The sequence below is a fragment of the Melitaea cinxia genome, chromosome 7 (assembly GCF_905220565.1).
Source record: "Melitaea cinxia chromosome 7, ilMelCinx1.1, whole genome shotgun sequence".
Lineage (NCBI taxonomy): Eukaryota > Metazoa > Arthropoda > Insecta > Lepidoptera > Nymphalidae > Melitaea > Melitaea cinxia.
In genome coordinates this window covers 14,326,703-14,470,881 of record NC_059400.1, presented here as the reverse complement: position 1 = coordinate 14,470,881, position 144,179 = coordinate 14,326,703, and the positions used below count along the sequence as shown (strand labels likewise).

Genomic DNA, 144,179 nt, shown 5'->3' with positions numbered 1-144,179 from the left:
TATAGCGCACACAACAAAACACTCAATTTAAGCAATTTCACATGATGGTATAATATCCACATCGATATCGTTAAATCTCATTATACCATCGCGCGCATGCGCGCAGCTGCGCTCTCATTGGTTAGATTTTAATTGCGGCAAAATCACTGTGACAATACACGTACGCGTGAATTTAATTTAATAAATTAAAAGTTAAAAATGGATAGCGACGATGATATTTGTACGCCTCCGGATATTCTAGAATTGGCAACAAAATTAACTCACAATCTTTTGCCAGAAAAATCTAGAAAATTATATGAAAAAGAATATAATAACTTATTCCGACTCCGTCTACGAGCTCTACTACGATGTATGTCCAGCAATAGACTGCGATAGGCTGGAGGGAGAAAGAGAGAGAGAGAGAGAGAAATAGACTCCTGTGCATATAATATACAACGTATATCGTCAAATCTGTGTACTCTTTAAGTAGTTGTAACAATGGAATTACAAATCATTATAAGTATTACATAATGTATTATCTTACATATATTTTTCTTATGTCAGATCTCGTAGTATGTCGAGGAGGGTCATAAAAAGTTTCAAATTTTTTTGGAAGTTCAATTTGACATTTATGCGCTTTTTGGTAAGTTACTAGACATCGTAAGCTACGTTATATATTTTCTCTGTGATTGTGCCTTTTCCCGAACTCTAAATAAAATAATCAAATTAAAAATAATAGTCGAGTCCTCACGAAGTGTCGGTCTCTGTATGAACTTGGACAAAACGAAAGTTATGTTTAATAACCAAGTCATACCGATTCGGAGTCGGAGATCGGTCGATGGTACCCTTCTCGAAGTTGTTCAGGACTATATTTACCTAAGCCATACTATCCAACTAGGCCGTAACAACTTCGAGAAGGAGGCCGATAGGAGGATTCAGTTAGGCTGGGCAGCGTTTGGCTGGCTTCGTCGAGTCTTCACTTCGAAGATTCCGCAATGCTTGAAGACAAAAGCCTTCGAGCAATGCGTCCTGTCTGTATTAACATATGGAGCCGAGACGTGGACACTGACGAAGGGACTCATCCACAAGTTTAGGGTCGCTCGACGTGCAATGGAACGGGCTATGCTTGGGGTTTATCTCAAAGATAGGATTAGAAATGAGACTATCCACGAGAGAACGAAAGTAACCGACATAGCCCACAGAATTAGCAAGTTGAAGTGGCAGTGGGCTGGTCATCTATGTTGCAGGACCGATGGCCATTGCAGAAGACGGGTCATAGAGTGAAGACCGCGTCTTGGCAAACGCAGTGTGGCACGTCCTCCGGTCCGTTGGACCGACGATCTACGTAAGATTGCCGGTGTCGGCTGGATGAGGATTGCGGAAGACTGGTATGTCTGGCGCGAACTTGGGGAGGCCTATGTCCAGCAATGGACTGCGATAGGCTGAAGGGAGTGATGTCCAGCAGTGGACTGCAATAGGCTGAGCTGACTGAGCTAATGTTCTACTTACAATACTCGTATATACTCGTACTTAGTCTATGTTACTGTTAGTAAGGCATTTTTTTCAATATATTTGTTTATATATAATTATTATTAATATTTATCTATTTATTATTTAGTTTATTTCGTCAGTACAATAGTCTTAAAAAAAACAAGTTAGAAAAATACCTGCTTTAGCGTCTATTTGATCAATTATCTCCAGAATACAACGAGATGAGGGGTCGAAATTGTGTTAATGGTAAGTTTGTATTTCGCCAATGTTGCCAACTTAAGTTATTTTCAAAATATCTTTCTGGGGCCACTGACAACATTTTATCCTGCTAGGCCTTTTCGATTGTTATATCAATCAATCAAAAAGAATTAATTACAATAGTCCAACGATATTCGGCTAGTTTTGATAAAAAGAGAGGAAGCTGTGTTTCAGTACACTGATTTCGGTTCGTTTTGATAAGTTAATAAAACTGAAAAATCAGCATGAAGTTTTAACGGCGCAAAATTTTTTATGTGATCGTGAAGAACATTTTTTGGTATATAAATCATTCTCCGTAAAAAAGAAAAATCTGAACATGTTATAAAAACTGAACTCCACATTTCGAAAGCTGTAAAAATTTCGGATATATTCAATTCAAAATACATATACCTACCATCTGTACTTTAATTTATATTCATATAATAAAAATATGAATTTCAATACACGGCTTGAAACTTTCTACTAGCCGTGTATTAACTATAAACCGCTCGTTAATGTAAATCAGTATTTATGTATTAATGTAAAATTAAAATAAGCTCATGTTCTTTTGAGTGAGCGTAATTCACTTTAAACATATTTAATGTAGCTAATACTGTACAAATATTGAACAAATAACAAATATTAATATCAAATATCAATTTTTACTTATATTTTTTTTTATATATATTACTTTCACATCTGTTTGATAAAAATAAACGTTAAGTATAGAGATAGAAGATATATAGAGTAAGTTAAATAAATTTATTATAAACATTGTGAGGAATCTTGATGTCCCAGGAGAAATTTTAGACAAATATGATCGTTAAGTATGTAATGGAATCAAGATTAATTTTTCTTATAGTACACAATACTAGATTTTATTTCAAAATTTTCATCACAGAATATCTTAAAAAAAATTGCTTTCTTGAATATATGTTGTATTTTAATCATCTTTTCTCTTTTTATATAAAATAAAAAAAAACATCAAATAGTCTCAATCCTCCCAAGACAAGATTGTTTAGATGTTGAAAGAACAATTGGGAGCAAAAGTAAAAATATATTATTCACGACTGGCTTGCAATTGGCGCGGAATGAGATTTGAGCTGAAAAACAAGTTTTAATAAGGCAAGGAGACGGTGCTGAAATTCGACTGCCACGGAAGTTTGGAATATAAATATTTGGATGAAGATAGCTATATATTACACAGTTACAAGAACACCGCTTACTTTATTACTGTCTATGTAACAAAAAAAAAATTGTTTACAATTTTATAGCGTCCATCTATCCGCTTGTAACTTTTTATGCAATAGTTACGGAATTTATTACGGATTATTTTTGTGATATAAGATATATTGATAAAGTCTTTTATCAGTTTATGTGTGCAAAAGTATCTTTGAAGCCTGCTTGATGATTTCAGAAACTCAGATGATTTCAAATTACCATCTATAAGCCAAGCCTAAACCTATACTGTTTCAACTTTTATAGTTTCTGAAATCTATTTCGTCGTACTTATAAAATAATGCTCTCTAAACTTTAAATCTTTTTGTTTCTACTGTATTAATTTCAGTTTTTGATTAATAAAATGTTTAAATTAAATTAATACCAATACTATAAATTAATAAAAATAATTTTCATTAGGAATAATCATCATCATCATCATCATTTCAGCCTATTGCAGTCCACTGCTGGACGTAGGCCTCCACAAGTTCGCGCCAAAAATGCGTGTTGCCCATAGTCACCACGCTGGACAGGCGGGTTGGTGACCGCGTTATAAATAATAGTAACACTAAAAACATAGTAACATAAATCCGATCTCAGGCTCAAAATAATAAAACCCAATCATACAAAACAGTGACTTTGTTTTATTAAAGTGATATGAAACAGGAAAATAAACAACACTGGTACAAAATCAGTGAAGTGAGTTCTATCAAATTAATAATGTTGTCAGGAGATAAAACGTTCATTTTTCATTTATCTTCACACGACTCGTTTATTATTTTCTTTTATCTGGAAAGTTATTAAACAATACCGTTTTAATAAAATAAAAAAAAATATAAAATTAATAAACGAATAATAAAACCATTAATATATATTTTAATAACTATAACTGTATATGAACGATTTCATAAAAAATTAAATTTTTGTTTGTGTATAAAATACTTATTCGTTATAAATCGAAGCCTTTATTCGTATAAGTTAAAAATATATAGTATCTGTGAACGTAACTAGTCAATTTTTTTTCAAAGTAAATCTGAAAAATACACACTCCTTTTTTTAATAACAGTCCTGGCTAATTAAACGTCCCTTCTCCTACATAAAGAAAGAGGCCTTTACCCAGCAGCGAGATGTTACCGGGTAAATCAATCAATCATTGATATTATTTTACAGTTAATAATTTCGCAACCTTGAAAAATATCCCTAAATATTATTTTCTAATAACTTGACGACTCGGTGTTAAAATTTGATTACAGAATATTCATCGAGTTTATAGTCGAAAGCCATGAGTAGGCACTCTCGTTGATACGTATGAATCCTTTTCTACTACAATGCGTCATAGTATTATGTTTTATAGCCGATATTTCTTCGAAGTAACGTAAATAAATAATGTTATAATCATTTTATTGTTTATTTTTCAATTATTTAAGGAGGCCTATGTCCAGCAGTGGACTGCAATAGGCTGAATTGAAAATTATACTTAGGGCCTTTTTTACTAGTTGTGGATAACCCTATATGACGGATGACAATTGACAGCGGGAGGTAGAATAGGACAGTAGGACCTGTTTCTCTTCAATTTATAAATTACAACTTTACGATGAATCTATGCAAATAGAAATATCTTAAATATAGTAGAATTTGATGGTAAAAAAGAATAAATGAATCAAATACCTTTTATTGTCGGATACTGTCTTTCGTCAAATAGCCTTATCCATACAGGCCCTTAGTCTAGGAAGTAACTCATTACAAATTTTCGGTTTCCTTTGTCACAAAACAGAAGCCAAAAGCTTAACAGAATACAAAAAAATTATTACTAATATCTACGAGTAGATTCAAATAGATTTTTTTGTAAGCTCAGTTAACGATGCTTATGCAAAGAAATTAAAAAATAGCTAATACAAAAAATACAATTATAAGATCGCAATAAAAGATATTCGACGCCTCACCTATCTCGAACTATTTAATTAAGAAATGTTTCCGTTGCCAATGCCGGGAGGGAGTACGACGAACACTCAGACTATGCAATTGTATAAAAATGTCCCAACCTTATTGGACATTCCTTTTTACGTTTTAAATTTTCGTATTTATCCAACACTTAATTATTGAGGTTTAAGATATTTTAATAAGTGAATTTTCTATTTTGTCGGTAATTTTGTATTCCTGGAAAATATTTTTATTTCTCGAGATCGAACATGTCATAAGCGTTGTTTCAGGACTTAAGAAAATACCGATGTTTACAAAATGTTAATATCAAATGGATTCTATGTTATGTATAAACAGACAAGTAAAAATAAATATTGGTAAATAAAATACAGAATTCCAGTTTCTGACTTAGGGCACAATTACGTAGGTACATTAAAGAAAATAAACTCTTTATCACAGTCTGCTTTGTTATACCAAAAAGAAAATCAAAAATAACTTTATTCAAATAGCCTTTAAATTCACTTTCGAATAGTCATTTTACAAATTAAAATTTTAAAAGTGATTATTATTTTTAACAGTAAAGCTACTGCTTTGTCCCACAGGGAGACTCGAGCTCCAAGATCGTAAATGCCGCAAATAGTCTTATTTGTCGCAAATAGTCTCAATATCTGTAGCATTACCCCATAGTAACAGACCGTAGGACATAACGCTATAGAAATTGTTAAAATATATTAAGCGTGCAGTAGCAACGTCGGTCTATTGTCGTACTTTTCTAACTGCGAATGCTGCGGAGCTGACGTTACCATTCGAGGATGACAATTGGGAATTCCACTAAAGCTTTGAGTCCAAAATGTATCCATAAGAAAACTGTAGTATCAAATTACTATAGCTTACAATTATTAAAACATACGACAGTATAGCATCTTTAGGGCCTTACAAAACGCAACTAATTGTAATTTCAGCAGTGCCGTGACACTTATTTTTAACTAAACAATTATAATAAGTACAGTTTACTGTGGGTAGTCACAGAAATAAGAAGCAATTTTAGTGTGCTCCTAAATTTTTATTTACTTTATATAGTTTATTTACATTTTTTTGGCAAGATTATGTGTTGATTGTTTGTGTAACTCACCGATACTCATTATCTTAATAAATTTTCCTGTCAAATTATTATCAAGAATCACTTCTTCTTTTTACCGATTATTTTACTATGGATTCATACAACCTAGAAGCTCTGGGTAAGCTGTTTGAAACACGTATGCAGGAGTATGAAAGGAAACTACAGAATGTAGCAGAAGGATCATCTGTGCATACTGATGTTACCATGCTGTCCCAGGATTTTTATGATTTTAAATCGATGATCTGGCAATTATTTAATAATATAAAATCACAATTAGAATCTCTCTCGCTAGGACTTGATAGACATGAGATGATCATGAGAAAAAAGGTCCTTCTCTTCCACGGCATTGAAGAAAAACATAATGAAAAGCTTCCTGAGGTAATATACCAGGTAATAGCCGAACAATTAAAACTGCCTGATATTCCAAAGAGCGATCTTCAAGTCTGTCATCGTCTTGGTGTCTCTGCGCAAGCTAAATCAAGACCTGTCTTAGTCAGGTTCACTGCCCTTGATCCCAGGCAGGCAGTTTGGGATGCTAAGACATTACTTAAAGGCACTGGTATCACCATTTCGGAGTTTTTAACCAAAACTAGACATCAGATTTTCCTATTGGCTCGTAAACATTTCGGAATCAAAAATTGTTGGTCAACTGAGGGAAGGATAGTTATTAATCTTCCCGACAAAGCACGACGTAAAATCGAAACCATGGCCTCCCTTCAAGATATTATCTCCAAATTTCCAGTTGGTAGCGGCGATACTAATGTTCCTATTGTTCCTGTGCATGTATCTGACTCTAAAAGTGCTAAAACAACTAGATCCAATCGACGTAAATAGTGTGCTTAGACGGAGTTTGTGTCGTCATTACTTGTTAGATATTTTTTATTTGTATTACAAGGTCGGTATTTAGAAAATATATATGTAGGTACTTTAGAATCCAAACATTGTTTAAGTCGGTGGTTTAAATTTTACTATGTATTTAATTTATACTTTGTTTTGGCTTTTATTTCTATATGTTGAGTGGTTGACATTCGACTGCTGTCAGTACGCCTGTTGGCATTGTTTGTTTTACCTTTTTTTAAATAGTGACACTGACCGTCCTATATGTTTATTTTTTTTTTATTTTTCTTTCTTGCAATTATTGATAATATAAGTCTAGTTGTAATATTTCCTATTATTATACTGCTACTTTTCTTTTATATTTTAATTATTATTATGTGTTTTGTTTTTTATTTTGTTCATGTAAATTAAAGTACCAAGTTGTAATATTTCCTAATACTCTGCTACGCATTATGGTTCAGCTATATTTGTAACTTTTCTTTTATATTTTATTTGTTTGTTATTTTTTTTTATTTTTTTTTTTTTTTAAACTTTGTTCATATATATTTGTTTTGAGTATAATTAATGCTGTAATTGTTCCTAATATTATAGCTGCTAGGTATTATGATTTAGCTATATTTGTAACTTTTCTCTTTATATATATATATATATATTTTTAATTTTGTTATTGTAAAATTGTTTTGAGTATAATTAATGCTTTTTCCATCTGATGCTGATCTTGGTTTATTTTAGGTAATTATTTTTAATGTGTTTTTTTTTATCCTCTCTTGCATGAGTGGTGAGTTATTACATTACTGTTGTGCTTTGAGTTGTAATAAAGTATATTTTTTATTTATTATTCTTATTGTATATTTATTATATTTAATTTTACGTGTTGTTAATCATATATTATTCGTCCCAATACGTTATATATGGATACTAATTATATATACGATCTTGATGATAGTTTTTTCTCATGTTCTTCATCCAGCAGTTTTAAAAGTGTAAACAGTATATCTTCTTCGCCTTATACATTATGTGATCAACTATCGTCGGTATTCTGTGATTATCGCTCTTTTCTAAATGTAGTGCATATTAATGCACAAAGTGTTCCCAGCCATTATTCAGATATACTGGCTTCCTTCAGTAGTGATTCTATTGATGCGATCTTAATTTCAGAATCATTTTTAAAACCATCGCTCCTATCTAATCAATTCGCAATACCAGGATATGTACTGATTCGCAATGACAGAGTTGGTAAGGGGGGCGGAGGGGTGGCTATCTATCTTCGTTCTGAAATTAAGTATACGGTCGTCGACACGTCTCCTTCAACTTATTCAGAATCAGCTGAACACCTAGCTGTTGAATTATTTTTACACCATAGCAAACTATTACTTACAGTCTTTTATTGCCCGAATCTTAATATTGATTATTTTAATGGATTTGATACTATCCTTAACAATTACCGCACCATTTACCAGCATGTCATTATAATGGGTGATTTCAACACTTGCCTAATGAAAGATAACCTTCGTGCTCGTAAACTACGTGCCTTACTATCATCTTACAATCTTCATCTCTTACCCACTGCTGCAACTCATCATTTTCCTGATTGCACCCCTTCTCTTTTAGATTTAATGATTGTATCTTCAATTGATAATGTTCCAGTTCATGGCCAACTTTCTGCTTCTTTTTCTTATCACGATCTACTTTTCCTGTCCTATCGTGTGCGTCCCCCTAAACGTATACCTCAAGTAATCTTTCGACGTAGCTACAAGAATATTAACCAGGAGGCGCTGGAAAGTGATGCTTCGAATATTGATTGGTCTGATGTATTGAGTGGCATCAGTATCGACGAAAAAGTTAAAAACCTTAATGCGAAGATTTTAGACCTTTATGATCGTCATGCACCACTTAAAAGAACCAAAGTCAAGCATAATCCCGCTCCCTGGCTTTCCGATACTATTAAGGAGCAAATGGCATTAAGAGATCGCGCTAAAAGGAAATTCAAAATTTGTCCTTCCGGAAGTAATCTCCAAAAATTCAAAATTCTTCGTAATCGATGCAACCGTCTTTGTCGTGCCGCCAAACGTCAATATTTTCACTCTTCTCTCCAAAATAGAAGTACTTCAAACGTGTGGAAATTTCTTAAGTCCGTGGGTATCGGTAAATCACCTATCCTTTCACCTAGCGATTTTGACTTAGATGCTCTCAACAATTTTTTTTCCCATTCTCCTACGAGACTGTGTTCTAACGTCAAAAAAGGCACTCTAAAATATTTATCAGAATTACCATTGTCCAATACTCCTTTCTCCTTTACACCTATAACTGATTCAGATATTAAAACTGCAGTCCTTTCAATTTCATCGCAGGCCGCTGGCAATGACAAGTTATGTTTGAAAATGATTACGCTGATTCTTCCATTCTTATTACCGATTCTTAACCATATTTTTAACTACTCTCTTACCACTAGTACCTTTCCGAAAGCCTGGAAACAAGCGAATGTTATTCCTTTGCCTAAAGTTACCAATCCTTCTTCTTTAGCTAATTTCCGACCTATTTCCATATTGCCTACTCTCTCTAAAGTTTTTGAATGCATTGTCCGCAAGCAGTTCTCTTTCTTTTTATACTCTAATGATCTTCTCAATTCACATCAATCTGGCTTTCGTCCAGGCCATAGCACAACTTCGGCTCTTATCGACGTAACTGATGATATTCGCTTAGCCATGGAGAATAAATCGCTTACAATCCTTATACTTATTGATTTTAGTAATGCTTTCAATTCTATCGACTTCGATATCCTTCTTGGCGTACTAAAATCTATTAATACTTCTTTATCCGCGTTAGCCTGGTTTGAATCCTATCTTCGGAATCGTTCACAGCGTGTTCAAGTAAATACATCGTATTCCAACTGGTGTAACCTTACTGTGGGAGTTCCCCAAGGTGGCGTACTTTCCCCTCTTCTTTTTTCAGTTTTTATTGACTCGATCACTAAGGTCATATCTTCCAAATACCACTTATATGCTGACGATCTGCAAATTTATCGCCATTGTAAGTTACATGATGTCGCGTCTGCTATTATCTCCATCAATGATGATCTAAGGCGTATTACTGAATGGGCTGATAGTTTCGGTCTTACTGTTAACCCGGGAAAGACTAAAGCATTAATCGTAGGTAGTAAACGCATTCGCTCTCGACTTGATATAGCTGAACTACCCCCTATTACCATCAACGGCGTTCCTATTACTTTTTCCGACTCGGCTAAGAACTTAGGTGTTGTTTTTGACTCCAATCTTAACTGGAATGCTTATATCAATGAGATCAGTCGTAAGGTATACTTTTCGCTCCATTCTCTAAAAGCGCTACAAAATTTTTTACCCTTCAAGACTAAAGTTTCTCTTGTGCAAACTCTCATACATCCGATCATTGATTACGCCGATGTCACTTGCTTAGATACCACCGAAGAATTGCTTAACAGACTTGAGCGACTACAAAATTTATGCTTGCGTTTCATTTTCGGCTTAAAAAAATATGATCATGTAAGTCACTTTCGTAAACAGCTTCAATGGCTACCTATCCGCCATCGTAGAAATTTTAGAATACTTTGTTTCCTTTTTAAGACTCTTTTTAATCCTCGTTCTCCTTCGTATCTACGGGACCGCTTTTCTTTCTCTCACGACGATGATTCTCAGTGCAGATCACTTAAACGTTCTCTTCTTCAGATGCCCACCCACCGTACCGATTTTTATTCTTACTCCTTTACTGTACATTCCGTTAGACTTTGGAATTCCCTACCATATGAAATTCGCGATTGCAAAACACTATCGCTATTTAAGAAAAGAGTTAGAAAATTCTACCTTAATCAATCCTAGTCTAAAATCAATTTAATTAAGTGTCCTTATGCGTATTGGAATTTATTATCGTATGTATTATATTATGTATCGTATATGTGTATGCGTGTATGTATAAGTATCGTATTATTTGTATCTACGTGTGTATAAATTATTATGTATTTATTTATATATTGTATAATTATGTATTTATATTATATTTTTATTATGTATATGTTTAGATTGTACACGCTAATTTTGCGACTGTTTTATAAGTTTCCTGTAGCAGGACTACTGGAAGAGATTCCATCATGGGATAAGTAGTGCCTTTGTACCAGCATTGTTTATAAGAGCTATTTCCTTTTGCTTTCCTAGTGTACATAAATTGTTAAATAAATAAATAAATAAATAATAATGAAATAAAATATGCGTTTTACTCTATATCTATACAAACAAATAACATTTGAGTGTCTGTTTGTAATATTAAAATAACCGTTTTTTACTAAATATATATGGATGTATACATGATACATATACCAAAATTACATTTTTTAAAATGTTTGTCTATCTGTCTGTCTGTTTGTTCCGCCTAATCTCCGAAATGGGTGGACTGATTTTGACAGGACTTTCACTGGCAGCTGATGTGATAAGAAGTAGGTAATATAGGCTACTCTTATTTTAGAAATTTATTTATTTTATAACACTGCAAACTGAACAATAATTTTTTGCTAAATTCCACGCGGACGACGTTGCGGGCTCAACTAGAAGTATAATATAAATACGCTTTAGTCTCTATAATATTTATATTTATATATCTTTATTTATTCTTGTATTTATCAGACAAAGATAGATATTTTAGAATTTATATTATGATAGATATAGAGATTCTTTCAGGATCTTCATATATTACAGTTGAATGAGGGACAAATTTTTACCAATTTTAAGTTTAATAGTAAGCGATTGGTATCTGGATTTAAAATTTCCGCTGAAACCGTCAAAAATGTTTTATATTCAATGGCTGTCTACGTCATTTACACTGTTCGTAATTCTGTCAGAGGTGTAAGACAATTTAATGGTCTAATCGGTTTTGCCTTAGGCTACGTTTAGATTTTTCAATGTTAATAGATAAAATTATTTCATAATATATCTTTTTGTATTTGTTATTAAAATTCGCTTTGAACTTTAGTTAGATACAGACATCTATAATATAGCGTTTTTAAATAATTTAATTTTAAGTAAGTTAAATTACCCACATAGAGTCAATATATTCCACCACGAAGGATTTTATGTACCGAACATGTATAAAAATCTTGGGCTCTTGGCCCACTATGTGACTAAGTTGATTTTAACATACAAGGCGTCATTAGAGTCGTTATAAAAGTAACAAGAATGTCAACATAAATTTGGCTTTTTTTTAATTCACAATTCCTACACGTACGTAACACGAACGAAAAATTGAAATCAATTCTAACAAGACCAATCCATCATCGACCAAGTGACCTGATTGGCTATCGGAGTTACTTTTTTTTCGACTTCAACTTGTACTAATAGCAGTAGTTGAAACGTTTTCATCTCAACATCGAGATTTGTATCCGTGCCAATGATTTCCCTAAAGTTCATAGACGCTTTCAGCCTCCTTCGATTTGGCTCTGAGCCAGCATACCACCCTGATTGCATGTATTGATTCAAATATTGCAACTGTATTTTATCTCATATTAGTTTTTACTTGCACGTGCAATGACTTCCATTTTATTAGAAATATAATATTTTATGTTAAGATATCTATAATCTTTTTATATGGAATAAGCAATTTCCATATTTATGTTACAAAGCGAGGAAGTTTGGTCAAACGCGTTCATTTTATGATTCGAATCATTTTTTGTTTTTTATCTTCTGTTTAAACAATAAATAAATAAGAATGAAAGGAGACAATGCGTGTTCATTTATAACTCATTTGATCAAAAAACTGCAGCAGTATTTGCGTTCAATATTTACGTGAATTCTTGATATGTCGCTGCAGAAGAGTCTGCATTCTGATCAAAAGTTGCGGCTTCAATAGCCATCTAAACCATTGAAAATAACACAAGCATTAAAAAGCAAAGAGGAGGTCAAGTTTCCACACTTCTTTATTTGTCTTTTTGTATTTATTATTAAAGTCTCTCCTCTCTTGTCTTTTATAAATAGCTGCTATAACGCAAATACCTTTCTTAGTGAACGTCTACTAACTATTAACTAGAAAGGTCTCTACCAAATTTTAAGCTTGGAGCACAAAACATGAAGGACTTTCATATAAAATCGGAAGAGTCCTCAGACCTCTTTAATCCAAACCTTATGACGTTTACTACAATCCACTATCCCGCCAAATTTGAATGACATTTGAATGAACGATTTTACATAATACGAAGATGAGTATTCTTTTTTAATTTTCCTTTTTTTAACTATAAAGACACTGTACGTGTAAACAAACACCTTTGAGTTAATTCCTATGAAATTTTAAAAAAGTTGCGCCATTTTATTAATTAATTAGTTTCTAATTAATGCGTTTCTCTTCTCAGCCATTTATAACAGGCGATCTTCTTCTGTCTTACTGTTAATGACAATCATTATCAGTTATCTTTGATACTCTCAACTAGCTGTAACCTATGCGCGCTGCTACGCTTTTTTTTTAGTTTTATTTTTTGGTCGTACTAACTGACTGGTGCTGAAGATCGTGACATGATCAAATGCATAGTTTACCATTATATAAAGGACATACAGACAAACATTCATTTATACATATCAAAATTTTCCAATAAGAACCTAATTTTTTAAATTACGAACAAAAATTTTAAGTCAGGATATCCGGTTAAACTTTTAAACCACTACGCTACAACGTAATAGAATAATAAACTTTTTCCGTTAAAACTCTTTTATAAACTTTCCACTCGACACCCGTTAGAACGGAAAAAAACTACTTTTATTGTATAGTTCTCTACCGTTTGCAGTTTAATAGATACGAGTACTTATTTATACGAATATTAAAAGGGGGAAAGACATGATTTTTAATGGGTTAATACAAACATTACATATATAAAAAATGATATAAAAAAATCCTTTCTCAAAAGAATGTTACGTTATCATCGAGTGAAACATACTCGTATGTAACGAAAAAACGGAACAAAAAAATTTCTTAATCTATTCTATCTATTCGAAACGGCAGATGGAAATTTAATATAAACAGAAAGCTTATAATTGCTTAAATGGGTTAAAACAATGAAGGTAATGGAACTTTTAGATACGTTATTATGTACGCAATTTTTTATATCAAAATTTATATTTTTGTTACATATTTTTGAATAAACTACTAGATATGTACCCGCAATCTTATCCACTTAAATCTCTATTCCATGGATGTTTTAGAACTAAAAATAACTTCAGTATTAATTCATCTATAGGTTACTAGTGATCGCCCAGAGGTCGAAATTCGACAGTAAAAATTTAAATAAAAAAGGGCCAAAAAATAATGAAAATAAAGAATATTTTTTTTAAATTATCTAATTTGACTACAGACTTTGACAATCGACAAAACAGTATATGCGTATGTGTCAAATATTTAATTTACTTTTATGCATAATTTAAAAAAATATATAAGCACGTGTTATATATAGATTACGTGCAGTAAAAACTTTTTACGAAAATTGCGCGGACAGAGGAGTATGAAATTTCGATCACTTATAGTTTATACAGAGGAGTGCAGAATGTTAATATTTTTTAACTATGCATTAAAATACATTAAATCAATAATAAGAAAAATACGACCATATATTTGGCACACACACACTTATATACTCTTTTATTGGAACGAAGTTACTTACGTACGCTTGACATTTGGCTGGGCGACCGAAATGTGATACTAAAACCGTAAGAAAAATATAAATCGGAAGTGACGTAATACTGATATTATTCATCTATAGGTTACTAGTGATCGCCCAGAGGTCGAAATTCGACAGTAAAAATTTAAATAAAAAAGGGCCAAAAAATAATGAAAATAAAGAATATTTTTTTTAAATTATCTAATTTGACTACAGACTTTGACAATCGACAAAACAGTATATGCGTATGTGTCAAATATTTAATTTACTTTTATGCATAATTTAAAAAAATATATAAGCACGTGTTATATATAGATTACGTGCAGTAAAAACTTTTTACGAAAATTGCGCGGACAGAGGAGTATGAAATTTCGATCACTTATAGTTTATACAGAGGAGTGCAGAATGTTAATATTTTTTAACTATGCATTAAAATACATTAAATCAATAATAAGAAAAATACGACCATATATTTGGCACACACACACTTATATACTCTTTTATTGGAACGAAGTTACTTACGTACGCTTGACATTTGGCTGGGCGACCGAAATGTGATACTAAAACCGTAAGAAAAATATAAATCGGAAGTGACGTAATATCAGTCACACGACTGTATAATAAATATGACGTTTGTAAAACTAAAACATTACTAGTAAACTTTTTTTTTAAATTATTTATGTAATTTTATACTGTCGACAAAAATAAATAAAGACATATGTATTTTTTATTTCACTTAATAGTTTGAATTATTATTACTATTAAGACTTTGTTTGATTTATTTTATTTTACGGTATTTGTTATTTTCTAAAATACTTTATTTCCTAAATACTTTTGTGTACTTAATTAAAAACCAATCAACAAAATTAAAAAAAATCAATTACTAGAAAATATATATAAAATTCAACATTTTTTTTCTAAATTGTGTTGCTTCTATACTATCCGAAGGAACTTCGTTCCTACCTGGTGTCCCATGACACCACATAATTTTTTATTATTATAGTCATTGACAACATAACCATAATAATAATAAACCAAACGTGATATCGTATAGATACTACATAATCTTACAACTTTTCACCCTTTAAATATACGAACAAAGTAATTTTATTTTCTTAAGGACTTCACTCACAAAAAGCAGGTTCAAGAAACGTCAATGTTTTTAATAACGTCCCAGGTAGAAACAGCTTGCGCTGATGATCATTATTAATTGAAGTCGTTTTGCTTCCATAATAGCTTTTTAATGGAAGTTTTATTAGACGACTAGGAGTTAAATGTAATATTAAATTACTTACGACAATAAACACGTTATTTATTAATTTTAAGAATATTTATTTATTATTTTTTTATGACGCATCATAAAAAGGTGATTTTTACATTGGTTCAAAGTCGTTATGTTTCGTTAAATTTCTGTTTTATACTGTAAATATAATAAATATTCGCTTTTTCCTACTAAATTAAGTTCGTAAGTCCGTAATTTTAAATAAATTCTTTAAAATGGAGCGAGTCTATGCGACATTTCAATTCAACGACCAGATACATTTATTAAAGCGATTATCGCTTTTAAATTGCAATATTGCAATCGCTTGTCACAACAAGCAATAATCACACTATTCCTATGTACGTAATGACTAATTTTTATTATAGAAATCTCTCAAATAATCCATTTTTATGTAATAATATTTAGTAAAAAAATCAAAATAGCTTTATTCAAGTAGGCTTCAAAAAAATTTTAGAATCGTCATTTTACAAATTGAAATTTTTAATGTGTTTATTTTTTTTTAAAGTGAAGCTACCACCGATTCGGAATATAGACTCTGCAGAGAAGAATCGGCAAGAAACTCCGAAGTTACTGTAAGTGAGTTGAATATGAGATTATTCAGAAGCAATAGCTATTAATTTAAGAAAGTCATACAGTAAATTAATGTTTATATTAATGAATATACCTACATATTAAATGAATATGCTTATTCCAAATAGGTAATCGGCGTCAGTACATAACATATAACAAATATGTTGAAATATATATATTTTTTAAATTAAAAGATTTCCATACTACACAGTGACAGTGCGACTAAAAGACGTTTAAATTATTGTAAATTATCTTTCATATTACAAAGCGGGAGGTCTTGTAGTGACGCAGTTCTATAATAAATGTATTTGCACAAATATTTATCTAAAGTTTGTTTGTTGTTAGTGTTGCGTCCCTATGGTGCAAGACGTAGCCAGAACTTCTGGGGAGGATCGGGAGTAGGGTCGGAAACGCAGCTGTGATGCTCCTAAAAATCGTAGATATCGGTTAGTATATTTTATAAGCTCTTATATTTGATGCCAATTTTAAAAAGATATTAATTTTTTTTTATATCACTAGTTCGGCAAACAAGCGTACGGCTCACCTGATGGTAAGAGATTACCGTAGCTTATAGACGTCTGCAACACCAGAAGCATCGCAAGCGCGTTGCCGATCCTATACCCAATCCCCCCCCCCCCAGGAGCTCTGGTCACCTTACTCACCAACAGGAACACAATACTGCTTGAAAACAGTTCCTGCTGTACCCTATCTCAGTTAATTCTGAGAGTATCTAGTTATGTTGTACCAATGTATGAGAACAATAGAAGTAAATGCTTAATCAGCGGAATAGGAGAATTCACGTTGTCTCATGCTTTGGAATCATATGTCTTGGGAAAGTTTTTTAGAATTAAATCGTAGATTAATCCAGAGCATGTAATTCTGTTCGGACGTGTCCATTGTAATTTTTAAATAATTTTTAATTAAATAGTTTTAGTTTAATTAATGTAATATTTTTTAAAAATTCCTTTCACGCTCCCGTAAACTTGTCTATCTCCTAGGCTTATTTTGTAATAGATATATAAGAAACAATAATATTGCTTACAAAACATCCATATATTTCATATTCAATTCATATTGTTTGTAATAAAAGTAATATCTAAACGCGAGGTAGCTACTACGCCGTATTCAATAAAAATACGCTATATGTTCCTCAATGTTATTTATTCCTAAGTGTTATTGATGTAATTTTAATATATTAAGAAAAATATGAGACAGACACTTTGATGATAAATATTCTATATAACTATTTTAAGGACATTTTACAATAAATAGTAGTTTTGAAATTAAGAAAGTTTTTTTTTTACATGGAGGATTTGACAGGGTCTCCCTTTTCTTTATGGTTAGAAAGCGTTACCAAGAACGGATTTTGCGATAGGGCCACACTAAGGATGTACGAGGTCTAAGGGCTCTCGCAACTTTGTATGAAATTATTTCTATTTTGTCCACACATTTTAAAATTCACAGGGAGATAGTTGTTAGTAGACATCCACTGAAAACAAAATTTGTCATGTAACCTCATTCAAAAGGTAAAGGGTTCTCGCAGATTTGAAGAAACTCTTTCAATTATTGTGCTACAAACGCTCTAAAACGTAGTTGACAGACGTCTGCTAAGAACAGAATTTGACAAATTATACTTCTAAGAATAGAAGAATAAGAATAGGGGGTTGACGGTTGGTTTGGAAATTTCGTCATATTTGAATAAAGGATATTAAAGAAAAAAATCGGCAAAACGTCAAGTAATACAACTTAGGTAGACGAAAAAATAGTCAAGTAAATACATAAATTGGCGATAACTCATAAAGTACTCATAAGATCTCAATCAAACATAAATTGATTAAAGATCACATGAGAAGCACCAGTTTTCAACTAAAAAAGAATCATCAAACGATAATATACATCCATGATAATTTAAAAAAAAATCGTTAAGCAAAGTTGCACTAGTCGACGATTTGATGTGTCTTAAAGTGATTCTCGCAATAGCGAAGCTATTAAACATTGTCCCATCACAAAGTTTAAATTGAAAATGATTGATAACGTACTAGTTAACCTGGCGAACTTCGTATCGCCATTTTTTGTAGAAATTTTCTTTTATAAAGTTTGGTATATTAATAACGAATACAAAAAACTTAGAACAGTTGTTTGGAAGCTCGTATATGCATTTCAGTGATTCACTTTTTTACATAGATGTTAATTGGAATTTACAACATAAGTCATATCAGAACTAGTATATACCCATTGAAAATTAACACAACCAAGACAACAATAAATAATCTAAGCTTCTACGATAAATCCAGACACCAAACAGTTCGAAAGTTGGAACTCATGGATTTTCTTACGTCGATGCCACAAAAGGCGAAAACTCCTTGCTGTATCGTTGCAATATGAAGTCTTGAATTCACAGATTGTAACGACTTTCCGACTCCATCTCAGTATTCGAGACGAGTTTCGTCAGACTTCCGATGAATGAACAATGAAGGATCGCAATAGTAAGCGTCTTATTTTTCGCACGTAATATTGACATTCCGTTTTATAACATATAGAGATAATTTAGAAGCTATTATTGTGTAAATAAAAAGGATATGTTCAGTATATAATGCGAAAACTTCTTTTTCTATATGTTTTCGTACTTTAAAATACTTTTTTGTACGACTATGATTGAAAAAGTCTACAATCATCTTAACAGTAGCGATTACCGTAGTCTACAGACATATGCAATATTAAGTGCGTCACAGGCGCATTGTTGAGCCTACCTCGGAGGGCGGGTATTCCAAGGAGTTTTATCTACCTTATCACAAGAAAACAACAATATTTTAGAGCAGTATTATTTTGATTTGATTTCCTGTAAGGTTAAGGTACTTCCTTATTTTAGCTGCTCCAGATTTTACGCAAGGTATTTCCAGCTCTGTCCTGATAGATTCATTTTTGTACTCGTGTTTAAATATTTTCGTGAATATTAATGAACTTTTTTTCCTACTATTTTATCATAGCCAAGCGCAAACTCATTATTAAAATATATAAATTCTTCTTTTTGAACATAATCCAAATGTAAAGTTGCATTACTCAACCAAATGAGGATTTTTTGGCGCGTAACCGTACGTACATTCAGAACTTAAGCTTTAATAATATCCACAATAGTTTGTTGTTTTAATGTGTTTAGATAACTCGTACGGTTTAACATAATACCGTGAAACTAATGGAAGTACAGTTTATTTACTGAGAACATTACATACGCCCATCAGAGTGTAGTTACGCGTTCGCTAAGTCATGATGCTAACATAAATCAAAACTTTGCGAGTTCACTGGCGGTTTAGAAGGAACAGACATATTGTAACTTAGATATCATAATTGAAGTTACTGAAAAAGATTATAAATAATTTTCTTATAACAATCAAAATAACAAATTATCCAGATAAGACATAGGTGGATTTGTTTTACTCAAAATCTGGAGCAGCCCGTCAGCAAAAGTACCTCAACTTTACAAAATCCAAATAATAATGCTCTCAAGTTGTGTCATGTTCCTCTGGTAAGTAAATCAGCCAGAGCTTCGGGGAGAAGGATGTTAGCATCGACATTAAACTTGCAATTCTTGTGTTGCAGGAGCGCATTGGTTACGGTATCTGTTTAGCATCAGGTGAACCATACGCTCCTTTGCTAACATTGTGGTATAAAATAAGTAAATATTACAATCTTGTATTAACGACACGATTATATAAAAATGAAATCAATATTTGTCGCTAATTGTAATCATAATCTTCAAAGCAAATAAAATTTATTAATTAGTGACTTGGTGGAATCTTTGCTTTATTCCGAATTGACTTTATTATGGTAATAGATACATTCCCCGAGAAAGATAACATTTATTTTGTGAGTTTCAAAGTTTGACGGTCTAACTTATTATTTATTTTTCCTTTTGTGTTACGGTATTGTTGACTAATGTTCTTTTAGAAATAAGATTTGTTTCTAGATGTGTAAAAAAATAACGTTGTCGTAAAAATATTTGGAGGAATTGTGGAAAAATATTGGAATTAAATTTAAAATTTAATTTAATTCCAATATTTTTTAATACAAATAAAACAACTTTTTCACACGGGTGGACCGGGGGCCCTCATATGACCATAGTTGATGTAAAGTATCCGAAACGTCGGACATTTAAAAAACTTAATAAACCGCGATAAAATCTGAAAAAGTTGTTAAATTACAATGAGTGAAAATGATTTAGAATTTTGGTTTAGAATTTACTGAAATTAAGCGGCCATAACTTCATGCCCCGAAGCATAGTCATAACACACTGAATGACTAGTATCTTCATCAGTATCCATGTCTTGGCTCCATACATCAAAACAGGAGGGATCGAAGTGGCACTAAATATATCTAATCAAATCTCTTAAGTAATTATAATAATATTTTGTTCACTTCCTCGTTCACAGTTTTTGTGACATTGATGAAATCATCTTTGATATCTTAACATACTGACAAAGGTTTTTTACGAGTCAAGAAAGAAGTAATACTTTTGTTACTAGTGAGGTATTCTTAAAAACTAAAATTGGCCATCAAAGAGGTTTTAGTATACCATAACAAAACATTAGAAGTTTACTTGAAGAATCTACTCCCAAAGACCATATCCGTGTGTTCATTGAAATGAAGTTATGTTTAAGCTTAGTCATAATGGAAACATTAATTATAACTTTAATAGTTTCGCTGAGAACTTGTAATCGTTATGAAAACAACGTTCTATAGCACACAAACGTACACATAAGTAAGTTTACTTATTGATGTAATAGAAAAATACTATCGCAGTTTCTATTGAGGCATTCCTGTCGTAAAAGTAATGGTCGATGGTTTAATAACTCTCGAGTGAGTAATAATGTTTAAGTTTTCATATTTTTATAACTAATGAAATAAATATTCGATGTTCTCTTGAAGGTCTATTCGAATAAATTATTTTTTTTGTTCTTTTTTTAAATCAATGGTTTTTTAATTTTGATGATTTTCTTGGTCATCTAATTTATCATTTTAAGTAAGTTTAATAATGGCTTATTTACTCAACTTCCACAGTTTTTCAATTGATAGTTGACTAATCATAATAAAAATTATTTCATCATCAATCATATGCGTCTGTCGTACTGTGTGGCTACGGTACTAAAGAATATAGCCGCCTCCCCTCTTCCCGTGGGTGTCGTAAGAGGCGACTAAGGGATAACACAGTTCCGCTACCACCTAGGAACTTAAAAAGCCGACCGGTGGCGGGATAACCATCCAACTGCTGGCTTTGAAATACACAGGCCGAAGACGGGCAGCAGCGTTTTCGATGCGACAAAGCCAGCCCTGCGGTCACCAACCCGCCTGCCCAGCGTGGTGACTATGGGCAAAACACATGAGTTCACGTTGTTTTTGGTGTGAAATTGTGGATGCCTATGTCCAGCAGTGGACTGTATAGGCTGTAATGACATATGCGTCTTCAAATTCAATTTACTAAACGATCCAATGAAAGCGTTTCACTATACAATTAACTTATAAGCTACTGGTCCCAAAACATAAACAGATTCTAAAGCAAAACTATATTTGTGAATTTGAATTTGGGACATCAACGCCTACGAACGAAGTTGAGTCTAACAGTTCGAAACAAATATGTGTTTGAGTCATAGTTATTTGTTGTTTGGATGAGCTTTTGTGTTTTGGAGTTCAGATATAAGTTATTTTACCAGCAGATGTTGAGAAAATTCTGTGATTAAGGAAGAGATAGTAAAGAGAAGATATTGAGATATATTTACAAAGGATAGCTATGCTCGACGGTTTCACACTTATTAATTTGAGGCAATGAATAACAATAAGCCTTTTTTGGTGAACTAAACACAAATAATTTTTCAATTCGAAGCAGTAGTTTCTGAGAATAGCGCATTTAAACAAACGAACAAACTTTTCAGCTTTTTCATATTAGTATAGACATAATAAATTATTTTATTTAAAGGTAACAAAGTATCTGAGATTTACCTTTAAAATTTTAAATACTACAGCTGGTTTACCTGCTAAGCTAATAGCTAAATAACTGTTACAGAGAATAAAAAAAAAAGTGTGTGTCATCTCCGACGCATGAATGAAGTTTATTTCATAAGGTCGATTACGACTGTCTAAATAGGCACAAAAAAGGTTTACTAGACAAGAAAAAGATAAATACCATATCAAATGCTAAAATACTGTTTTCAAGCAGTATTGTGTTCCTGTTAGTGAGTAAGGTGACCAGAGCTCCTGGGGGGATTGGGGATTGGGTCGGCAACGCGCTTGCGATGCTTCTGGTGTTGCAGGCGTCTATAAGCTACGGTAATCGCTCACCACCAGGTGAGCCGTACGCTTGTTTGTCGACCTAGTGACATAAAAAAATATCCTATTCGGTTCCGCTAGATGGCGTACAAACCGTAACAAGGTCATTCGTTCAGTAGAATTTACTCCTGGTATTTTTTTCATACCGGGGCCATATATGAAAATCTATTCTTAAAGAGTAATGTCCAAAAACCTTTTTTATAACTAAACTATCAACGTACAATATTCTCTAAGCTAAACATACGTTACAACCTGACCCGTATATGAAAAGGCCGCGAAACTAATAAACTGCGGGGTTATCACAGTCGCACCATTTACCCTCGAGCTTCGGTCGACCATGGCTTACGATCAGTAAACCGCTTGACATTCGTTTTACACTGTAACTCTATGGTTGAACGCGGTGAGTTGATCGATGTAAAACAGATAGATGGTGATTGCTATAAGGCATTTGGTTATTAAACATCGGGATAAGTTGCCGTGGTTGTAATACAAATAGCCATAATTTATGAGATAAAAATTATGCATTATTGCTTAGTAGTAGTACATAATTATATTCTTTTTTTTTAATTTGTACTACATGATTATGCGGTTTCACTCACGATGTTGTCTTAGGATCTTGTAACTCATTATAATTTACCACTTTTGTTTTACAAGATATGTTTTTGAAATCGCATTTTTCGTTTTTATACTTACTAGATATTTATGAATAAAGAGCATAATACGATTTTGCGTAAAATGTGAATAAAAATAGGAGAGGTATATTATTTCTGAGAGTTGTTATTATTATAGATGTTATAGATACTAGAACTATTGAAAATTTATACGTTTTCCTTCGTTTTTTATTTTAAAGACACAGAGAAAAGAATTGAAAGCCTTGGAAGTTTCCAGTAATAATTAATGAGCAATAATGTACCACTAAGAAATTAGCTGACATTTTAAAGGCATTAAAAATATATGAAATAGGTAAAATACAAAGTGAAGAATCACCAGTATGAATGGAAAAATTGGTGGATAAAATTTACTGTTCTCATAAAACCTTTTGGAATAAGAGAAAAATAAATAAAAATAAAGCAGATTTCGTTTCCTCGCTAAATATGGAAACACCGTTCGCAACTACTAAGGGTATAAAAATATTGCTATGCCCCATCGGTTTTAAGGGCAGTGGAGCGTGGAGTCCTGATAGAGGAGCGTTTTGTGTGATTCTATCTTTGCTTTTTATAGCTTATATTTTTATATTGACACATGTTACTCTTGACTTAGATAAATTGAACGTTATTTTGATTTGTTATTATTTTATATAAGTTTGTTTTTTATTGTTATACTAGCTGTTCCCGCGACTTCGTCCGCGTGGAATTTAATAAAAAAAGTTATTATTCACTTCGCACAGTTAATAAATAAATAAATTTCTAAAATATAAGTAGCCTAAGTTACTCCTTGTTACATCACCTATCCGCCAGTGAAATTCCTGTCAAAATCGGCCCATCCTTTTCAGAGATTAGCCGGAACAAAGAGACAGACAGACAGACAAAAATTGTAAGAAATGTTATTTTGGTATATGTACGGTGTATATATGCATTATATACGGTGTGTATTTATATGCATTTAGTAAAAAGTGGTTATTTTAACATTAGAAACAGACACGCCCATTTTATTTATTTGTATAGACTGCTTTGTAAATCAATAATCAATGTTTGTTAAATCGAAAATAAAGAAGCATTTTTCTATTCATAATTTTCAAGTTTATATTAATATATTATTTGTGTTTTTCTTTATAACGGGTCGGAATTCTAAGGCAACGATGTTTTATTTATGTATATGGGATATTACAGCCTGACGCGATGTTTTTACATAAATTTATAATACTTTGTCTATCACTACTCAGCATGTAGCATCCCACTGCTGGACATAGGCCTCTTTGTCTATGTACGAGAAGTGACGAAGCTTAACCCATCACGGTGTCGCCGATCGGATCAGTTGATGATATATTTCCTATTACGAGTAAAGATCTTTCTTACATTCAATATTCTTCACGATTATTACTTCAGTTGTAAACACTTTTTTTGTAATTTCTTATTCTCATTAAAACAAACATTAGAATCAAGTTGGTCATATTATTTGTGCCAAATAATTTGTTCCATTGTCCAACTTTTGGTCGCAATAAATCTTGTCAACGGCCAATAGTTGGAAAGTTGGAGCATCGATTTTCTTACGTCCTGGCCGCAAATAGCAAAACTTTATTCCATTGTTGAGATGGGTGCAGTATTACCTTTTTTATTATTTAGGTTATTCTGAAATGATTCATAGTTGGGTCTGTATTTTATATAATATCTTGGGGAGTGATAAAGAAGAAATGAAAAATGAACGAAACGGCCTTTACGTTAATAAAAGTCTTTAATGAAATATTGAGTATCTAAAATAATATAAATCATAAATAAAGGTTCCCTGTAAGAGAACGCTATAAGCGATAAGGCCGCCTTTGCATACACTATTTGTATTTGTATCTAATAGTTTTAAAATGTATCTTCTTTTTTTCTGTTCAATAAAGTTTTAATAAATAAAAATAAATAAATAAATCGCTTTCTTGCACGATTATATGTATGTACGTGCGTGTCGCTTTATGTTTGTTTGCATTTATGTTTATTGATTGTGTGTTCAGTATAATATTTGTAACTTATTTCATCACCTTCTTTTTAACTGACTTCGCATAAGGACTCCTCCTTCAATCCGACTGTATTTTCTCAAGACACAATGCGACTGTATTTTTTTATGTGTGTTACCGCATAAATTTTTACTGGATCTATCGATTTTTATGATTATTTCTTTAATCGTAAGCTGGTACTTGTCATGTAGCTTTATTTAAATTCAATCGAAATCTGATTAAATATAATAATGCGTATTAACTTGACTTGTATTTCTTGTCAATGTAGTGGCGAAATCGTTTTTTTTTTTACCTTTTGACCTACCACGCATCATTTATTTTAGTGTTTCTGTAACAAAAATGAATTAATTTTTTTCTTGATTGGTTCTGGAGCTATGACAAAATTTTCCTAATTATGAAATAGTATACCGCCATTATTGCTTATTATCATACATAAATTGCAAGATGTGACTTCAATTCTAATAGATTTTTTTTATACAATTAGAGTGGCAAACAAGAAGTAGACTGTGGCCTAAGGACGCTTGTATCATCGGGTACATTACAAGTGCGTTGCCTCCTACTGTCACTATCTCTGCTGTCATCACTGCTGCACTTCAACTGGTCAATTTGTACATTTATTCTAAATGAGTAAAGACAAATGGTTAAGCTGAGTCACCATCTTCTTAACACTAATTAACTATAGATAAAACTCGAGTTTTTACTCACACAATGTAATTTTATATAAACTTTTTCTTAGACCGTAGATCACAAAATCTCTTTAATAAATTTAATAGGTCCTATCCATTATTGACATTCCCAGTCGATAGCGTAAACAATGGCTTCCAATTTCCTCTAAGCAACCCGTGCAATCTTACTCGAAAGCGATGTGTAACTTATAGCTAGCATAAATTATGCGTTCGATAGTTGAGCAACTAATGGTCCAGCTTCCTAAGCGCAACTATCTCGAGGCGACGCAGCGTTGTTTGTTACTTTAACGTTATAGTCGGGACTGTTTCACTCACAGAAAAATGTTTTTTTTTTGTTTCTATTTAATTAATTTTATTTATAATTAATTAATTAACTTATTTATTATTAAATTATAATAATTATTGTAATTGATTTATTTATTACATCGTCATAAAAAACAAACTTAAAGTTAAACCTTTTTTCGCATCTTTTACCTTTTTCACTGAAAGTAAAAATAAAATAAAATAATGTTAGATAAAATACGAATATTACTCTCTGATACTTTTATGCGCCGTTGATTATTATTGATAGTCTTGTAAGAAGAACAAAAAAAAATCGTACCTATATCAAAACTGTATTTTATTACCATACTTTTTAAGCTGACATTCAAATGCCAACATCGACACATCAAATTATCAGATTTTTTTATGATATACGTAATAGTTATCTGTTTCTTAGACGGAAAATTAATACTTGTATTTGTGGGTAACAGTAAATTGATATATTTAATTGATTATGATAAGGGCTTCAGATAAAGTAAAAAAAGCTAATGTTATTCTCGAGTAAAAAAAATAGTATGTCATACATACTGCTTTGATGTTCACTCAGTCTGATAAATCGGAAGTAGGAAAAATGTTCGTTCCTACTATTCGATACTCAAGAGAGCATATCCCATCAATACAGGACCAAATAAAAACAAACAGAACAGAACACCAATCGTTACAGACGAAAAAATACATTAAACGGTTACACCGAAAATTTAGAATGTACCTATTTTTAAAAATACCAACATGGAGTATCTAACATACCTGTTAAGCCTACTTAAAACCGTATAATTTCACGACGCGTTGTCGTAGCGGTCACACTGACTATTACGCTAGCGGTCGCGGGTTCGATCCCCACAAATGACAAACATTTGACAGAGACATGACAGATATGACAAATGTTTGTCGTGGTCTGGGAGGTTATGCTTGTGTATTGTGTGTTTCCAACTCTCGACACAGGAGAAAATCCTACTGGGGACCATTGAGTGAGTGAAGCGTTTATTATTATCCATCATTTAAAAATTGAATTATCATAATACTAAATTTATCTGGCAAGCCGCAGTGGAGGTGCGTGGTTGATAAAGCTCAAATGTTCTCCTACAGAAATAATGAAGTCGATGTCGAGCAGTGGGCCTTTACATGTTAAATCGCTTCAGCCTGTAATAACCAACTACTGGGAATAGGCCTCTTTCCCCATGTAGGAGAAGGATCAGAGCTTAATCCACCACGATGCTCCAATGCGGGTTGGCGGATATATTCCCTACTATGAGTAACGATCGCTATCAGGTGTACATGATAACAAACGGGACCGACGGCTTAACGTGCTCTCCGAGGCACGGTGGGGAGACCCACAAAGACTGCACAAACACCCAGACCACGGCTAACACCTGTATGGCCAATACAAATGTTTCTCATGTGCGGGGATCGAACCCGCAACCGCCAGCACAACAGGTACAATCCATGGCTGTAACCGTTGCGCCAACGCGGCATCATGAATGCTCAAAATATCGCAACAATAATCAGTAAACGTAAAAAAAGTGTATGTATACAATTCACACACGGCAGAAGTGAAACTTCGAGAGAATATTTTCACCAAAAATATAATACAATATATACATACAGATACAATACAGTGTAATGTATTGTATCTCATTCTCTCCTATAACTGTATGTGTTTATTTTTTTTATAGCGACGCATTTTCGTGTCATAGAGTTTCAAATCACAACAATTCTATAGATATTTCACTTTAAAAATATTATTGTAAATTCAGTACATCAGTAATCCTCACTATCGACATTCAACACTGTGATCTCTACCAAAATATCCAAATAAATCAAATTGCGATTTCAAAACAAACGGAATGCATAACAATCGTATCTCGTTCATTTCGCGTTGTGAATAAACAATCCCTAGGTCGGTTTAGTGGTCTCTTGTATTACTATAGGTTTGAAGCATGTGTTCAATTAGTTTTTCCGCAGTAATAAAAACGAAACACGTCTTATAAAACCAATCAGTTTTATTTTTAATATATATACTTATAGATACATATTATTAGCTGTGCCCGCGACTTCGTCCGCGTGGTGTTTAACAAAATAATTATTGTAAAAATAAAATCTAAAATAAAAGTAGCCTTCTAAAATAAAAGATACTCCTTATTTCATCAGTTATCTGTGAGTGAAAGTCCCGTCAAAATCTGTCCAGCCGTTTCAGAGATTAGCCGGAACAAACAGACAGACAGACCGAGACAAAAATGATAAAAAATGTTATTTTGGTACATGTACTTTGTATGTACCTTGTACATATGAATTGAGTTAAAAGCTGTTATTTTAATATTACAAACAGACACTCCAATTTTATATATATATATATATATATATATATCGTCATATATATATATATATATATATATATATATAGGTCAGGCGTTACTTCATTCCAGAACAGTTGCTTCAACTATATCAAGCACAAGTTCGGTCTTGTATGGAGTATTGCTGCCATCTTTGGGATGGATCCGCCAAATACCAACTGGCAACTTTGGACTCGGTGGAAAAACGAGCTAAGAGACTCATAGGTGACCCTACTCTGACAGACACTAAGTTGCAGAGTCTCGATCATCGGCGTAGGGTGGCTCGTCTGTCGATGTTCTACAGAATATATTTCGGTGAGTGTGCGAAGGAATTGCACGATCTAATTCCCCCAACAACCTTCCGCCATCGGGACACTAGGTGCAGTCGATCGTTTCATCCTTATGTCATCGATATGCCACCTACGCGCACAAAACGCTTTGGCACTACTTTCCTGATGCACACGGCTAAGGAATGGAACTCGTTGCCCGCGTCTGTGTTTCCCGAACGATACAATCTGGGTGCCTTCAAGGCCAGAGTGAATAGGCTGTTATTAGGCCGGCATGCTCCACCTTCGACCGCATCGTCACTTAACATCAGGTGAGATTGTGGTCAAATGCCTGCCTACTGCCTATTGGTCATAAAATATATATATATATATATATGAATCCCTACTTCCCTTGGTCAAGCCATCATACGTGCACGGCTGCACCGGTTTCGCTAATTCTTTTTTTCTTGTATTTATCATTGACAGGAGAAGGTTTTTGTGAAAGAAAAAATTAAGAAAATTGCGCTGATATTTAAAAAAATGACAATACTTAACCACCATATAAAGTTATAAAATTATTTCTGATCTAACATTAGCGCATGACAACACATGAGTTCACGTTATTTTTGGCGTGAACTTGTGGAGGCCTATGTCCAGCAGTGGACTGTATAGGCTGTAATGATGATGATGATAACATTAGCGCTTTGCAAAATAAAAACTTGTTAATGTAGCCTTATGACGTTTGACATAGAATTGACAGAATATTGGTTACCTTTTTAAATATTTTTTATTAATTATACCAATACGAATTCAATATTCATAGTTAAGACAGGAAAAAGTCTGTCGAGTCAGGCTACACTATTAATACTTTTCTTATTTACTTTTGAATTTTGTTTTATTATTTTTTAGGTAATTTAAATTTTTGATACAAAAGTAACTAAGATGTATCATATTCTGGTTTCAGCCTATTCGTTTATATAAATACTCAGGACTGTATTTATACAGTACTATTAGGTAAAGTAAAGAAAAAAGTAAATCGTCTGATTCGGCTTGACTTGGTAGCATTTGTCAAATTTGGCCTGAAAATGGACATCTTTGAGTATTGTGTCTTTCACGCAAAAACTTCTTAACCAACCACCATGAAACTGTGTACACATATTTTTGGAGGTATTAGAAGTAATGTACAATACTTTTTATTTAAAAAAAAAATCAATGATCCACGGTTCCAAACTATAGGAATGCACGAGCGCTCGGCTCGCTTTTGCACACAATGTTAAGAGATATTCTCAGTATCCTTGCGATTTAAATATGAATTAAGAGATCTGTAGAAGAATATCCGACATTACATAATGCGTTACGAAACCGAAGTTGTCATGGGCAATGTATATATTTTGAAAAATCTATGATATATCAAATTATGGAATGGCAAGAGTCGTTGAAAGAAGACCTTAAAATGTCGCGCTATTCGCGATTCATTATTTTCTGGTTGGGTAAGACTGTCCGCTTGTAACTAAATACTTTTTTTCTGGAAAAAAAATTAAGAAAATTTAAATAAACATAAATAATGCACTAGTAAATTCATATTATTACTAGTTATTATATTTATACACAAAAACAATACATAAAATATTTATATAGGTATCCAATGATATTGTCGAAAATCATTCGAAATTCAAGAGACCTGCTGCGTTGTGTGTGTCTTGTTTCCTCCATTTACATGGCAAATATAGTAGTTGCTCCTATTATGAGCAGTCGCTACTAATTTGTATTATGGATATTGGAGTACCAACTAAACAAGTTTGAAAAAATGCTATACGTAGTGGTCTTTTTTAATTATAACACAATACCTGTTTCTTAATTGACATACAATACCTACAAATCAATTTACAATCACTTTACCCCTATCATCTAAGAAAAATATTGATGTTGCTATTGTAAGCATCATTAAACGTAATAATAGAATCGATTATTTATGCGAATGATACTCGGTAATAATATGATATAGACGCCCTATGGGCAGCCGTCGTAGCTTGTTCGTACCTTGCTTTTTGCTCCGGGGTAGGCTCGATTCCCGTTCGAGAACAAGAATCAAGGCTACACATACATGCATTATTACATTATATTTTTATTTACATATCCAATACGATTAAATGAGCAATTCCTGTCTATATATATATATATATATATATATATATATATATATATATATATATATATATATATATATATATAATCTGAATCTCGGAAACGACTCCCACGATTTTCATGAAATTTAGTATGCAAGTGATTTCCTTTTTTTTTCTAATTGCACTCACGATTTTTTATTTAAATAACCAGTTCATATTTTTTATTATTATGTCGGTAAAATCGGAAAATATTATTTATATTTCATCAATATGTAAATCGTATTTAAAGTGACGTAGGTCACAATTCATATTTTACATTGGAAGATGCTTTCTCATTTGCAATGAGAGATTTATGGTTTATTAACAATTAAATAAAATAGCATAATTCCTTATTTAAGATTTAGTAATAGAATGTTAGGTACTCATTAAAAAAAAATCATGAAAAAAACCTACAATAACAACTATGGTAGAACTGGGAAGAAATGGAAGTTGGATAATTATCAAAATAAATTTCTCTCAAAATAAAATCCACTGTTTTGCTTTTTTCCTACCTCGTATTTTGTAATTTAAATATAACACGTTTCTCAATCATATCTTTCTTTTTGAAATGATTTTTTTAATAACTTGAGACAACAAGTGACGACCATAACACAAATGAACTATTTTTTTTATATTCACCCAGACAAAATAAAACTAGATACCACAAAGTTCTAGATTACATCACACAATTACGCTCAATTCGAGTTCGGGAATGTCTCCAGTCACGTCGACATATCGAAACATGGAGTGCTCGTTGGGACGCGCGACACGTACACCTTCAATGGGAGCTCGTACCGCGAACCAAGTATTAGTATCTTTAACAGACTAAAAACATCAATACGTTACTGATATGCTGATATAGTGACCGATGTCGCCACTTTCGGTGTGCCACAAACCAATCAATAAAGTCAAAAAGTATTTTTTTAAGTACCTATAGACTTTTGAAAAGTCGTGAATAGGTACTTTGGTATTTAGCGATTTGTAGTAAAGTCGCGATCTTTCTTTACTTATTAATATAATTATAAATGTGTAATGTATTTTGGCCGACTTCAAAAAAAGGAGGAGGTTACTCAATTCGACCGTATATATTTTTTTTATGTATGTTCGGGGATAACTCCGTCTTTTATGAACTGATTTTGATAATTATTTTTTTGTTGGAAAGGAGATATCCCTAGTGTTCCGTCATCGTACATTTTTCGTGATTTTACCGTTGTAATCGATGTTCTGCGTAAGTAGATTTATGCAGCAACAAAACGCAGCCTTGAAAAGCTGTTATGCGCTCACTGCCCGCGAGTTGAGATTTTTTGACAAAAACTTGAGGGTAGTAGCAACTAGGTGTGGCACACATGATCGCACCGCGAACTTACGTCGTTATTCGGAACTCGACCGCCACGCGAGCTTCTATGCGAAAGTGTTCTCATCAAACTCTAATCGTGATACAATAAACTATTAGCAATTGCTCTAAGACTTTGAAGTGATGTGCAGAATCTAACCAGCTGGTGTGCCCTAGCGATAGTGGAGTCATCATCGATTCTCTAAGGTACGTGGGTGCATTGTATTTTGTTTCTGCGTGCCTATTAACGTTCTGAACATCGATTACATCGGCAGATTATTCCTGGTCTGACCAAAGTGTAGTAAGAAGCCACCTATCGGTTTTCTTTGTGGAGGTGCGTTTGCTACATTTCTCTGGTGCCGAAAGCCGGGATGGTTTCCACTAATCTCATGTGCTGTACCGTCATACAATAGCTGTGGTATTTCTGGTTAAAATAGGTACTTTGTAAATCGTAATCAGTCTATATTTATCGTTGTTGGTTGCAGAGTTATCATTTAATCGGAATATACTAATCCAAAGAAACGTTCAGTGTCAGTACTTACGGGCTAACTAGTCAATTTATCGGGATTCATATCGTACAATCATCGTTTTAGTTTTGTCTTGAATTACTGTAAGATCAAATTAAGCAATCATCAATTTTATCGGTGCTTAATTTACCTATCGGCTTACGTTAATTCTTTTCTAGGCATTACTAATTCAAACTATTCATATTTGTACATCATTTCATACGTCATTAAGCGTTAAATATCGTACTATATTTGCAAAACATATTGAAATATAGTTTCATAATTCACGAAATCGAATTAATATTTTTATTTTTTTCAATATCGGGTAGTTATATTTTTCCCACCGATAACTCGCCAACTCATCGTGCCGGTTAGGTGAAACATTGTTTATCCAACTAAGCCGTAAAGTAAATAGGTATTCACTTTTAACAAAATAATACGAAACAATATTAAAACTTCAAATTTCAAACTACGACTAATTTGTTCACTTATCATGTTTAACCGTTTAAACGAAATACTTTAGAAAAAGATTGTATAATTATCATCGTTTATGTTTTTATATTTTATTCAAATACTTGTTCACAATCAAAGCGCATCTGCATCGATCGTAGGCATCGTACTTTTTGTAAACAATATTCCAAGGCGTTAGGGCGGTAACACACTTAGTGAATAAATATAATTTTTTTTTTATTAATTTTTTTTTTTTTAGTTGTACTCGGTAATTAAATCTAAATTAAAATGTCACTTTTAAGTAAGCATACGCGAAGGTCTAGTGCTTTGAAAAAATCTAAATCCAAATCTGAAGATTTCGAATATACTGCACAAGATTTGCCATCTTTGCGTCGAAAGCGGACAATTGCTATTAAACGTTTAAATAAAGCTTTAGAAATCGGTCAATTGGCTAGGAGTGATCCCTCTCAACGCGACTTATTTTTGTCTTATCATCATGACATTAAAACCATAGCGGCGGCTTTTGAAGACGCACATTTCGGTATTTTAGAGATTTTAGATGATGCTTCTGACTCGGATGCTTGTTTACAGGAGCAATTTGATGACACGTATTACGAAATTGAATCTATTTATCGCGGTTTAATTCGAGATAAAGATGCAAAACAATCGAAAAGCGTTTCATCATCGTTAAATGTTCGGTTACCTAAAATAACACTTCCTAGTTTTTCTGGTAACATCAAGCAATGGCCGGAGTATTTTGATACTTTTAACGCTTTAATTCATAATTCTTCTTCACTTACCGAAACAGAAAAGTTTCACTATTTGGTGTCATCCCTTAGCGGCGACGCATTATCCGTAGTTAAAGCGTTTCCTTTAACTCATGAACATTACACTAGTGCGTACCAAGCCTTATGCGCTCGATATAAAAACAAACGCGATCTTGCTTTTACTTGTTGGCGCGAAATCCTTAATATTGAATTTAAATGTAGAGATGCTAAGGAATTTCGTAACTCTCTCGACACTTTTGATGAGAACTTAAGTATCTTGAAAACAATTAATTTACCGGTTCAAGACTGGGATTTCATCATTGTGTATCATATCTTATCAAAACTTAATACAGAAATGCGTCGTAGCTTTGAAGAAAAGCATTCCGATATCGAGTTTCCGACTTATAATCAATTAAAACTATTTTTACAATCTAAGTGTGAGGCTTTAATGCGGGATACACATTTCTTGGAATTACCAAAATCGAATACTAAGCCTTTTCAAAACACAACTAAACGCCCCAGTGTGTCACACACCTTAGTTACTGCAAACAATGAATCGGTTACGTCTACAACTAACAACAACAAACCTTCGTCTTATACTAAAAGGTGTTCGTATTGTAATCAATTGCATTCTATTTTATCGTGTTCCGAGTTTCTAAAAAAATCGATAGACGAACGTATTAAAACTGCCGAAGAAAAGAAATGGTGTTATAACTGTTTAAAATCTTCTCATCAATTAAAGAATTGTAATTCTTTATTTTCGTGCCGTACATGTAAACGTAAACATCACAGCTTACTCCATCGTGACAGTACCGACAAGACACAACAGAGTGTGAACTCAGCAGCCTTATACTCAAGATCTCCTTCAAGGTCTACCGTGCTGCTTGCAACTGCTATCGTGCAGGTTCAGGATGCTGATGGAAATATGCAACCTTTTCGAGCGCTTTTCGATACTGGTAGCCAAAGTAACTTTATAACAGAGTCGGCAGTTAGACGTTTGCAATTAGTACCTAATCGAACTTCGGCAAGTGTTTGCGGACTCGGAGAAGCTTCTGCTCCTATTAGTGGAGACGTCACGTGTTGTGTAGGCACACAAAATAAAATATGTTTCAAATTAAATATGCACGTAATTCCAAAAATTTGTAGCGATCAACCAATAGCTAAACTAAATTCATGCCGATGGTCTCACATTCAATCATTAACTTTAGCGGATCCCAGTTTCGATATTCCCGGACCGGTTGACATATTGTTAGCTGCTGATGTTTTCGCCGAATCGCTGTTAGGTCAGCAAATCAAGGGTAGTCAAAATCAACCTACCGCTTTCAAATCGTTATTCGGTTGGCTTCTCCTTGGAAAGACGTATTTAAATTCTAGTGCGGCGTTACTCACATCTTCTTTATCGTCCAATATCGATACCGAGTTAAACTCATTAGTGCATCGATTCTGGGAATTAGACGACGTACCGAAAGCGACTTCATTGACACCAGAAGAACAACTTTGTGAGCAAAAATTTGTAGCAGAGCACTATCGTGATACTTCTGGTAGATATGTTGTCAAATATCCGTTTAAAGATGATTCTGAACCTATCTTTAACGGCTCTCGCGAAGTGGCACTTCGACGGTTTTATGCGATTGAAAAAAGACTATCAACAGATCATGAATTATCCTCTCAATACTGCGAATTCATGGCTGACTATATCGAGTCTAATCACATGTCACTTGTGCCACTTGATCAAATGGGCACAGGTAAATATTACATCCCACATCATTGTGTTTTACGTCCTGACTCGACTACGACTCGTCTTCGAGTTGTGTTTGACGCGTCTGCAAAGGATCGTAACTCTAAATCTTTCAACGATTCTCAATTAATCGGTCCGAAGTTGCAACCTGACATTTTCAAAATTCTTTTACATTTTCGGGAACATCAAATCGTAATCATGGCGGATGTCCGCCAAATGTATCGGCAGATTCTGATTTCGCCTGAACACCGCGAGTATCAACGTATTCTCTGGAGATCGTCGCCTCGCGATGATATTCGAGAGTATCGTTTGAATACGGTTACTTATGGTGTAGCCTCATCTCCTTATCTCGCTTGCCGTACGTTGCGACAGCTTGCTGACGACGAGGGGGATGCATTTCCACTGGCGAAACAGATCGTACTCTCGAATGTGTACGTCGATGATGTTGTCTGCGGCTTTGACGATTTTAACGTTGCTCAGGAAGCAAAGACGCAACTTATCAAACTTTTTAACTTAGGACATTTTCAACTTCGTAAGTGGGTTAGTAATGATCCAAAGCTTTTATCTGACCTACCCATTGAACATCACTTACAAGGTTCAATATCGCTTGACCACTCGGAACCATCACCTCTAAAGGTTCTCGGTCTTCAGTGGGACCCTTTATCGGATTCATTTCTCTTTTCGGTACAACCCACACATCAAACTTGTACTAAACGTTCAATCCTAAGCGAACTTGCGCGAATTTTTGATCCTTTAGGCTTTCTTTCACCAATCACAATCCAAGCTAAGTGCTTGATCCAAAAACTTTGGATTCTCGGTGTGAATTGGGATGAAACGCCACCCATCGAAGTTGTCCATTCTTGGGCTTCTTATTCGGATCAACTTCCGAAGCTAGCTCAACTTCGTATACCGCGCAAACTTACCTGCTCGAAGTCCACATCATACGAACTGCACGGATTTTGCGACAGTTCTGAAGTCGCGTATGGTGCTGTGATATATTTGCGTGCCACAGATGAAGCTGGAAACATTCAGGTCTTCTTTGTCTGTTCCAAAGCTCGAGTAGTTCCATTGAAGCGAATTCCACTACCGAGACTAGAGCTTTGTGCTGCAGTCCTGTTGGCTGATTTATATAAGTATGTTCATGATACGTACCTTGCGCACATTTCAATCGATTCTGTCTTCTTGTGGTCAGATGCTACTATCATTTTGTCCTGGCTACGCTCTCACTCGTCACGCTGGACTACTTTTGTAGCAAACCGCGTGAGTCATATCCAGGAAATCACTCCACCAGAATGCTGGCACCACGTTTCCTCCAAGGACAATCCAGCTGATATTTGCTCTCGCGGACTTTTCCCCAGTGAAATTCTGAATAATTCCTTATGGTGGGCGGGACCAGATTGGCTTGCAAAGGAAAAGGATTCATGGCCGTTGCATGTTGTAACTGTAACTCAGGAAGATGAAGAGATTATCCAAGCTGAGGCTCGCAAATCAGTTGCATTATTGAGCGGACAAGGAGCTAATAACAACAATTCTCATTTTTTAAACTCTTTGACGCATCGTTTTTCATCGTTACAAAAACTTTTAAACGTTTTATCATATGTTTATCGTTTTATTAATTCAATTCGAAAGCGCTGTAACTCAAATAAAAATCTTGTTATAAATAACATTGAACGTCATAACGCCTTGATGCAATTAGTAACACATACCCAAAGTCAAGAATTTTCAAATGAAATTTTAAGCTTACTAATTAAAAAACCTGTCATCAAACAGTTTCGTAAACTCAACCCATTCATCGACGATATCGGAGTCCTCAGGGTGGGCGGCAGACTTTCTCGCTCGGGGCTGGAATACGAACACAAACATCCAGCGCTCTTGCCTTCTGATCATCCGCTAACGTATTTAATTATCGATCACATACATCGTAATTACTGCCACCCTGGTGTAAACACAATAATTTTTCTGCTATTGCGGCAGTTTTGGGTAGTGTCAGCGAAACGTGCAGTGCGTCGCGTTCTTTCAAAATGTATAAAGTGCTATCGACTGCACCCTCAACCGTTACAACCGTTCATGAGCGATTTGCCTGCATATCGTGTAAATCAGGTGAAGCCTTTCTCTGTCGTGGGCGTGGATTTTGGCGGACCTTTTCGCATAAAACTTGGTCCACATCGTGGCGCTAAAATTGACAAGGCGTACCTCTGTGTGTTCGTTTGTCTCGCGACAAAGGCGGTTCATCTAGAGGTCGTTTCCACACTATCAGCGGACGGTTTTATCGCTACTCTTCGGCGTTTTGTGGCGCGTCGTGGTCGCTGCACGACTATTCATGCGGATTGTGGTACCAATTTTGTTGGTGCCCGGAATCAACTGTCTTCCCTTATGGAAAATGCTTCACATGCGGAGCGAATTGAATTCAAATTTAATCCTCCATCGGCTCCCCACTTCGGCGGAGTGTGGGAGATTCAAATTAAAGCGGCCAAAACTCATTTATACCGGGTTGTTGGTGATCAAGTGTTAACTTTTGAAGAGCTAACAACGCTCTTCGCTCAAATAGAAGCTGTTTTGAATTCGAGACCGCTTTGCCCCGTAAGTGCTGACCCTAACGATTTATCAGCATTAACTCCAGGTCACTTTCTGACCTTAGAACCGTTAACTGCAGTCCCCGATGAGGATCTATCTTCAATTAACGTTAATCGGCTTCATCGGTGGCAGCTGTTACAATCCTTTCACCAAAACTTTTGGTCCAGATGGAAAAATGAATATCTTAATTTTTTAACGCAACGCGCCAAATGGACCAAAGATTCAAAACCCTTAGCTGTAGGATCGATGGTCATTATCAAAGATGACAACCGCGCTCCGTTACACTGGACCCTTGGTAGGGTACAGCAGCTTCTTGCTGGAGCTGACGGAGTCATTCGAATCGCAATGGTTAAAACTGCAACCAATAACGTAATCCAACGGCCTTTGGTCAAGTTGTGCCCTCTGCCACTGGAGGACTAGCTTCCATTGGATCTTATGTTTTTTAGTTTTAACTGTATAGTTTTAATCCTTTTTTCTTTTTTTTTCTTATAACTATTAGTATCGCACCGTTTATCATATATTTTTTGTTTTACCTGAAAATACCATAGCTATTTTGGTGGGCGGGATGTTCCGTCATCGTACATTTTTCGTGATTTTACCGTTGTAATCGATGTTCTGCGTAAGTAGATTTATGCAGCAACAAAACGCAGCCTTGAAAAGCTGTTATGCGCTCACTGCCCGCGAGTTGAGATTTTTTGACAAAAACTTGAGGGTAGTAGCAACTAGGTGTGGCACACATGATCGCACCGCGAACTTACGTCGTTATTCGGAACTCGACCGCCACGCGAGCTTCTATGCGAAAGTGTTCTCATCAAACTCTAATCGTGATACAATAAACTATTAGCAATTGCTCTAAGACTTTGAAGTGATGTGCAGAATCTAACCAGCTGGTGTGCCCTAGCGATAGTGGAGTCATCATCGATTCTCTAAGGTACGTGGGTGCATTGTATTTTGTTTCTGCGTGCCTATTAACGTTCTGAACATCGATTACATCGGCAGATTATTCCTGGTCTGACCAAAGTGTAGTAAGAAGCCACCTATCGGTTTTCTTTGTGGAGGTGCGTTTGCTACACCTAGTTTGGTACCATGATAAGGAAATCAGGATCTGATGATGGGATCTCAGAGAAATCGATGGAAGCTCTCGAAAATCCGCATAACTGTTTACTGGATGTACCGATTTTAATGATTTTTAATTTAATCGAAAGCCGATGTTTATCATGTGGTCACATTTAAATTTCATCGAGATCTGATTACAACTTTTGGAGTAATCTTTGATAATGCGTAGGTGACTTGACTATTTTTTCGTCTACCTACGTTGTATACTTTTCGATATAATTGAAGTCGGTTTTTCTTCGTTTGCCTGCAAACACAACTATATTTTTCATTTACCATGACCTAGACAAATACCTAAGGCGTAAGGCAAAATCGGATACATTAGTCAAATTTATTGTTATAATAATAAATAAATAAGTATAAACTGAAATGAACTGCAGAAAAGTAGGTCCCTCAACTTGGATAATGTCTTTGTTGTTTTTTCAGGACAAGATTTGTATAAAAATAAAGAAGAAAAATAAAGTTAAAAATTAAAACCCAAACACGACACACAAAAAAAGTTTATTTCCTTTAGAGGGCGTCATATTCAATATAATGTGACACCGTACAGATTATAACCAGCAGACAATTAACGCTTCGGATGATACCAAATCTGTTTAAATATGACAAGTAGTTCCGAAGATATGAGAAAAAATATGAACACATACATATATAGACTACTAAAATTATAACCCTGTTTTTTAACTTTGCCGTAGTCGGATATTAATTAATGGTATAAAATCACGAAACAACAAAAAATTGTTCAACAAAATCGCTGCGTCATTTGGTATTAGTATAAAATAGTTTTGACGTTACAACTGCTCTGGTGGAGTGGTGCGTAAAGGCGCCAAAACACCGGCAATGGCCAGGCTATGTACCTTTTTAGCCAATAGTTTGAACCTACTGTATGGTCTCCAAATCTATGTTCAATTCTTCTGTTTTTATCAGTGTGTTTTTAATTAAAACAACAGCCCCTTTGGTGTCACTATATCAGACGTAATTTTGCTTTGAGCACCGGCGGTCACGAGTTCGATCCCCGCTCAGAATGTATATCTGTATATGCGCAAATATTTCATTCCTGTTTGGCTGTCTGTCCTTGTGAGTCTCTCCATCGTGATTCGGAGAGAACGTAACGTTGTCGGTCCCAGTTGTTGTCATAGACACCTGGCAACGATCGTTACTTATTGTAGGTAATATATCCGCCAATCCGCAGTGGAGCGATGTAGACTAGGCTGCGGCCCTTCTCCTACATGGAAAAAGAAGTCTATGCCCAGCTGTGGGATGTTACCGGCTGGATTAAAAATCGAAGCTGCAGAAAATTGTAGCCTTAGGATATCTGAAACACCAGGAGTATTAAGGGTGCGTTACCTATATTACCCCTGGCCCTCCCGAGGAGCTTTGGATGCTACTTGAGAGCAATATTGTTTGGCTGCAATCTTCATAATGAAATCATTATTGATAATACAAAGAAAATATGTGGTGTCATACAAAGAAAATATGTGGTGTCATGGGACACCAGGTAAGAACGAAGTTCCTTCGGATAGTACAGAAGCAACACAATTTGAAAAAAAATATGTTGAGTTTTATATATTTTCTAGTTCTTAATTTTTTTTTTTAATTTTGTTGATTGGTTTTTAATTAAGTACATAAAAGTATCTAGGAAATTTTGTATTTTAGAAAATAGCAAATACCGTAAAATAAATTAACCAATAATAATAATAATTTAAACTATTAAGTGAAATAAAAAAACATGTCTTTATTTATTTTTGTCGACAGTATAAAATTACATAAATAATTTAAAAAAAAGTTTACTAGTAATATTTTAGTTTTACAAACGTCATATTATGCAGTCGTGTGACTGATATTACGTCACATCCGATATATATTTTTCTTACGGTTTTAGCATCACATTTTTCTCACTTCGGTCGCCCAGCCAAATGTCAAGCCTGCCGTAAGGAACTTCGTTCCAATTAATGAAATTAAGTCGATCTATTTAAAGCTTATTATTAGTTAAAAGCTAGCAATATAAATGATATTAAATTTTATAAATATTTTCGTTGCCAAATTTTATTCCTCAGCAGATTGACTATAGGATGATGAATACGACAACTCGTTTTATATGCAGATGTAATGTGTTATTATTATTTTACATTTATATTTGATACATTTGTTTATACAGCAAATAAGCTAGGAGTTGGGTACAAATAGCTTTTGTCGTTTGTAAATATACTAGTATATTTATCGGTGGAAACTCAGCGAAATTGTGCGATACATCAAACAAGATTGGTTTGTCGCGTGCTGAAGCAGAGAGTCGGTGCAGTGTCGCCTGTCAAGTGCAGAATCGATTGATATGACGAAAATCGTACAATTTAGATGACTACCAGGTTTTGAAGGAAATAGTTGTTCCTATTAATAATAACATATAACATTAACTTTTTGTCTTTATATCATGGACATTATCAGATAATAACGTTATTTTTTTTGGGTCCGTCTTGTTCTTGTTAGTTATAAGTTACCATAAATAACTTTTGTTGTATAAACTGTGTTAAAAAATTCTTGAACATCGATATTATCATAATATAAACCGATTATCGATTATGATCGAATATCGATTATATTATTATTGAATATCGACATTTATCGTGAATACTAATAATGTTTCTAAATTATTTCACTTTAAACCTAAAACTCTCATTAACTAAATAATTCGCGTAAATTATTTGAATAGGCGAGTAACAAAAAACAAGTATATCTAAAGTTTTATATATATGTATAGTATATCTCTATCTTTTGTTTAAAGAACATTGTGCTTGGATCATTATTCTCGAGTTTACACAAAGACAAGTTATAGATGTAAAGTAATTTAACTGTACTTACATGTATCATTTTAACGTGAGAAAAGGTAAAACTTACCAGTTTTATTCGTTAATTCCTTATAATTAATTATTGAGGAAAAAATACTAACATATATACTGAGGCAGAATTTTTTACTCTACGATAGATCTTCTATTACACTCAAGTTGAACCTAGCCCACGTAGGTAGTTCACGAACAAGAATTTTTAAACCTTGTTTTACTTACCTGTAAAATGATGATTTTCACCTGTCAGGTGGGACAGGTTAACTTGTTTACCTCCTACTTACCTAATATTAAATAATAAAATGATGTACTTCAACATTAAATCGAATATATTATGTACCTAGTTACCTACTGATAATGTCGACAATACTGATGTCCGCGAAAACTGGAATGAGTTTATGTGGCATCTTATTATTAGTAATTATATTTTATATTCCTACATGTATTTTAATAAAATAAATAAATATATAATAAATAATTAAATATACAATTTTAAGGCAAGAGATATAGTGCTAAACTGATTCTGACGACATCGTGCAAACATTTTGTAACTTTTGACGCCAGAGCAATATGAATTACGAACCGCGAACTAAGTTATAAAGGAAAATCTTTATAGTTTAAACTCTATATCTAAATGTCAATATCTGTAAGGGAAAACTTTCACAAATTCCATTATAAAACTTTTGACACCACGACCAAGTCGAAGAAAAGTTTCGCTTCCTTTCTATAATATCTTATAAAGAGTTCCCCTAGGATATTATTTCGTATTTATGTCGCAGCTTTTGAATCTCAAAGTGGACTGTAAATGTTTTAGAAAATGTTTACGTCTTGTTTACAGTACTTGTTTTTGTTTCCGTTGCATTGTGAGGTTGAACTTGTTCGGACTTGTTCAAACAATAAACAAATTTAAAAAGTTAAATAAGTACGTGTTTTAGTTTTATACTTCTGAGAAGTTTTGTACAATGGTTTTGAATAAAATTTATTTTAACGAAGAAAATTTTAACAGGATTGAAATATGTCAACCGTTCAGGCGTTAAGAAAGCGAATGTTGTATTCCCAGAGGAACTAACAGTTTCCACCTGTCTGTTTTATATAGAACAATCCCGATTCTGGTGTTATTGTTAGGGATTATTGGACTCGGAAGCACAGCGACCTTGTATTGATCTTGTATGAAACTTTGGATATTGATAGCATTGCTTGCATCCTCGTGCTATAGTCCTTTAAAATATCTAAGTAAATTAATATTTTACAGGCGTAATGTAAAATTATGGAAATTATACTCCAAAAGGCATGTTTTACTGAATAAAATAATAATCAATCACCTAAAAGTGCTGTTTCTCTGTATAGGTCAGTTTTGTCCTTTTGAGATTGGTTTTTGACTTGAAAACAATTCAGTTTGTTTTTTGCAAATACCGTTGATGATATTTTGTAACTTATTACAAATATTTTTAAGCATGGGGACAATAGGCTTCTATAGTGGGACGTATACAGGCTGATTTAGTTCTGATTCAGACTGCAACATCCCACAGCTAACCAAAGATCTTTGTCTCCATGTAGGAGGAGGGTCATAGCTCAATCCAGCACTCTGGTTCACTACGGGTTCGCAGGTGACATGATTAAACATAAATATCATAAATAAAGTAAAATGTTTATATTTGTTTATATGAAGTATTTAACGTACATATTAATGTTTATTGTATAAATGTCATGGAGTCCCATTTTAAATATTTTATCGACAATTTTTTTGACTTGTAAATATTTAAATATTTTATTTATTTAATTTTTTTGACTTCCAACGCTGATGAAATTATCATTTTATCACTTGCCAATAAATTAAAGTCGTTTTTTTTTTGTTAATATTTAATAAATCTTAAAACGGAAATTATTACTGAATTTATTAAACTTGAAAACGTAAGTAAAACTATTGTAAAAGCTAGAACAATTTATTTAGTAATAACATTATAAAACAATGCGACAAAAACAATTTTTGTAATATAACGTATTATATAACTTTATTGCAATAAGCCGAAATAATTAAAATGATTTCTTCTTTTTTTACAATAATCCTTCCGGTGGGGACTTGAATACATTGTATAACTCCAGGAGTTGCTTGTCCTTGCTTGTTTTTACGTTACGAATATCATTCCGTCGATTTACATGCACTTTAGCGCCCTCTATTCCTGACCATGCCTTAGCTAGACTTACTAATTTACTCCAATGGATTGTCCAGTTGCCGCGAAAGTACTATTAAAAAATAAAAACATTAAAATGTATCCAAATCTTTCAACAGTTTTAAATAAAAATTACTATTGGTGATTGACTTATCGTTGTTGTTTTACTCTTATGACGTTAAAACACATAATAAAATAATTTAACTGAGGTAGGGCATAGAAGAGGAAGAGGTGCTGTGTGGCTACGTCACTAAAGAATTTAGCCACCCCCTCTCATCCCGTGGGTGTCGTAAGAGGCGACTAAGGGATAACACAGTTCCACTACCACCTTGGAGCTTAAAAAGCCGACCGATGGCGGGATAACCATCCAACTGCTGGCTTTGAAATACACAGGCCGAAGACGGGCAGCAGCGTCTTCGGTGCGACAAAGCCAGTACTGCGGTCACCAACCCGCCTGCCCAGCGGGTGACTATGGGCAAAACACATGAGTTCACGTTATTTTTGGCGTAAACTTGTGGAGGCCTATGTCCAGCAGTGGACTGTATAGGCTGCAATGATGAGGGCATAGAAAGAAATTTCCCGCTCAAAACATGGAGCAGCCAGACTGGGATAGTACTTCGATCTTACAGAAGACCACAGCTAAATAATACTGTTTTCAAGCAGTGTTGTGTTAATGTTGGTGAGTAAGGCGACCAGAGCTCCTGGGGGGGGGGGGGATTGGGCCGGCAACGCGCTTGCGATGCTTCTGGTGTTGCAGGTGTCTATAAGCTACGGTAATCGCTTACCATCAGGTGAGCCGTAGCGTACGTGTGGTTGCCGACCTAGTTGTATATTTAAAAAAATTGTTGATGTTTATAGTTTATAAAAATGTGTGTGTGTGTGTGTGTCAGCTCCGACACGTGACTGGAGTTTACTCTTAAGAACAATTACCGTGATATTTAAAAATATATTTATCTCTTTCTCGCAAGAGATATTGGACGGTAAAGCGTCGCTATCAGTACAGTTCGTGTTATTTATTCACAATATTTCACTCCTCATATTTTTTTTTATTTTTTTTTACACTTTATTGTACACCAAACAAATAAAATAAGCAAGCAACATTAGAAATAATTTGTAGAAAAAAAATGTACAAAAGGCGGCCTTATTGCTTAAGAGCAATCTCTTCCAGGCAACCTTAGGGCAAAGGAGAAGGCTCATAAGTAAGGAGGCTCATATTTTTTTAAGTAAAACTTTTTTACGGACGCTTGACTTGGGGGGTAAGCTGGTGAACGCGTGACGAGAGCGTTACGAAAAGTGTGATCAGATGAGGCCAACGGAAGTTAAGAGAGGGATATAAGCTAGTGAAGATAGAAATAGAGAAAGTTATGTTTCGTATATTACTATGGCAACTAAAGCAGAGTTACTTCAGTCGCGTGATCTAAAGCAAACTCGTTTTTTTTTCATACCACGGAAGTTAGTTTAGTTTTTTAAGGCTCCAGTAACCTTGTACATCAAACAAATCGTTTTACTAAAATTAAATTCCAGTTATATTAATACCCTACCCATACATTCAGAAAAACTACCCGCAATGGACACCTGGTAGTAGATTTAAACAACTTGTTTCCAAAATATACCTGATCGAACGGTCGCTTTCCAATATGAAACATAATGTACAACAGTGGCGCCTTGTTTGACGATATGTCTGACTCGGATTGATCTTGTAGTCCCAACTCCTTGTAAATCCTCTCTGAATGCAATTGCAGGTGGTCGTATATTACCTGGAGCAATAATATTGTAAAACTACGTCAGAGATGACGTTGATTAGGTTATTTCATACTTTAAACGTATAATAATTAAATTTACTGACACCAAAAGTGTGTAAATGTATCAATTGAATACCAAAGCCCAATAAAGATTTAAGGTTATTATAAACTAGCAGGGGGATTGATTATGTTATTAGGTGATTGTTTTATTGTATAAACTACATCTACGGTCTCTTAATTGCCCTTGCTATTTTTATTACATAAAATATTTGTTACCATACGGGTGCATTTTTTTTACAATAGTTTAACTTCAGACCAGCAGTTCTAAAACTGTATAAAATTGCTAGGACGATCCGACACTGACAGCTTTTTGTTTTTATAACGATATTAAATATGCAATAAATATATTAAATATATATTTAGTATTCAGAAGTGGAAAATAACACATAACGGTAATACCTAACTATAAAATAAATACATGCTTGTTTAGTAATCTATTATATAGGTAAACATTGTTATGACAATAATGTTCACAAAAATGATTTTTGAATTTCTTTATTGATTATTTTTTTTTCTCTCAATGGCTGTTAATCAATTTATAGTAATGTTTTTAGTATTATTATTAAGTTCTTGATATGAAACTATTAATGTGATGATGTGTGTAATGTGATGAAGCATCTCTTCTGAACTTTATTATATCTAAGAATTGACTAATTTGGGGCTTCGTTCAGAAGTTATACGTGAACAAACTGTTTGGTAAAGCATTTTCATTTATGTAGATTAGGTTTAATTTAAATTTTTAGCTATAAACTTACCCGCAAACTATCTCTTCCTGCTGACGTCATGAGTATTTGACTAGTTAAAGCCGCGGCATCGCTCTCACGTTCAGAATTCGAAGCTGGGACATTTCCCTGTGCAAATTGTAACAGTATGAAATTTCAATATAAAATGTTTTAATCATTCGTCATGATTTTTGCTTTTCAAGCGACATAAAAAATGACAAACTTCTCAATTCGATTGTATTTTTATGTAAGGTACCTCATAACCTTTTACTGGGTGTACTGATTTTAATGGTTATTGTTTTATAATTGAATAATTCGATTGTGTCGCTAATAAGTCCCGAGAATAGAGGATTCTAAATAATACTGTTAGGTTAAAAAAAATGCATGGTAAAATTTTACTGTACTTCATTATTCCGAGTTGAGGCCAAATTACATACATAATTTACATATATATATACATACATAATATACATAATTTACAAAACAATCTTTGAAATAATAAATATTGGCGTTGCTTTTCTCGCATACATGACCAAGACAACACACTAACGCCAATGTAATGAAAACATAAATAATATTAGAAAAAAAAAACTAATCAGCTAGTAGGTAATTATGAAAAATTTACTAACAAACCTCTTCAAAAAACTCTGCGAAATCCGGAAAATCTTCAAGACCGAATTTGTTACTGACAGAATATGTCTTCTTAGATTGTACCACTAGATTCTCTATTTCGGATGTATGTTTGTGATCTTCGTCAATCGAACATAGAGCCTCTGCTATTGCCAACGCTATAGATGATGGCGAACTTTGACTACCGTCAAATGAGATTGATGACGTCGCTATAACCAAATTACCAACAGAATATTACTTAATGTTATAAATGAACATATTTTGGAGTTTCCAAGTCTTTTTAAGAATCAGGCCCAGCAATGTGATTTTTAGAGGCTGTGATAGTCCAATTGAAAAACTTGCAGATTCAAATATGGGATATTGGTGATGAATTTAGTCTTGGATATAAACAAATTCTCCTGGTGGTTCCTTCACCACCTAAAGAATGTGGAATGAAACTTGCTTATCATGTAAAACCACGAAATATTAGCTCTGTGTATAAAAAAGCGCCTTCGTCATTTATTCGTTTTATGCTAAACATTGAGACATTTACTGTCTACAATAATTATGGTACAGTTTATCTTATAATTAGTCTAATACGCTTATTAACTCAGATTACGGTTCTAGATTGAATAGGCAGAAGGCATTTTTATTAACTGGACTCCGGAAAAGGGTTTCTCTACCCTGTTAGATGATTTTTCACAGTCTACTAGATCGTTCAATAAGTCCCGAGACTAACCTGAAAATGGCGCATATATTAAAACCTCTTTTGATTTTTAAAAATTACTGGCTATCAATACAAGAATATGTGTCAAATTTTTAAAAATGGAACAATAAAATTATTGATTTTGAAACATATAAGTGACGCTACGGTTGTAATTTCGATACAATGGAAAAAATACCGTTGAAGCACAGCAATGGCTTATAAAATGTTATGCAGGATCAGCTCCCTCTAAAGCAACCATTTGTCGGTGGTATGCCAATTTGTCGGTGGTTTGGCTTCAAACGCGGTCGCATGGACACCAATGATGGGGAACGCTCAGGTCGTCCAAATGAAGCAGTGACTCAACAAAATACTAACCAAGTCCTCAAAATCGTATTGGAAGATCAGAAGGTAAAAGTGCGAGAGATAGCCGAGATAGTGAAGATTTCAGCAGGTAGTGTTTTCACTATTTTACATAAAAATTTGGCCATGAAAAGCTTTTTTCTAAGTGGGTGCCGCGTTTGCTTACAACTAATCAAAAGGAACAACGTATCAATGATTCAGAGCGATGTTTGGCGCTGATGAATCATAATAAAAAGGATTTTTTACGTCGGTATGTAACAATGGATGAAACCTGGATATACCATTTCAATAAAAATTAATTTTATAAAAAAGACCCTTTTTTAGTACTTAGTCTCGGGACTTATTGAACCACGTGTTGTTTTCTATCGTTCTTTTCCCTTTTTAGTGAAATTATTTACCTTAGATTTTTAACCATTGAATTTAAAAATATTTTTCATATAACTTACTCGTTTGATTGAAAGATACAATTCTGACTTGCTTTGTTTTCGGTTTCTGCCTTACATTCATATCGTGAGCGTCGCCGTTAGTAACTAGAAAATAATAAATATGATTACTAAGCAAATTTTAAAAGAAATTGGCACTACTAATCTCAACTAATATTATAGATAACGCAAAACACGATTCTATGTTAGCGTAAAAAATAAAATTGAGCTGTCTTATCATTTGTCATAAGTTCGAAATTACAAATAGGCTCAATTAAAGAAACCCATATAACTACTCTTTTACTAACATAATAATAAAATACGTTATAGGTAATTATAATAATTTACAATACAATTTATAATAATAAATACAATATAGTTAATATATGACTGAGGTAGGGAATATTTTAAGCAAAATCTGGAGCAACCCGACTGGGGAAGTACCTCGACCTTACAGAAGATCACAGCTAAATAATATGGCTTTCAAGCAGTTTTGTGTTCCTGTAATGAATAAGGTGACCAGAATCCCTGGGGGGGGTTTGTGGTAGGGTTGGCAACGCGCTTCTGGTGTTACAGTGGCACATATAAGCTACGGTAATCGCTTACCATCAGGTGAGCCGTACGCTTGTGTGCCGAACTAATTATATAAAAAATAGCTACAGCACACAACTACCGCTTCCTCTAAGTAGTTACCTTAGTGACATTGCTCACAATAATCCATTCACGTTAAGATAAAAGTGACTCATCGTCTCAGCTTAGCTTAGCCACACCCCTTGACCGATTAAATGATAGTAAATTCGAACTCCTATCTAAAGGTCTTCCTTCAAATCGTCTACTAACAAAAAAATACTCACCTTTTTTCTCACTAATAATTTCCTTCTTAGCCCATTTCTGTAATTCCTCGTATGTTATTGTGATCAAAATTTGTAACAACACTGAACCGCCAACCGGATTTACTTGAGATGGGAGAGTAGATTCTAGTAAAGATGCTGCATTTATAACGCAACGTGGTACACAATCCAGCGTTCTAGATATACACGTAAGGCATAAAGACATTGTCTGGAAAAAAAGACAAATATCTTAATATATGTAATTCTTTGCTCACGACTTAACTAAGCTAAGCACAAACAACCGCTCCGGTGTGGTGCGAGTAGTCGCCTAAAACACCGGCGATTTACGGGTTCGATTCCCGTTCGGGATGGATATTTGTATTTGTATAAATATTTCTTTCCAGTTTGGATATCTGTTTTTGTGGGTCTCTCCACCGTGCCTCAGAGAGCACGTTGAGCCGTCGGTACCGTCTGTAACCATAAATACCTAATAGCGACCATTACTCATAGTAGGGAAGATATCCGTCAACCCGCAGTGGAGCAGCGTGATGGATTAAGCTCCAGTCCTTCTCCTACATCGAGAAAGAGGCTTAAGCCCAGCGGTGGGATGTAACAGGCTGAATGAAATATATTTTCTTATGTACGAGTTTTTGTCACTCAACTTCTCCTAAACGGCTGGACCATATTGTTACGTGTTAGGGTTCGAAGGATTTGGAAAGAAAGACCTGCTGACTCTTTTGAAGACTTTCGAACCCTAACACGTAACAACTGGTGTCAGAAGTGGGATGTGGAGATGCCATTGACTCCGAGAGAAGACTTCAAGGGAGTCAGGACAAGGGCACAACGAGCTGCGGAGGCAACACCCACTGGGGACCAAGCTCCGCCCACCGTGGGCCAAGCCCCGCCCACTGACTCCGCCTATCATGTGCCCACTGGCCACGCCCCCCAGGCTCCGCCTACTCGGACTCAGGCCCCGCCCACTCGGGCTCAGGCCCTGCCTACTCAGAATCAGGCTCCGCCTACTTTGTCTCAAGCCCCGCCCACTGGATCCGCCTACCTTGCCACGCCCACCAGCGACACCGCAGCTTCTACAGACTCTCAAATGGCTCTTCAATTAGGAAATTAAATTAAATTAATGGAGCTACAAAGGGCTGAAACTCGTATTTTGCAAGAATCACAAGAGCAACAAAAGGATTGGGACAAGCATATACCACTCTTCCTTCTGTCGTACCGAACCGCCGAGCATGAGAGCATAAAAGCTACCCCGACGTATGTCAATTACGGTAGAGAATTACGATTACCAGTAGACCTATTGACTGGAGGGTCACCGGAGGGACCAAATACCGTACAAGACTATGTCAGCGATTTATGGGAAAAAATGCACTATATACACACCTTGGTTCGGGAAAATGGGTTACAATCAAGCGAGAACATGAAAACCAGATAAGACCGGAAATCGAACACGAGCGGCTTCAAGGAAGGGTCACCGGTATGGCTGCATAACCCAACCCGCCGGAAAGGGAAATCTCCAAAGTTGCAGACCACGTGGGACGGTCCATACAAAGTGGTTACCCGACTGAATGATGTGACTTACAGGATTCAAAAGCAACCAAGAGGGACATTCAAAGTGGTACACATAGACCGTCTGGCGCGTTACCATGACAGTAACAACGATGCTCGGGACGAGCACCTCTAAGAGGGGAATAGTGTTACGAACACACAAAGAAACTAGCGCCATCTAGCGGCAACCATTGAAACCACACAAAGACAGCGATAGCATGAAACTCTCTACTCAATACTAGATGGCGTTAGAGGCACTACTGTGGAACTATATAGAAGTATAGTCTCGAAAACCGGGTACATGCGCGAACTTTCCAGAATGGTCTGGGCCTCGTGTCGGCCGATATAAATAGCCGCAGGTAGGCGAGCGAGTTCAGTTCAGTTTGAGCGATCTTCGAGGCGACTTCAAGAGTGAAAATTAGTGATCAAGAGTGGTACCAGCGAAACCTACGACATTGGCTACGGCTCAGGACATCGTTATACGCTTCAGCCTGTAATATTGGGATATGCCCACTATTAGTGTTTTGGCCAAATCGCACCTTAGAGCGATTGTCTTAGGGTTTAGTTTGCGGCCCGCGTTTAACCGTTGTTCTGTCGTTTCTTACATCTAGTCCATTTACTACTTATGATTTTGTAATACCATTTCGCTGCGTTAGCGACGCTTTTTTCTGTATGGGCTTCATCGGTGATATCGCCAGGTGGCACGGCCCCCCGCCGTCGCCGTCGCCCGCGCCGCTTAGCGGCGAACAGTCTCGATTCCGCTCTCACGGTAGCGGACGTATCGCTGCTCGATACGGCGAATATAGTCTCGCGTCCGCTCTGCAAGGTGTGGCCGTATCGCTGCTCGACGGCCGGCCAGTTCCCATTGTTGGACTTATTGTTTTGCGCGTGCCTCGTGGTTTATTAACTGCTTACTTACTTACTTTACTGCTACCGTTTTAATTGCTGTACTTATAACTTAACTGTAAAGTCTCGAGTTCGCTCTGCACGAACGCAATTTTCTGTGTCGCTTTATGAGAACCCCAATGTCGGGTTCGGACTCTTGGCTGGCGTGACCGCACGCAGCCCTGTGAATATATCTAACGATTTATTTGGTAACTGTAAATATTTAATTGCTGTGCTTATAACTTAACTGTAAATATTCGTTGTTGTGCTTGTAACTGTAACTGCTTGTGTATTTCTTTATAATCAATTCTGTGACCGGGGGTGCCTACTCACTGTCGAAGTCTGGGGGCCTGGGGCCTCCTTTTCGGGGACCGCCAGGACACCTATTTACACTCAACGTCACACCACACCACACGACCTACACACGTTCCCTGGCGATCTTCGACCTCAATAGACCCTAGCTGCCCTTCGAAGGTAAGTGCAATTTCCTTCTTATTTTCAACCCCTTTTTTGTATTTGATTTCTCACGCCGCATATCCTGATAGCCATAGGTATTCCGTACCCGACCCTAGGCAGTCCGCCGGGAGGTCGCTGATGGGCCCCGACCTCTGAGGCTCTGCTGGACTGGCTAGTGCCGTAACATTTTGGTAGCAGAGCGTGGTTGCCGTAACATTTTGGTAGCAGAGCCCCCCACGCCTTGAGCTGCGTGAGTTTAACTGATAGGGGTTATATTTGTTTAGGGTATTTGTATTTTGAGTAGCTTCGGGTAGGTTTAGCCTGTGTGGCACATCCCTATATATTTTTTTTTTTACTGTTTATATTTTCTTACTGTTATTACTGTAATTATTGCTGTGATTTGTATCTGTATTTTTTATTGTTGTATTGGTTGTTGGAATTTATATCACTGCATTTGTTTATCGTTATATATGATGCCGTCTCACAAGCAACCCAAGGCACCTGCGCTGATAATTCAGGAGCAGCTGCGCTGGGCGGCGCATGCCCACACACTGATCGGGCGCGCCGACCGAGTGTATAATTTAGCGCAGCGAGCGGATCAGGTTCGGGATCGACTGGCCTTGGTCGAGAGCGCATACACTGAGCTTTTGTCTGCGGATGTGGAGAGCGGAGTCAAGGACTCCGCTCGTCGGGATTATGAGCAATTCGTCGACTTCACGGACGACTTGGTTGAGGCAAGGGGCAAGCTGGCGCATGAGGCGCGTGAGAGCCAGATGGAGGGTCTGGCGAAACTGGAGTCTCCGCGGCGGAAGCCAGCTCAAGCTGAGCTATTAGGTAAGTTGCCCACATTGGACTTGCCCAAGTTCTCGGGTGCTATTGGTGAGTGGCTGGCCTTCATAGGCCTCTTCGATAGCTTGGTCCACGCCCGGGGGGACTTGTCCCTCGGTCAAAAAATGGCGTACCTGCTATCTTCTCTTGAAGGGGAGGCCCTTGCGGTCGTTGGTCACTTGAAGTTGGCCGACAACTCCTATTTGATCGCAAGAGACCTCCTCGAGAGGAGGTACGCAAACACCCGGCTGCTGGCTGACGAATATGCCCGACAGCTTCTGAATCTCCCGCTACTGACTGACAGGACGAGGCTACGTCAGGATATTATTAATCCTGTCGTAGTCGCGTGCAATTCGCTGAGGCGCCTGGAGCTTCCGGTCGACGAAGGGGCCGGAGGTTCTTTTTTGCTGCTCCACCTCGTACTGTCCCGCCTACCCCTCGATCTGCGGATCCATTTTGAGGAGAGTTATGGCGGGGACGGAGCGGATCATATCCCGTCTTTTAGAGACCTGCTGCTCTTTTTAGAGCAACAGTGTAGGCAGGTCGCAAACGCGGCGGGCGCCGCCGACACCTCCTGGGCACCTGAAAGGCGGAACCCGCCCGGGAGGTCACCGCCGACTCCGCAGAAGCCTACTGGAGCTTCTTCAGGAGGGCGCCGCCCTCTTCCTACGTATACCGGCCTAGTGGCCAGGGAGGCTCCTCCGTGCAACTACTGCCGCGGGTCTGAGCACCGATCCGTGGCTTGCCCGAAGCTGTGGGCTAAGCCTGCAAAGGCGAGGCGGACCATAGCTCGGGAACGCCGCTGGTGCTTCTCCTGTTTGGAGCGGCACCTTCAGAGGGACTGTCCGTACCAGCGGCCCTGTCCGCACTGCTCGGATCCTCATCATGAGGTCTGGTGCCTGGGCCCGTGCAGCGCTCCTCCTCACGCCCCTTCCGACCGCGCCTCTGCCACGGGCGGGGGCGCTAGTCAGCCCCCTCTGGCGCGTGACGCTTCTCGCTCGCCCACCAACCACTGCGCCCCAGGTTTGAACAGGGGACATTCCCCTGAGCAGTTGGGGGGTCACCCTGCCAGGGGCGGGGGTGTCTGCACCCCCCCTCCTCAGCGGGTCGAGAGAGAGTTCGCCGCCACTCAGCTGTCGTCAAGACCACTGTCTCCTCCCTTAGCTAAGTGGCCGCGATTGGAGCGCCACCCTCCCCCCCTTGGTCGGAGTCGGCGACCTTACCAGGTCCCTAGGACCTCTTATCTGTCCCGGCCCGCTAGGCCGGGGCCCTCTGAGTTCCGGGCCTCTCCGCTTAGCGCTACCTTGCCGCCGGTGGTCGAGTTGTCACCTGACTGCCGCTACGAGGACCCCCGGCGCGAGGACTGGTCCGATGGAGGCAGCTCCAACTAGGTAGCTGCCGCCCTATCTCCCACCACGGCCACCTCCACTGAGCCTTTAAGCTGTCAAACTGTCCTTTTGCAGACAGCCTCAGTGCAGGTGTACAACCCGAAGGGCGACTGTCTAACATCTCGCGCCTTGTTGGACTCGGGTTCACAACATTGTGTGGCCTCTATTTGGTTGGTGGGAAGACTAGGGCTCCCCTGGAGCTCTGAATCACGTCGAATGTTTGGCATCTGAGGCCTGGAGCCTCCCGCTCCTAGGGGAAGAGCTGAATTAATTTGCTGGCCTGTCTTAGGGCCGACGCAACATCCGGAGCGTCATCTTTAAATGTATCCCGTGCTACAAACTGAAGGCCGCCATTTCTCACCCTATGATGGGCGACTTGCCAGCCGATCGCGTCACTGCCATCCGACCACTCGCTGGAGTCGGAACTGATTTTGCTGGCCCTGTCTTAGTCAAGTCGTCCTGCTTTCGTAACGCGTGCTCACATGGAGCCTACCTGTGCGTGTTCGTGTGTCTCTCCACTAAGGCCGTTCATCTGAAACTTGTAAGTGCCCTCAGCACTGAAGCCTTTGTGGCCGCACTTAGCTGTTTTGTTTTTGCCGTGGGGTCCCTGACCTGATCCGATCCGACCCTGTTTCGTTTACCGATTTGCTCGCGGACATAATGCCCTTCTGTCCGGGACGGGGGATTGTTTTGGCCAAATCGCACCTTAGAGCGATTGTCTTAGGGTTTAGTTTGCGGCCCGCGTTTAACCGTTGTTCTGTCGTTTCTTACATCTAGTCCATTTACTACTTATGATTTTGTAATACCATTTCGCTGCGTTAGCGACGCTTTTTTCTGTATGGGCTTCATCGGTGATATCGCCAGGTGGCACGGCCCCCCGCCGTCGCCGTCGCCCGCGCCGCTTAGCGGCGAACAGTCTCGATTCCGCTCTCACGGTAGCGGACGTATCGCTGCTCGATACGGCGAATATAGTCTCGCGTCCGCTCTGCAAGGTGTGGCCGTATCGCTGCTCGACGGCCGGCCAGTTCCCATTGTTGGACTTATTGTTTTGCGCGTGCCTCGTGGTTTATTAACTGCTTACTTACTTACTTTACTGCTACCGTTTTAATTGCTGTACTTATAACTTAACTGTAAAGTCTCGAGTTCGCTCTGCACGAACGCAATTTTCTGTGTCGCTTTATGAGAACCCCAATGTCGGGTTCGGACTCTTGGCTGGCGTGACCGCACGCAGCCCTGTGAATATATCTAACGATTTATTTGGTAACTGTAAATATTTAATTGCTGTGCTTATAACTTAACTGTAAATATTCGTTGTTGTGCTTGTAACTGTAACTGCTTGTGTATTTCTTTATAATCAATTCTGTGACCGGGGGTGCCTACTCACTGTCGAAGTCTGGGGGCCTGGGGCCTCCTTTTCGGGGACCGCCAGGACACCTATTTACACTCAACGTCACACCACACCACACGACCTACACACGTTCCCTGGCGATCTTCGACCTCAATAGACCCTAGCTGCCCTTCGAAGGTAAGTGCAATTTCCTTCTTATTTTCAACCCCTTTTTTGTATTTGATTTCTCACGCCACATATCCTGATAGCCATAGGTATTCCGTACCCGACCCTAGGCAGTCCGCCGGGAGGTCGCTGATGGGCCCCGACCTCTGAGGCTCTGCTGGACTGGCTAGGGCCGTAACAATTAGGCATAGGCCTCTTTCCCCATGTAGGAGAAGGATCAGAGCTTAATCCACCACGCTGCTCCAATGCGGGTTGGCGGATATATTCCCTACTACGAGTAACGATCGCTATCAGGTGTACATGATAACAACCGGGACCGACGGCTTAACGTGCTCTCCGAGGCACGGTGGGTGGACCCACAAGGACTGCACAAACACCCAGACCACGGCAAACACCTGTATGGCCAATACAAATGTTTGTCATGAGCGGGGATCGAACCCACAACCGCCAACGCAACAGGTACAATCCATGGCTGTAACCGTTGCGCCAACGCGGCGTCGGACATCGTTAGTGCTTAGTGTTTGAACCTTGTGCTTTGTGTTGGACCTAGTGCTAGTGAATAAAGTCTCCAAAAGAGTCAGCAGGTCTTTCTCTCCAAATCCTTCGAACCCTAACACGTAACAACTAGGTGGGCGGGTCCGGTGGGCGGGGCTTGAGACAGTGGGCAGGGCCTGAGCCTGAGTGGGCGGGGCCTGAGCCTGAGTGGGCGGGGCCTGAGCCTGAGTGGGCGGGGCCTGAGCCCGATTGGGCGGGCCTGAGCCCGAGTGGGCGGAGCCTGAGCCTGAGTGGGCGGAGCTAAGGCAGGACTAACGATTTCCTGAGTCGTAGCCAATGTCGTAGGTTTCGCTGGTACCACTCTTGATCTCTCATCGCCTCGAAGATCGCTGAAATTGAACTGAACTCGCTCGCCTACCTGCGGCTATTTATATCGACCGACACGAGGCCCAGACCATTCTGGAAAGTTCGCGCATGTACCCGGTTTTCGAGACTATACTTCTATATAGTTCCACAGTAGTGCCTCTAACGCCATCTAGTATTGAGTAGAGAGTTTCATGCTATCGCTGTCTTTGTGTGGTTTCAATGGTTGCCGCTAGATGGCGCTAATTTCTTTGTGTGTTCGTAACAATATATACATTTCTATGGGTTCATGAATGGTTTGAAAACACAATTGGACACGTCAGGTAGGAGTGCTGTCGGTCAGCGATCAAATTTGATAGCTGCTATTAAACTTGATGCCGGGCAAAAAAAAAACCGTCTGCCGTGGGTCCTTTAGTAGTCATATAAAAATGTCTTCTAAATTATAACGAAAAATAAAATAAAAGAATATGATGGCGCCGTCATCGTAGTAATTATTATAAAAGGAGTATCATGCCATGCTTTGTTCGACAGTCGTTTAAAACTAAAAATACTATATTGAATTATTTCTTCTCGATTAAATCAAGTCGTTATTATTTACTTGTTATTTTTTTTTACGACGAAAGTAGAAAAAGTATATTAAAGCACATTGTTATTTGGTCTTACACAAAAAACAATAAACAGAATTAAATTTCAATTAATCGTAAAGTTCAATACGTCGACAAGTATAGTAAAATACAAATGATTAGGGATAACTAAAAAGTATTCATCAGATCTCCCTCAAATTTAAATTGATCTTATAATATTATAATGAAATAATACTTTAATCGTACCTGATACATAGACGCGCCAGTTTGTATAGCGTTAACCAAAATGGGTGGAATGAAATTCAAACAAGTACCAACTGTTGCCAACAAACCCGCCAACCAAGGCGGTCTACGATCACACCAGACCTGTTCAAATGTATTAATAATTATAATTATAAGTTTAAAATATTTATGGTTATTATAAATGATTGTTCTGAAATCCAAAATCAAAAATTAGTTTATTCAATTAGGCTTCAAAAGCATCTTTGAATTCGTCATTTCACGAATTAAAATTATATTTGTTTTTATTTATTAATTATAGTTGTATGTATGTTGTATTTATTAATAATAGTTGTATACATGTATTAATTATAATGAACCTACTGTGGATTCGGAATGTAGATTCTGCAAGAACCGACAAGACAGTCCTCACTCTTAAAAATTATAACAGTTATTAATTTGAGTCGTATTTCGAGCGCAATAAGATTTAAAATCCCACAAACCTGTCGTTTATCCAAACAAGCTGCCCATTCCCGTCCCGATATTTCTAAAGCATAACAAAGCGTGGATTTCAGTTCAGCTTTACTGCCAACACTTATCAATATATACGTTAAAGCGCCGACTGCTCGAGCGTATTCTTCACTAGCTGCAATTTAAAAATATATATAACCTTTTTTTTTACGTGAGGAAAATCCATCATGGATACCCACCAGCGCGGGGGCGACAAAGGTTTATGTCAGACTCTTACTGACTAAAAAACCACCACGAGAGCAGTCGTCCGCCTGGGTGGGGCGAGATGGGGTCGCGCTAGCATTCACCACCTCACCCCGGCAATATATATATATATATATATATATATATATATATATATATATATATCATACCCTAACCCTATAAGAGTTAAACCAAAAAATAAAAGATTGAATAAGCCAAAAACTGATATATACTAGATTTAAACAGGCTCAAAAACACTTTAAAATCGTCATTTCACATAGTAAAATTATATGTTACTAAATTAATTACTGTTAAAAGTGTAGCTATCATCGATTTGAAATATAGATTCTGCAGAGAAGAGTCGGCAAGAGACTCCTTTGATACTTAAAAAAAACAGGACTCAAATTAACTATAAAAAACGTAAGTTCGTATTATTTTATTTATACCGTTTGTCTTGTCAGCTTAATAACTCTATCAAAGTGTTTCAATTTCACAACAGCTGACACACACGTTAACAAGTTAGCCAATCTACTGGTCTTTAATACAGTTAAAAAGAAAAAAAATCTTTAATGAAAAACGTTGTATAAGAAGTCTTCAATAAAAACCTTTTTGTTGGGAAAGATACAAGTGTTAAGCTATAACGCACAGCGCAAAGAAATTTTGTAGCAAAAATAAACGTGGATAAAGTAGCGGAGATAATTTAGTTCGTGATGTAAAATGAAAAACTAAATTTATCAACTGCACTAAGCTTTTTAGCCACTTAAGCTTTTAAACTAGCCGTGCCCGCAACTTTGTCCGCGTGGAAGTTAACAAAAAGTTACTGTTCATTTCGTAGAGTAATAAAATGGACAAATTTCAAAAATAAAATTAGCCTAAGTTTCTCCTTATTTTACCAGCTATCTGCCAGTGAAAGCCCCGTCAAAATCAGTCCAGCTGTTTTAAAGATTAGCCGGAACAAACAGATAGACAGACAAAAATTGTAAAAAAAAATGTTATTTTGGTATATGTACCGTGTATAATATATACATAATATGCATTTAGTAAAAAGCGATTATTTTAATATTACAAACAGTATAAGTATACAGACAAATATTACATACATAAATAATATAAATATTTAATCCAGGCTTAGGCGGGCTCGAACCCACAACACCAAAGCAGAAAGCAGGGCCACTACAAACTGCGCCAACTGGCTAGTGGCTAGTCAAATACCATATTTTATTTCCCTGAAAGAAATTCATACCATCGTTATCCCCTTTGAATTTACAAAAGCCGTCAGCCGTACACAGGAATCCTTCACATTTCTTCATGCGGCCGTCCATATTGTACCACAATCCATCGGCTGGCCAACGAGAGTTATCAACCGACATATTTCGAATAGCGTGAATAAGTAAAATGCCGGATAGATGACAATTTCGCATCATCAACACCTTAAAGAAAGTTATCGATAAAAAAAAAACGAGTTTTCTTTAGATCACACGACTGAAGTAAAAATTCTGCACATTGGGCCTGCACTGCGTTTTAGATATACGAAACGTAACTGGCTATTAGAGAAAGAGAGAAAGAAAATGTATACCCCCACCCCTCTCTCTTGTTCCGTTCGCCTCGCCCGATCACAGTTTTCGTAACGCTCTCGTCACACATTCACCAGTTTACTGCCCAAGTCAAGCGTCGTTAAGAAGTTTTACTTCAAAAAGTTTCATAAATAAGTTATGTCAGGAAGGATTTAAGGAAACTCCATCCTAAATGTTAATTATTTCTGAAGTTCCGAAGTACTTATGAAAAATCGGGAACTAGGAAACATTGATTTGAGATGAAGAACTGACATTGACAATGTCAATACTCTTACATTACCTTATTTTGTAATGTAGGTAAGGTACCTTATAATGTTAAATTGTAGTAATTTTGAATTTGCTACCATTGTTCTTTTACTTTATTTTGTTGAAATGTAAAATTTTTATATTCGTTAAGTGTCTATAATCACTAATAATGTCATTTCATTTCGAAAATTATTGGCATAATATTCTCTTGGGGGGGGGGGGTTTAATTCGAATGATTGTATAGGAAGTGCGCTGCATATCTATTCTCAAGTATTGTCTACATTTGGATTAATTTTAATCTGTTATTTTTAGAGCATCGACATCCCTATCCGGAATGATCCGGTGATAAAATATATTCGAATTAACTGTCATCAGTAGAGAATCAATGTAATATTTTTATAAGTATGGACTTTGGTTAATTCAATTTTTAGTTCGTCATGATTAATTATAATGTTCTGCAAACTATAGCGGGTAACAGCTGTTAGTTTAAAAGTAAAAAAAAATGTATCATTTTTTTCAAATTTTAAGATCGGAAAGAATTTATAGTAATTATCAGTTAAATATAAAATATCTGCGATATTAAGATTAATCGTTGCAAAAAACTGACTTCAATATGTTCAGTCTTACCTTCACAACTGAAGCCCAAGATGGTTGTGGTTTTGCTAACAACACCATTAATTCCAATCCCAAAGCTGTTTTAGTTGATAAATCTAGCGTTTTCTTTGCTATTTTATCATTTATACCATCAAAGAGATTAGGACTGACGAATGTATACCACGGATATGGCGTGTCTTTTGTGAAAGTAATTTCATCAGATTCCATAAACGCCTGTAATCAAAGCCATTAAAAGTTTTATTGAATTAAAAAAAAAAAAAAGAATTTCCAAAAATGTACATTAGATTGGTATATTGAGTCATTAAATAAAAAGGTTAATACAACGGCTGCTATATATTTATTTTTATATTATTGATGATGCTTTAGCGGTCACGGGTTCGATCCCTGTATATGAGACGATGAGATGAGAAGATTTGGACATAAAATACATATCCTTATCATAGTCTGGACGACAATCTCCGCCAAAATATTTACATACTAGTCGAGGCTGTTGATTGTGTCATTTATTGTTATTAATGTAGTTACAATGTACACAGTTAACAATGTACTAATTTATGTTATTATTATTAAATGTTTGTTTTTATGAATTTTATGATTTTTTGTGTGATTATTTAATTAGTTAGACTTAAAATTATTATTATTATTTTTATTGATTTTATTGGATTGTTTAAATTATTTGTTAAATTTAATGTTATTGTATACAAAAATCTGTAAATAGAGGTAGAATTTGTGATCAACTTAACTAACGCATTGGGTTCACTGTAATGTTAGTTTTAGGTTTTTTATGCATAAATAAATAAATAAATAAATTATTTTTGTATAGTTATAATCAACCAGCTTCACCTATTTTAGTAATACAAACACATTAGTAAGGTGTTGTCCATTAATCACGTAAATTCGAAAGGGCGGAGGGGTCCGAAAAAAATCACAAAATATCACGAGGCCCTCCTTGTGATTTAGGGCTATAATAAGATAACATGTGTTTTTATTTTTCGTCAAACGCGCGATTTATAATTAAAATAAAACAAAAAACACACATTTTGCAACCCTGATGTTTGCCTAGTAATTTGTATCACGATGCTTAGTTTTCAAAAAATTTAATCAGATTATACCTGTATTTAAAGATAATATCCTCAAAATTTAAATGTATTTTGCACAAAAAAATACACGTGATTTTTGCGTATGGGTTAGTCTAAAACATCGGCAGATATCACCAAGGCAAGGCCTTAAAGGGGGTTAAAAAGTTGCTTAAAGATCACGTGATTAGTGGACGACCTCAAAATAGGATATATCATACCTGATGTAAAAAATGTAGTTCTGAACCCCTATAAACCATGCACTTGAACAATTCATTGCATTTTGCGTGCACATCTCTGACGTCACGTGACTGTTTCGAAGATTCCAGGCCGGCCAGGTCTGAACCGTTCGAACATATAGCGGGTAGTAGTTGAGCGACGCAGAGTAAAATGTTCAGAATGTCGTTTATTAAGAGGGGCGTTGTTGTGTTTGTTGTGATTGTCTGTAAGTTAGAATGCCTTATAAGAGTACGATTTTTATTTTTTAGGTAGCACAGCAGGATATGCCTATATATATATATATATATATATATATATATATATATATATATATATATATATATATATATATATATATATATATATATATATATATATATATATATATATAACCTGCTCAAAATCTGGACCAGCCCAACTAAATACCACTGCTCTTAGGCAGTCTTGTGTTCCTGTGGCGAGTAAGGTGGCCAGAGCTCCTGGTGGGTCGGGGGGTAGGGTCAGCAATGGACCTGCGATGATTCTAGTATTCCAGGGTCTATAAGCTACGGTAATCGCTTAGCATCAGGTAAGCCGTACGCTTGTTTATCGAAAAAAAAAATTTTTTTAATAACTTTTTTAATTTTATTTATTTTATAATATAACAGTTACAAGCCCTTATTGGGTTTGATGTCGCATTTCTTTATTCGAAGGTCATTAAAAACATACGATAAAACATTTATTTTATTTTATTATTTAATAATTTATGTACACTAGGATAGCAAAAGGAAATAGCTCTTATAAACAATGCTGTTATAAAGGCAATACTTATCCCATAATGGAATCTCTTCCAGTAGTCCTGCCACAGGAAACTTATAAAACATTCGCAAAATTAGCGTGTACAATGTAAACATATTGAGAATAAAAATATAATATATAATAAATACATCATTATACAATATATAAATGCACACATACATAATAATGTATACAAATGTAGATACAAATAATATGATATTTATACTTATACATACACGCATATACATATACGATACATAATATAATACATACGATAATATATTCTAATACGCATAAGGACACTTAATCAAATTGATTTTAGACTAGGATTGATAAAGGTGAGAGAAAGAAAAGCGGTCCCGTAGATACGAAGGAGAACGAGGATTAAAAATAGTCTTATAAAGGAAATAAAGTATTCTAAAATTTCTACGATGGCGGATAGGTAGCCATTAAAGCTGCTTACGAAAGTGACTTACATGATCATGTTTTTTCAGCCGAAAATGAAACGCAAGCATAAATTTTGTTGTCGCTCAAGCCTGTTAAGTAATTCTGTTAAGAAATTATATCTGTACTTATTTATATGAGCAAGTGGAAATACTTGTTATTTTGTGCTTTTGCATGTTTGCAATTGACAAAGCCAGTACTGCGGTCACCAACCCGCCTGCCCAGCGTGGTGACTATGGGCAAAACACATGAGTTCACGTTATTTTTGGCGTAAACTTGTGGAGGCCTATGTCCAGCAGTGGACTGTATAGGCTGTAATGATGATGATGATGATGATGAATTGATAAACTCAAAAACTATCCAAGAGCTTTAAGAAATACTTGCACCAGGAGAACGCAATTTTATTATTAAATGACATAATTATACGTTATTTCAAAATTAGTCCACGTGGGTGGGGCTACGTCAATCTTACCTGACAATATCGAACTGTAAGTATTGTTAGGGTTTCATTCAACATTCCGGCAAAAATTCTTTGGGCCATTTTTGGAGGCACTGTGTCCCATAAATCCTTCTTGCTACCTGTAATTAAGCGTATGTAAGCGAGATGTACGTAGAAATTGCTTTTTTTACATTTTTTTATTACACAAAACAGTATGTCACTTTATCAACACAAAAAAAATATTCAATATATAGAAAAACGTTTAACAATTTTTTAGCAATAAACCTGTTCATTTTAATATATATAATTATGTTTGCAGGCAAACGAAGAAAAACCGACTACAAAAATATCGACAAGTATACGACGTAGGTAGACGAAAAAATAGTCAAGTAAATACGCATTATCAAAGACTACTCCAAAAGTTGTAATCAGATCTCGATGAAATTTAAAAAGATTACCGTTCATATACAACCACCATCCTTGCACCGACGGAGTACCAGATTCGTGAATAGTATTAGATTGATCATCTATCGGTCTCCCACCCGAATCTTGTAATATATACAGAGATAAGACTCTGTTATGAAGATCTAGTACTCTTTCTCCTACTGCTTCAGACATCGTCGCGTAGCGCTTATACGCGGCCTTAAATGATAAATTAATGTCATAATACAGAAGTATAATATAATATTCTTTTTTATATAATTTGAACGATGAGATGTTTAGTTTTACGATATGGCGCCTTCGATTATATTGGAATCTAATGATATGTCAGTTTAAAGAAATATATTTATATTCAATTCACTTCACTTAGTTTTATTTATTTAAAAATAAATAATTCCATATTTAAATTTCTTTATTAAGTCTACAATAATACTGAGGTAGGGCACAGCAGGAATTTCCTGCTCAAAATCTGGAGCAGCCCGACTGGGGTAGTACCTCGACCTTATAGAAGATCACAGCAAAATAATACTGTTTTCAAGCAGTATTTTGTTTCTGTTGGTGAGTAAGGTGACCAGAGCTCCTGGAGGGATTGGGGATTGGGTCGGCAACGCGCTTGCGATGCTTCTAGTGTTGCAGGCGTCTATAAGCTACGGTAATCGCTTACCCTCAGGTGAGCCGTACGCTTGTTTGCCGACCTAGTGAAATAAAAAAAATAATAATAAATACATCAAATAAATATTTAAGGCGCTGAAACGCACTGGATTTCAGGAAATAAATAGTTAAGTAAATTGTTTTTAACTCCACTTTTTTAAATTCCTCATAATTATAAACAAAAAAATGTTATAGGTAAAAGGTCAAAGACAGTTATCAAGGACCTACTATTAAATTTAACAAAGTTAGTCCAGTAGGTTTTATACGACCCTATATGTATTTTTAACTTTACCTGCAATATCGAATGTCTTTCGGTATTGCCAGAATCTTCGACGTGTTGAACGTAGCAAAAGAGACTATTTTTCAACAAGGCAGCAGCTCCTAATGTAGCCGTCAGTACTGGTAAATCTGCGTGATCGAGTGCTTCTTGTGTTAGGACATGGAGATGTTCTGTAAATAAGCCATAAAAATAATATAAATGGCGATTATTATAAATCAAAAATCGTCGTCTACCCTCGCGGTGTAAGCAGTGTTTTGTTCGGCTCCGTAAAATAAAATCTATTTCTATAGTTATCAGTAATTTATTAAGTTTTCATGGACTGTCAGTGGTTTAATTCTTTGATATAAGTAATTTGTTAAGTTTTCGTAGACTGTCAGTGGTTTAATTCTTTGATAATATCGCTATGGTGTTGTGGACTCGGTGAGGTAATGTTTGACTTTACAACGTACGTTGGTCCATCAACCTATCTTTCTATGAACAAGTTTCAAATAAGAGTGTTACAGGACGATACAGTGCGTGATATATTTGATATCCCATTTTATTAGTGAAAAAACATAACTGACTGGAACTATAAGTGTTTGTGTTCGGACAAAGTCTTACATTTCAAATATCTATACATAATAAATTACACCATCCGAAACAACGGCAGACTTTTCTATACGGACGTATACTGATACTCAATTATATTAGTGAAAAGACATAATCAATTGTGTTAAATTGTTGAGCTATAGCAAGTGCTTGTGTTCGGACTAGGCCATATATTTCAAATACCTGACAATTATAAAATGCCCCATCCAAAACAACTGCAGACTTTTCTATACTGACGCATTTTTTCACTCGTATTAGTTAACGATAGCTAGCGCAGCGGCTGTCATTGAGAATTAAATCTTGTTATTGCTCGAGAGCCGCAAGTTCAAAACCTAGTGTCATTATATTTTGTAACATTTGAATTATTATTATTATTTTTTTTTGTTTAACATTGCACATATCAAGTATATTTATTAAAATAATAACTTTTAATTTTACTTATAATAAAATTGAAACGTAACACTGATGTGAGGGTGTTTGTGTCGAGTTATATTGAGACAATCTGTGTAATTTAAATAAGGACACCCACCTCGAGTCCTGTGCAAAAACCATTACAAATCCGCTGATTCCCTGATATGTTTTGTTACACACACTCACTCTTTTTAACACTATTTGCGGGGGATTGGCTTATAACGACTGTAAGACTAAAGAAGGTGAATTTAGTGCGACTAAGTTACTACAACACTGTAACATCTGTATCAAACCAAATTATTATCATACTACCTACAGTATCATCGCTCTCGTTGGTATAGTCGAGTAATATATTGACCAACTTTTTCGCCAAGCACACTTAAGATTGCGTGGCTCAGCGTGCAAACACTGGAATCAACTACCGGGGCCGAGAGTTCAAGACCTGAGCGCGGATCGCGTGGATGTTACTTTTTCCATTTATTTATAATTTATTCAATATCGACACACAAAAATTATCTCAATGGCTAGTAAATCGAGCGAAATTGAATGTGCCGGCTGCAAAAATATAATAAAGAGTCGAAACACCCTCCGATGTTCAAATTGTATATTTGCATACGATCTTCTATGTGCCAACGTCTCTGAGAAAAAGTTCAACCTAATGACTAGAGAACAAAAACAATCGTGGACGTGCCACGGTTGTCGCAGTAAAGAGCCAAAAAGCGACAATTCTAACACGCCTATTCGACCCACTAATACAGCACCTGCGCAACCGATTACTTCTCCAGTTGAATCCGACACCAATAACATAACGATGCGCAAAGGGGCTAAAGAATCGGCACAAGCGCAACCACCAACTCCGGCCGTTGACCCGGCTATAATGCTAGCTATCAAAAACGAAATTCAGACCGCCGTAAAACACTCGGTAAAGGCCGCCATCGATTCCTTCTTTTCTAGAGAGTTTGACCAAATAAAATCCGAATTAAAAATTCTAAATGATATAAAAGAATCTATGGAATTTCTGACCGCTGAGTACGATCGAATCCAGGCACACGTTGAGGAGTCTGAAGAAAAAATAAAAAATCTTACTCAGGAAAACGCCAACTTAAACAAAACCCTCGAATCCTTATCTACGAGATTAATACTCCTGGAACAGCATTCCCGTGAAAACAACTTGGAGATTAATGGCATCCCTGAAAACAAATCCGAGAACCTATACTCAGTTATGAACCAACTTGGCGCTGTTATCTCTTTACCTATCCAGGAAACTGATATCATGGCGTGCACAAGAGTCCGTAAATTGGACGACTCAAGCAAAAGACCGCGTACCGTAGTAGTAAAGCTCCGAAACACTAGAATACGAGACTCTATCATAGGCGCAGTATCCAAATTCAACAAAAACAAATCAAGCGATCGCCTAAACTCAGGCCAACTGGGCTATAGCGTCACCAAATCCTTTATTTATGTATCTGAACATCTCTCTCCGTATTATAAAGCCCTGCACGCTCGCACTAGAACCATTGCAAAAGAAAAAGGCTTTCGATACGTGTGGATAAGAAACGGTCGCATATTCATAAGGGAGAATGATCAGTCACCGGCTAAGCAAATAAAATGTTATGAAACCCTTAACAATCTTTAACTTACAATACTGCTTCACGATACCGAAAACACTCACCATAATGTTTAATATTTACTATCAAAACTTCCGTGGAATGAATACAAAACTGGACAACATACGTCTGGCGACACTGCAGTCAAAATACGACATGATAGTGGCGACAGAAACGTGGTTAGACAGCTCCGTTGTTGACGGTGAACTATTCTCCAACAGCTACAACATATACAGAAGAGACCGTCAATCTACCTCGCTATCACATAAATCAGGTGGAGGAGTCCTGTTTGCCGTTTCCGATAGATTTGAGTCACGCCGAATAGAACACTACGAGAGTATGCACGAAGACCTATGGATTAATATAAAGTTTGAAAATGGCGGTGTGTCAAAAAACCTGTTGGTTTGCGTGCTCTACCTGCCACCACCCGTAGATGTTAATACCCTAAACGCAGTCTTGGACAACATAAGCTCAGTTATGCGGTCTTACCAGGGCGATCTTTTGATTCTGGGTGACTTTAACCTGGGTTTCATTAATTGGACTAGTGACGTTAATAATCCTGCGCAAACCTCACCCACGAACTATAGTAGTAACCTGGGCTTCTTACTAGTCGACTTTCTCTCGCTGAATAATCTAGTTAATTACAACAGCATAAAAAATCACAATGGACGCGTCTTGGACTTGGTACTTGCAAACTTTGAAAATATTAAAGTATCTAATTCTCTTGACCTGCTTAGTAAGTTGGATCCGCACCATCCAGTATTAGACATCGTAATCACGAAGAATCAGAATAAGGTCTTAACTAGTAAACCATTCGCTACGCATTGCTTTAAAAAAGCGAATTATAGCGCTGTAAATTCGGCACTGAGAAATGTTGATTGGGACTATGAACTCAAAAACTGCCCTAATGTTAATATCATGGTCCAGAGATTCTATTGTATTCTTAATAGGACTATCGACTGCACTATCCCTAAATTTAAATATAAAAACTGGAGGCACCCCGTTTGGTTCACGTCAAATTTACAAAAGCTAATCTCTGAAAAAGAAAAAATTAGACGAAGAGTCAGGATTTACGGTAATCCCAGAGATAAACTTGAACTTTCCCTTGCTAAAAACAGGGTCGAATCATTAATGAAAAACTGCTACTCTGACTATATTAAGGGAACTGAACAGGCTATTTCACGCGAACCCAGAAAGTTTTGGTCCTACATAAAACAGCGTAAGGATATATCTACACAAATCCCATCCGAAATGTCCCTTGACAATAAAACAACTAGTTCGGGTAGCGAAATAAGCAATCTTTTTGCAGAATATTTCTCTTCCCTATTCTCTCATGCTCAAACCAGCAATCAGATAAACAATGATAACAACTTTACAGAATTTTTTACTCAGAAATCACTCTCTAGGATCTATATAACGGAACGAGATATTGATAAAGTGCTCAAGTCACTGGATCCAAGCAAAGGTGCAGGACCGGATGGTATACCCCCAATTTTCATCAAAAAATGTCATAAATATCTAACCCTACCTCTTAAAATAATCTTAGAACAATCTTTAGAATCTTCAACTTTTCCTGATGCATGGAAGGCTGCAAATATCTTGCCTATCTTTAAGAAAGGAGCAAAGCACAACGTTCGAAATTACCGACCTATTTCCATACTTAACGTATTCTCGAAAGTCTTGGAAAAGCTTCTATGTCCCATTTTGTCTCATTATTCGAACAATATGTTGTCAGTTCGCCAGCACGGTTTCTGCCGCAATCGGTCCACAGTCTCAAACCTTATAGCCTACGTATCGGATCTGTGTAAAAACGTCGATAACAGGCAGCAAGTCGACTCTATCTACACCGATTTTAGTAGTGCCTTCGATAAAGTAGACCACTCCATTTTAATCTTAAAGCTAGGGGCATACGGGATCCACGATCCATTGCTCTCGTGGTTTAGATCATATCTTGTAAATAGAACTCTTAGCGTAACTGTAAAAGGCTACACTTCCGATCCCTTCATCGCTACTTCAGGAGTACCTCAAGGCTCACACTTGGGGCCAATCTTATTCTTGCTCTTCATTAATGACATTACCCAAAGCATAAAGTATAGTGAGTGCTCCATTTTCGCTGACGACCTGAAAATCTACCGGGTTATAAAGAACGCTGAAGATAGTTGCTTACTCCAGAAGGACCTAAACTCTATCCAAGACTGGTGCACCAAAAACAAAATGATATTAAATGCCTCAAAATGTGCTCACATAAAATTCACCCGCAAGAAGAACATAGTACACTCAAAGTACTTCATACAAAAACAGCAGCTCGAAGAGGTCTCTGTCATTAGAGATCTCGGCATTATCCTCGATAGTCGGCTCACATTTAAAGATCACATCGATTATATTGCCAGTAAGGCCTGGAAGTTGCTGGGTTTTATCAGGCGTAACACCGCCGATTTTAAAAGAACCGACTGCATCACCAGGATCTACAATGGACTAGTACGTAGCATTCTAGAATACGCTGTCTCGGCATGGAACCCGCACTACAGAGCGCATGTCAACAGGCTAGAGCGGGTGCAGCGCTCTTTTACGAGGTACCTAGCCTTCAAAGACAATACAAGTCCCTACAGAGCCAACTACGCCGCTCGCCTAAAACATTTTAAATTACATCCCCTGGAAAAGCGAAGACAAGTAACTGATCTCATAACCCTGTTTAAAATTGTTCGAAATAACTTGGATTCCCCCGACTTGCTCTACCAGATATGCATCAGTGTTCCACGCCGTACACCTAGAAATTCTCAACAAAAACCCTTTAATTCAAATTTCTCTAAGACTAATCTAGGACAATTCTCCCCAATTAATAGAATGATTAATGCTTACAATAACCTAACTAACCCTGACATTGACATTGACATTTTTCATGACACTTTATTTAGTTTTAAGAAAAAATTATATTTGTATGTATAGTTATGACTTGTGTTCCAAATTAAATTATTTCTATCATTGTTCAATACATATCTCTTTAAATGATAATCTATGAAAGTAATAAAATTATAATTTCATCTCATCACAATTCTGTATACAATTTTTGATTAACTTTTTGCTATTTATTATATTTTTTTCATTGTGTAATTTATCTAAACAATGCAATTTTACTGTTTTATTTTAGTTTTAACTTTCAAATTGAATTTTGTTTTTACCGGACAAATTGTATCTAATGTTGTGTACACCTGTAATGGTAACTGTAATCGGACTAGATAAAAATGTAATAATAGTTGTAATGACTATACAGTATATCGCTGGTGTATCTTATGAAATAAATAAATAAAAATAAATAAATAAATTAGTGGTAGCACAAAAATTTTGTCAAAAAAATCCGATAAATTAAATCCGGTAATTTTTAAGTCTGACAAGTGTTGCCGTTTCATCAAAACGTTGCCGTTTCATCGGTAGAAAATTTACTCTCATGCGCCTATAGAAGTTTCGATTAAAAAAAAAACTTATTTTAAATAGGCTAACGATAAGCAATAATACAGTATATTTTAGTGTTATTTTTATTGATTTTTGGTTTGGTATAATTTGTTTGGTCACAATTGTTGAAACTAACATAGTTTAGGAAAAAATGTAACTAACAAAAATATAGACATAATATGTCCGAATTAAATTATTATTATTATTATTATAAAATATAGTTTCATTCTGATTTTTGATTAGTGATATAGATATTATATTATTTGTTATGTTTTTTACGAGGATTGTGTACAATATGTTGTTTAAATTAATGTTCATAGCTTATTGATTATTTTTTCAAAATTATCTCTATTAATAGATATTGTTGGTAATCACTGTTAGTATTAAGATCACTTTTGCATTTTTTAAAGTCTTATTGTTACTTTCCTTGCGTAATTTCAAGTATGCAATTAAGTATTATTTAAATAAATAAATAAAATAGTATACTAATTATAATTATAATTATAAATAATACTGATTCACTAATACTAATGCTTTACCTAATAAGGAATCACTTGATTTTGTAGCCAACTGAGCAAATTTATCAGGATCAGAAGTTTTAGCAACACCTCCCTCGACCTTTTCATCTTCTAATGTTACAAACATCCCAGAACCATGTCTGAAAAAAAAAATCATAAATAAATAAAACTTAATGTACTGAGCTGAAGAATAATTTAAAGATAGAAAAATAATTTAAAAAACGAATCAATACTATTTTTGTAACTAAAATGGCAACACATTCACGTGATACCAGTGAAATATTAATTCCATTAAATTATTTATGTGTTTGTCTTTTAAACTGTGCATATAAAATTTTAAACAATCACATTTCTTCAATCAGTTTATCTGGTAAATAAGTTACGTATAGAGTTTAACGGCAGACGGTATAATAGGTCATTAGGATCTTGTTTGTTACAATTAAGAAAATCCAACTTTTAAATTCACATTTACCAATAAAAATATGCAATAAATAATTCTTGAGAAATTCGTTCATAAAAAAGAATAATAAATTTACCACAAACTTTTATCCATTGGACACCGTTTCTCCGATAAAAGTTTCCATCCCTTAAATAGTGTTATCCAAAACCAGAAAACTGTTATAACCATAACCAGTAAAAAAGTTATTGTACTGGAATTTTTCTAGATTTTATATGAGTTTTAGTACCCACTATAGGTATCTCTACCTTATAAAGCAGGCTGATATGTAGTAAACGGTCAAATCATCACTTCAGCCTATCATAGTCCACGGCTGGACATAGGCCTATCATAGTCCACGGCTGGACATAGACCTCTATAAGTTATTAATAAAATATACATACTGAAATGCGATAGAAAACTCTTCTTCCAACCATAGTACAATTTTAACTGCTGCAAATGATGCACTTCTCGGGAAATCTAGTCTACCACCCACAACAGCTCGACAAATATTTTCTGACAATACCGTTTGATTTGTCTGTGGAAGATTATATAATGAGTAAATTATTTTATAAGTAGCAGAAAGAGATATGAAGAAGATATAGAGCCTAATCTGAAACGGTAAATATTTATTTGCAAGTTAATGTCCAAAGGTTGCCTGGAAGAGATCGCTGTATTAGCGATAAGGCCGCCTGTTGCAGCTGATGCAAATTTTATTTTTATATTTCATTTGTTATACTGTTAAAACCTTGTATTAGTGTGCGAAACTGTAAATAAATAAATAAGTGTCTTAGAATTCCACATTTCAAATTAATTTCCTTGAAGTAAGGCACACAGGAAATATTTTAGTCTAAATTTGGTGCAGCATGACCAACCTTAGCAGGACATTACTCAACCTTACAGATCACAGTTAAATAGGACTGCTCTCAAGTATTGCATTCCTGTAGTGAGTAAGATATCCAGAGTTCAAGAGTAGGGTCGGGGATAAGATCGGCCTTTCCCTTGCAATGCTCCAGGTATTGCAGGCATCCATAGACTTAGATAGAATTTATATTTAAACAATAAGACGAAATATATCATATAATAAATCATAGACTAATGACTATGATTTATTAATATAATAATTTATAATAATAAAAATAAATAATGTACCTGATAGTATTCAAAATTCCTCTGTAACAGGATAGGAATCCTGTCCATTATATTACCATCCTCTATAACTTCCATGATGGATAAAAATAAATAAAACAACAAAAATAAAATAATAAAACCTAAGTATATTGAACAACTATTAACAATTTATTTATAATAATGCATGACTGCACTTCCCGAAATCAGCATCATTTACAATTTTCGATATTTCATTCTGTAACAGATGGTGTAAAGTTTTTCCGTCGTGTTTGTATATCCAATAGCCACCATTTTCCAATATTAAATCATATCGTTTAGGTCCAGATGTCGGTGAACTCAGCCAGATTTGTCTGTTTGGTGATTGCCGATTTATAACATATGTCCCATAATTTGATCCTAAGGCTATTGTTAATACACCATCCTGTAACATAAGTATAATGTGATATAAAATCTCGATATTACGTCTGCGGGACCCTCGAGGTCGAAAGCGGCTTACTCCTCACTATAAATAACCTATATAGATAAGACAAATAAGCTGTATAATGAGCTTCTTGTTTAGATTGTACATTGCTTTACAGTATTTTAAGTTTCTATCATAATGAATTTTGCCTTTATTATATTGAAATGTTAAATTTGTTTTTGTTTTATTTTTTTAACTGCTTGTGTTTTAGTATTTTATATTCCTAACTTTTGATTTTGCACTATTGTTAAGTTAACTGTTTTGATCTTAGTTTTGGTTTTTTTTTTTTGTAATGCATGATATGTACTTTGTGGACTAATAAAAAAAATCTCCTAAGAAATTTACTGTAATTTTTGATATTTTCAAAATATTAATAAAACCAAGCTGTTTTAGCTATTTAACAGGTCCACGCTGGTCACATATTTACCGTTTTCAATCAATATGCCTGCCCGTGGTTTGTCGATGTTTGATTTGACCTGACTCGGGTCACGGATATCCCCCATGGCCCGAATAGTTCAATATAGAGTGACCCACCAATGTCTCCCATGGTCCAAATGACTGACGGCCATTTTTACTCGGCGTTTAACGTGTATAAACAAAGTATATCATAACATATTCTTGATTAGTCTAATATCAACTTAAGAAAACTATACTTACACTAAAAGTTATATCAGCGCCTTTCAAATTCGGAGATTGATCGATTAACTCTTCGAAGTATTCATACAGAGATTCTAATGTTTCAGTACAAATTTTATCGTAAACAAGTGGATCTAAATTAGTCGAAATATCTTGAGAACTTGCACTAAACTGCCGACTTGTAGTAACATATGATTTAAATATATTCCTTATTGGTTTCTTGTATATAGCGATGGCAGCAGGTCTATTGATTTGTCTTCGTGCCAGACACCGACTGGTACGCAAAATATTTCTCAACATAACTGGTAACTGATAATTTATTCAGCTTCTAGGTTACGACTACTTCATTTTGAAAATGAATGTAGAAACTGACAGACTGGCACTGACAGTGTAATTGTCAAAACTGACATTTTACTCGAAGAAAATTATAACTGTTTATAATTGCCACCTGGCAATTTTAAACGTTTTTATATAAAATTAAATAATTGTGTTTGCTCGCAAACAAAAAAAAAACCAACTTCAGTGACACCGACAAGTAATACAACGTAAATAGACGCAAAATAGTCAAGTAAATCCGCGTTATCAAAGATTACTCAAAAAGTACTCATCAGATCGCGACCAAAATTTAATTTAAATAGGACCACAAGACAAGCATTAACTTTGAATTAAAACAAGAATCATACAAATTATTTATAAAAAAAAAACTCCTACTGCCCTCTAGTGGATATACGCGTCATTAATGCTTTATTGACTAACTATGGTGTCAATGATATAATAATATATTTCTCACCCTAATGGGTCATTGTTCACTAGTACAATAACCCTGCATTTGCACATGCATACTCGCAAAGTCTAACAAAAGTCTAACAAATTATAAAACGTATGAACTAACAAACGTCTGGAATGCGCCTTTACAGTATACATATATTACAGGTAATTACAGGTAAGCAGTCAACTGTATAATTTCTCTTTAGAAGTCTTTACGGAACGGGAATTTCTCTACGAACTCTATAGAATGTACCCACGATACTAGTATTCAGACTTCAAATATTATGCAAGTACAAAAGCAGTGAAATTTTTTTTACCTATATGGAATATTTATGACTTTATTGACATAAAGCTCTATTAATTTTTTCACTACCCAGTTGCCTAAATACTACTCTATTAGTTTGTTATGATCTTTTTCAAGGTAAGGAAACCGATTTATTGCATAATTTTTATCTGGTGCAATTATTGTACGTCTCACTATTGATTCGAGTCACAAAAAAATATGACAGTAAAAAGTTTTATTTTTCTTTAAATATTATCGTTGTGTAATTTGAATTATTGAAAAATAATAAAAAACAATATGTAAGTATGAATCAAAAAGTTTGAGAGACCTAACTAAAAAATTAATTATGGTTCAGCTTTCGTGAATCACACTTAACTAAAACATTTCGTACCTAGGAGAAATCTTCGAAAAATTCTTGTCATAATATTTCTTGTAAAAAATAAGCAGCAAAAATTTTTTAATTTTTTTTAAATAATTTTATCTTCTCCATTTTCATTTTCTTGTGGAAGCAAATCAGCGTTTTGAGGAGGCAATAACCAAGGTCGTGTCTTATACGCTGGTGACAAAATAGCAATAGAAGGTTCTGGGACTCTGGGTATTGGCAACAAAGAATTGTACTGACTCCAATGTGGGCTGATAAAAAATATGTGACGATCGTGTCGCTCTTGTAGTGGTCTGAAATTGCGTAAATTTGGCTCATCCCAAGGATTCCAAAGCTTTCGAAATTCTTTCATCTAAAAACAAATAAATTTGTCTAAAGCTACTTAGTTATGTGACAATTTCTCATCTAAAAGAATTGAAAACTTAAAAACATTAAAACCTTAATAATTTGACTTATATATATATATAGAAGTACTATATTACATCGAAATTACAAATACAACTTGTTGAAAAATATGTATCGACAATAAAAGACTTACTCCATGTACTCAGTAATAATATTTAATTAATAAACTTAAATATTTATTATTATTGACTTATTATTTATTTGAACAAACGTTAGTGCAGTAGTAACAGAATCTAGCTTATGCTTGACGGGATCTATTCGTTACCTAGTTCTTGTGTTTTGTGTAGGTACATACTCGTATGTTACTTTTAAGTTTATAATAATAGATGTTATTAATAATATATAATAAATTATAATACAAAAATTGATTATAAAAATAAACTGAAATACATATATAACAATACTAGTTATCTGATCTTATTAGATATTCCATTCCAAAGGCATAATATTTTTCCTTGCGTTAAACTCGTATCTTCATCCACAACTGAAGGGTTTTTTGCTAAGTTATTACTATAAATTTTAAATATAATTATTACTATACACTTTTTAATATTTACAAGCCATTAAGTATTGTACATTATAGTACGGACCTGTTCAAATGATGCATACAGTGTAGCTCGTGGAACTAACCACCTCACAGTAAAATTTTCCCCTTTCACTGTATTTAAACTTCCCCAGTAGAGAAAATAATCCTCAAAGAACATTGGAAAGAGACGCGACAAAGGATACGGACCAATACGTGTGCTTGTTTGAGCTTCTTGTATCCTCGTGAAACCCTCCACAACCCATTGCAGTCGTTCATCCGAATTAACACCATACTGTAAATAGATTGAAAGTAATCAAATTAATATTGCAAGTCTAAATTCTACGCCTTTATTTTTAAAATGAATTCTATAAATCTTTAGGTAAGGATTTTTTTTTATTTTCCTCTTATTAGTTCACAATTATATTCAAATCTTTGTTTTTAATTACTTTTATTAGTTCACATTCAAACCTTTTTGTCATAACTTAATAAAGAAAACTTTTAAGTGAGGTTAAAATGATACCAGTGCTAAAAGTAGCTTAAAAAGCATTTAATTAATTTTAGTTGACTAACAACGAGCCTATAAATATGTCAAGCGTTTTGATAATGTATTTTTATTTTGTACCAGATACATATAAAAACCTTGACGACTGAGTGTTCACAGCTTAAAGTCTAAGATACCTTTATAAGATAACAGATGATTACAACTCCGTCGGGATGGCGTAGAGCATCTTGTTGAGTCATATATTCTGACTTAAAGAAAGTCACCTAAAAATTAGTTTTTTTTATTTATAAAGTTTATTATAATTTTAATAATTATATAGACGGACAACAGTCGATCGTTCGTTTAAGACATATGATATAACAGTATCTTAGTTCAATTTAGTGTCATTACTATTCCAACTACACAACCTTTTTATGGCAATGTGCGAGTAACATATTGGATGAGAACGATTTCCATACCCAAAAGATAATTATCGTCAGATGTTTGGGATTAATAGTATCACGTATACCCCTAGATACAGGGTTAATTTGAAAATCTTAAGGCCAGAACTAATATACAGTACGTTAGACAGTGTTAGATAGTTTGCCTAATTTTCAAATTTCAAGCATTCAAATAAGTTTTAAATATTGCATATGTTTACGAATATTTTTGCAAAAGTTCATAATCAAAGACGAAAGCAAACTAGTATCCCATAACTAAAACAATAACAAAATATTAATCATTACGCTTTTGTCTACAAATATACACAAAATGACAGATATTAATGATTCAGACTCTCAACCTCAAACTGTATAAGTATACGTATTATACAAATATACGAAAGAACTCATGTGAATTAAAAGCTATTATTCATTATAACAAGTTTCCTTAAGTAAATAAAGGTTTATAGCTAACAGAAATAGTTCCTACTGAGACACGACGAAAAAAACCGACTTTAATGACATAGACCACTGACTCAACGTAGGTAGACGAATAAATAGTCAAGTAGATACACAGTACTTATTAGAGATAGCTTAAAAAATACTCGTAGGATCAATCAAATTTAAATCGGATCACATGACACGCACCAACTTTGGATTTAAAAAAAAATCATCAAAATCGGTCCACCCAATCAAACCGTTTGTTTTAGAAAACGGGAAGTAGGTACTAATGTGTGGGTAACACAAAAATAAAATCGTACAAAGAAAAAAAGTTAAGGCACTGACTGCCGATCGATGTTGATCTATTTCCGTACTTAATCTTAATCTATATTAGTAACTATATACATCTACGAGTAAAAATTTACTATCTTTGTTATTAAGCATATCACTAATACAGTACCCGGTTGACCGAGCTAAGCTCGGTATTTTTAGTAAATCGTGTTTTTTGGAAATCATAAAGTATAAATACGAATTACATATTGATAAAATATGAATAATATTTTTCGATTTTACCGACATAATAATAAAAAATAAGAACAGTCTATTTAAATAAAAAATAACGAGTGCAATTAGAAAAAGAAAAAGAAAAAATAATTGATCACGGACATGTGGATTTGAACCATGATCTTCTCGGTTGATCCCGAGCGGCCGATTTCCCACCGAGCTATTTCAACTACATTGACTTATGCGAAATTTACCTTCGTATTCTAACGATATTTTTTTCAATTCCTAAAAACAGGGATAAAACGACATTTCCTGAAAATGAAACCTAGCTAGATAGATTTATCTCCCCCGAAACCCCCTAAATACTAAATTTTATGAAAATCGTTGGAGCCGTTTCCGAGATTCAGATTCTATATATATATATATACAAGAATTGCTCGTTTAATAGTATAAGATAAGATGAAACATTTTATGTACTTTTTATCCATGTATTATGTATCAAAAAAGGAGAAGGTTACTTAATTCGACCGTATATATATATATATATATATATATATATATATATATATATATATATATATATATATATATATATATACTAGATGTGCCCGCGGCTTCGCCCGCGTTGAAATCGGTGTGACACAAAGTTTTCCCGGCAAACTTCCAGTGAAACTCTCATCATAATCGGCTTAGCCGTTCTATAAGCCTTCCTCTTGAAGCCCTCTCTCCATTGATGAAACCGCATAAAAATCCGTTCCGTAGATTTTAAGGGAATCGATCACATACATTTTTGGCGACTTTGTTTTATAATACACTAACTGTTGCCCGCGACTACGTGCGCGTGAAGCGCGCGTCGCGTTTAACAAAATGGTTTGTTGAATTCGTCAGAATTGTGGTATGAAATAATGTAGTAATAATATAGTATTGTAGTGTAAATATGTTTAAATATACTGCATGCAATTTAGTTTTTAATATGGTTCTACGTAACTATATGCCACAGAATAGCGTAACGCACGCTCCTTCGTGACTCCGTGACGACAGGGGTAAATAAAAAGTATTCTAGTAACGTAAAGGTTAGATATTGTAAAAAATATATATTTTTGTCCTACTGCATACGGCTCACCTGATGATAAGCGATTACCGTAGCTTATAGACACCTGCAACACCGGAAGCATCGCAAGCGCGTTTCCGACCCAATCCCCAATCCCCCAGGAGCTTTGGTCACCTTACTCACCAACAGGAACACAATACTGCTTGAAAACAGTATTATTTTGCTGTGACCTTCTGTAAGGTCGAGGTACTACCCCAATTGGGCAGCTCCATACTTTGAGCAGGAAATTCCTGCTGTGCCCTACCTCAGTTAAAAGTTATAAGTGATCAAAATAAAAGTTTCTTGAACACATAGGGTTGCAACGCGGTTATTTTGCTTTAAACCGACCCTGCTGTATATGTTTCATACAAACTATCAACCCCAATTAAACCCCTTAGCGGTGGAATATCGCAAAATCCGTTTTTAGCGGACGTTTACTAATTATAATCTACCTCCCTGCCAAATTTCATCTTTGTCCATCCTAGATGAATGGACCATCCAGCTGTTTTTGAGTTCTCGTGATGAGTGATCTTTCTCTTTTATATATATAGATTATGATGCATTATTTGGACACCTCCTCACCATCTATAGAGCACACATTTTAAATTTCAAGTTTCTTACTTCAAAAACATAGGACTTTCATAGAAACTTCCAACCCCCGTTTCATCCCCTTAGAGGTCGAGTTTCATAAAATGCATTCTTAGCGAATGTCTACGTCCTATAAGGAACCTACTTGCCTAATTTTAAGTTTGTAACTGTTATAATTTCGGAGATTTCGAGATGAGTAGGTAAGTCAACCTACCATCCCCCGTTTTAACCCCAAAGAGAAATGGATTTCTAAAGATACATTATTTGGACACCTTCTCACCATCTAAAGAGCATACATTTAAATTTAAAGTCTCTTACTTCAAAAACATAGGACTTTCATACAAACTTCCAACCCCCATTTTATCCCCTTAGGGGTCGAATTTCGTAAAATCTGTTCTTAGCGAATGCCTACGTCTTATAAGGAGCCTACCTGCCAAATTTCAAGTTTGTAGGTGTTATAGTTTTGGAGATTTCGTGATGAGTGAGTCAACCTACCATCCCCCGTTTTAACCCCAAAAAGAAATGGATTTCTAAAGATACACTATTTGGACACCTTCTCACCATCTATAGAACATACATTTTAAATTTCAAGTCTCTTACTTCAAAAAACATAGGACTTTCGTACAAACTTCCAACCCCCGTTTTATGCCCTTAGGGGTCGAGTTTCGTGAAATCCGTTCTTAGCAAATGTCTACGCTCTATAAGGAACCTACCTGCCAAATTTCAAGTTTCGGAGATTTCGTGATGAGCGAGTCAACCTACCTAACCCCGTTTTAACCCCAAAAGGGAGTTAATCTCTAAAGAAACATTATTTTGACACCTTCTAACCATCTATAGAGAATACACTTTAAATTTCAAGTCTCTTAGCTCTAAAACATAGGACTTTCATACAAACTTCCAACCCCCGTTTTACCCCCTTAGGGGTCGATTTTCGTAAAATCCGTTCTTAACGGATGCCTACGTCTTATAAGGAGCCTCCTTGCTAAATTTCAAGTTTGTAGGTGTTATAGTTTCGGAGATTTCGTGATCAGTGAGTCAACCTACGATCCCCCGTTTTAACCCCAAAAAGGAGTTGATTTCTTAAGATACATTATTTGGACACCTTTTCACCATCTATAAAGCTTACATTTTAAATTTCAAGTCTCTTACTTCAAAAACATAGGACTTTCATACAAACTTCCAACCCCCGTTTTACCCCCTTAGGGGTTGAGTTTCGTAAAATCCGTTCTTAGCGGATGCCTACGTCTTATAAGAAACCTACCTGCCAAATTTCAAGTTTGTAGGTGTTATAGTTTCGGAGATTTCGTGATGAGTGAGTGACCTTTCGCTTTTATATATATAGAGATAGAGATATATTGATGTATGATCGGGGATAACTTCGTCGTTTATGAACCGATTTTGATAATTCTTTTTTTTTTGGAAAGGAGATATCCCTAGTTTGGTACCATGATAAGGAAATCGGGATCTGATGGTGGGATCGAAATCGAGGGAAACTCTCGAAAATTCACATAACTTTTTATTGGGTGTACCGATTTTCATGATTTTTAATTTAATCAAAAGCCGATGCCGAATTATCATGTGGTCACATTTAAATTTCATCGACATCTGATTACAACTTTCAGAGAAATCTTAGATAATGCGTATTTACTTGACTATTTTTTCGTCTACCTACGTTGTATTACTTGTCGATATAATTGAAGTCGGTTTTTCGTCGTTTGCCTGCAAACACAATTATTAAATTTTGAAATTGTAATGTAAATAAATGGAGAAATATGAATAAATAAATATCTTATAACATACACGGTTGTCTGTTCCTATAGCAAACAACTTAATGATTGTGTTGTAGTTAACAACCGAATGTTATAGCTATTTTTTTTTTTTTTGATAAATATTCATAAAAATAATACATAAGTGAAAAAATACAAATACCAAACCCAGACTCAGGTGGTAATCGAGCCCATAATCCCCGAAGCAGTAAGGAATGTTACTACAAACTTCGCTAACGCGCTAATCAAATATAGTGTTAGTATTCTAAAAAATATAAAAAAATAAATATCACCTTAAGGCTATTTATTAAGGGTTAGATTATTATAGAAACACAAAAACCTGCATTTCTGCCGGATAAATTCTTTTATCAACTGTATGTTCACTTCCTTCCATCATATTAGATCCCCAATGAAAATGTACTTGGGAAAACACATGCTTCTCTGAAAAAGGTCCTCCAAGTAAATAAGGTCTCTCAGCTCGCCATTTTGCGCCAAGCAGTACTAGATGGAAAAGGTTTATTATTTTGTACAATGGTTCAGATTTGACTTGTAAATATAACTCTTCAAATTACTAAAATTATAATATGAATAAGTCTGAATTAATATGTGGATAGGTACATAGAAAGACATTTTAAAACTTTCTTGGTTAAACTTCTTGATCAGTAATATATAAACAAAACGGGACCATCTTGTTGTTGGTAATTTTGAGTTTCGTATACTATTGGTACTATAATTGCAGTCCATGGTGCATGATACATAAAACACTGCGAATATTTCTTTTTAAATATAAATCATACGTTCGTAAATGTTGTTTGAGCTATAGATATGTAAATTCGACGAAAACGTCAATTTGTGGTCGTCTGAGAAGGTAAATAATATATATAAATAAATATCATATAACACACAAACGGTCGTCTGTAACTATGGTAAGTAACTTATTGCTTATGTTACAGGTAACAGCCGACTGTTAAAACTTTATTTTTTGATCAATATACATACAAATAATACATACCTATCTAATATATAAAATTCTCTTGTGGCGGTGTTTGTAGTTAAACTCCTCCGAAACGGCTTGACCGATTCTCGTGAAATTTTGTGTGCATATTGTTTAGGTCTGAGAATCGAACAACGTCTATTTTTCATCCCCCTAAATGTTAAGGGTAGTCTACCCCTATTTTTTTTAATTTTTAGAACAATTATTTATTTATTTTTTATTATGATTTGGCGTTGAAAAATACATAAAACCTAAATTTTCACCCTTCTACCACCAACCCCTATTTTTAAATAGCGTTTAGCGGCAAGACAACGTTTGCCGAGTCAGCTAGTATAATAATAAATACAAATATTACACCCACACTCAGGCGGGAATCGACCCCGCAATCTGCGGAACAGGAAGTAGGGCCACTACAAACTGCGCCAACGGGCTAGTCATAATGTAAAAACCAATATCATTGAAATCTTTCTCATAATAGTAAAATAAGTTTTGTAGTTTAGATAATATTAATCGTCTACTTACAGAGATCAGTAAATACTCAACTGACATCTTAAAGGTACATAAATCATAGTTACGCTATCATTAAATTTCAGTATGAAATTTGTTTTTGTTGATATTTATATTATTTATAGCTGACCCCGCAAACGTTGCCATATATGTTATTAACCCCTTTGATCCCCCCCCCCCCCTTATAACTTAGTGATATGAAAAAATAGAATGTTGGCCGATTCTCAGACCTACCCTAAATGCACACAAAATTTCATAATATTTTATTGACCCCCTCAACCTCCCCCTTATAACTGAGGGGTATGAAAAATAGATGTTGTTCGATTATCAGACCTGCCCAATATGCACACAAAATTTCATGAGAATCAGTCAAGTCGTTTCGGAGGAGTTTAACTACAAACACCGCGACACGAGAATTTTATATATTAGATATTATATATAAATGTTTATAACTATTTTAAATATGAACAATAATAGGCCTACATAAATACTAACAATACCATTGAGATGATTAGAACACTAAATAACACAAAGGGCCTAATAATAAAATACAAATTTGGTATTTACATGTTAGCTTCATAAACGGTACCATTATTCAAAGATGATTAAAAAGGAAAAAAAAACTCGATCGAGTAAAGCCGGTCGAGTACTAAAAATAAAAACAACCATTAAATACTAAATACAATTCTTTTCAAAATATAATTTTACTAGTATTATTTTTTTAAGACTCTACCTGTATATCCAGTATTTGTAATCTTAACTTTATGGGGATATACATCAAAATTGTACCACTCAAGATCAGGGCACCAATATTTCAAAGACCCCGTGATGGAGACATCGATTGGAGTTGGTAAGCTACCTTCAAATTCACTCCAATAATATATCCATTCTATGCTACCAAAAGGTGGTGCTTTGTCTATTTCTTCTGGAGCCTGTTCTTCTTCCTCTGAATGAAATGTTAGACTTTAGTAAAGCATTCTTTTTCTAAATTCTCACGCTTAATTAATTACTTTTTCACAACAAGACCCAATTTTATTTACTGATATAGATTTTCTCCTTAAATAAGGTACTGATAGGCTTTTGTTGTATAATAAACACACTGTCGTTTGTTTCCATTTTAAGCAACTTAATGCTTGCGTTACAGATAACAGCCAACTGTTATATCTAAATATTGTTTTTTGATAAATATACATAGAAGTAATATAAATATACAAATACAGTTATTACACCCAGACTTAGGCGGAAATTGAGCCCGCAACGCGCGGAACAGAAAGCAGGGCTACTACAAACTGCGCGGATCAGCAGGTTGTTAGGTTCATAATCTGTTTTAATTCAACTAAAATACTACAAATTTTAGATTTATAGGTTAAGATGAAATTTATTTAACAAATAACACTTCAGAATGTAATATCCCTCTGCTGGGCCCCACGTAGGAGAAGGATCAGAGCTTAATCCACCACGCTGCTCTAATGCGGGCTGGCGGATATGTTGCCTACTATGAGTAACGATCGCTATCAGGTGTACATGATAACAACCGACGGTTTAAGGTGCTGTCCCAGGCACAATGGGGAGACTCACAAGGACTGCACAAGCACCCAGACATCATCATTCATCACGGCAAACATCCGTATGGCCAATAGATATGTTTTTCATGTGCGGGGATGATGTCACAAAGCAGTGCTGTGACCGTTGCCGTAAACTTTCGTCATTTAACCAATATAAATTTATAGGCTTTTAAACATAAAAAAGAGATTAAAATACTTGTATAATAGTATTTATTGGGGTTCAATGATGTTGGTCCTAGCGGCTTTAGCTAGGGTCTAGGGTTTAAAGGGTCGGGTCAAAGACTAAACAATGATGGTAATAAAGAAAATATGTACTTGCAATAAAAGTTGCGGGTTATAATTATATTAACACAAGGAATCATTATTTTATAGCGTTATAAATATATTTGTAGCTACGTTATGATACTTTAGTAAGTGTGGGACACACTCAAATACTTTATTAAAATTAAATAAATCAAGACAAATAAAACAAATTTTAGTAAATATTTATCTCAGATATTTATCTTAAATCTTGAGAGACTACATAATAGAAAACTTTTTCAGTTGCTGTATTACTTTGAAATTACGGATTATGTATTATTGTCCCATAAAATTGAGTACAAAAAGCCAGCTTAAGAAGAGCCATACGTCCAAAGATTTCTGTACATTCCTAATGACATAATTATAAACTAGAATGCTGGATAAAAAGTATCCAGTAGTCCTAGTTCTTGTTGTTCTCTGATTTTTAGTACTAGTAAATTATGATTTACCTGCTGGGGCTGCATGTTTTAACATAATTTTATGAAAATATTTTACTTAAATTTTAACAAAATTACATAATAAAATTACTCTAACCGCGAATTTACATTTTGACATTAAAATAATTGACACGTTTATTTTACAACTCATATTTTTACTACAGTATGTCAATAAATAGTCATTTAAAAATATTTATTCATTGTATAAATCTAACCTCATTGAATATAATAAATAATTCATATGTATATTATACTGACACGAAAATTTATTACATTTATTATCCTAAGTATTTAAGTTATTACAATGTACTTACATAATTACATTATTTGCAAACTGTTGTTAGGAATCCTTCACAAAGGTCTAATAATGAAAACGGGATCTTAAATTTTGACATATAAATTTATTAAAGATTTACCTCACTGGTAATGAAAATAAAAGTGGAAAAATGAATCCAAATGAAAATAAAATTAGTTTATGTAAAGATACTCTTGATCCGGATCGCGAACTTTTAGTTTGGGAAAAATGGATAAAAATAAGAAAAGAAGAAACCGAACATTTAGCTCAAAGAACCGGACGTGTTCCTGCTGATTTAGTAATGAATTTATTAGAAAATGTCCGCGAAGATAAGGAGAAAAAGATAGTGCTTGAACACTCCCAAATCGAAAAGACAGTAGGTGTTAGGAATACTTTGTGGGAACAGCCTGATAGGTTGAAACAAAAGAATTGCTATGATCCAGTTTATGAAGTACAACGAACTCGTGCTGAACTAGGACGTCCACGTATTATGGAGCATATCGGAGTTCCACTACATATACAAGAAAAAGAAAAGGGATTAACAGGTGTTTCAAAACGGAAAACATGTACGAAGTTGGATTTAACGTACAATAGTTACAGAGAAAAACGGGAGAAAGACCTGGAATGCAACATAAAGAAGATATATCCTTTTCGGTAAATATAATAAACAAAAGCCGCAATAAACTTAAGTTCAGATAATTTTCAAAAAATTACATTTATAAGAATAGAACATTACTTTTGATTTAGGGTTAGAATCGCGTCTCAAAGATCAATTGATAAATACACCTATTTCTACTTAAATCAATCATATAATATTATATTTTTATTTATTTAAACTCACATTACATAAAATTACAATGATGCGCTCCAAAAATCGTCGGGATTCGTCAGGAGTGTTAAGTTCGAATACAGTTAATTTGAGCATTAACAATATGGTGGGTAGTTTTAAAAAACAAAGTAAATATATAAGTATTTTACTTCGATGCAAATGAAAACACAGGGAAGACGATCAAGACGCAAACCGATTTGTTGCATACAGTTCTAAAAATGATTAAATAATACGATTTTAATTAGTTCTTATTTTGCTTTTCGTTATGCTGTTTTCAATGACTGGTAAATATATGTATTCAAAACGCTGGTTAAGCGTATCCTCTATTTCAAGATTGACAAATTTTATTTATATTAAAGTTTCAGGAAAAACCATGACCCAGTCATCTTCGTACTGCTTTATTTTTTATTTCGTGTATATGTTCAGACTTTTATTTTATTTTAGGCCTGACAATAACGACCATAAATAGAGGATTATTTAAGTTCATATAGCTGTAGTGACGTTATGCGAGTACATACGGCTTAGAGATTCAATTTTATTTACATACTAGCTGTGCCCGCGACTTCGTCCACGTGGAATTTAACAAAAAAGTTTTTGTTTAGTTCTCAGAGCTGTAAAATAAATAAATTTCTAAAATATCTGTAGCCTAAGTTACTCTTTACTACATCAGCTATCTGCCAGTGAAAGACCCGTCAAAATCGGTCCAGCCATTTCAGAGATTAGCCGGAACAAACAGAAAGATAGACAGACAGACAAAAATTGTAAAAATTGTTATTTTGATACATATACCGTGTAAATCCATAAGCATTAAGTAAAAGCGGTTATTTTAATATTACAAGCAGACACGCCAATTTTATTTATTTGTATTGATATTAGATTTTGAACTATTATTCGCTTCGTGTTTTTAATTAAATATAATTTTAAAACACTTTTAACGTTACCTTTCAGATCGGAAATCAAAGAAATCGTAGTAGTTGGAAGCAAACCTAAACATCCCCCAAAAAAACTACCTCCATTGCCAACGATAAATATTAAATCCAGTTATGAAACTCACGAGGATGATTGTACAATATATGCTATTAAAATAAACAATACAATACTTTTAAAAGACGCTGAAAGTTATAGACTACATCATTTAGTAGAAATGCAAAACGAATCTTGGCACGAACAATGTGATTCTTGGTCATATTATTTTAATTGTCCAGTTAACAAAGTCGGAAGAAGTAAAATATTTTTACATAACCTTGGAACGGTAACTCTTAGGTACTGTTGGAAAAAAATTAAGGCGCCTTATGAAGATACACAAGATCCAGTATTTTTCTTTAATAAGAACGAAAATGTTATTTATCCCGGCCAAAAGCAAGAAGTTTTGCTTACTTTTATTTGTAGTTTACCCGGGAGCTACAGTGAGAGTTTTGAAATAAAGTTCTTAAACGTTTATTTCCTTGATAATCCATCCAAGCGACAAATTATTATTAATTTGTATGCCGATGGAACAGAAAATGTAGTAAAAATTAAAAAGAAAATAAAAAAACTGAAAAATATTATTTATAATAATGTCTTGAAAAATTTAGCCATAGATATATTGGATGAAATATTCATGAAAGCTACGAGCGTAGAGCCGCAGATATATCCTTACAAAAAATTCTTTTTGGAAGCGGAAGTGTTTATTATGAAAAATCCTGTTTGCTTCTATCACCAAACGGAGGTGTTAAAACTAAGAGAGATCTTTTCAGAAATGGCTCCAAAGGAATCGTGGGATCTTTCCATTTCAAGTTGGAGGTTAATAATGATGACAAAACAATTTGATGATAGAATGAAATATTATGAGATGCTGAGAATATCTCATAGAGAATGCTTAAAGCCTTGGTACGAAGATGATGATCTTCCAAAGAAAAAGTACACAGTTGTTAATCAACTTCTCGGTCAAATGGCTGACAAAATCGACGAAGAATATGCTCGTTTGTTTAAAAAATTAAATGAGGATGATCAAAGTCAAGAAAGACTAATGAGTGAAAGATCTTTACAAGAACGATTGCAGAATATCACATTATCACAAGATGCAAAAAATACGTTTTATCTTCACGTACATGAACATGTTGCGACTACAATGGGATTGTGTGCTGGATTTCTTAGTAGTTTAGATATGGATAGATGGATTAATTTTGATTTTTGCCAAACGTAAACATATTTTTAAACTTTTATTTTATTTTATTAGGTAATCCAACTGAGTTTTAATAAATTAGCATCGTTAAAGCACGAACATGGCAAAAATATGAATGCACTTATACAAAAAAATTGTTATGAGCTACTTGATCAGCAAATTGTAAATACAATGTTTTACATCTAAAGGGTTATATTTATCTTACCCAATGTCGTTAGAACGTGTGTGTTGTAAGGATGCGAGTGTGTGTATTTGATATGTTTGTGTTTGTATTTTAATTTACACTATTCTATGCTACTTATTAACCTAAATTGGAATTATTGTCGTGTGAGTGCTTATAGTTTCACTTAAAAAATTATCTGAGATCATTTTGATCCTCTTACTTCTCTTTTCTTTTAATGTAATCATTAGCAGTTTAGTTTCAATCGTCTTAATAAAAGCATCTCACGGACTTTAGAAGTTCAGACATTCCTTTTCTTATCGCTGAAGTTCAGGCAGGCCTAAGAGCCACGGATTCTATAATGATATCATTAAAAGAGCTCTTTCTACCATCGAAGTTACTGCTCTTTTTGAGCACGTTTCATCTATTTATGATGGTTTAAAAAAATTATGTATCGTCTCTGGTATTTTCGGAAAGGGTATGGGCCTCTATGTAATTTATACAAATAAATAAAATTGGAGTGTCTGTTTGTAATATTATATTAACCGCTTTTTACTAAATGCATGTATACACAGTACATATACCAAAATTACATTTTTATAATTTTTGTCTGTCTGTCTGTCTGTTTGTTCCAGCTAATCTCTGAAACGGGTGGACCGATTTCGACGAGACTTACACTGGCAAATAGCTGATGTAATAAGAAGTAACTTAGGCTACTTTTATTTTAGATTTTTATTTATTTTATAACTGCAAACTAGGCAGTAACTTTTTTTTAATTCCACGCGGACGAAGTCGTGGGCACAGCGAGTATATATATGTGATTGAATAATTGATTCAGAATTACTCTTTTGACGTACTGGTTATGTATCTATTTATGGTGAATTGAAAAATAGAATGAAGTCAGCCTTAAAAGAATTAGAGCTGCACCATAATGAATTGGATAAATGGCATAAATACGCGTCATTTACTCGTATGTAGGTATCTGCTACGTAAAAATCTTGCACCACGGTCATGTAGTTGAACTACTCAAAAATAGGTCGACTTATTGTATTTTTGTACATATTTTGTAGGTACGAGAATAGGTCGTAAAATATATTTTATACCGTTAGGTGATTCGTGTCCCGTGGGGCACAGATTAATTTGTTTTGTATTTAAGCTTTACACGTTTGAACAGTATAATTTTGTAATCTTTATTTCAAATAAACACTTTTTTTCTTAGTAATCACAACAATTGCCTTTCAAAATTGTCAATCAACTTACGTCAAAGTGTTTGATGAATATATAAAATCATCGAGACACCAGTAAATATGTTAATTCACACTACGTATGTGTACTCGTAAAATTTAATTGCTTATGTCGCTAAGTGTGATCAAAGACATATTTTTTCTATTTTTTGTTGTGATTTCTGTAAATACTCATAAAGGTAGAAAATTGGGCCAATCGTAAACATTCTCATATCTTGAATGAACATATATTTTGTCAAATATATAAGTATCTCATTATTTTAAATGACGTGAACAGGTACCCAGGATCAAACGACAACACATCCTAACACGTTGTTCGATGATGCTGACGATATACAACGTCAGCTTGATAATGAAGCAAGAGACAAAATCATGCTCGGAAAGGTAATTATAGTTTGATAGTGTTACTTTAAAAAAAAATGAGAATGACATGTTTTAACAAAATAATTATAGTTTAGTACTGCTATAGTAAGGTATGTGTAAAAGTACCCACATATTTTATTATTCCCAGTACCAGTTGTGACACAAATTTGTTTGTTATTTGTACGAGTACATACGATTCGGAAAAAAATTGATAATATATGTGATGAAAAATGTTTGCTTAATTTTTTTTTACCACGGAACAAGTTTTTAATGAATTACGAGAGACATTACGGGAGAGACTATTCCGCTATATTCTACAGTGGCTTGGTGGTGCGCAGTGCTTAAAAATGGAAGAACAACCGTTAAAGATGGTCTGCGTTCAGATCACCCTTCGAGGTTAGTCACTCGGAGAATGGTCGAAAAAGTTGAAAAAATTTGAAATATATAATCCGTCCGTTGTATTACTAAAGAGCTAAAGATTTCAGTGGAGAGTGTCCATACCATTTTGCAAATTCACTTGAGAATAAAAAAGCTATCCTCGCGTTGGATATAAAAGCACTAAGAATGCCAATAGACGCACAAAAGCTAAGTCGACTCAAGGTTTCAAAGAGCTCATTAAAATTGTTTCAACAAGATCGTGATAGTTTTTTGGCTCGATCTATAAGAATGGATCAAACATCACATCATAGTCCAGTATAATAACGCAATCTATGACATGGAAAAGACTATCATCTAGAACCACGAACAAATTCAAAACAAATTCGTCTGCCAGCAAGATCATGGGTTCTGTTTTTTAGAACAGCCAGGGAGTATATGATTGAATATTTTAGTCATAGTGTCACAATAACATGAAATATGTACGCAAAAAAATTGAGAAAATTACATCAGGAATTCTGTGAAAAATGACTGATCAATTTTTTAATCTAGCTAATTTGCTTACTTTTTGAACGCCCCTCGTAAAGGCGCCTTTTGTCCTTCTGTAATTCGAGCTTTTTTGCTCTTTTCGATATAAAAGCATTGAAAACTTATTTTTTTTAATATATAGACTATTTAATTTATTATAATACCTATATAGTCGTCTTGGTGCGTAATGGTCGTTGATAAAGATTAAGCTGTACTGCAAAAATTTGTAGCATATAAGCTGCATTATTGATGTAATAGTTGTAAAATAATATTTAAAATACAATTTAAACTAATCTTTTTTAATAGTAACCTTATTTTCTTCATTAAAGGGTGCACATAGCCTATTTTGTTATTGAAAAAAAAATATTAAGATTTCTTTTTATTGAATCCTTTTACTTATGTTTTAATGTATGAGTTTAAAATATGGATTGAAGATAATTAATAAGTCGTTGTTCAAAATGAAGAATTACATAAACTACTTTTGTAATAATAATAACAACACTTGCCCACTCTAATAAAAGAATAAAAGATTCCACAATGTTGTAAGTCAAGAGCACTGTTTGTATTGAGACAGCGACTAAAGATCACGTAATATTTCATATTTCTGTCATAATATTATTTCATATTTGTGTCATAATATTTTCTTAGCAGATGTAGAAAAAAAATTTATGATGTCTATAAGCGTAATAATACCTACACATTATGAGTGGATAAATACTTCCTTCGTCCCTAATTTCAATTTTACTTATGTTATATTTTAGTACCCGGATGACCGAACTTAGCTGGGGTTTTTTTTAGGTAAATCGTGTTTTTTGGAAGTTTTATTTAAATACGAATTACATATATATATATATATATATATATATATATATATATATATATATATATATATATATTTCGGATGGAACCGAAACTTGTTGCAGAATTGGTGAAGGCGGGATATGATCCTTAGGATCCTTATCCTCACTAGGTCGGCCGTCAGACATGACTAAATAATACTTCTGTGACTCAGGTGTGACACCAATCACTTTAACTTGAGGTGTTGACGGAGCGAGTGCCTCGGTCCGAATGAATCCCCGCTACGCGGTGCACGTGTTTATAACGATCCGTCCCCACCTCTCGCCTGACTCACGGAGTGGTAGTAGTGGTAATGACGTATCGCAACACTTGCTTACGTTTGTAAACAACTTTGTTTATTTACGCCGACACGGCCATTCTGCAAATAGGTCACCCTCGACCTATCAAACAAAATAAAATCTGCAGTACATTTTAGCTGACCAAAGCTTAAGGGTAAAGAAACTGTTGTCCTCTGCTCATCTCAAACATTGCAAAAGTAAGGAAGTTCCTGTCCTCAATTCACCCCAATCATTGTTAGGAGGTCCCTGTCCCAACTTACATCAGGTATTTTGTAAAAATAAGGAGGCGCCTGTCCTCAACTTACATCAGGTAATTGAAAATGTAAGGAGGCCCCTGTCCTCAACTTACATCAGGTAACTGAAAAGTAAGGAGGCCCCTGTCCTCAACTTACATCAGGTAACTAAAAGTAAGGAGGCCCCTGTCCTCAACTTACATCAGGTAACTGAAAAGTAAGGAGGCCCCTATCCTCAACTTACGTCAATTATTACAAATGTAAGGAGGCCCCTGTCCTCAATTTACATCATTCATTGCAGAAATAAGGAGGCCCCTGTCCTCAACTTATGTTACTCAAGAAAAGAATATGCAACAATTGCATTAAGCTTTTTTAATTACATTTACTGCAATGTAATGTCTTCTAGGTCATTGGGGTACCAGATTAAGACACACTTGTTTTATTTTGTTTTTATTTTATTTTTATTTGGGAAACATACAATTTTATATTACATTATTATTATTATATTATGACTAAATTATAATAACTGAAATCAATAGTTTCCACTGTTAGCACTTGTATCTGGTGTCACCTCAGTATCATCTTGCGCCGACATGGGATCCTGATTTACTCCTTCATCTGGTTTTGGTGCAAGACGAAGTTGGTCATGAGCTACCTTTTTGGGGCGTCCACGTCCTGTTATTTTCTTTACCTGGTACCTATCATTGAGCAATATTTTCCAAATTACATAGGCATCAGGATACTTCATATCTAGACCAATTTGGGACCTAGGGTTACTTTTAAATAACACGATGTCCCCCTTTTGGTACCTTTTCACTTTGGCTTTGCCCTGGTCAAATCTTACTTTGTCTTTTTTGCTTCGTGTGTCGGTTTTCTTTTGTATGTAGCTATTGAGTTGATCTCGATTAACAGTCTCTTTTTCCTCATCAATTAATGATATTAATTCTGGTGGTACAGGACATTGCCTTCCTGTAAGAGCTTTAATTGGACTAACATTAGTTGTCTTGCTCTTAGTACAGTTAATGGCTAGCTGAAGAGCTTCTAAGCCCTTTCTCCAGTTTTCAGTTTCATAATTACGAATAATAGTTAGTCCATTTTTTACAACAGACATCATTCTTTCCACTTGTCCATTGGCGCGACTAACTCCTGGGGCTATGAAGTGTTGATAGATTTTATGCTGTCTACAAAATTCTTCAAATTCAGCCTTAAAAGCAGAATCCTGGTCACTTATTATTTGCCTCGGAGCTCCAAATAGATACACAACATGTTTAAGTGCCCGCAACATTGAGTTGGCAGTCTTGTCGGTCGCGTAAGTTAATGTCACGAACTTTGTGTAAGCGTCTATTATAACGACCACATACTCATGCTTATTATTTCTCTTAGTAAGATGGCCAGTCATATCTATGTGTATGGTATCGAATGGAACTCCCTTTTTCTCTATTGGGTACATTTCTACCTGTTTGGCTCCGGAAGAACTTTTACTAGTTTTACATATCACGCAATTTTCTATAAACCGTCTTACTATAGCAGTCATCTCAGGAAACCAATAATTTTCTCGGATCTTACCAAGGGTCTTCTCCCACCCAAAATGTTTAAGAGCAGTATGGTAGGCGTTAATAATGCTCCATTGGTATGATTTCGGAACGACCTTTTTCCACTTTTTACACCCCGGTTCTTCTTCTTCATGACGGTGTTCCAAAACAAGATCATTCATGCGGTACTCACTCATTTCTTCATTGCGTTCCAACTTTCTTATGATTCCGGCTAGCTCTGCATCACGCCTTTGTTCTACCCTTAACCATGCATCAACATTTTGCGCCAAATTAATGCACGCTATTGGATTACGGCTGAAGTAATCTGCATGCTTCATTCGGTTACCTTGGCGATATTCTATTTTGAAGTTATAATGTTGAAGAAATGACCACCACCTGTGGATTCTGGGTAAAAGTTCATGTTTGCTCGACGATGATTTGATGGCATTGCAATCAGTAACTATTGTAAAATGTCTGCCGTAGAGGTATTGCCTAAAGTGTTTTATTGCTCTTACTATAGCCAATGTTTCCAATTCATAGGAATGGTAATGACTTTCGGGCTCCGTAGTTCTCATACTCATGTAAGCAATCACGTGCTGTCGGCCATCCTGTATTTGAATGAGAACAGCACCCAGTCCGGTACTGCTTGCGTCAGTATGCAGTTCGGTAGGGAGTCCTTCTTGAAAGATTGTTAGAACTGGAGCAGAGGTCAATCGTCGAATGATATCAAGTCTGACGCTTTCGCAATCTGCAGTCCATTGAAATTTTGCGTCCTTCTTAGTTAGGTTGTATAACGGTATCAAACGTTCAGAGAAGGATGGTATAAAACGCCTGAAGTAACCAGCCAAACCACAAAATTGTCGAACCTGTTTTACATTTGTGGGTACTACGGATTTTTCTAAAGCTTCGACCTTCCTAGGACTCGGACGAACCGTACCTCTTTCGATCACGTTTCCGAGATATTCAATTGATGTTTTAAAAAATGAGCACTTCTTGATATTTACGGTGAACCCAGCCTCGGTCAAAGCTGCCAATACTTTATCAAGGATCTGTAATCCCTCAGCAAATGTTTTACACTTTATCAATACATCATCCATGTATACCAAGATGTTATCCAAAAGAGTCCGTAGTGCCGTCACTATGGCACGCTGGAATACGGCAGGTGCATTCATTAGTCCAAAAGGCATCCTGACATATTCATATAGCCCGTCTGGTGTTATGAATGCTGTTTTTGCTATAGATTCTTCTTTAATAGGAATTTGGTAAAATCCTTGAACCATATCTAAGCTGATAAAATAGGCGGCGTCTGATAGTCGGTCAATTTGATCCGAAATGATTGGGAGTGGAAAGTTAATGGGGACAGTGTTTTTATTCAGTTCTCGATAATCAGTGCACATTCGATCTTCTCCGTTCTTTTTCTTAACGAGAATTACAGGGCTGGCGAAATCCGACGTACTTTCTCTGACAATTCCATTGTCCATCAACTCCTTAATAATATCCTTTAATTTCTGTCGTTCTATTGGAGCCATTCGATAGGGTCTTCTTGATACGATTTTGTTTGGATCTTTCAATTGGATTTCCAAGCATCCTGTGGTCACTGGCTTCCTTGGAATACCAGAGGAAAAAGTATCATTATATTTAATTAACAACTTCTTCAATTCGGTTACTTCGTCCAAACTGGTTAAATCAGTGTCCAAATTTCCGAAAGGCTCTTCCTTGGTTACATTGGTAGTGAAAATGGATGATCGTCTCATTACAGTAGCGCCAGTTTCGGTAATGAGTACGCTCAAACCTGTACCTTTCACGATTTCAGCACCAATCAGAAGGTCGCAAGGAGTTTCGTGGTCTTCTACGACGTGGAAGGCGATTTCTACAAAAGTGCCATTAATTTCACAGGTCACATTGACTTTTTGGCACGACAGAATCGGAATACTTGCACTACCAATACCCTTAAGCATTAACGTGTAATCTTCCCGTTTCCCAGGAAGGGTTTCACTTATAGAGCGCCTTACCAATGAACGTGCTGCACCGCTATCGTAAAATGTTGTAAATGTGCGGTTATTGATATTGACAGTCATAGGTGTTAATATTTCTTCTTGTACTCTGACCAAATTAACCTTTTCAGCTTCATCTCCTATCTTCTTGAAGCAAACCGATTCAGTGTGGCCAATTTTATTACAATAATTGCACTTGGGCTTAGGGCGTTCCGTTCTGCTTGAGGATTCATTTGAGTTGATTGTATCCAGCAGTGGCTTAGGATCGCTAATCTTGTGGTTATCTCTGTCACATTTTGCTTGAACATGACCAGGTTTTCCACATTTGAAACAAAGCGCAGTATCATTTCTATTATTCCTTAGCCTCGGTCTTTTAGCAGGTGGTTCTGCATGTTCAGGTTCCCGTTGTTTGATGGTGGCTGCTACTGATATCAGTTCAGGAACGGAGGAACATTTACTCGACAGTAAACGCAACCTCAGGAACTCATTGTCTATGCACCCTATTACGGCTTCTACAGCATCCTTGTCTTTGTCTCCATTGATAACACGTTTCCAAATATTCCAAGCTTTGGTAATGGATTCAGCTGGATTCGCCATATCAAATTTAAAACTTCGTAATTTTACTATATCGTTAGAATACCTTGCTTCCGGTTCAAATGTTTGAATTAAAGCTTCTCGCATATCAGACCACACTGGGGACTTCACTAACCACGTGTCGCCAAGAGTTTTAGCACGACCCTGCAACAAACCTGCTATCTTGGTACATACCTCGTAATCAGTCAGTTGCCAATGGTTCTTTGCTCTGTCTACGTGTTCGCACCAATCACGTATTGGTACGTCACCATCAGGATCGAATGATGCAATATAAATGTCGCTAAGCCTTGGTCGTTTAGTAGGGCCCGTTGCCCGGCTGAATAGTTCTGCCAAAAAATCACGATTAGCTTGCATGCTTGCCTGTTGCTGTCGTGACAGATTTTCTATGATACCGGCCAATGCAGACAACGCATGGTTGGAACTAAAGTTGCTACTTTCTTCCTCTTCTGTGCGGGCGGATGGAACTTGGGAGGTCCCAAGGTCCATCCCACTTCTGATTTCGGATGGAACCGAAACTTGTTGCAGAATTGGTGAAGGCGGGATATGATCCTTAGGATCCTTATCCTCACTAGGTCGGCCGTCAGACATGACTAAATAATACTTCTGTGACTCAGGTGTGACACCAATCACTTTAACTTGAGGTGTTGACGGAGCGAGTGCCTCGGTCCGAATGAATCCCCGCTACGCGGTGCACGTGTTTATAACGATCCGTCCCCACCTCTCGCCTGACTCACGGAGTGGTAGTAGTGGTAATGACGTATCGCAACACTTGCTTACGTTTGTAAACAACTTTGTTTATTTACGCCGACATATATATATATATATATATATATATATATATATATATATATATATATATACTTATATATACAAGAATTTTACCTAATTATGAATGGGTTTAATAATATTCGTTTAACATTATTTGGATATTTTATTTTGTCAAACAATTGTTACTTAATTTGAACATAATACATACTTACTCTATTATTATGAATTCAGTACCCATTTGAATGTCTAATAAATCTATGATGATAGAAATTTTATTGTTGAACTCTAACTATGCTTTTTTTCTCAGCCTAAAACTGTATGGGTATTTCGATTACCAACGGAATTTCCACAAGGCAGTACATATTCGTTGCCACGTTGTGCCAGAAGATTAGTGAGTTTGATAACAAATATTTTATTAATATAAACATAGTTTTTTTTATTAACATATTTCATTTATAATAATTTCAGAATTTTTTTCCGAGCCGTAAGAAGACGAAAGTCGTAAAAAATGCAAGTGAGCTTTCCTTTCCGTAACCATCTTTGTGTAATTACAAATCGGTTTAAATGAAACACTCATATTGACAGTTGTCGAGTTGAAAATTATTTCCTTTTCCTCAATAAGAATACGTAATATTTGACACATATTTTTATCTAGAGCGAGAAATAATTTTAAAAAATTAAAAAAAAAATAGGAGTTTCTAAATTTAAATGTATGTGCTATGCAATCGAATGAACTCATAACCTTCTACTTGCTTCGCTGATTTTATTTTGTTACGAGTTATCTTATACAATAATTCAAATATGATTTTTTCCTTTTTATGGTTTATTTTCAACTTAAACTATTGTAGTTACACACTATCTCAAATTACTTTCTTATTCTACTAGATACGAACTTATACTATTCCATGGCTTAAATCTAATTATGTTAACTTAAAATTATTAAATGGGGCGCCAGGAGAGTTTTTTTTGATATTCGACTAGCGCATGACAAGCCTGGTTATGTGGAACTCTGCCAAAATATGACTCAGGTTATATGCTATGTTCAAGGACTTGTAGCATGAGAGGGGAATGGGTGTGGACTCGGGCAATATATCCTCCTTATTTAAAAAGGGGCATTTCTGAAAGCTATGACAAAATAAATAATTTAAGTTACCGATATTTCCTTATTTCTATAAAAAATATATAACTTAATAACTTACCCCTTCGCACACAATGCACCACACATTTACCACATTTAGATTTAAGTACTGCATAAATAGCAGTCATAAATTCGCAACTTTATTTTTAAGAACAGTTTCTATCTCTCCCGTCTTAATTCACGTCTGTCAGTTCTTTATTTCACTCCGCTACCAATTTACTTATTCTCATACTTCATACATCTCATATTTTTAATCTTAAACTACCTACCAGACGTAACGATTATTATATATATATTTTTTTTTTTGTATTCGAAAGCCGGCGGTAGTTATGAAGTCATATTTTAATTTATGTGAGATCTGACAAGTGGTTTTTGAGTTATCCCTAATAACGCGTAATTTAATCGACTAATTTATCGACTACCTACATTGACGTTTTTCTTATTTTGTTACTAGTCAATGTATAATTGTGTTTGCAGGCAAACGAAGAAAAACCGCCTTTAATTATATCGACAACTTATACAACGTAGGTAGACAAAAAAAATTGTCGAGTAAATAGGTACGCATTATCAAAGATTACTCCAAAAGTTGTAATCAGATCTCGATGAAATTTAAATGTGACCACATGATAAACATTGGCTTTCGATTAAATTAAAAATCATTAAAATCGGTACACCCAGTAAAAAGTTATGCGGCTTTTCGAGAGTTTCCCTCGATTTCTCTGGGATCCCATCATCAGATCCTGGTTTCCTTATCATGGTACCAAACTAGGGATATCTCCTTTCCAACGAAACAAGAATAATCAAAATCGGTTCATAAACGACGGAGTTATGCCCGAACATACATTAAAAAATATACCTCTAACCTCCTCCTTTTTTTGAAGTCGGTTAAAAATAAAATTAGATTATGTTACTAATTTTATAATTTATTTTTGTTAATTACAGCCTTGGAGCCTAAAGATTGGTGTTACAGTGGTAAAGTATCCTAGATACGATTTTATTCGTATTCCCATACAACTTTCTAGATGTTTCTTATTAGCGATTTGAGACATTTGTGTGTATGTTTGTGTTCTTAAATTACATGAGAGATACCTAAGTATTTCTTTGAAGTGAAACTTTTTTTTTTATACATAGATAGGCTGGCGTTTGACCGCTATTTCACCTGATGATAAGTGAAAATGCGGTCTAAGATGGAGCACGCTTACCTAGAAGTAACCTATTCACTTGCTACTTAAAGATCCGAGAGAGTTCCATTCTTTTGCCGTACGGATCAAGAATGTACTAGCGAATCGCTTAGTGCGTATAGGGGGAATTTCAACCATATAAGGGTGACGTAACGTAGAGCGTCTGGTTGTACGATGATGGAAGGGGGAGGGGGGAATCAGGTCATGGAGTTCTTGCGCACACTCTCCGAAGTATATCCGATAAAAAACCGACAGGCCGGCCACCCTACGTCGATGATGTAAGCTTTGCAGCTTTGTGGCGACCAGTGCATCGTCACCGATGAGCCTCCTGGCTCGTCTCTCAATTGATTCAAGAAGCTCCAGCTGGTACTTGGCTGAGCCATCCCAAATATGAGAGCAGTACTCCATGCATGATCGAACTTGTGCTTGATATAAATTCAGAAGCTGTTCCGGAGTGAAGTACCATCTCACCTTCGAGAGGACGCCCAGTTTTTTGGCAGCTGTTTGAGCTTTTGCCTCTATGTACGAGCCAAAATTGAGGGTGGATGTTAGAGTAACGCCAAGAAGCTCCAGGTGGCCAGATATGGGCACGGGCACACCTCGGAAAGAGGGAGTCAGTTGGAAAGGACTCCGTTTTGCTGAGAAGAGACACGCCTGGGTCTTAGAGGCGTTGAACTTGACCAGATTTGCGTCACCCCAATCAGAGACGGCTTTAAGGGACAAGTTCAGACGCTGGATCATGGCTTCCCTCAGCGACTGGACCTCAGACCCACTCGCTCGTGCGTCGGACATGTAACGCTCGACAACGGTGCTGTCATCTGCATACCCAAAGGTCCCGGGTTTGAGCAGGTCATTGATGTGCAGCAAGAATAGCGTTGTCGAGAGTACAGACCCCTGAGGGACCCCGGCATTGATGACCAAACGATCGGACTCGCAACCGTCTATAACCACGCGAATTGATCGATCCTTCAGGAAGTCAGATATCCAAACACAGATAGAAGCGGGTAGGCCGTATGAAGGAAGTTTGCTAATAAGGCCATCATGCCAGACCCTGTCAAATGCCTTCGAGATGTCGAGCGAGACCGCTATGGCTTCCCCGTGTTTCTCGATAGCCTCACTCCAAATGTGTGTGGCATACGCGAGAAGATCCCCCGTGGACCGCTTGACCGTAACTTCTTTAGACTCATAAGGGTAAAATTTTTACGGATGAAATGCAATAGTAATAATTATATTATAGTATAGAGAGAGGAGTTTTGGGATAGCATGAGAGATGTCTTGAATAAGTGCGCAGAAAATGAACGGATCGTGATGTTAGGGGACTTTAATTAGGTTGGAGTGAAGCGTGATGGGTATAAAAGAGTTCTGGGTACGTTTGGGGATGAGAGAGTGAATGACAATGGGAGAAGCCTGCTTGAAGTATGCTTGGAATGGAATCTTTGCATGGCCAACACAATGTTGGACCACAAAAAGATCCATTTGTATACAAGAGATGAGGGTGAGTCTAGAAGTATGATTTGATTTTGTAATAGTGGATAAAAGACTGAGGAAGAAAGTGCTAGACACTCGGGCATACCGCGGTGTAGGCCTCGACACAGACCACTTCCTGGTCGTAGCCCGAATGTGTGGCCTCTTTAAACGGTGGCGACATCGAAGGGCCGAGCCTACGAGTGTTTTGGACAGAGTGAAAGTGGAAAACCTACAAGAAAAGGAAAAGAAAGACGAGTATGTAGAGAAACTGCAAGAAAGTTTTAAAGACATAGAAGAGATAGGTGTGATTGAAAATTTGTGGGATAAATTTAAGAACGGGGTTGTGAATTTTGCTATTGAGGTATGCAGGGTAGCTAAAAGAAGGAAAGGAAGAAAGAACTATAATGTGTGGATGGATAAAGATGTACAAAAGGCTGTGCAAGAAAAGAAAAAAGCGTGGTTGGATTGGTTAGCGACAAAAGCTAACCAAAAAATTCAAAAGGCAACGGGTGACGAGATAAAGGAAGCAAGAACGAAGCATAAAAGATTGAAATTAGCGGCGAAAGAAGTTGTCTAGAAAGAAAGAAGAACGAAAGGATGATTTCGATAGAAGGCTCACTGAAGATTTTCAGTCAAACATCAAGTTTTTCTGAAAATCCATCAAAACAGAGGAGAAACTTCTACCTCGGAACTGATTACAATCAGGAGTCAAGATGGGAGCATTATAAAAGAAGAAGAATGTGTGTTCAAGAGATGAAAAGAGTATTTTGAAAGTTTGTTCGAAAGAGAGAAAGTGCAGGTACAACATACGGCACCTTCCATGGAAGCGAGTATGAATGTTGATGAAAGTGAGATAAGCATGGATGAAATGGTGAAAGCGTTGAAAAGTATGAAATTAGGTAAGGCTGCAGGGTATGACAGGATTACCCTCGAAATGCTGGACACGAAGGCTGGACACGGCATAGTGGCTAGCCAGCTGTGCCACCTTTTCAATTTGCGCTGGCAAAACGGGCAAGTTCTGGGAGACTGGTGCAAAGCCGCAATCGTCCCATTGTACAAGGGAAAAGAATCACGGCAGGACTGCAGGAATTACCGCGGTATAAGCCTCCCCAGTGTCGTCGGTAAATTGTATGCAAAAGTGTTGATTGAGAGGGTTGTGAATGAAACAGACAATAAAGTATGGGATGTACAAGCGGGATTTAGAAAGGGAATGGGATGTGCGGATCAGGTCTTTTCTTTGGCCAAAAACAGAAAAGATAGAGTGATGAGGAATGAATTGTGGTCAGCATTGTCCGTGAATGGTGTGAGCAGTGTCCTCATACGAGCATTGCAATCTCTTTATAGGGATTCTAGTACTTGTGTGAGGATAAATGGAGTATACACTGAATGGTTTAACATCGAAAAAGGTGTTAGACAGGGATATGTAGCGTCACCGTGGCTGTTTAATCTATTCATGGACAATTGTTTGACAGATTTAAAAGAGAATGAACATGGGTTGAGAATGAATGAGTTACTCGTCAAATGTCTTCTCTATGCTGGTGATCAAGTATTATTTGCGTCTTCGCCCGAGGAGATGGTAACTGATATGAGTGGAGCCTTTGTAAGAAAGGGAATAAAGATGAATGTAAAGAAGACGAAAGTGATGGTGTTTGAAAGAGATGAGGCAGTGACAGACTGCAATATCGTGATTGGAGATGAACAAATTGAACAGGTGAATGAGTTTGTGTAGCTGGGTTCAAAGTTTACAAGAGACGGAAAGTGTGAGAGTGATATTGAAAGAAGAGTGAATGCAGGAAACAGGGTGAATGGAGCTTTGCACTCATTTATGAGCAGTCGGAAGGTGTCTAACAAGGCTCGTTTGGTTGTGCATGAGGAGGTGTTGGTTCCGACAGTCATGTACAGAAGTGAAAGTTGGGTATGGCAGAAGAAACATGAAAGCAGAATAAATGCAGTTGAGATGAGAGCGTTAAGAAGTATGATAGGAGTTAAACTCAGTGACAGGATAAGAAATTGTGAGATAAGGAAATGTAATGGTCTGAAAGATGTAGTGACAAAAATTGAGAAAGGTATGCTCCAATGGTTTGGTCATGTCGAGAGAATGAGTAAAGAACAATTGACGAAAAAAGTGTATAAGGCAAGTGTGGATGGAAGGGTTGGAAGGGGTAAACCTAGGCGGACGTTCCGGTCTCGGAACGTCCGCCTAGGTAATCCCCAAATAAGGGACGTCTTGAAAAAAGGCCAGGCCAAGAGTACCCTAAACTGAAGAGCATGTATGAAGGGAATAATGAAAGTGGACGAAGCGAAAGAAGTATGTAAGGATCGTAGCAAGTGGAAAGAAGTGGTCTCTGCCCACCCCTACGGGAAAGAGGCGTGATTATATGTATTTATGTATGTGTATTATATGTTTTTTTTAACAACAGAGCCACCTAGCGTATACTTCAGAAACTACAAAGGTTATTACATTAATATCGATAGTATTACATTGCAAACTAACTAGATGGCGCTGGAACGGAAATCTTAAGCTTTAGTTTTGTATAAATATAAACAAAACTTAAAAATTAGTTTGCCAAAGAAGTTTCACTTCTGACATGTGTACTTTGTCCGCCCGCATTTTTTTTAATTCAGTGGCATAGACTTTTTTTAACGTACCTTAATCAATATTTCAATCAGTATTCTTGTGTATTTCCTACAGTTCGAAACTTTCAAGTGTTATCGTTATTCAGAACCTGCCAAATTTACTTGATATCACACTATAAATACGAAAAAATTTGATTTTTCTTTTATGATAACATGTTTATTAATTATACTTGGTTTTGCTTTAGGGTGTTTAGATTTTTAAAAGGGATTTTGGTATTATTTCACAGATCAAAACCAATGGCACAAGTTGTATCCTCAATGCGGCGGGCGGTCCCAATCGCCAGTTGACTTGCCAGCATTTGGACTTATTAAAGCCAAGGGTCGCCATCTTCGTTTTATCAACTACGATAATATTCCACGCCGTCTGACTTTAAGTAAAAATGGCAAACAAAGTAAGAGAAACGAATTAGTATTAAATGGGTTTTTAAATAAAATGAACTGAAAATAGGATCACAATTAGACCTTAATAGTTCTACTATTATATCAAATATTAAAAACAAAACCGCCAACCAGCGCGAGCAGTGTGGTGGATTAAGCTTTTTACATAGAGAAAGAGGTATGTGCTCAGCAGTTGGATGCTACAGAATATACACATATAAAGAATTCTTTTAAATTTTATAATATTCTATTATCTATCTAAATACATTAATTTTGCAAATTATAAGTGTCCAGTAGTTCTGCTTTACCTGACTAAAAACTATTGAAGAGTTCTATCCTATATTTTCATAGTTCTTAAGCAGACTGGAAAAATATGTGGAGGATATTACTATTTATTTAACTACATATGCATCTAGTATATAATTTTAAAGCAAAAAGAGTTACATAAATCGGACCATTAATTTAGTAAAAATTTATGTACATGACGATGGTAATTGTATTATAATTTTTATTGGATCACGAACTACACATTTGAAGGTTACGCTATTTAGTACTAAAGTTATAAAGTACATTTCGTTACAGAGTTCTTAGAATAAGATGTATATGTATCGCCAAACAGAATTTGTCAAATAAGACCAGAGCTTAGAAATTTTCTTTTCGTCCAATTCGTTCCACTACTAAAGAAATAATTATGAAATATCGCTGTCCCCGGGCAATAAAGCGGTAATATCAAAAATCAAATTTTACAGGAGAAATAAGAGAAGCTAATTTGTTTATAGTGCAGTGTACAGTGATCCAAAACAGACGTTCAATATGTCAAATGAAAGCTATTTTTTTTACCAATTTAACCTTTTAAAAATAATTGGAATCATATAATTTTTTAATGAAATAATTAAAAAAATGTATAATACAATTCATAGATGATACCATTTTAAATTGCAAGATCATTAACAACTTTATAAACACAACAACCACTGAGATTCAGGAATGTAAGAGAATAATACGACGCAATTTCCACTTTAGATCTCGAGCGTACTAGTCGATTACCACCTTCTTCAGGGAAATTTTATAGCCAAGTGTTAGCTGTATTATTCACTAATCGCCATTTTAGAAACCTATCAAACATATTGTTTGTTATGTAACCATTGTAACAGACTGACCGTATAATGTGATTTATTTTTATTTTTAACCATATTTTTAGACCGTATTATATAAAATTAATCTTTTTTTAATGTTATTACTACCTAATGTGTGTTTCTTTAAATTTTAAATGATAATTATTAAAAAAAAATCATTTCAAATCACATAATTTTTATTAAATATTAACCTTTGGAAACAAAAAACCCTTAAAAAGAAAAAATACTATATTGCCTTAATTTGAATAAAATCACATAATTTTTATTAACTATTATACTTCGGAAACAAAAATAAAATGGTCAAAATCTTAAAAATTAGATTTCTATTATGCTACATCAACTGAGGTAAGGGCACAGCAGGAAAATTCCGCTCAAAATATAGAGCAGCTCGACTGGGTAGTACAAAAGATCGACCTTACAAAAGATCACAGCTAAATAATACTGTTTTAAGCAGTGTTGTGTTCTTGTTGGTTAGTAAGGTGACCAGAGCTCCTGGGGGGAACTAGGGATGGGGTCGGCAACGCACTTGCGATGCTTCTGGTGTTGCAAACGTCTATAAGTTACGGTGATCGCTTACCAATCAGGTGAGCCGTACGCTTAAATAAAAAAAAAAAAAAAATATCCGATATAGTTACAAAAAAAAATTAAATTGAATCTTCGCTTTCAATATCGATTTCTTCTTCACAGTTCCCAACACAATGCAAATTGTTGTAAAATGTATGATAATGTTTCGGGATTGCCTCAGTTTTGCAAAGGCTCATCAAATCATCATGAAGTGGTTTTGGTAAGGCGATTGGCTCTTTGTATAGATTTTTCAGTTCATCTGCTGAAACATCAGTCACTGGCGTCTTTTTGGATCTTCCTCTTGAAGATCTGGTGGTTGATGCAGTATTTAAAGAAATATACTCATCGTCAAAGTTATACTTTAAATAAATAACATCTGGATGCGCTTGAGTAATCTTTATTTCATGAATCTTTGTCCAGCTAACTTTTTCATTATTTTGGTCTGTCCCTAACCAGTGCCTTTTGTTCAATAACTCCTTTAAATCAAAGAAATTATTCTGTTCCATTTCCTTAAGATGAAACTTTTCACCATTGATTTTCGCATTCATAATTATGCCATACATTTGATCTGGTGTATAAATCGTATGGTTCTTTTTTGCGCGTTCAATAAGAGAATGCATCGAATCTCCTTCAGACTGGCTATGGCCAGTTTCAAAGTACCTATGTGTTATATTAACTCCATACTTTTTGGACAAATATAAATACAGAGCAAAGATAATCATATTTTTATTCTGCCCAGCACAACCATCGGAATAAAATATAAAATTCTTGATGCCACGTTGTGTCTCAGTTTGAATGAAATTTAGGACGCAACTGCCGATTTCATTGGCACCCCTTTTGGCCACTTGATAGTGCCAAAGATAGCAGTAACTTCTTCCACGTAATGAGTTGTAAATTGTAAAGTTATATATAGGATACTTTCGCTTGTAATGAAAGATTCCCACGTCTGATTGAGGAATAGTCAGGACTTTTTCCAGATCATAAATAGCAACGACAGTAGTCCTAGAATCGGCTTCTATTTTATCTTTAGTTTTGATTTCACGTACACAATCCTTGTTTCTAATGTGCGTTGTGTAAGCTTCTTGGAGCTGGTCTTTTCTTTCACCAGAAGCTTGACGATACAATGTACATTGGCCGCACATATCTTTTTTAGGTTTGTGAAAAGAATAATTGAAATTTGTATTGAACACAGTTTCATACTGTCGTTTTGAGGCCATCTTTACATCATTTGGATAATTTGCACTCTTAAACCATTCATCAGAATACAGCCTGTACATTTTGGAAATGTTCAGTGTTTCTTCTAAATATAACTTCTTAGTATCTCTTCGGACATAATGTGTGATTCTTTAACTGGAAATTGTTTTATATGTGCAATAACACTTTGCTCAGTTAAAACACTCATTTTCCGTGGTCTATTTTTATGCTGTCCACTGTTATCTTTGACTTCTTCAGATTTCCCTTTCTCTATTGCTGTATAAACTGTTTTTTCGGTAATGCTAAGTGTATTCAAAAAAAATTTTCACAAACGTCTATTGGTTCTGATTCATTTATTTTGAAAAAATACCTTATAGTTTGTGTCCTGTTTTTGTTCTAACTAGTTGCATTTTTTTAATATTTACATATCGTAAGACATAGTGCCACTGATCCTCGTGATCACTAAGTTTCCAAAATTCGTCAAATATAGCTTGCCGAGAGACTTGAGAAATATTTTCACCGCATTTCTTATTACATTTACAGGCTTCCTTCATCGTTTTGGAATCAAAATTTTTTTTCGAATTAGTACCAGTATAAACTTGGCTTGAATTGGTGACAATAAATTTCCGGGAAGAAAGGCGTAATAGCATTGTACAGAATAAAATATTTTGCGATTACTTAGTATTAAGTGTTTACAGTTTATTGATATAATACGTTTATTTCCAAAAACGTGGTTAAATTTATTACTGTTACTTTTTGTTTAGAAATTTAGTGTAAAGATATTCACTGGTTTTTTGTGTTATGTTTCTTAGAGTAATGCAATAATACATAGCTTAGTCATAAGAGAATTATCCATGCAATAAAACGGTTATTGTCATTTATTCGAACGAAATATTAATAAAAAAAACTGAAAAAAATTAGAGTGATAGATTGATACTCAGAGAAGCCAAAAATCAAATAACATTAAAAAGGGTGTAACCGGCGTATACCGCTTTATTGCCCGGGGCCAGCGATATGATATAAGAATTTTATGAAAAATACTTCCATGGTAACATATTTATTGAAGTTTTTTTATTAAAAGAGCATAAATATATCTCGTTGTTATTATTATATTACATATTACCTGTGAATGGAAGATTGCGGATTACGAATATTTAATAAATGTAGTATAGCCATAGAAATTACCTTATTAAAAACGAAGCTTAAAGGACACTAAAGGGTATAATAAACAAAAGCAGTAAAAAAGAAACTTGAAAAATAAAAGTTTTTATTTTGATTGTGACACTAAACGTACAACACAAGAAATGTGTCTATTTAATTAGGCTAAGATCTAAACTAGGTAAAACCGAATTAGAAAAACCGAATTATGGGGTTTTTGGGTGTGGAGGGTGGAGGGTGTAGGGGAATCTATACAAGGTAACACTGTCACACCTCAAAACCCCATGGTTATGGAGATATCCATGGTTAAATTTTTGAGGTTAGAAGAAGAATTTAAAGCTATTATAATACCTTTGAGCTCGTACTGTTTGCATTGTGTGACAAATCGACACTTTTAATCAAAATAACGTGTCAGACATAATATTCTAATAAAATTAGTACCATTGCGTGCTAGAATATAGGTTTAGAAATTCGAAAAATACCCAAAACCGAATCAGAGCAACCCACTGTCCACGTGGTCTTGGTCTGTCCTACCCCTAGAGTGTTTTTTTTTGTGCCGCGGAGGCGCGGAGGGAGGGCAGCTCTCGCCAGCCGTGCGAAAGCGCGCAAACGAATGCGTAGAGGAGCGGCTGAGGCTGGTAGCCTTCGGCGACCAGCCTCAGCTGCGGAACGGAGCATGAGTGAGCGTGCTTTCGCACGCAAGGGCGGAAGGTCTGCACTTTCCGCAGCGCCGAAGCCAAGCGTTCCTCTAACTTTCGAAATTCTTCTTCTAACCTCAAAACTTTAACCATGGATATCTCCATAACCATGGGGTTCTGAGGTGTGACAGTGGTACCAGGGGTAGCGTTCCCCACCCTCTCCCCCCTTCCCCCCACGGTCCCGAAATTCGGTTTTACCTAATCTAAAGCTTTACCAATTATATTTTAGGGTAACAACGAAATGTTATATTTAACGTTGGTATTATAAAGTTGAGCAAAAATTTTAATTCTAAATTTAATCTCTTCTATATCGTTAAGGGAGCAAATTTTCTGAAATCAAAATTTCTCAATCAATCGAGTAACTGAAGAAAAAATCAATTGATAAAAAGTGAACGTACAACGCTCAATAGAGATACTATAAAATTAATACATTCAACAACAAGTATAAGCAACATGTACTTACTTACTATAAGGTAACATACTCATATATGAATAATATCTATACGTAAAATTTTTCATTGGTCTTTCGTAGTTGTGTTATACGGTGAATGGGAATACTGTCATCAACCACTAGTATATGGTGGAGCTGCCCACAGCCGACGATATGTCTTCCACTCCATGATTCTTCACTACCACTCAGAACACAGGATAGGAGGCCTGCAGTACCCTCTTGAAACCCAAGTACTACACATATCAGCAGAGTTTAGGACGCTAGAAGAAGCGTTGGCGTCATCGTCGCGTGACCATCAAGCATTACTGGTTATAGTCAACCTGTACAAGGTACTAACCTTATTAAAACATTTTAATTTTTTTTAATATCATATCAAGAATCAACCGTTCCAGCGGCGGTCGAATCTGCATCTCCGACTGACCGTGTCGGTGCTCTAGTCAATTAAGCTATTGAACGATATACCCGTTAGGTCAAAATTTTTTGTTATGATGATTTTATATTCGATGCTTACGTTACCTTATTATCCATGATACCTTATTTATCCATGAAATTATAGGTGCAGAGTCTATTATACCGGTTTTTGATAAATTTTATCTAGAATTTAAGTTACTGATAGAATTTACTAGCAGCTGGTGAAATGGACATTGGGGCCTGTTTCATCTTAGTAAACTTTTAGATTGACAGGTTGTACATATAAATAAATATCGCGAAATATCGCGTGCTTCTATAATTTGGACCGCAACAGGTAAAACAGGGCCTCAGGCTGTTGGTTATAATATCAACAGAAGCAACAAATGAAAAATAAAACTGCATTTTTGCAAATTTCACTTTTTTACATATAGTATTGATTTAATAGTTTATAGGTCTCTCTAGCGATATTTTTTTATAAAAAATTCATTTTTAGCCATATTTTGTCGCATATATAAATTTAATGCGTCGTTTGTTATAAACCTACCACTTGTTCGTTTCAACTTTACTTAATTGTCAATTTGTCAATTGTTTATACATATACTAGCCGACCTGGCGAACTTCGTACCGCCTTATTTTTTTTTTACTTGAGTATATATCGAAATAAAATATAGCCTATCTTTCAAGTTAGATCAAACTGCATACGGTGTGCAAATTTGATTAAAATCGGTTAATTAGTTTAGGAGTCCATTGAGGACAAACATTGTGACACGAGATTTATATATATTAAGATAATGATATGACATGATATTTTATTATATATTTGCGTTTACCACGAACTTAATATCATAACTCATAATATCTATGATAAAATAAGGGCATTTAGATAATATTGGGATGTTTTAAATTCGCTTTGATAATATAAAGGATTTTTTAATCCATAGCTTAGAAAAGCCAGCATTTGCTAGTTATTAAACAAAAAAGTATGTGTACTTGTGTACGCACGTAAGAAGTTATGCTTCAATGGGTAGCTAAAATGACGTTGCTATCTTCTTCTTCGTTGACTAGGTAACTCCAGGAGATCGATTTTTTTGATTAAAAAAAAAACTAAGTTAACTAACTTAAAATAATTCATACAACTAGCAGGAGATATAGGACAGAGATATATGATATAGATATATGAATGAGCAGGAGATATATTTAGATAAACTATGGATATTTTTTGTATAAATGGTACAAAACAATTGTGTAAGCATTCACCTTTAAATAATATATTTTTTCGTATCAGATCTTGTACTAAATTGAATCGTACCTTAGATGGTGGTACATTGTAAACTGATAACATTTACCAGGGCTTCTCAAATTTTTACACCAATGGGTGTATACAAAATATTTTCTTCATTGGAGTAAGAATTTTGAAAATAAAAATTGATATAAATATTATATACTTTATTGCACTAAAAATAATGTACAGAAAAATTATACAAAAAAGTTGATGGCAAAGGTGGACTTATCTCTAGAAGAGATCTCTTCCAGTCAACCAATGTTCATGAGAGAGAGTGTCATATAGCGGGGAACACAGTGCAAGAATTAATAACGTAATAGCTAAAAAACTGTAATATATTACATACTTACAGGTATAAATACATACACTTACATAGATATATATAGATATAATACATATACATATACACACACACTACTTACATACATATATATATATATATATATATATATATATATATATATATATATATATATATATATATATATATATATATATATATATATATATATATATACATACATACATACGTACACACATAAATACAAATATATGATATAATATTATAGGTAATTATATACTTACATATTCATTAAGTAGATGATTGTAAATTGAGTTGAGATATAAAATGCTCCTTTAATTTACGTTTGAAGGAAACAAGGCAAGGACTCTTTTGAATGTTTTCTGGGAGTTTGTTCCACAGTAAAGAGGCGCGTACCGCAAATGAATTTAGTTTGAATTTGGTATTGCACTTTGGTAAATATATAATTGTAAAGTAAAAATAGCGCCTTTTACAGTAGAAAAGTGATACACCATTCGCAACACCAGAGGAGTCACAAATGCTTTGCTGGCTGAAGATATAAGGGAGCTTTCTTGTATTATTATTAACAGTTGGGCTTTTTGATTTATCAGTATAGGCATATTGATCTATTAATCTTAAAAAAGCGCAATCGAAGTACATAACCGAAGTATCATAATATATTAATGTAACCTTAAAAATATATATATAAAAATTCAGTACTTTTTATTACAGTACGTACACTTTTTTATTTATATTTACTTATTTTAGTTTTAAATACACTTCGTAATATATAATATATTAAAATCTTGACTTTGGTTTGTAACACCTGGTTTGAAGTAACCGATATCTGTCATAAGTCTCGACGTCAGCAAAGTTTAGGACGGCTCAGTGTAATAAAGGGACAAAATAAATACGTTTACATTTATCATTTCATCAAAAAGTTTAATTAAGCTGATGTTTTCGAGGCAATCTTACAGTTTTATCCAATTAAATATCAAATTAAAAAGATTTTCTCCAGTTAGTATTCGAACAAAAAAGTTTGAAAGAAGTAAATTGTTTTGCAATCTCTACTCCCTGTCTAAAAGAATTACGCAGTACATATTGTTTTATAATGAACACAGTAGTATTATATATATTTATCATAAATAAATTATACTTAACATATTCTTTGTATGAAAAGTCAGGATAAAATGATTGAATCACTGTGTCATAGAAATATACTATAATATTATCGATCTATGATTTATCTAGCTTAGTATTAATACTGCGATATTGTCATTGCGCCATAGATTCACATTTATTTATCGTAAAATGACGAATATAAATATTTTACCGGTAAAAAAAAGAAGGCTGGTTCTAACTATTAAATAAATCTGACTGTTTAATATATTTCAGTTTAAAAATCACACACATCGAGGCATAGAAGAGTTTTTGAATGTCGCAAACAGTTCACTCGGCATTAACACTTCAATAACTCCACGTGATCTCGCTTTCTTTAATCCCCCATTGAAAGAGTACGTCTGCTATCAAGGATCTTTGACATACCCGCCCTGTACTGAAACTGTTCTCTGGCTGGTGAGAGCAAGGGCTTTGCCGGTTACAAGAGTAAGTACACACAAGTTGTTAAACTTACGTTTACGTTTTTTAAATCTATTTTTGAATTTATTTAACCGGGCAAATGTTGTTCTGTATCGCGAACTGTAAAAGCGTAAAGTAAATAATGAATGCTTCACACTCAACAGTCCCCAGTAGGTTTTACTACTGTGTCGGGGGTCCGGAAATGCCACTTTGAGGATGCGGAGGAATAAGGTTTGAAGAGTGCATGATCGAGAATTTTGACAAGGGCTAGCGAGCAAAACGTAATTTGGTTTTTTAACAAAAAAAATATTGTGAATAACGAATATATATTGTTTAAGCGCTAAACTGTAATTAAAATATATTGTTTAATTCACTAAACCACAATACACAAGCACCAACGACCAGACACAAACATACTAATACAAATGTTTGTAGTGTGCGAGGATCAAACCCGCGACTGCCAGCGCAATAGCCAGTGCTTGACCGCTGCGCCAACGCGTCGTCGAATTTATCGAAATTCCTTTTCTACCCGACTGCAAAGGAAGGGTTATTTGCGTATTGTTTGAAAAATTTTAAACTTCTACAAAGTATTATAAAACTTAAAAGGAATAATAAAACAAATCGCTTACATAAGTGATTATCATGTTATGGCGTGACCAATTCATGTGATATTTATAAGATAGCTACTTGAATGACTAACGGGAAACAAAAACAAAATCTTACTTGGGAAACAAAATCTTACTTAATATTTTTTCCGTTACCAAGAAACTGGTAATAGATAAAATAGACGTAGAGGTCTCTAATATCATTAAAAATACTCTATTTAATAAGTAATTTAAATGAGATGAAATAATGATTCTTGAGCATAGAAACGTCTTTGAAATACCGTTTCTAAGCATCAGAGGTACAATGAGTTCGCAGGAGAACGAGTAGGAAGTAATATTTAGGTGTGGATGTAGTAGATAAATAAACGCCTATATATCTATACTAATAAATGGAGAACTGTTTTTTTTGGGTTATACTGTAAGTGAAGTGAAGTGAAGTCAAGTTGAAGTGGCAGTGAGCTGGTCATCTGTGTCGCAGGACCGATGGCCGTTGGAGTAGACGGGTCCTAGAGTGGAGACCGCGTCTTGGCAAACGCAGTGTGGGACGTCCTCCGGCCCGTTGGACCGACGATCTACGTAAGATTGCCGGTGTAGGCTGGATGAGGATTGCGGAAGACCGGGATGTGTGGCGCGAACTTGGGGAGGCCTTTGTCCAGCAGTGGACTGCGATAAGCTGAAGTAAAAATGATACTGTAAAAACTACTGAACCGATCGGAATAATACTTATACCATAAGATGCAGCGTATTTCTGAGAAAGTTTTAGTATGTGATATGTTGGTGATTATCTATCGTGTAAAAAATATGGACGGGCAGAAGTCGCTCGTAAGCAATAAATAAATAATATTATAAAAATATAGTAAAGAAACAAAGAACTTGAGTGTTGGAAACGTTGACAAGATATTAAATGTAATAATTAATAAGATCCGTGGAAAAAAAAATATAATAATTACGTATTTTCATTTTCATGTTCACTTCCATCCTTGCTCATTCCTATGCAAAAGTTATTTAAAAAAAACCTGTCACATGATCGTAATAAATAAAATTTCTAACGAATAATAAATATGTTTCTAAAATACGGATCACTTCGTATGCACATAAAATACTAATGCCTATTTGACGGAAAATGTATTTTTTTTTTTACATATTTCGGTCATGTATAATGACAATATCAACTTATCCATTCAAACATCATTTTAAATAAAGATTACCGATTATGTAATATTCTTAGATTACATTTTATACCATACTTATGATGTCTCGATAGTAATTATCGTCTGCACAAAGTATTTTGACTAGTATTACTGCAAAGTTATACTATCATCAGTCATTTTATTTTTGGTGTGTGAAACGTAATTATTAATTTCTGGAACCAAAGTAATAAGCTTCGGCATAAAATTACCCATAGACTGCTGTGTTTATCAATATTTATTATCCATTAAAAATGAAGATTGTAAAACTAATGTTAAAGCTTATGTATAAAAGAAAACGTTGTTAAAAAATTCGAGTCTTTGAGAAATTTACCTTTTACCTTTGAACCGATTTCAAATAATTGTGATTGCAGGCAAACGAAGAAAAACCGACTTCAATTATATCGACAAGTAATACAACGTAGGTATTAGACGAAAAAATAGTCAAGTAAATACGCATTATCAAAGATTACTCCAAAAGTTGTAATCAGATCTGGATGAAATTTAAATGTGACCATATGATAGACATCAGCTTTCGATTAAATTAAAAATCATCTAAATCGGTACACCCAGTAAAAAGTTATGCGGATTTTTGAGAGTTTCCCTCGATTTCTCTGGGATCCCATCATCAGATCCTGGTTTCCTTATCATGGTACCAAACTAGGGATGTCTCCTTTCCAAGAAAAAAGAATGATCAAAATCGGTTCATAAACGACGGAGTTATCCCCGAACATACATAAAAAAAATAATATTATATATATATATATACGGTCGAATTGAGTAACCTCCTCCTTTTTTTTTTGAAGTCGGTTAAAAAAGGAGTATGTTCTTAAATCGATTCGATTGATTTTGTTATGTGGGTGGACCGATTTCAATAAATTTTTTAATCGAAAAGTGCACAACGTGTCATGTGTCCCATTAAATATAATCGAAATCTAACAAGTACTTTTGAGGTATCGCTAACAATGTGTATTTACTTGATTGTTTTTTTTGTCGATCTACGTTGTATTTTACCTTATAAATTTTAACAGGATGGACTGGTTTCGATACTTCCTGTATTTTAATTAAAAAGCGGTGTTTGTTATGTAGTTCTCACTTAAATTTAATTGAGATATGACAAGTAATTTTGATTTATCTCTAGGTAAATAATACGTATTTACTTGCTTATTTTTTCATTTACCTACGTTGTATTACATGTCGATGTAATTGAAGATGGTATTTTTTTTGTTTGTGAGCAAACACAATTATATATTTTATTTTCTAACCTTTTTCCATCCACCCGTCGTATTCATGAGAGAAACAATAAATTTCACTCATTATTTTTTTTTTTCTTATAATGACAGAAAACTGGTATAGCTGTGATCTATTCGTTTACCTTTCAAAGAGAAGAGTATTTAGTTAGATCTATTTTTATACCAATCTTAGAAACCCTTTCATATTTTCTAGATCAATTGTACTGACGATACCAATTTATCGTAAGAGTATCAACGAGGTCAGATATTAGAGAGGGCTAAATCGATCTATCTAAATTTCTTGTATCGTATTTAGGTTTTATTGTGAGCTTTTCTTTATCTACCCTATACGCAACGAATCTTAAGAGTCTTAGTGCCATAAATGTGTAGTGATATAAATAGCTGGATATTTATTTTATTAAGTTAGAGCATGGCAGATTGTATTTGCTCGAATCTGAAACAGCCTAACCATGGAATTACCTCAATCTTACAAAAGATAACACAGCCATATAAAATTACTTTCAAGTGTTGTTGTGTTTCTGTGGTAAGTAAGGTGGCCAGAACTCCGGGGAGAGTCGGAGGAATAATCGGCAACGCCCTTCCAATGCTCTTGGCACTGCAGGTGTCCATAAGCATTCATAGCATTAGATACAACCAAGTTGTGTCGATAGTTTCTTAATATAGACGTATACTAGCTGACCCCGCAAACGTTATTTTGCCATAAATGTTATCAACCCCCTTAACCCCCCTTATAACTTAGGGGTATGAAAAATAGATGTTAGCCGATTTTCAGACTTACCCGATATGCACATAAAATTTCAAAAATCGGTCCAGCCGTTTCGGGGTAGTATGGTAACTAACATTGTGACACGAGAATTTTATATATAAGGTAAGCTGAACCCGCAAACGTTGTTTTGCCATATATGTTATTAACCCCCTAATTCCCATCCCGCTTATAGCTTAGGGTTACGTTGGCCGATTCTCAGACCTGAATGAATGAAAAAATGAATCTCTAATTCCATTTCTTTCAACATTTTTTTTAAATTTTCCAATACTTTGTAGAAAGTCCTTCTTGAATAAAAAGTTAGGAAATCGCGCAGAAACTTGAAATCTATATAAATAAAAATAAATGTTACTAAGCGCATAACTCGAGAATGGCTCGACGAATTCGGCTTATTTTATTTTTTTAAATATGTTTTTTAAGTTCCACAGAAGGTTTTTATAACAACAACAAAAAAAATTACTACTAGCGACCCGCCCTAGCTTCGCACGGGTGCAAAGCTGATCATCACTTCAGCCTATCGCAGTCCACTGCTGGATATTGGCCTCCACAAGTTCGCACCAAAAATGGAATGAACTCATTGTGTGTTTCCCATAGTCACCACGCTAGGCATGGGGGTTGGTGACCGCAGGGCTGACTTTGTGCTGGCTGTGTTTGGGCTGGCTGTGTTGTTTGAAAGATAAAATAAATATTTTCAATTTAAGCGCAAAAAAAAGTGTTTATTTACGACATCACATTAGAAACCTTTAAAACTATCACTATTCCTCTACTCTATCATGTATATCTATGTATTATACATATAAACCTTCTTCTAGAATCACTCTATTTACTTAAGAAAACCACATCAAAATCTGTGGCGTAGCTTTAAAGATCTAAGCATACGGACTGCAGGAAGCGACTTTGTTTTATACTGTGTAGTAATTAACTATTGACAGAACGAAGTCTGTCCGGGCAGCTAGCTATTTATAAAAATCTAACGTTTATTATTACTTCACGTTTTTGATAGTTCGAAGCATATGTCATGTCAGCTAGTAAGTCTAAATGTTTTAAATATTTAAAAATATATTTATTAAAAAAAGTTTATTTTCTTTTTTAGGAAATTATCAAGATAGCTGCCAATTTGTTCGAAGACGATGTTAAAGGGTCGTTTATTCGACAACCTCAGCCTCTTAATGATAGGAAAGTGTTCTATTTTAATTAAAAGTTAAAATTTCTTGTTGTTTTTTGTTTTGTTCAATCATTTTTAATCTCAAGTAATATCTAACACATAGAAAGAAGATATTAAGAGAATTTCAAACTAAACACTTGATATTTATATTTTTAATAATTTTTTAATGGCACATCAAAACAATTAACGTTACCTATACCAATACGCTGTCTATAAAGTAGGAAGTTCTTTTGTATGCTGTGACGTCTATTTATCGTCTAGGAAGTGTGTGAGGTACATAGTGGTGTTTTTTAAACTCGTAAGAATTGGCAACAGGATTAACTGTCAAACAAACCGACTCTGGTAAATTATCACGAATAGGTTGACGCTTGGACAGCGCTACTGAATCATCTAGATTTACTTTAAAATAAGTCATTAATACATTCAACTTAGAAACGACTTCATGGTTTTAATAGCGCATATAATCGACCATTCGACGACGCGTTAGCATAAAAGCACTGCACTGTCTTGTAGCTGTTGCGATAGCGGTCGCTGATTCGATCCCCGTATATGGCATAAATTTGTATTGGCCAGACAATGGTTGGCAATTTGCTATTGATTCCTCGCCTCGTGTCTCCATTCTTACTTCATATGCAAAAAAAAATTATAATGTATGAAGTGTGAATATTAAACATGAAAATAATTTGTTTAACGTTATTTATTATTGATTTTTTCTCCTTAATATGTGCACACTTCTAACCGCTGCTACTGTATCATGTCCAGTACCCAAAGGTTATCTGGAAGAAATCGCTATGTAGCGATAAGGTCGCCTTTATACATCTTGTATTTTATCTTTCTTTATATGTGTCTGTATTTTGGTGTACATTAAGAATAAATAAATAAATAAAATAAGTATTTAATAGGTACATGCTTATCTATATAACTATTTTTTACGTAGTCTCACGCGGAAATCCTCTTGTATTATATCTACAGATAAACAGGACTGATTAAATTACGTTTGTCTAGCTTACGTTTACTAGAATTATTTGTGCGAGTTTGTAAGAAATTATTTCACGTTTTTACATTTCATATCATATGTACATACAAAGTTTTCGATTCAATATTAAAAAGTGCTTCAAGTAAAACTCAGGCATACGGGTAGGGAATAGCGTAGGTTAAAATCATTAATGTTACAAAACTTGGTCGCGGAATGTTTCTGTATTTCTATACTCTGTACGTAACTTTTTAAATTTAACGAGTTAATTCAAGTATAAAATACACTTGCAAGTCGAACTAATTCGTATTATGCCTGAAACTTTATTAATTTATTCAGACCGTTCTGTTTATAGTTAAAACTTGGAAACAATTTTCTAGCAATTTAGATTAAAGTAACACCAAATATTACGCAATACGATTCGATTTTGTAATCTTAAGCTACCTTCCATTTCAAATGTTATTATATCATAATATATATATACAATATATATATATATATATATATATATATATATATATATATATATATATATACATATTAGCTTAGCCACATCTTTTAATAAATAAAATCTGACTAAATTGGAACGAAGTTCAGATAGGCATTTTTTTTGGAAGTTAGAAGCAAAATTATATGTTAAACTGGGTGGAATTTAATTTGATCAATAAACTTAGCTTATTCATGAGAAAATTGCATCAAAGGTGGTTGATATCGAACGGTAAATTTGAATTATTAAAGAAAAGCTTCGTTATACATACATGATGAAATATAACGTTTGTACGAAATTATACTCTATCTCAAAGTAATACAACTGAATACGGAAAGGCAATATTTTAGCATTCAATTTCGCCTTGTTCGTTGCAAAACTGTAAGGCTGTGTTTTACAGAAAATAAAAATTGTATGATCATACTTTTTTTTTTAATTTAAGAACTCGTCTTAGCAAAGGTATTTTAAGAACGTTTGCTTGAATTCAATTTATTGTTTTAATAGCATTGTAGAACAGCGTTGCGGCATAAACATCTTGGTTCCTTAAATACGAAAATGGCTTTTATTTAGGAGTACGACTTTTACTACGATTTCAGATCAATTAAGTGTAACGTATTATTCGCTTCATCAAAACACCAAAATTAACACGGAATTTTGCCTGAGTTGAATTATATTTCAATGAATAAAAGTTATTACCTATTGTTGACACTCTGAGTCACAGTAGGATAGTACTTATAGATTTTACTTTGCACACCTACAAACGTTTGCTCTTATACGTCCTAAGGTTGACTGGTAGAGAATGCTTTTAGCATTAAGGCCGCCTTTTATACAATTCTTTAATGTGTTGTGCAATAAAGTATTAATAAATAAAAAAATAATAAAAATCCATAAATAAGTTTATATGTATATATTTTTTTAAATAAAATAATATCCGTATAACCGACGCATAACAAAATTGATTTTATATTTAAGACAGATATTAACGAGAAACAGAGGCTCGATTGCAAACGAATATTTTACGTGTCTATCAAAGATTTGCTTATATCTCAATCTTATTTACCACTACATACCCTTAGACGTAAGATGATATATATCTGCTAAACTAATTCAGTGAATATTACGAGTACAACTGATTCAATATACCAAACATTGAGGTAAGGGAGCTTTTACTTTCTGAGATATTAACTCGATTGTACTGATTCTCACGGGGTGTGTTTTTACTTTTTTTTGTTGAAAATTGTATGTAAGCAAGAGAGTTGATGGCCAAATTTTATGTGTCAGACTCCGTTAATAAATACTTTCATTCTAAAAGTCAAATATAATACTTGTTAAATTTGTGAAATAAAGAAAGAAATAAAGACGTAGAAATGTTTGGATTTTGTTTTTTATATCTTTCAATTTCAGGAAGAAATGAAGTGATAATAATATGTATATTATAGATTTTCAGTTGAGTCAGCCATAAACGAATCTCTGCAGATATAATCTTCCGCATTAAAATGATGTATATGGATGTATCGATTCATATGTGTAATAAATAGTATCAAATTCACCCTAACGGACGCTATAAATCTTTTAGTATCATATACTCGTAATTAATATGCTAAGGTTAAGATGTTTGCCTCTCTTTTTAGAAAAAAAGCCTCACAATCACTTTACATAAATTATAAAGAATATCATTACCGGCACCGATAACAAAAAAATTACTATCGCTTTTGTTTTTTTAATTAATTTATTATTTAAAATTATTTAGTGCGAATTGTTCACACGGGTATTGCTAGTATTTAATTATTTTAATAATATTAGTATGTCATGTATATAGGGTGTACATAACAAACAAGAGACATTAAATTAAACTACACCTATTTATAAGCTATATATGAAAATTCAAATCAAATCAATAATTTGTTGAGCGTCATGTATGTTGTTTACTTAGGTACCTTAACTATCCATCAATACAAATGTGTATCGAATGAATGAGCTACTGTTGTCCTTTACGGTTGAAGCCAGTCGGGTCCATTCAGTTTTATATAAAACAAACAACTACTTACTGTATAATGAATAAAGTATTATAATATATTGTTAGTAGCGAAAATAAATGTATATTTATTGCTTTTATTAATCGTCTTAAAGTGAGATAATAGTTTGCTTGTATAATAATGTTATTGAAATTCTTAAACAATACGTTAAAGTTAAACGAAATACTAAAACATATTATAAGTATTCGTTAAGTATATTTTTAAGAATAAAATGATTGTAACAATTATATTTGAAAAAAAGTACAAAATAAACAAAAACGAAAAAGATTAACGATAACATATAATATACAATAACATATAAGAGAGAACAATATTAAGATAGTTTTTCACTTAGCAGTTTTTTAAATCAAAAAAATATGTTTAGCTTTTGAAACTCGAGAGAGATTCACATCTCCTTCCGACGTAGGGCACAGAAGGAAATTTCCTGCTCAAAATACATTAAGAAATTATATTATTATTATTATTTTTTATTACATTAAGAAAAATAATTGTGTTTGCTCGCAAACGAAAAAAAAACCGACTTCAATTACATCGACGAGTAATACAACGTAGATCGACGAAAAAATAGTCAAGTAACTACGCGTTATCAAAGATTACTCAAAAAGTAGTTATCAGATCTCAATAAAATTGATATGTGACCACATGACAAACATCAGCTTTCGATTAAATTAAAAATTATTAAAATCGGTACACCCAGTAAAAAGTTATTGCGAATTTTTAAGAGTTTCCCTCGATTTCTCTGGGATCCCATCATCAGATCCTGGTTTCCTTATCATGGTACTAAACTAGGGATATCTTCTTTCCAACAAAAAAAGAATTATCAAAATCGGTACATCCAGTAGAAAGTTATGCGGTATAATACAACGTAGGTCGACGAAAAAAGCGTCAAGTGAAAACGCATTATTAGATATAACTCGAAAAGTAGTTGTTAGATCTCAAATAAATTTAAATGGGACCAATTGGCACATACCACCTTTCGATTAAAAGAAAATTTGTCGAAATCGGTCCACACGGTCAAAAGTTCTGATGTAACATACATAAAAAAAAAAAAAAATAGTCGAATTGAGAACTTCCTCCTTTTTTGGAAGTCGGTTAAAAATAACTTCAATGAAAACTTAATTTGATTTGATATAATGTTTTACTGACTGGAGTAAATACTTCTTGAGATTTGAAGCTTAAGCCGTCGATACTTTGTTAATTCGTTTACGTTTTTCGAAACACCAACGATTGTTACAATGTTACTTACATCTACAGTATAATATTTAATTTATTTGCGCTAATTGCACAATCAGTTACGGATATACACCACATGCTTTTTATATTATGTATACCTAAGAACATTTTTTATAAACTTAATTATGTGCTAAACAATAAGACTAATAAAAAAGACTAATTACAATGAAACAACCCCTCCAGACCCCACAGCGACTCACCAGGCCTCTCAGACGCCCGACGCTCCGGATACTTTACAGCAACCATGATAACGTTGGGCATCCAAAAAAACCCAACAACCCGCGACAAAATGCGAAAAAGCCGTCCCACTACCATAAGTGAAATTCGCGTAAATATTAGAAAATAATAATAATAACAATAACCACTACGTCAGCCTATTGGCAGTTACTGTTTTAAATCCAGTTAGAAACATGCAGTGTACGTCAACCGATCCCCCACAACTATTATAGAGCATACAAATCGTGAGATTGGCGAGTTTGCACCCAAAACGGTTCTACGAAATGGACGAAAGAGTGGCTCAACCGGCTCGCGAGGCATCCGAAGAGGGATTCTAAACGTAAATTTTTCCAAAAGAGTTGGGCAACTTAAATAATTTCTCATAATTTTATAGAAAAAACAGAGATCAAGTAAGTCTCGTCGGCTGTTTAAACTTTGCATTTTCAGTAACTCTAAAATATTATTATACAAGAGTGACTTCGTTTTTGAGCATTTCAAAGGAATGCTGAAAAACATTTTAGCTTTATTCTTACATTTACAAGTTACTCATTAAATTAACCTTTTTCAAAATGTCTAAAGGAAAAGTATACAAAATATTGGTTTTGATGTATGTAGTCCTAATCAATTATAGAATTTCTTTTGTAATACCATTGAAAAAAAAATACATATTATGTTGTAAATAAAGTAATTAAATAACGTAACTTGTTTATAATATTTACGTATTCGATGTGATTTCTTTATCCGCGAGTATCTGTGTATTAACTAATTTACTTGTCAACCTATCGACAAATGATAATGTTTTTTTTTTTGTTATCTAATCTTCCAGTTTCGATTGAGAATTCGACAAGTTTGATCCACTACCAATCATAACGCTTACCTAGGATATACATATATAGTAATAAAAATAATCTTATAATAATGTCAGCAAAAGTGGTTTCTGCAAAGACTGCAGCTTCAGACGGTGAGTGACGTTAACTTTTTAATTTTTTTTTTTTGTCTAAATAAATAATTGAAAGTTATTTGATATAAGGCCAAATAAAATAATGAACTGATTCATAATAAGAACCCTGAAATTCTACTTGTAATTTAATTTTAGACTTGTCTAAATTATTAATGCTTAATAAAGTGCTGGCTTTGAAATACGGCAGCAGCGTCTTCGGTGCGATAAAGCCAGCCCGGCGGTGACCAACCCACCTGCCCAGCGTGGTGACTATGGGCAACACACATGAGTTCACGCCATTTATAGCGCGAAATATTGGAGGCCTACGTTCAGCAGTAGGACTAGTAGTAGATTGCGATAAGCTGAAGTGATGATGGTGATAAAAGAAAGTATAAGTGACAGAAGATAAAAGAGTCCATTAAATCGCTTGATTTTTGTAATAAAAAACTTTTTTCCTTGTTTTATTATAATTTTTTTATTATCATGCCTTCCAATTTATAATAAAAATAAGAATAGTAAATTACAAATTAAAAATTACGTAATTAGCACAATAAAATAAAGTATTTTCTGGGAATCAGCAGTATATGGAACAGTATCGATTCATATGTGCTGTTTTTTTTTTTATTATCTTTATTAGGGACTTTTATACATATTATGTACATGACAGTCCTATAGTAAACTTATCTATTATAAAACTAACAATTTTAACATTTTTAAATAAACTAAATTATAATACTAAATTATTACTAGATCTTAACTTAATACTACTAATTACAAACTCTAGTATAAATTTGGCACATTGGGAAGTTGGTTCAGACAAGATCTGATTGAACAAGCCGACCTCCAATAAATTCAGGATGTGCTGTTTTTATTACTTTACTTTCTATTCACTTTTATTAGTATGTGATACTAGTTTTATTTGAACACTATTCCTTTGAGATAAAAACTTGATTTAGGTAAAATTATTAAACATATTTAAATTTTCTTAATAATTTTAACAATTTATAAAATAATTATTTACATTTTGAATTTTTTAACGTAAATTCCGTTTATATTCGACTAAAGCCGATGTTATCTGTTTCACTTAATCATGATAAATTTACGCTCGACTTATATAGTCATGCGTAAATTAAAACTACTAATGACGATACGATAAAAAACTACTGATTAAATTCCGTGGTTTTTTCATACGTCACGTACTTTCAGATAAAAAATCGTTAATTTTAATATTACTGTTATTAGTAAGCTATAAGCTACTATACTATAATAATAATAATTATTTATTTATTCACCCCTTTTAACATAAAAATTTACAGCACTACGGGTATTCACATTTCAAACAACAATTGTGTTTACTCGCAAACGAAAAAAAAAACCGACTTCAATTACAAAATTAGTCATCAGATATCGATCAAATTTAAATGGGACTACAGGACAAGCATCAGCTTTCGATAAAAACAAGAATCATCAGAATAATTTATAAACAATTAACTTCGCTGTGTGGCTACGGCAGTATAGAATATAGCCACGCCCTCTTTTCTCGTGGGTGTTGTAAGAGGCGACTAACGCATAACACAGTTCCACTATGATCTTGGAACTTAAAAACCGACCGATGGCGGGATAACCATCCAACTGTCGGCTTTGTAATACACAGGCCGAAGACGGGCAGTAGCGTCTTCGGTGCGACAAAGCCAGCCATATCACCAACACGCCTAGCGTGGTGACTATAGGCAGAACACATGAGTTAACGCCATTTTTGGCGCGAACTTGTGAAACTTAAAGCCTGAATATGTAGGGATCAGTTGAGATGTTTATCTATAATAAGACCTTTGTGTTGAATGTAGAAGATAAACTGGGACAGTGACAGCCAATAACGTCATCTGTTCTATCACAATAGTGTGCTGTTACACAAAATTCACTTGAAGGTTTGGTATTTTCATGTTATGAAAAAAATATATATGTGATCTTATGCAGATTAAGTGTTAGCATGTTATAATCTGGTATTTTATAGTTTATTTTATAATCAAAGGGTTTCCTGTGTGCTTTATTACTTCTGCCTAGTCTCTCCTATATGCAATCAGCGCTGTATCATCTGCGTTGGTAATTATTTCGCAATTAGCTAGTTGGAGAGTACAAAAGCTGTTAATATATACCAAAAATAATGTCGGACCAAGGATAGATGAACGAGAAATAAAAAACTAGGATCATGTAAAGATCTGCTGTCTGTAGATTATCACATCTGTATGTTAAATGTATGACGTTTATTTATCTTTAAATTCGTGTACAGCTGAACAGATTTCAAAGCTCAGAGCATCACAGTCGCCTATTGCAATTTCCGTCCAGCGTTGTCCGACTTGGTCATCACTTGACCCACTTGTCTTCAGACGCTACTGGGATAACGATTCAAATGGAGTTCTACTTAACACAGGACAAACAGGTATATTCAGGTCTCTAGCTTGCTTTTATGGTTTTTGCAACAATTCGAAAAAACGTGTAATACTAACTTATTATGTTCAATGTCAAATGCTTCTTAAAAGTCTGCTTATATGTATATATAAAGTTTGTAATTGCTGCTAGGAGTTTTACGTGACATTGTTATAGATTATAAGGTTCAGTTATATCTACAGGTTTGATCTTCTTTGTGTTATGCTTTTTCTTAGAAAATAAAGAAGTAACATTTTAAATAATTGTTTTGGGGTGTCACCATCGTCCTTACACATTCCGCGTGACCTGGAAGTGAAAAAGATACTGATATTTTTTATCTTAAAGTGTGTTTAGATATAGTTTTGTAAATAATGCATGGATGTAATCTGTCCATATATCATAAACATTTCTTGTTGACGAGTAATAGGTATTTTTCCATCTGGTAATTTAGGATAACTGACAAAATGCACGACTTAGCCGAAGTTCATGTACTCATCACCTTTACGATATTTTTTTCAATTGCAGTACTCTACAATACCTTACTCTATTTATCACTATTGCTACGCTAATGCTTACACTTCTTGTAATATCCATATGGCATTGGCCTCTTTCCCCATGTAGGAGACGGATCAAAGCCTTATCCACCACGCTGTTCCACGGCGGGTTGACCGATTCCTTGCTATGAGTAACGATCGCTATCATGTATGATAACAACAGGGACCGACGACGTCACGTGCCCTTCGAGCCACGGTGGGGGAGACCCACAAGGACTGTACAAACACCCAGATCACGGCAAACATCTGTATGGCCAATACAAATGTCTATCATGCGCGGGGATCGAACCCGCAATCGCCAGCTCAACAGCCACAAACCAGTGCTGTGACTGTTGCACCACGCGTCGTCAAATTTAGTTTATAGTAGGTATTTATAAAGTCATAAAATATGTCCTTGCATTTTGGGTCATATCTAAATTAAGGCAGTGAGTAAAAGAAAAAGTATTTCAAGACATGGGATCATTGAACTTTACGATAACATTTTTTTGATAAAAAGAAGCTTAACTGAGAAACTGATTTGAAATAAGCTTTATGTGTTCATATTTTTATTTAGTAGGAGGACATTGACATTTGATACAATATAGTCTTACTTACATGCTTTAGCGTCAAAACTTTATCTTGATATGTTTAATATAAAAAGTTAGATAGAATTTAGAATTAATGGCTTTTACCAGTGCCAAGATAGCACAGATGATTCCGCCAATGTCACGTAGGATAGAGAAAACAAATATGAAAAGTTTCTACAATTATAAAAATATGGCTACAAAATTATTGTAACAAAAAATAATGACGTATGTATGATGTGTGTATGTACGTTACTTAGCTAAGTACTTCCAGCATCTTGACATATTTATCGGAAAACGTCAAAAATGGATTTAAAGATTATCCGTATCATGTTTGGTGTTATAGATAAGGGAACATTGAAATTGATGTCTATGATATTGTTTATCTTCTAGTTAAATTAAAATATTTTTAGTGACATTATCTTGCATATTAGAGTTTCAGTACATACATTTAATGAAAATAATTTTATTTCACTGTATTTTTTTAAGCACATTGTTTCAACAATTTTTCGTTGATGATATGTATTATATTGCAAATTGAATTGTGGTATTATAAAATATTTTACTTATTATACCTATTGATACTAATAAAAATCAAGTTAATCTTTTGTATTATGATCTTATTATAACTTTATGTTATTTTGTTTATAAAACTTGAAATAAAGGTTATTTTGCAATCCCATATTGATAATCTCTAGACATAAATTGTACATACATCAACGGCCCAGATGCTCCTTTGTACAAACTACTATGAAGCCCCATATTATTTGGAACAGTGAAGGCCCGAGAGTAGGTTTCACCATGAGAATTTTCAGAGAATAAGTTAGGAATATAATATTTCATATAATTTCTAGCATACTTCACATTCGACTCTCCAACGAGGCCCCGACTAAGCGGAGGCCCACTTATTGGTGAATATATATTCGAACAGATGCACTTTCATTGGTCAGTCGATGACTTCACTGGATGCGAACACGTGCTAGATGGTCATGGGTAAGTGAATAATTCCTTATTTTTATTTTTTATAATTAAAACGGTTATTAAGGTTGATTGAAGAATACCGAGTCTTCAGTAATCATCTAAAATTGCTTTACAATGCTATTTGTATATATATAAAGAATATGTACGGATCAGAATAAATTACATTTTTGACAAATCATACTATTTTTTTTTTAAATTATATACACACGGTTGTCTGTTTCTACCGTAAACAAGTTAATGTTTGTGTTACATCCAACCGATATAACTAATTTATTTTTATAAATATACATAGAAATAATACATATATAAATAAAAACAAATATTTCACCCAGACTCGGGCGAGAATCGAACTCACAACCCCAGGAGCAGAAAGCAGAGCTAGCAACTACGCCAACGGGCTAGTCTATTGTAATACACTATACCTAGTTATCAATTAGTTTCTCATATTAACTAAAGCAATATTTTTTAAATCTCGTAATTTTATTTCTAATTAATAATAGTTTAATAGTGAATAATAAAAAAAATCCTTTCGAAGGTTGTTTGCATGACATATATACAAGGCTTATATTTCTAATTAATTATAGTTTAATAATGAATAATTAAAAAAAATCCTTTCGAAGGTTGTTTCCATGATATATGTACAAGGCTTATATTTCTTATTAATGATAGTTTAATAGTGAATAATTAAAAAAAAAAAAACCTTCCGAAGGTTGTTTCCATGACATATGTACAAGGCTTATATTCGTTACAAGAAAGGGAAACGAATAACTTACTTTAATATTTTAATGAACAACGACGACAATCTATTAAGACACTATGGGCAATCTCAAAGTAATATGACTATAATTTTGAGAGAGCCCATGTTTGGAGACGTGTCTGACATTATTTCGACCATAAATCACCGTGACTGTGAAAGATTAAAATCTTTTTAATTATGAACATTATTGTGTTTTTGTATGAACATCATGTAGTTTGTAAAACATATGTAAACCATCAACACATATTTTGATGATCAAATAAACTATTTTTCTGCAAATTCTTCGATTTTTCTACTGTAAAAAATCGTATCGTTTACACAAAACTTACTTAAATATCATCAGCCCTACACGTAAATAGTAACTTAAATATCATCAGCCCTACACGTAAATAGTAACTTAAATATCATCAGCCCTACACGTAAATAGTAACTTAAATATCATCAGCCCTACACGTTAATAGTAACTTAAATATCATCAGCCCTACACGTAAATAGTAAGTCAAATAAATATAATTATACAAAGGATTTTTTTAGGTATGCAGCAGAATGTCATTTAGTTCACTACAATAGTAAATACGAATCATTAGAAGCAGCAGTTGCCCATTCAGATGGTTTAGCTGTTGTTGGCTACTTGCTAGAAACGGTTGATGCACCGAACCCAAGCTTTGACATGTTTGTGGAAGGACTGGAACAGATAAAGAAGCCAGAACTCAGTGTTAGTCTTTCTGCAGGTTTGTTTTAAATTTATCCCAATAAGAATAAGGCGGTGAGTTTATCGTTTAAGCTATTGAAGTTTATTGGAATTAACTCCTTAATAATCGAGTTTCATAAAGGCCCCCGGTACGAAAAAAAAAATATGAGGCGTAAAATCTACGGAATGAATGACCTCATTACGTTTTCTCGTAATTATTTTCTGTCTATCGCAACCTAATACTCTACCAACCCTCTTGGGTTCCGATAGACGACGACGTTTTCTAATAACGCCATAATATTGCCGTGATGATGTTGATTAGTTTATTTACTATTTGATATGTTATAAATTTTTTTTTTATTAGACTAGTACGCCTTTTTGTGTCTCTCTCAGTCGATCTAAAAGGGGAAAATCTAGTTGTGCGTCGAAGCTGATATACCCACTTTTTTTAAGACATCGTAAATATTTAAGTGAAACAAATAGCAATGCTGTCATACACGAGATATAGTTCTAAATTTTCCGTTCACAAACCCGTTTCAGTTAACCTGTTTCAAGCGATTTAATTTGTAGATGATTAATATGAAATATAGTGTATTGCTGTGTGGTTCCACTATGATCTTGGAACTTAAAAACCGACCGATGGCAGGATAACCATCCAACTGCTGGCTTTGAAATATATAGGCCGAAGACGGGCAGCAGCGTCTTTGGTGTGATACAGCCAGCTCTGTGATCACCAACCCACCTGCTCAGCGTGGTGACTATAGACAAAACACATGAGTTCACGCCGTTTTGGGGTGAACCTGGGGAGGCCTATGTCCAGTGGACTGTGATAGGCTGAAGTGAGAGTGTATAAAGTAGACGAACAATATGAAAGCAATAACGGCATTAGGGGTCACTTAAAAGATTATCTGAACAAATAAAATAAAATAATTTGTAGACGATGAACACGTTTAAAATTAAAGATAAACGATACAACTATAGCAAATCCGAACAATAGTTTTGGGATTTGCTGGGATTGTGAGTGTGATATCCATAAATCGATATGTAAATAAATATGTAGGCTAGATGTACAGGTAGGCCATAATCAATATTATTATCGACGAATGAAAAACATGGATAAGTAACACATTCACAAATCCACAGATAACACACATTAATTATGATATTCATGTTACAAGTACTATTATTATCTATTATCTCTCATTCTTTATAGAATTATATTCGTAGGCAAACTTGATTTTAATCCTGATCACAACCGAATTAAAATAATTCCATTTTGATAGTTAAACAACTCATAACCCTGAAAAGGATCTTAGATCACGAGGATTTTGTTTTATAATGGATGAAATTAGTTTGTCATTTAAAATAAATGGAGCCAATGACTGCTGGTCTACCCTTTTGTGTGGATATCCAACTCTTGTAGTCTGTGTCATCGAAGAGTATCGACTCTTAACACTACTTTTACGGTGAAGTGACATGGTCAGAGATCATAATTAGGTAGTCATTATGGGCCAATTTAAGCTTTTCAGCTAAGATTCTCAGCTTTGAAAAGCTTTGACTTATTTTTAGAGTTAGACATTTAATGTTAAATATGAAGTGTTCAAACGTCGACACCATATGATTCAGTTTATAATATCCCACTGCTGGGCTTTCACCACACAATTCACCACACTCCGAGTTGCGGATTTATTCCCTACTATGAGTAACAATCACTATCAGATATTAGTGATAACAATCGGGACCGACAGCTTAACGTGCTCTCCGAGACACGGTGGGGAGATCCACAAGGACAGACATCCAAACCGTAAAGAAATATTTATGTAAGTACATACATCCATCCCGAGCGAGAACCGAACCCGCAAACCGTCAGTGTTTTGGGCGACTACACGCACTACTACACCAGAGCAGTTGTTCAAACAGAGAGACAAAATCATCAATTTTATGAACAACTATCTGTATCCTACGCGCGTTTCTACATTATATATATCCCCCTACCCCTACAACTTAGGGGTATGAAAAATAGATATTGTTCGATTCTCAGACCTACCTGATATGCACAAAAAATTTCATAAGAATTGGTGAAGCCGTTTTGGAGGAGTTTAACTACAAACACCGCGACACGAGAATTTTATATTATATATATATTATATATATATTTATATGTTTATATTTTAGATTTTTTTTGGTCGCACACTTTGCTGTAGATCATGACATGATCAAATGCTTACTTTACGATTTTATGAAGAACATACAGACAAACATTCATTTATATATATATAGATAATAAGAATGTTATACAATAATTTGATTATTGCTTACATTCTTCTAAATATTATCAATTACTGATAACTAATGATTAAAACGTAAACATAATCACAATAATTCATAAAGATTAATTCGATGCTGATAAGTTAACATTATGATATGATAATTGTATGTGCAAACTAGTTATTTTTTCCCCAAACAGATTAAAATAGCCTTTAATTGTATTTATTTATTTTCCGTTTAAAATAAGGTTATCCTACTTATTATATCCTACTTATCCTATTATAAAAGCAAATGTTTGCGAGGGTGTTTACTAATATTATAAAGCTGAATAGTTTGTTTGTTTGTTTGAACGCGTTAATCTCAGGAACTATTGGCCCGATTTGAAAAAATCTTTCAGCGTTAGATAGACCATTTATTAAAGAAGGCTATAGGCTAGCGAAAGGCTATATATATAATTACGCTAAGACCAATAGGAGCGAAACACTAATGAAAGACTGTTTCAAAATCGTTTTTTTTTTCTTTTTGGGAGCTTCTCCAGATAGCCCAAAGTAACTATTTCACGCGTGTCCGTATTGTTTGTTTGTAGGGGGTAATCTTAGCAAATACTGATCCAATGATGCAAATGATGATACCAACATTTATTTTTCATACAATTAAGTTTTAAGGGGGGGGGGATTAAACTGGGTAAAATATATGGCAAAACAACGTTTGCAGGGCCAGCTAGTTATTTATAAATAGAGAAAATATTTCGCTCCGCTATAACTGTTCGGCCAAGAATGGATCGCACAGTAAATACAAGAACACATACACATTATATGCTCATTCATAAAAAGAATCAAGTCTAATATCATGCAAAATACTTCTACAAATACCGAATCGGATTTAGAGGAATGGGTTTTATATTTCTCTGAGAAAATGTCTTTCTTTATATCAAAAAATAAATGACGCATGCGGTCATGGATATACTCGATACACAAAAGAAGTTTGGGTCAGAAACCTACGTGGTTTTTCCTTTCATATCATATCATCGTTAGTTTCTTTTTTTTATTGCTTGTGAGATGTGTGTTGAATAATAATTTCGAAAATTCTATACTTAATTTTAAAATTTTTACTAAATAGTTTTTTGTATCTTTTATCGACATTTTTAAGTCGAAGTTGATAACTCGCCGTCCCTGGAGAGTAAAATGATAATTACAAAAATGCTACTTTTAAATAAAAATTAAAAACGTGTTTTTGTTTTTTGCTCAAATCAAACGAGCTTTGCGCGATTAAAATAAGTTCAATAGTGCCAGAAATTATCTCCTATAAGTTTATATGCTATTCTGTTTTATTCTGCAAGTGTTAATGTATTGTCATATGTAATTTGTGTACAATTGATTTTAATATATATTAACATTTCGCAGAATCTTTAGCGTGGATGAACAGAGAAGACGTAACATCCGGAAGCTACGTGACATACAAAGGTTCCTTAACCACGCCTCCCTATACTGAATGCGTTACCTGGATAATATATGAGAAGCCAGTACAGATAGGAACTGAACAGGTAAACCATATTGCTTTGTTACTAAGATTAATAATATTGAACAATGTAAATGGGTGTGTATGTACGTTGGTCTTGGTCCAGCTTTTTTAAAAATATAGACTAAAGTTAACCTTACGTAATTTTTAATCGATGTTTCTTTTCAAAGAAATTGTGTAAATTAATAAAGATTTTTAAAAATAATTGTTAACTTCAAGCAATTTAAGGAACTTTCTTTGAGTAATTATTTTCAATTTTAATTAGGTAAATACTTTTTCATTAATAAAAAAAGTTAAGACATTAATTATGAATAGATGAGCTGTATTGCGTAATTTAGTAAAACTCTTCCGAAAAAAACTTTTATGTAAAGGATAAAAGAAAAACAAGGCTATAAAAGACATTATAACTAGCCGTAAGCAGTCACTTAAAGAATTTAAAATGATTTCGCCTCTTGTTTGCCATTCTTAAAAAAAAATTTGAAAGTATAGCATATTTCTTGGGAAATTTTTGAAAAACAAAATATACCCATAACACCCTTATTACACTAAGTCGCATATTTATATTTTTCTCTTCTTGAGTCTTATTTATATATAGTTAGTGATAAGTAAGCATTATTAGACGTTTTCAAGCGTGCCAACTTTAAAATTTTTAAAAATAATATTTTACATTGTTAGTAATAAACTGACTTAAATGAATATCCGATGCTGAAGCTGATATGATCTTTATTTAAGAGCCCCTCTGTCCCAAGCACTAAATTAAGCGTAGTGCTCGGTTCAAGGTAAGTATCAGGGCTTATATCGCTACGGTAAATAGACGATGAGAGATTTACGTAAATTACGCCTTGAAGATCTCACTGAAGTTGATGTATTAAAAATTTATATTTTATATTATTAAATTCGATTTGTGTCCGTAATTAATTGTTATAAATTTTATTTGTAAGATTAAGTAGTTTTGCTTAAAATATTTATATCAGTTGGCCTATTACAACATTGTAAATTACAAGATTCTATACTAAGACTTCCGTGTGTATTTATTACCAAGAACCGGAGGTGTTGTTACTAATATTAAGATATAGCCTCTTATCCTGTAAAATAGGTTAAGTTTTTGAGCCTAATTCACAACATTGTGTCACTATTGGTTGGATATTTATTTGTTTATTTATTTATAGGAAAAAAAAATAGATACAATTTATGTGATAAACAGTACAGCAAAAACAAATAGCAGTTTAACAGTGCATTGTGTTAATGATAATAATAATAACAATAATGTTAGGTATCTATATTTTCAGACTTAGAACACAGTGAATTTTTCAGTTTACTACTTGTAAATTTAGATTCTATCTCGGAGTCAAAAATGCTATCTTTTTAAACTTAATGAAAAAATAAAGCTGTTATTTTAAATATTCGTCTATATAAGATAACACAGCTACAGCTATTTGATGTCGTTTTGAAACTTTCGATATTTCGACGACGCTGCAGACACTATCGTCGGACGACTCATCCGTTACCTTAAAAAATATCGGGAAATATTCACATTGAGAATTATAAAATTAAAATTAAAAACATCTAATAAAATGTTATTCAAATTGTTCGTCACACACAAAACTGTTTTTTTTTTCAAAACAGTCCAAGAAAACCATCGTTTAAATTCTTATACAGCGACTAACTGGTTTTTATACTCGTACTCATTTCCTATTTCATCAAATTGCTTCCAAATTTAAGTGCAACACTAAAAAAAGATCGTTATTTCGCAGTTGGGACTCTTAAGACAATTGGAGGGAGCTGACAGCGTGCCCATTGAAAGGAACGTGAGACCCACCCAGCGACATCCGCCAGGACACTCTGTTATTTACGTGAAACAGATCAAGTCGAAACTGTGACATTTTTATGAGGATCAAAATAAACTATCGCAATATACAAATTGTTTTGTCCTTTACTTCCTTTATTGGCATTTGTTCTTTTCCCTATTACTTTTATTTCTTGCTTTGTTTAACGTCAACACCCTATCGTCTTACATATATTCCACTTTACTAAGCATATTTCTTTTTTTTTCTTAAGAAAAATTAGTATGATTTAAATTGCTACACCATGAATATTGACAAAACTATGGACTAGCCCCTTGGCGCAGTTTGTAATGGTCCTGCTTTTTGCTCCGCTAGTTGCGGGATTGATTTCCGTCTACGCCCAATAAATAGTTATGAGATATAATACAATGTAGGTTGACGAAAAAATAGTGAAGTAAATACGCGTATTAGATATAACTCTAAAAGTACTTGTCAGTTGTACAGCTGGTGCTGTCATCAGTTAAATCAAGCTAATAAAGTTATAGGAAGAATGAATATACCTTCCCGGCTACCAATTGTCAATGAGGAAAGGTTCTAGTGGGGTATTATTGTATACGCACTTCTGGTGGCACACTAGTCTCTAGGGCTTATTTTGTATACACTCTTCATTATGTGTCCATGCTGTCACCATTGCTCACGGAAAGTCTCAGGTTCAATATGACTCTTTATTTATCTTGCTAGAATAAACATTATTCTATGCAGTCCTTCCATCTTGCCTCCCGGTTAGGGGTCCGTTCGTCTTGTTTCCGTATCATCGTATATTCATCGTGACGTCATGTCGTTCCTGCATCTCAGGCGTCCTCCCCTATACTATGATATTGTATTTTAGAATAAGCGTTAATTAAAAAACTTAAAAAACTAAAAATAAAATTTAATGTCTCTAAAGAAAAACAGATAAACGTAATATTAAATCAAATGCTTAAAACCTTGTAGGAAAAATAAAGTTATCTTCGTGTTTTCGTTTCATTTTCATTCGTAGCTATTTACCCTGATTCGTAATACCATCATAAAATACTGTTGCAATAAATTACGTTTACAATTCAAAAAATTCATGGAGTAATGATAACGACACAAATAAAAATAAATTTAAGCTTTTCAAAGAAATTAACCATTCACCATTTGGATTTGGAGCGGCCCGTCTGGGGAAGTTGATGAGTAAGATAGCTAGAGTTCTTGGAAGAATCGAAATAGGAGTTGGCAATACGATTGAAATACTTCTAATATCGCTTACCATCAGGTGGAGTGTACGCTTGTTCGCCACATTTGTAGTATAGAATGAATCGTTCGTTCCTATAAGGAAATAGACAAACAAATCAATATATGAACGACTCACACCCAAAAACCCCCAGCACCAGAATTGAATTCTAATATCGAGGATCCGCAAACATAACACCCAAGAAGTCACCGCACAGATCATGACACACGCACACACACACATATAAAATATATCTCGTATATAAAATTCTCGTATCACAATGTTAGTTACCATACTCCTCCGAAACGACTGGACCGATTTTTATGAAATTTTTGTTTGGATATCCGGTAGGTCTGAGGATCAAACAATATTTATTTTTCAAACCCTTAACTTACAATGGGGGTAGGGTTAAGGGGGTTAACAATATATATTGCAAAACGACGTTTGCTGAGTCAGCTAGTATATATACATATATTAAATCTATGGGATTTATATATATATATATATATATATATATATCGCATAGATTTTAAGACAAAAATATAATTTTGATTATTGAAACAGGTTCACTATTTTATTATAAAAGTAAAACAAGTAAGTGCATAAGATAATCTAGTAAAAACACTCATTTTAGTATTAGCATGCTGGTACTCATTATTTATTTAACATGAAATTTCATTTACGGAAGCTTATTAGCGATATACCACTGCATTAGCTTGTGTTCGATTATTGTTAATCACGCTTTACCTGCCTAAGAGTTATGTATACATTATAATGAAACTTTTAATATTAATAATTTTCAATATTCAAAGCTCAATCCAAATGATGTCTTGTCGACCAACGATTTCAGTCAGACATTTAGTTAACTGTGTGATAAATATCACGGAGGATAGTTTTTCTAAGAATGGCTATATATTTGGAAATGTAAATACTACTAAAAAGAATTTTGTTGGAAAAATAAGGAATAATATTTTAAAAACAATTCATGGACGCAATAAATATGTGATTCAACTAAGTGATCTAGATAAGGAACCTATATGTAGTGAAGAGGATAAACGGAAAACAAATTATTTGCATATGGAGATATATAAAGGAATGCATGTTGCTGATTATTTTGTAATGATTATAAATGATTATAAAGAGTTTACTTATTTAGCCCGAAAAATGATTCGATCTCGTTTCTGGAATCCGTATGCGAAAATCATAATAATGCTTATAAGATTTACTAAGAATGACGTTCAGAATCAAAATGATGTTGCAAATATCCAGTATTTATAACAGGCTATGTTTGTGCATATTTTTATAAAACTTATTCGCAGATTAATTTTGTTCTTTTAATGTAAAAAAAAAATAGACTGTTTATCTTATTATAATGCTGTCAATGTAGTTGTTGGTGTTCCTCAAGCCAACAATGCGTGGAATACTATTATTTACAGCAGGAAACCTTATGAACCACCTAAATTCTGTGGGCTTTTTAATGAATCTTCTCAAAATCGATTGATTGTTTAAAATATCTGTGAAAAAGGAGATCTTAAATATAACAAAGAACTTTTCGAAAATAAAGTTCCTGCTGATATGAAAGGCTGTCTTTTACAAATACTAGAACTACTGTTGAAAGAAAACCGTTTATAAGCAAAGACGAGTGAGTCTGCCTTTAATATAGAAAAATTCTTAGTAAATACGATTTTTAACAGATTGAATTTCTCTGTAAAATACAAGAGTGTGGGCGGATATAGAGGGGGAAAGAAATGAAAAAAGCGAATAGAATGGAGCAATCAAAGAGTTAATTATGAGGAAGGGATTAATTCTTTTGGGTGGTATATTTCCCGACTTTGATGTTAATGAAGATTTTGAGTGCAGTTCTACCTACTTAGCAGACTCGTATATATGGGTTGTACCTCGAGGCTATCCATCACCACCCTGGGTATCGCTCACAATAACGTTTCATAATTTAGTATGGTATTCCGCGATTGTAGGGTTTTTATTATGTATTGTTTCTTGGAAATTTCTTGGACAGCTCAGTGGAGATACGCTTTATAATAAAACTTTGGGTCATAGCTTTTTAAATACATGGCTCTGTTTTTTAGGTTTTTCAGCGTACATACGTCCTAGAAAACAGGGTGTACGTATATTTTTCGTATTCCTAAATATATATTGTATCATATTCTTAACGGCATATCAGACAAAATTGATCGACGTTTTACAAAATCCTATTTATGAAAGTCAAATTGTCAATATTGAGGAATTAGTACATAGTGACTTAAAATTTGGTGGTTCTGAGAAATTACATGATTTATTTATTAATTCCAGTAACCCTATGGATTACGTGGTCGAAACAAGATGGATCGATATATCTAATGTATCTGAAGCATTAAAAGAAATTATTTTATATCGTAACTTATCAGTACTATGTAGCCAGTTTGAACTGGAACATCTTTCAGCTACACTACCAGAACTGAACGACGGTTCTGGTGACTATAATTATCATAGCTTTTCGACGGCAACGTTTTCAGTGCCATTAGAAATGATCGCTCTAGAAGGATTCCCTTTTATGACAGAGATCCCACGTTTATTAAATTTACACAAACAAATATGAATCAACGCGGTAGTGAGAGGCGTTTTTGCTTACTCAAACACGAAAAACGGAACAAAGTTGTTACTTTCGATAGAAAATATTAAACAAATCTTTAAGCCATTGTCGGTTCAACATTTACGAGAGGGGTTTTTTGCACTAGCTGTGGGTATTTATGATGGGGTTATTGTTTTGTTACTAGAAATTTCTTCAAGATATGTATTATTTCAAAATAGGTAATAAGTTATGAAAAAGATGCTATACGAGTAAATAAAATTAGAAACGCATAATAATAACATTCAATTTAGATTGTTTTAAATAGTTTAAGTGCTTCGTCGAGAACAAAATCCTTTAAAATTTAATTTCGAAAGATTAAATGCTCAAAAGATCAATTAAAGTTAGAAGTGTAATTAGTCGAAATTGCCTCAAGAGTGTACATTTAGGACACCACGAGTAATTTAAAAGAATGCAATAAAGAAGATTTTCAGTATACGAGTATTTTAATTTCAACGTTTTATACACACAAATTTAAGTCTCTAATACAAACTAAAATTAAACGTTAAAATGTTACACAAAGTTTATGTATTTCTATAAACTATTTATTTGAGTCGAAAATAGATAATGTATACTAACATTATAAAGAGGTAAAGTTTATAACTTTGTTTGTATGTAGGGGGTAATCTTCGCAAATACTGATCGATCATGAAAATTCTTTCACTAACACAAAGCTACACGATTCAGGAGTGACATAGGCTATATTTTATTGTAATTGAACAAAAACTTCGGTAAATAAGAAAAATATTAAAATATAGTATCAAAATGGTAAATAAACTAGCGCCATCTATCGCTATTAGAAAACAATTTAGTTATTAGTCTTTCGACGTTATTAATTTAGTCTTATTTTAGTCTATCGACGACGTTTTCTCGATTTTTGATAGATGGCGTTGGAGCAACATATTATTTATTTAAGTGCTATAAAATTTGTTCTTTAAAGTATGTCATTTGGTTAATATAATAATAATTAACGCCCAACGAAGTGGGCACGGGTCGGCTAGTTACTTATAAGTACTTAGTACTATAGCAATTATCATTTGTGTATAGTAGTAGTAAATAGTAGTAATGTACACTATAACTATCAAACAACAGCTTTTGCAATATATATTTTATAGCAGCTCTATTATATATTGTACAGAACACAATGTTTGTAGAATAAAGCCCGAGGGAGCTGTGGGTTATGTCGGACTCGCAACGAATAAAATCCCTGGGGTGTTGGTTTGTCACGGTTATGGCTGAATCGCGGGGACGCTATTACACTTCCGAAATCCCACCAGCGTTTACCCTTGCAGGCCCTTCGTGTAGATAGTTCTCCGAAAGGCGCACTTGAACTGTTAGCGCGCCTTCTCCCTCGGGGCCGATTGGCGCAGACGAAGGGTCTCGCGATCCACAGCCCGCCGGCACGCCGTGTGGGGAGTAAGCCCCCCGCAAGACCTCCGCGTGGAGGTACGAGTATTTTGTCTATTATCTTCTTATAAAAAAATTAATTATCGCAAGCAGTTAATTAATTAGCTTCTTAATAAGAAACCACTTGAATCTACTTGAACTTTACTAAAGTATATACAATAAAAGGTATTAAAACAAAATGAAAAGACATTTTAGATTGTAAGTGATCATATTTTGCTTTTAACAAATTAATTTTACGTGTATATGTTATTAAGATACTTTTAATCTATGAGAAATGATTAAATCGAAAAAAAAACATGATGTACACGAAGGTAGATCAGACTAATGACAATATGTCTCCGTTATCACTTTTTTCAAAAGAACAACGACTTTGTGGAAATTAATTTTTAGGAAAAAAAAGTATTTGTATAGTTCTCAAAACTGAATTTATTGAGATAATTATGTTTCTTAGATACAAATAAACATAGTTCACAAAATTTTACTGATGAAAATTTTAGTCAATTTGATTATAAGAAAACTTTATACGAGTATAATATATAACCTTTCACTAACGAGTATAAGTGTAAATTTTAAAGTGAAATTGTAAACAGAAAATCAAAGATTTATATAAAAGTTGTACAGTAACGACAATTTGCAAGACAGTGTTTCGACCTAATACCTCTTTTATCATCTTATTAATGCTTTAGTTTTCTTATTCGTAAAGTTGATTAAAAAATTAAACTACGTGACACAATATTCATCCCCACTTACTATTCTTATTATTCATACTACAATATTCGATAAGGTAATGTGGCTTAAAAAAACTGGAAAATAGTTCCAAAATGGTTTTACACCAAAATAGGAGCATGTACATAAGTTTACGATTTTCACAATTTATAGCATTGACCCAATTGACCCAGTGTAATAAGTCAAACAAATAGTGATAGTAAAATCTATCAAAACATTTAACCAGTTAAAATTATCGTATTTAATATAAATTAAACAGATTTAATAATTTGTGAAACTTTAAAACTAATTTGCATACTTACAACATTGTTACCTGATACTTTCCAACTTCAGTTGAACGTAAAACTATTATAAATATTTGAAAATTACTTTGTGATTTTAAGACTATCGATTTAATATTATGTTTCAATAACTTATTTTTTAGTAAAAAACTGAACTGTGCTGAAATGTTGTGAGATTGAACCTTTTATTAAAATTCACATTGTTTTACAATCAGATATATTTTTAGCCTATTTTACTTCTAGATGATATAGCTGTAAACTAGTAAAATATCTATTAATATTAGATTCTGAATTTATCAGTTACCAAAAAAATCATTATTTAAAATAGAAAGACCATTTTTACATACACAACAATATTTTTACTGTACATATCGAAAAACTGATATTGATTATTCTTATGTCATAGGCTCGTGATAAAAACTGCTACTCCTGATTAACAGTACAGTATAAGTTCACTGTGTTGCTACGGCAGTGAAGAATATAGCCACCCCCTCTCTTCCCGTGGGTGTCGTAAGAGGCGACTAAGAGATAACACAGTTCCACTACCATCTTGAAACTTAAAAAACCGACCAATGGCGGAATAACATCGAACTGCTGGCTTTGAAATACACAGGCCGAAGATAAAGACAAAGGGCAGCAGCGTCTTTGGTGCGACAAAGCCAGCCCTGCGGTCACCAACCCGCCTGCCTAGCGTGGTGACTGTGGGCAAAACACAGGCTTGTGGAAGCTTATGTCCAGTTGTGGACTGCGATAGGCTGTAGTGATTGTCATCGATTAGTAGAGTAATAAAATTTAAAATATACAGGCAGCTTATATCGCCACATACAGTTTTTAGAAACATTTGTATAATGATGAATCGTACGTTACTTCAATATTTTAAAAAGGAATTTATGAAAATCAAAAGGTTTTTCACAATAATATTACTGGAAATCCAACTCAATATCTGGTATACGTATTTTATTAACACACTGTCCAAAATAGAATTATAAGTTTTTATAGAGAAACCTACGTAATTTCAAATACAAAATTTTCATGACGAATTCTATCACACATCTCACAATCACAATAAAACAGTATATTAATTTTAACAACGTTTATTGAAAATGTATATTTCAATACAATACAATTATTTACACAATTCTATGAATAATATAACCAAATATTAGATTCCAAGGGACTAGTACCTACTTACAATGTTACTATATATTAGTTTTATA

General features: G+C 34.5%; 6 protein-coding genes and 1 pseudogene across 6 annotated transcripts; 4 read left to right on the top strand and 3 right to left on the bottom strand.

Annotated features, from left to right (window-relative positions):
- Nucleotides 1-44,254: 44,254 nt before the first annotated feature.
- On the bottom strand, nucleotides 44,255-74,003 carry LOC123654891. Its single transcript, XM_045590749.1, has 17 exons — nucleotides 73,929-74,003; nucleotides 73,181-73,314; nucleotides 72,362-72,480; nucleotides 65,779-65,936; nucleotides 64,853-65,036; nucleotides 64,428-64,534; nucleotides 62,737-62,958; nucleotides 61,452-61,652; nucleotides 60,206-60,434; nucleotides 58,794-58,936; nucleotides 58,318-58,437; nucleotides 50,024-50,228; nucleotides 49,194-49,277; nucleotides 47,706-47,911; nucleotides 47,106-47,201; nucleotides 46,162-46,305; nucleotides 44,255-44,621 (listed from the first exon to the last, which is right to left on the bottom strand). Exons 1-17 carry the CDS (start codon nucleotides 74,001-74,003, stop codon nucleotides 44,433-44,435), a joined length of 2,616 nt encoding a protein of 871 aa, XP_045446705.1. The 3' UTR covers nucleotides 44,255-44,432.
- Nucleotides 74,004-74,033: 30 nt separating this feature from the next.
- Nucleotides 74,034-75,408, bottom strand: LOC123655028 (frataxin homolog, mitochondrial). Its single transcript, XM_045590876.1, has 2 exons — nucleotides 75,025-75,408; nucleotides 74,034-74,328 (listed from the first exon to the last, which is right to left on the bottom strand). The coding sequence occupies exons 1-2, from the start codon at nucleotides 75,301-75,303 to the stop codon at nucleotides 74,080-74,082; spliced, it is 528 nt and encodes a 175-aa protein (XP_045446832.1). The 5' UTR covers nucleotides 75,304-75,408; the 3' UTR covers nucleotides 74,034-74,079.
- A 952-nt stretch (nucleotides 75,409-76,360) lies between these two features.
- LOC123654890 (carbonic anhydrase 2-like) lies at nucleotides 76,361-85,294 on the bottom strand. The gene is made up of 6 exons (XM_045590748.1): nucleotides 85,279-85,294; nucleotides 84,912-85,124; nucleotides 83,018-83,178; nucleotides 78,046-78,132; nucleotides 77,432-77,659; nucleotides 76,361-76,788 (listed from the first exon to the last, which is right to left on the bottom strand). The coding sequence occupies exons 1-6, from the start codon at nucleotides 85,292-85,294 to the stop codon at nucleotides 76,522-76,524; spliced, it is 972 nt and encodes a 323-aa protein (XP_045446704.1). The 3' UTR covers nucleotides 76,361-76,521.
- A 1,122-nt stretch (nucleotides 85,295-86,416) lies between these two features.
- LOC123654889 lies at nucleotides 86,417-89,806 on the top strand. The gene is made up of 3 exons (XM_045590746.1): nucleotides 86,417-86,430; nucleotides 86,953-87,429; nucleotides 88,553-89,806. The coding sequence occupies exons 1-3, from the start codon at nucleotides 86,417-86,419 to the stop codon at nucleotides 89,787-89,789; spliced, it is 1,728 nt and encodes a 575-aa protein (XP_045446702.1). The 3' UTR covers nucleotides 89,790-89,806.
- Nucleotides 89,807-90,822: 1,016 nt separating this feature from the next.
- On the top strand, nucleotides 90,823-119,288 carry LOC123654888 (carbonic anhydrase 3-like). Its single transcript, XM_045590745.1, has 7 exons — nucleotides 90,823-90,898; nucleotides 91,450-91,556; nucleotides 99,003-99,090; nucleotides 105,346-105,510; nucleotides 110,779-111,026; nucleotides 114,087-114,296; nucleotides 119,171-119,288. The coding sequence occupies exons 1-7, from the start codon at nucleotides 90,823-90,825 to the stop codon at nucleotides 119,273-119,275; spliced, it is 999 nt and encodes a 332-aa protein (XP_045446701.1). The 3' UTR covers nucleotides 119,276-119,288.
- Nucleotides 119,289-125,105: 5,817 nt separating this feature from the next.
- On the top strand, nucleotides 125,106-136,807 carry LOC123655051 (carbonic anhydrase 1-like). Its single transcript, XM_045590895.1, has 6 exons — nucleotides 125,106-125,148; nucleotides 127,415-127,564; nucleotides 129,523-129,661; nucleotides 130,941-131,137; nucleotides 134,769-134,908; nucleotides 136,638-136,807. The coding sequence occupies exons 1-6, from the start codon at nucleotides 125,106-125,108 to the stop codon at nucleotides 136,761-136,763; spliced, it is 795 nt and encodes a 264-aa protein (XP_045446851.1). The 3' UTR covers nucleotides 136,764-136,807.
- A 1,940-nt stretch (nucleotides 136,808-138,747) lies between these two features.
- LOC123654887 lies at nucleotides 138,748-140,734 on the top strand (annotated as a pseudogene).
- The last annotated feature ends 3,445 nt before the right edge of the window (nucleotides 140,735-144,179 follow it).

What these genes read in the sequence shown, in the direction of transcription:
- LOC123654891 (XM_045590749.1), bottom strand. Translation starts at nt 74,003, where the DNA reads ATGGAAGTTATAGAGGATGGTAATATAATGGACAGGATTCCTATCCTG. An exon ending in ATGGTGGTTGTATATGAACG is followed by an intron (nt 64,535 to 64,852) that starts GTAATCTTTTTA and finishes GCTTAATTACAG; the next exon opens with GTAGCAAGAAGGATTTATGG. An exon ending in AATTATTAGTGAGAAAAAAG is followed by an intron (nt 49,278 to 50,023) that starts GTGAGTATTTTT and finishes ATTATTTTCTAG; the next exon opens with TTACTAACGGCGACGCTCAC.
- LOC123655028 (XM_045590876.1), bottom strand. Translation starts at nt 75,303, where the DNA reads ATGTTGAGAAATATTTTGCGTACCAGTCGGTGTCTGGCACGAAGACAA. An exon ending in GCGCTGATATAACTTTTAGT is followed by an intron (nt 74,329 to 75,024) that starts GTAAGTATAGTT and finishes CTTATGTTACAG; the next exon opens with GATGGTGTATTAACAATAGC.
- LOC123654890 (XM_045590748.1), bottom strand. An exon ending in TACAAATACTGGATATACAG is followed by an intron (nt 83,179 to 84,911) that starts GTAGAGTCTTAA and finishes TTTTCCATCTAG; the next exon opens with TACTGCTTGGCGCAAAATGG. An exon ending in TTTATCCGGCAGAAATGCAG is followed by an intron (nt 78,133 to 83,017) that starts GTTTTTGTGTTT and finishes ACTAATTTTTAG; the next exon opens with GTGACTTTCTTTAAGTCAGA.
- LOC123654889 (XM_045590746.1), top strand. An exon ending in AAGAAGATATATCCTTTTCG is followed by an intron (nt 87,430 to 88,552) that starts GTAAATATAATA and finishes GTTACCTTTCAG; the next exon opens with ATCGGAAATCAAAGAAATCG.
- LOC123654888 (XM_045590745.1), top strand. Translation starts at nt 90,823, where the DNA reads ATGAAGTCAGCCTTAAAAGAATTAGAGCTGCACCATAATGAATTGGAT. An exon ending in TAAATACGCGTCATTTACTC is followed by an intron (nt 90,899 to 91,449) that starts GTATGTAGGTAT and finishes TGACGTGAACAG; the next exon opens with GTACCCAGGATCAAACGACA. An exon ending in TTATAGTCAACCTGTACAAG is followed by an intron (nt 111,027 to 114,086) that starts GTACTAACCTTA and finishes AATATATTTCAG; the next exon opens with TTTAAAAATCACACACATCG.
- LOC123655051 (XM_045590895.1), top strand. Translation starts at nt 125,106, where the DNA reads ATGTCAGCAAAAGTGGTTTCTGCAAAGACTGCAGCTTCAGACG. An exon ending in ACTTAACACAGGACAAACAG is followed by an intron (nt 127,565 to 129,522) that starts GTATATTCAGGT and finishes TATAATTTCTAG; the next exon opens with CATACTTCACATTCGACTCT. An exon ending in TACAGATAGGAACTGAACAG is followed by an intron (nt 134,909 to 136,637) that starts GTAAACCATATT and finishes GTTATTTCGCAG; the next exon opens with TTGGGACTCTTAAGACAATT.